Source organism: Heteronotia binoei, chromosome 8 (assembly GCF_032191835.1).
Source record: "Heteronotia binoei isolate CCM8104 ecotype False Entrance Well chromosome 8, APGP_CSIRO_Hbin_v1, whole genome shotgun sequence".
Lineage (NCBI taxonomy): Eukaryota > Metazoa > Chordata > Lepidosauria > Squamata > Gekkonidae > Heteronotia > Heteronotia binoei.
In genome coordinates this window covers 90,961,482-91,105,660 of record NC_083230.1, presented here as the reverse complement: position 1 = coordinate 91,105,660, position 144,179 = coordinate 90,961,482, and the positions used below count along the sequence as shown (strand labels likewise).

The 144,179-nt window shown below is 42.5% G+C and overlaps 1 protein-coding gene across 1 annotated transcript; it reads right to left on the bottom strand.

Moving 5' to 3' along the window:
• Positions 1-52,494: 52,494 nt before the first annotated feature.
• On the bottom strand, positions 52,495-126,377 carry NUAK1 (NUAK family kinase 1). The gene is made up of 7 exons (XM_060245577.1): positions 125,907-126,377; positions 80,919-81,039; positions 65,706-65,857; positions 63,829-63,894; positions 59,332-59,451; positions 58,891-59,023; positions 52,495-54,060 (listed from the first exon to the last, which is right to left on the bottom strand). The coding sequence occupies exons 1-7, from the start codon at positions 126,273-126,275 to the stop codon at positions 52,925-52,927; spliced, it is 2,097 nt and encodes a 698-aa protein (XP_060101560.1). The 5' UTR covers positions 126,276-126,377; the 3' UTR covers positions 52,495-52,924.
• Positions 126,378-144,179: the final 17,802 nt, after the last annotated feature.

The following is a 144,179-nucleotide window of genomic DNA, read 5'->3' as shown; positions in this document are numbered from 1 at the left end:
CCCTGTCCTCTCCTGAGGTTTTATGAGGCTGCTCTGCTTGCCTGCCTGCACAAGCCCCAAAGGCTGCAGCTGCTGCCAGCTTTCTCCTCTGGCCTATTCCCAGGTGCAGCCTGCTGTAGAGTTGCCAGGTCTAACCTGGCTGCTGGTGGGGGACTTTTTTCTGGCAATGGCATCACCTGGAAGTTATATTATTGTGCTGGGCACATCACACAGGGGACGCTCCAGCATTTGGGTAAAAACTCTATGGCGCCATAGAGTTTTCTACCCAAATGCTAGAACTGACTCACGTGACATGCCCAGCGTGATGACATTGCTTCTGGGTGATGTCATCACACTGGGTACATCAGGCAACAATGGATCTCTCCATGCCAGTGGATTGGAGGCCCCAAAACCAGGGGAACCCCCACTGCGGGCAGGGGAATGAAAACCTCAGTCTGCTGCCTGAGGCCCAGCTCCCTTAAGAGGCATGTGCCAGGCTTATAAGGCTCTGAGGCTGCTGGTGGTGCATTTCTGTTCATGGCTTGTCCCCAAGGGGCACATGGCTTGTCCCCAAGGGGCCCAGTTCAAATTCCCACTCTGCCATGAAGCTTGCTGGGTAGGGATGCCAGCCTCCTGGGATCCCTTGGAATTGCAGCTCATTTTCAGACTACAAAGATAATTTCCTCTGGGAAAGTGGATGCTTTGGAAGGTGGACTCTATGACATTGTACCTTGCTGAGTTCCCTGCCCTCCCCAAGCTTCATCCCCACATCCCCAGGAGTTTCCCAACCTAGATCTGGTATATTAAAAGAAAACAAAACAAAACAAGGGTTTATGGATAGTAATCTATTTAGTTTAATATAGCCCACTGGTGTTATTGGTTGAGGACTTTTAGCATATGTTTTAAGACATAAAGTGTTAGCTGTTTCGAGTCCTTAATTGGAGGAAAACGAATACAGATGTATGTAAAAACAAAGCATTCATAGGTTTCGTATGACTTCAGAAACCTGTAAACCAATATGACAAGAGATGCCATTAGGCAAAAGAATAGAATTTCAACACAATGAAACACAGTACTTGTGTCTTTTGTGTTTTTGTGTGTTTGTGCGTGGTTGCCTAGAAATCATGGTGACTTTTGGTGCCCCCTACTGGGGCATGGAGGACATTCAAGAAAAGTGACTTGATACAGCCTGTTTCTGCCTCTCGCTTCTGATATTCCAAGGAGGTCTCCCATCCAAGTACTTGCAGGATTGGCTCTGCTTAGCTTCGAAGATCTGACAAGATCAGCTTGCCTGGGCTATCCAGGTCAGGATGAAAAACAATAACTGTATCATACCTCCTTAAACTCTCATAAACTGTGGTCTGTCATCAGCCCCACTCACCTCCCAATCAGCCCATGAAAAAAATCAGTGAATAACTGCTCCTTTCTAGAATGGAGTAGGGTTGCTAGGTCTTACCTGGCTCTTGGTGCAGATTATCATAGAGTTTTTTTTCAAATGCTAGAGTGCCCCCCCAGCAATGTGCCCATCACAATAATGTCACTTCTGGGTGATGTTATCGTGCCAGGCACATCACAGCGCACCAGTGCTCTTCAGAGGCAGGTCTCTCTCCACCAGCCTGTTTCATGGCTGAAAGTTGGGGGCCCCAAAATTGGGAGAAAACCCACCCCCAACAGGAAGCTGGAAACCCTAGATTGGAGGGGGGAGGCTTCAGATCCAGTCTAGCCCCTAAGGATGCCAACAGCTTTACACTGCCCCCCCAATCCCCATACTGAGTGAATTAAAGTTTAACACTCCGCAAATCATCATTGCTTTTTCTGAAAAGCAAAACAATCTAGATGTTCTTCTAAATAGCCACATGAACTAATCTGGCATTAAAGAAAATTTAAAAAGAAATCATGCATAACCTTGATTTTCTCTCCCTCCCATGCAGGATTATATTACAGGCTTATTGTGCTCACTCCTTACTTAATCTCTTAATGCTGCCTTCAGTAGGAAAAATTTGTTGCCATTATCCTAAACCAGGGATCCCCAGTGTGGTGTCTGTGGGTGTGGCAATGCTGACTGGCATCCTTCTTGGTGCTTCCCACCAAACATTTTTTAAAAGCAGGTGGCTAGAAAAGGTTGGGGATCCCTGTCCTAAACTAAAGCTATGCCACCGAAAGAATCCTATCCTAAAGTTATGCCACTGAAAGAAATGAAGAAGAAAACAGGGGAAACAGTCTGGATGTAATATTTACTAGCAAAGTTTGTTTCACAGTGATGGACTGTATGACGAGTTCAAGTGATGTATCCCTGGAAATTCTCAGGCTTTCCCATAATTTTTCCTTTCTGCATGTTATAAGAACTCTGTAAATTAGGTTGGGTTAAGAGAGCCTAAGTTGAGCTTTTTAGAGCTCTTCTGCTCATCACTAGGTTGTTGCACGTTAACCAAAAAATGTAGATTGTTCATCAACCACAATATCTGAAGAATTTTGAGAAAAGTCACTGGAGTTCCAATAAACTTGTGAAATGTCTTAGGAAAGTTTTATTATCCATGGTTTATAAGCTCTTTCATTATCCAGCTCACAAACTAGCCAATTTAAACAATCAATTCTGACTACTTAAAATTAAACTATAAGAAGCAATCAACTGAAATAGACCAGTGGTCCATTTATTCCAGTATCTTATTTCACACAGAGGCTAACCAGATGCTCTAAAGGACCAACAAAGAAAGCATGAAGGGCATGGCCTTCCCCTAATGTTGCCTTAAAAAAATGGTATTTGGATGTTCACTGGCTCTGGATACGGAACTTCCCTTTACATAGTAGCCACTGATGAACTGTCCGGCTTCATGATCCTCTTCAAACTATCTATGCGGCCATCGCTATGTCCACTGAGACAGTTTAATTACTCATTGAGTGGAGAAGCATTTTCTTTAGCCTCTCCTGAATATTACCCATTAATTTCAATAGGTATCCCCAGGTTCAAGTATATTATGGGGAAGTAGGAAAAGTTCTGTTTACCTACTCTTTCCATCCCATGCATTATTTGATGAGTCATGTCTCCCCATTTGTCATAAGCCCCAGACTCTAACCTTTCCTCATCAGAAAGGTGTTAGCATAGAAGATGGCTTCCCACCTTGACTCAGCCAATCTGACCCAATGGTTGCATACCATGGTAACTTCGAGGCTAGACTATGCACTTGGAGGGTCTGTCCTTCAAGTCAGCTCAGTTGACTTAAAGTATGTCATGTCTTAGGCTGTTTTTTCTTTGCATTGTTTCTAAATTTGTAATCCTGGTTAAACTGATTTTTTTTTTTAGTATCTTAATTTATACTGACTGATTGCTTTGTTCTCTATTTGAGTGTCAGCAAGAAAGATCTGGCTATAAATCAAGCATATGAACATATGAATCTGCCTTATACTGAGCCAGACCCTCAGTCCATCAAAGTCAGTATTGTCCACTCAGACTGGCAGTGGCTCTCCAGGATCTCAAGGTGAGGTTTTTCACACCTACTTAAATAAATAAACAAATATTGGTTACCATCTTCTGTATTTTTCTTGTTCTACAAAATCTTTTTTGTTTTAGGTATGACAACCAGAACCGTACACAGTAATCCAAATATAATACATTTTGGCCGTTTTATTTTTGGCCCCTTTCCTAATCCCTAATTGGGTGCTTGCCTTTTTCACTGCTGCTACACTCCAAATACAGTCTTGATCAACTAATGCGAGCAAGGCCTTTAGGAAGTTTGATCTCAGTTCTTTAAGGACATCATGAACCTTTTAAAGCTTTTCTCTGGTACCAATGAATACTGGCTAGTTCGAATCAAGAAAAATAAATGAAATACTAATCACTTAAAAGTATGCACCAGTTACTTAATACATTATATTTAGGGACAAAGATGCCATTTGCCACAACCAAAAATGGAAGCTGGATTGCATTCAGTAACTATATAGCCCTGGTGCAACTGCATAGTAATTTTGTGTTCCTGCAGAGTCAAAGAGCTTGGTAATTATATTCAACAGTTCCCAAAATATCATTTAACACGTGTTCTGGTTTGTAAGATGAAAATAATGAGGAGTTTGCTCAGTGATTACATGGTAGTTACCACATATATGTTCTGCCAATGAATGATAGTTATATAACCTTTCATTAAACAATCTCCAGTTTTTTCAGGTTATATAAAGGATTTCTAAACATTTTCACCTGAAGGTTAATACTTCGTTGAAAATTCAACATATTTTCTCTGCACGTTAGAAATACAATTCCATCAGATAAAGCTTAAACAAGGTTGACTCTTTTAGCGCAACACTATGTGTTTATTAGCAAAGGCAGGTAATTTTTTTTTAAAGAAATGCATAGCCTTTATTCATAAGTAGCTCACGTGAAAACATGAAATTGCCTTATACCGAGTCAGACCATTGGTCTGTCAAGGTCAGTATTCTCTGTTCTGACTGGCTCTTCAGGGTGTCACATAGAGGTCTTTTAACTGGAGATGCCATGGACTGAACCTGGGACCGTGTGCATGTGAAGCGAATGCTCCTCTGTGAAAGCACTTATTACGGAGTAAATTGCATTAAACTCAATGCGGTTTGATGCCCACTAACCATGTATAAAACAGATACAGTGTGCTGTAGTAGGCAGAGTGTCCAGCTAGGATCTAGGAGATCCAGATTCAAATCTCCAGCCATGGAAGCTTGCTGGGTGACTTTGGGCCAGTCATATGCTCACAGCCCAAAATACGTCACAGGATTGTTGTGAGGGTAAACTGAAGGAGAAGAACATGATGCTAGCCTCTTTGGGTCTCCAATGGAGGGAAAGAAGAAGGGGGATAAATGAAACAAATAGTAAAACTTAGCTTAGCTTCTTCCTCTGTGTAATGACCATTTCCCTGCCCCTGTTTTTAACAGCATCCCAACAAACTGGAATCAAACAGGTAAAGGTGTTCCTCTCAGTTTACCTCTGTTGTAGGAAAAGCTTCCTCTTCTTGATTTCCACAGGCTGATGTCAAAGTAAAAAGAGCAAGGGCAGGGGGGGAAAGTGGGAGGTCTCCAGTCCCTCCCCACCCCCACTTCCTGGCAGGAAGAGGGTTGTGCTTTCCCTGATGGTGTGCCTTACTTGGGAGCCCCAGAACAGAAGCAAGAAAACCAGCTGGGGACAAAGTCCTTATTTTGTGAGCCTCTTTGTTTGCCTCAAGTTCTGCTAAGATCTCGATGTGTGCAACAGCTGGTAAGCTAGAGGTGGAAAGGCTCACTTAACACTTTTCACACAGAGAATTTGTTTAACCTTCATGGTACAAAGACTCTGTGGCAGGAATAAAAAATGAAACATGGCAGTGCTTCAGGCTGTCTGGGCAATACCATTTCCTTCCTCTTCTTTTAAACTACCGCTCATAAAAGCAGGACCTTTCAAAAAAGACAAATGTTTCATCCAGTCATTTATTATTTGCTTTATTACATTTTTACCTCACCTATCCTATGATTAGTTCCATGCAGTTTGTATTGTCTGCGCGCACACACGCACACCATTTTATCCTCGTAATGACCCAATAAGGTAGAACTAGCCAAGGCCATGCTATGGTTGCCAACCTCCAGGTGGTACCTTGAGATCTCCTATTACAATTGATCTCCAGATGTCCAAGATCAGTTCCCCTAGAGAAAATGGCTGATTTTGAGGATGGACTCTATGGCATTCTACCCTGCTAAGATCCAGCCGCTCTCCACAAGCCATCTTCTTCAGGCTCCACTCTCAAAATCTCCAGGTATTTCCCAATCCAGCACTGGTAACCCTATCCTGCATTTTATTTGAAAGCATGAAGGTGGTGTGGGGGGGGGGGGGGAATAGCTCTACATACTGTCCCCAGTCCTCACTTCCATGTGATTACATTAATGTCTGCTGGGAATCTACATTCTCGATAGCGCTTTATACATACAATGAGATATTATTTACCTCCATGTCTAGAACTGCTGCTTTCCACATTTAAGCTTCTATTAGGGTTCAGATATTTCTCTCCAGGACAGTAGGACAGAACAAGAGTCTACTGTTACAGACAGACTAACACAGCTACCCATCTTGATCTTTCTCCAGGACAGCTGGCAGCATTACTCTAACGATAAGCTCTCATTCTGAAAAAGAAAGCTGTAGAGTTTAAAATATATTTGGGGTGGAGTTAGTCAGTGCTCCAGGTGGGATAGTGTACCTACAGGTCGCATCTTGATCACAGGCATAAAAACGTAGCAGAAAATAAGCCATGTTCCTGGTAGACAGGGAGAAGCAATTACTGAAGTTTGCCTAGGTTGCAAATAAACACAGAATTAAGCATGCTTAATCACACTGAAATCTGCGCTCGGATCTATTTAATTCTGTATTGGATTATTTCTCTACAATTTGGAAGCGATCTATCTGATTAACTGCTGGCATTTATATTTTCAAAGTAAAAGTGGCCATTTTCTGCTTCGCCTCCCATGTTCTTCTGGTGCATTGTTTTGCATTCATTTCCAACCCCACATTTCTGTTATGCCCTGAAACATCTTTTTTCTGTCTCCCCTTCCCTTCTTTTTGGTACTTAACACCCAGCCTGGTTAACATTTCTGGGGAATTAAAAAACCTATTAGTTTATTTATTCAACATTTTTAAAATCTGGAATCATCTAGCATATCATAATGTGATGTAATTGTTTTTGCCATGGTATTGTGAGTATATGGCCATTATTCTGAACTGTATTTTTAAACAATTGAATACAATCAATTATTGAAAATTGTATGGCCATTAATCAGATTGTTAGTGTCTTTTGCCAATGGCACTGATTTCATGGCCAATAGCATGAACTGTAATTTTTGAATACTTTACATTCTACTTTTATTGATTATTGCAAATTGTATGGCCTTTAAAATGTACTTTATTCCTTGGGTGCCTCGTAGATTTAATGGTCAGCGTGATATAGGCTTCCCAATAGGCTTTCCAATCCCCAGGTCCCAGTGGGGGATCCCCCGGTTTTACAGGCTTCACCCTGCCCCCACAGTTACCATGTACCTTTAGAACTCCGGCAGGTTTAGAAACCTGCAAACCGGTCCATTTTTAAAATGTGTGCCTTTAAAGTTGAGCAGGAAACAGGAAGAGCTTCATGGGGAAGGGTCAGTAGCAGTTTCGTCAGAACACAGACCCTCCGTTTGTTTTGCTTTCATTTTCAGAGCAAGTAAAGTTGTGGAGCAACCAGACTCAGTAAGTGTGTGTGTGAGAGAGGGGGGAGGGAAGGGACAAGGGATTCCCTGTTTGGAGGCCCTCCCCCTGCTTTAGAAAGCAGGGGGAGGGAGGAAATGTCTACTGGGCACTCTATTATTCCCTATGGAGAACGATTTCCATAGAGAATAATTTGGAATTGATCCATGGGTATCTGGGGCTCTGGGGGGGGGATGTTCTTTGAGATAGAGACACCAAATTTGCAGCAAAGCATCTGATGCCTTTCCTCAAAGTACCCTCCAAGGTTCAAAAGAATTTGACTGGGGGGGCCAATTCTATGAGCCCTCAAAGAAGGTGCCCCATCCATTCATTATTTCTAATGGAGGGAAAGCATTGAAAAGGTGTGCAGTCCCTTTCAATGTGATGGCCAGAACTCCCTTTGAAGTTCAATTGTTCTTGTTCCAACCTTGCTCCTGACTCCGCCCCAATGTCTCCTGGCCCCACCCCCAAAGTCCCCAGATATTTCTTGAATTGGACTTGGCAACCCCAGCGTGATATATTGTATTTTCATATGTATATGTGTTCCAATACTTAAATTCATTATATGGGTTATGATGTTTATTACTTTGGCTTTCCATAATACACCCATCTGAAACTTCTAGCACTATTGTACTAGGTTTGTATAGAGGTCTATCTCCCTTTTTCTTCTAGTCTTAGAGCATTACTGGGCCTTGGTCAACCAATGAGCTTCAGGGCAGAGTGGAAATTTGAACCTGGTTCTCCCATATCCTAGAATGACATTACATCCACTATAAAACACTAGCTCCTTTGTGATATTTTGATAGGTCCTAATAAAAAGGAGTTGTATTAATGTTGTTTTTTTACAATTTTTCTATTAATCAGCACAGCTACCTACAATATTTATCTGGCTCTAGAAGAGTTCTGTTGACTTCAGCAAAACTATTTTAAAACAAGTGGCTGGAAAGTTTCACAGGATGGCCCCCATCTGAGATACACATACCTCTGCACTTCAAAGAAACTTGCATGTAGGAGAGGGTGTTTATGTAGGAGCCCACATTATCTGATTAGAGATAACTGGATGGTCTGCAATGTTACTGATACAGAGGACAGTTTCTGAACACGGGAAGGGATTTTTACAAAGTTTAAGGAAATGCATGGCTAAGAGAGGAGGAGAATGTGAAGCCATAACTGTTGGACTCTCCTTCCTCCATCTGCTTATTTCATTCCTGCTCAGCAGGTGTAGCATTTGACTGGTTAAGGGGGACTAGCCCCCCATAGATATGCCAAGCCACAACAAACAAACCACAAAGCGTGTTGTGGGTTGCATTCTTTCTTCAGTAACAATCAAGACTGCCTTCTTTGAAGGCTGCATATTTTCACTAGCCTCAGCTTTGCGGAAAACCACCCTTTCCCAGATATTTCTCAGCTTGACAGATTGCTCTGGGCCTTGTCTTTTCGGGGATATTAAGGAAGCTGATTAATCTTCCTTATTTATCCCATTAAACTTTGCATAGGACTGCCTTAGCCATTATGCTGAGTAAGCTACAGACTACAACAGAGCCCAACCCAAATTAAAATGTTTCTTGTGACATAGTTCTCCAGACATTTCCCGATGAGTAGTCTCTTTTAGGCCTGCCAAGCTCCTGCCAGGGGCAGGGGATCCCCTGGCCTGGAGGGCCCCAACCCGCTGACAAGGAGCAAGCTGCCAGGGGGATCCCTGCCCCTGAAGATCCCCATCGCTGCACGCCATCCCTGCATGATGACATCACCCAGAAGTGGCATTATTGCACCAGGGACGCTCTAGGACTTGTGGTAAAAACTCTATGGTACCATAGAGTTTTGTCGTGAACCCTAGAGCATTTCCACTGTGATGCTCTAGGAATCACGGTAAAACACTATGGTACCATAGAGTTTATCACAAGTCCTAGAACGTCCCCGGTGGGACATCCTGGTGCGATGATGTCATATCCGGGTGATGTCATCGCACCTCACATGCTTTGCGAGCGCAAGAAACAAGTCCCCCAACACAGCAGCGGAAACCCTAGTCTCTTTGCTGTAGAGCCTTTTACAGCAGGGGGGCTGCAGCCTATGTTTTTAGAGCCAGATAAGGCTCTTTCAGAAAGAAAATGACATTTTAAAGTTAATGGGTAATTCCCCACTAGGACTTTAATCCTGGTTCAACCCTGTCCCTGAAACTCTGTACTAAATTTTGCTTCACCCCTGATTTTATCTAAGGTTATTTTTCATTTCTTTACTAAATTGAGGTCACCCTGTGTTCTCCCCTCGTCCCAGGCTATCAAAATGCTATTTGTACCAGGGTTTTCTCACTCCTTCACAGGCTATCCCGGGTTATATTAGTGTAGAAGCATAACTCAGTTTTTAATTTTTTTAGCCTCTGTTATCCCACCACCTGCACTTTCATCAATTGGTCACTTGTCAGCATGTATAAAGTTTTATTTCTATAGGAGGGTTCTTTTATATATTTCCCCCTTCTTTTCTTTGTTGTCCATTTTGGGTTGTATGCTGTGCAGTTGCTACCAGCAACCCATCTTCTTTTGTGTTGGGGTTGCAGCTCCCGCAGAAGTAGGCTGCTGGCTTCTCCCTCCACCCACATTGGATGGATTTCAGGGAAATGTAGTGTGGTTATCCCCTCTTCTTGATTGTGGAGAGCTAAGTGGGCAGCATATGTCAAACTGCCAGGATATCTGTTTTCTCCCATTGGGAGAAGGATGCCTTCCCCCATAAAGGATGCCTTGCTTTCTCCTGTGTCAATCACCAGGGTTTTGGGGTGCTAGCAGGGCCAGATTAACAATTACACCAAGTAGGCACTGGCCTATAGGCCTCCACACCTTTAAGGGCTCCAGGCCGGCTTTCCCCCCAGTTTCCCCTGCATACTGAGCTGCTCTTTGCCCAACTTGCCTGGTGTGGCTGCTGGCACCATTGCCAAGTTTGCCTCTTTCTGCCTCTACCCCGCAGCTTTGTCAAATGGGCTTTTGAGAAAGTGCCTGCAGGCTGCAGAGGGGGCTGTAGGCGGTGGGGCAGGCGCTCCAACTCTGAGATAATTTGCAAGAGGGCCCCTGAGCTTTCAACTGCCTGGAGGCCTCCACAGGGTTTAATCTGGCACTGGGTGCTGGTCCCCTTGGTACTTTAGTCCCATAATAAACTTTGCCTAAACTCTGGCTGCCCCTTGGTACTCTGGAGGGCACTCTACCAAACAGAGAAAGTCCTCCCCTCATTCAACCTCAGGATCCCCTAAAGGAAGAGCTGTTTCTCCCCGCCCCCCTTTCCATCTTCTCCTCTGTTGATGACTAGGAGCAGGGCTTTTTTTAACAGGAATGCACAGAAACGCAATTCCGACTGGCTTGGTGTCAGGGGTGTGGTCTAATATGCAAATGAGTTTCTGCTGGGATTTTTCTACAATAAAGAATTAATAACCTGGGACAGGCAGGCAATTTGAACTGGGACAAATTGTGGTGTAAAAAAAATCAGGGATAAATATTCAGGGATACATGTTAGGTAAATGGCCCTGAGTCAAACTCTGGGTGGGGGAGGGGGGGGAACAGGTTTAGGTGCTAGTGGGGAATCACCGAAGGTGTATTGGAAGGGCAGGTGAGATCCTAGAATAAGCAGTAGGTGAATGGAATGGCAGGCAAAGTTTATTATGGGACTAAAGGGCTTCCTAAAAACACTTTTCAAAAAGGAAGATGATAGAGCTGAACAGCTGTGCAAACCATAGATAGACATTGTCAAAAGAGTAGGTCACCTAGTAGTCTCGTGTTGGTTTTGAAACACTTCTTCAGGCTGAGGCACAGCAAAAACCATGGAATTTTTTTTCTTTCTGAGAACTCAAGGCTAACCTGACTGTAGCTTCAAAGAGTAAGATAAGAAAAGATGGGAGGCAGACGCAGGTGCTGGTCAGGCTATTAGGCCTGGCTGTTTCAAGGCCAAAGAATCTGGGAGGGAGTTTGGCCTGCATATTCCATTGCATTAGTGCAAGGACTCATGGGTGGGGAAAGCTGCTTGCTTAATTGGAACCTATACAGCTGCAGAGTATATGGTCTCATTAGGACAACTCTCCAGATTGGTTGGGCCACCTGGGAAGCAACAACATACCAGATTGATCAAGTTATATTATTGAATATGTGTTTGATTGGTCAACTAGAATCATGTTGGGCATAAAGGGAAGATCTTTTATTCTACTTTTGCTGTTTGTCTGGATCACATTTAACTTTGGGACACTTAGTTCTTGGTAGGCCATACTGGCTAAAGCCCTGTTTTGGCCTTTGAAGCTCTGTTGGACTCAGTCTTTACAGGTAACATCTGGACCTAGAACCAGTACTTGTAAATGTAGGGAGGTAGCTTTATTATCCTTACTGTTCACTGCTCCTGTATTGTATATTCCTATGCATTCTTTTAATAAACCAATTACATCTTGTGGTGCTCTTGGGTTTTGAGGCATCAACCTGAATCCAGTACTTTATCTTATATTAGCTTCAGCTACCAGAATAACTTTTTTTGCAACTCATCTTGTAAGTGTTCTACCTCTTAGACCCAGGAAGCCTAGAGACTTAGTCCCTTGGTCTCTGGATAGTGGGTTAGTTAAAGGGGACTGGTAGTAGTGTTACTGTGAGGTTGTGAGGAGTCACACCTCAGCACTTTGTGGTTTTGCCATGTACCAACCTGTCACCCTTAAGGAGGCTTTTATAAGTCTTTACAAGTCACCAGCTCTGCTTCCACCAGGCTCCTCACCCGCTTGGCTCACTGTACAAAGCACATCCTTTCTAGGGATGGGCAAGAACTGTGAAAATGCAGTTTGTCTGGGTGTATGGCGTGCCTGCTTCATGGGACATAAACCTTCAACAAACTTTTAGGCACCAAACAAACTGGTTCAGTTTTTGAGGTCTGTGAGGTGGTAGAACCCCCTCCCCAGCAAACTAGAGATACAAAACTCACAAGAAATTTCCAGTTGACTCTCCTATACCTGCCCTCCAAGTTTGGTGTGGACTGGATTTATGAGGTCTGAGTTATGATCCCCAAAGAAGGTGCCCCCAGGAAAGTGCTTTCTGGGGAAATGACAATGCCAATTCAGGAGGTTCAGGAGTGTATAGAAGGGACCCTCATAAGGGACCTCCTTTTGATATTTCTCTACATGCCCTTTAAGTTATGTGCAGATTTGAGTTATGGCCCCTGCAAAGTAGTGGGTCAGACGCTATAGTGATTCCAGCATAGCTCCTTAATGAAAACCCAACTGAAAACACATGCAGCCAGCCACAACTATATACACAGAAACTCCACTCCAAACACTCCTCCAGCAATAAACAACCCAATAGAAACACAAGCACTCAGAACCCTCATTTGCATGGGCCTCATTCAAATGGCTATTACCTTATTGGCTGGCTCAGCAAGGGCAGCCAATCTGAATGCAGCTGCAAGGAGCCTCTCCAACACAAGGTTTTTGTTTGAAGTTCCCAGTACACTTCAGCCTCCCAAAGAAGATATCCCCACGAAAATGCTTTTGGCGGAAATGTCAAATGCAAGTTTAAGAGCAAGCTACACACACCAAACACACAGGGAACCTCACCCTGATGCCCACTCCTCTACAATCTCTCCCCTGTTGTTTTTAAGTTTGGTAAACATTTTGATTGAGTGGAGACTGGAAATGCATCCACTCACAAATGACCATGAGCTGCTTGAAAGTTCGTGCCGTTTAACCTGCCATGAACTTCAGTTAATGACTCACAAACAGGCCAGAATTAATCACAAACTTTCACTCATGAGCTGTTCATGCCCACCCCTAGTCCTTTCTCACCAAGTCTGTGTGTGCCTAGTTGAGTGGGGTGGCTTGGGGCACACTATGTAGTTTGGCTCTTTAATTGTAAAAGCTTGCAGACCTCTCTTTTACAGTGTGATCCCAGGCATTTTAATTCACAAATAAGTCTGACTAAATTCAGCAAGGTGTATTGTCTAATAACTGTGCTTAGGAAAGAGACCAGTATTCTCTGTATCTATGTACATGCCATCATGTCCCAATTGACTTATGGTGACCCCAGCAAGGGGCTAAAATTAGACAACAATTATAGCATTATAAATAATAATGATAATAATAATAACAATTAAAAATGGAAACTTTAAAAACTATGAGCAAAATCTATAACTTAGTATAGGTACCCCATCACTTTCAATGAAATTGCATAAAATCAAATATTTATTATTTCTAAAACAGTTTGTACCCTGTGCAGTTTGGTCTAATTTCTCTATTATGGGTGACCATTTTGTTATACATTTAAGGTATTCCAGTAAGAGGCTTTCAAGGTAAATGAGAAGCCAAGGTGGTTTACCATTTCTTTCCTCGGCATTCTTCCATTGTGTCCAAGTACCAACACTGTTTAGTTTCTGAGATCTGACAAGATCACCCCATACCATACCATTCCACATCCCCGGTATTCCCTTTAACCCAGGAATAAAAGTAATTAGGATTTCCACTTTATTATCCTGTCATAGGCCTCGAGCCTTTAATACTGATACCAACATGGTAATGGGATGGTCAGTGGATACAACTTCCTCAGCCCTGTTAAGGAATACAAATCTTTAAGAATAAATAAGTTACAAATAAGTGAGAGCTACAGGTAAAAACAGCCTTGAAACACAACCACATAGTGGCTTACAGCTAAAATAATATTTTTCTGGCTGTATCTGATGTATTGCTGTGGAAAGAACTCCCACTTAGACAGTTCCATAACCTCACTGGAAACTGTAGGTGTGACCAGACATCCCTTATAGTCCTCCGAGGAGGTGAAATGAAGACAGTTCAACATCTGCTCCTCTTCACAGGAACTATCTGGCTCATGTGTGGAATTCATCCCATCTCACTGCTACAGAAACAAAACAGCATGTCAGCATTTGCAATATTGTAAATCAAGGTTAACAACCTGAAATAGTGTAAGAGATATTAAACAAAGATTGGTACTCTGAAGTACCTATTGGGACACTGTTCAGACACCTACAGAGACCCTGCTGTTCAGATTTTAAAAAGAGATGGTTTTCATCATTGGGAATGAATATTAGTACATGGAGGGAACTTTATATAAGTTTCTTTATATGTGGATGACATCATAATGAAGTGAGATGACCCTTTAGAAATCTTTTTAGAGTCCACTAAGGAATGTGAAACAGTTGCTAGGTATAAGTTTTTTCTTTGGGCCTTAAGTTTAAAGAAGCTCAGTTAATGATTATACAAAGACAGTATCTTACACTGAGAAGGTTTAAAAAGATGTATAAATCAAGCATCTTTGCATGCTGGAAACATGATGCGAAGGATGCATTATTTGAACATATGTAGTAGCATTGGGCAAAGTCTTAACCTTTGATTTTAATGCCATATTGTGCAGTTACAAAGAACTAGTTTTAGTGGTCACCACTGTAGAAACAAATAGAATGGAAAGATCATTTATGAGGGATTCTACCACTGCTTGCTGAGAACACCTCATTTTCCAGTGTCCCTCTCTGTTTTTTACATCCTCTTCTGACTAGAGGAAAATCATTCCCAGAGTTATTGGACCAAATGGAGGAACAGCTGCACAAATTGGGAGGGTCAAAGTGAGGTTCACAAGGAGGTGAAACTGCTCCTCCTTTGTCTTCTGCAAAGTGCTGCGCTGTTAAAGGAAGGGGTTGATTTGATCCCCTTGTTCATCTTTACTGCAGCCCACTGATCCTTATGGCTGTTCCTCTGCAAACCCCACAAATAATCTCTTGGAGGTGGAAAAAGCTACAGGAAAGAGGGAAGATGTGCCTTCCACAATACAGATGGCAATCTAGTGCCCACTGGATTTGTTAGCAGCAGCAAAGCACAGAATACTAAGAATAGGCTCAAGATAAAGAAACACTATTAGAATTTTGATATATAATAGAAATTAAGGTGCTAACCCATGTAGGCAAGCTCCAAGAGGTTTACTAAGGATTTGTCATAATTTTCTCAATGCTGAAGTAGCAAATATGGTCAGGTACTATAGCATGAATTTAATATATTGCAAAATTTCATGAAAATGTATCAGCATAAAATGACCCAAGTAAAAAATTAATCTAAGGCAATTAACATAGTTATAGTGTTTTGGTCCTCTGGTTTCCCATGTTACAAAGTGCAGGAATTCAGCCCCTTAGCAGTTCTGCTTTCCAGTTCTAGTTCAGTTCTTCTGTTCATGTTAAATAACTGTAGTAAGGATGTCAACTGGAGAGAGAGGAAAATGTCCTATCCCTTTAATGGAGGTTTAATGTATAGAAACAGGCAGCTGAAGCTTTTAGCTGCACATCAAACCAATATTAAATGGAAAGCTAGAGGGACCCATTTAAAAGCTGGCAAACCCCAAAGTACTAATGTATTAATTTATTTTGTATTTTTAAAAGCACAGTAGGAAAAGAGGTTCTCTCCCTATTAAAATTCTGCCATTCAGATGAAAATAATTGGCTGTCATCAAGAACTAAAACTTTTGGAATTGCCAGCATTTTCAAAAGAATAGTCAGACTAAAGTTGCAATCTGATACACACTTACTGGGGAATAATCTCTCTACTGAACTCAGTGGAACTTTCTACTTGGACAACATGAATAGGATTGGACTGTACAAAGATTAACCCCAATGACTTCTTTTCTGACACTGTTGTTAGCCAGAGTAATCAAATGCAAAGGAGGTCAGTGGGCACTAATAGCTTTAAGAATTGTGCAGCATACCAAATTTCAACAAGCACACCTCATTCATCCATGGGTGAAGACAGGAGCACCTGACAGAATTCTCTCTGTGGCCCATTTGACACAAAAAGCAGATGATGTAGTGAAATGGTTCTTCAAACTACGGGTGGAAAAATTACATAATTAACTGCTTCTCTCTATACATATATATACATGCACACATCAAATAAATACCTCCTTGTAGAAAAATATTATATTTGTTATATTTTACATGCTTTGTATTTTTATCCATCATTTTGGATACAATTGGCTTCCAAAGCAGCTCACTGGAATCAAAATCCCATACAAATGACAATTAAAATTTAAGATGAATATGCCTTGGAGAGAGATTTCTCAGCTGAGTAGAATCCTTGAAAGAAAAAGTGACCTGGTCTGCTTCCTGGTCTCTCTTTGATTATTTAAAATATGCATAGCCTCCCAAACAACCTATTGGTTCTCAAGGCAGCTCACAACATTTTTAAAAAATAAATGCAATATAACTGATCATTACTAACAGTGCAATCCTGAGGAGAGCTGAAGTAGCAATTGAAGATGTTCATATATGAGCAGGCAGACCAGAAGATACCATGGTTTCAGGACTTTCAGAGCTTTACAGATGAGAACCACCCATCTGTTGCTCCCAAAAATGAACGGGTAACCCACAAAGCAGTTCTGGACAAGATCTGGACTTCCTGACAGAGCAGTTCCACAGCAGAACAGGCTTCCTTTAAAACCTTCTTTGGAGGTTTTAAACAGAGACTAGATGGCCATCTGACAGCAATGCTGATTCTGTGAACTTAGGCAGATCATGAGAAGGAGGGCAGGAAGGGTTGCATCAGTGCTTAGTTTCTCTTGGCCGCTTCTTACATGCCCAAGGAAATGCTGATCAACATTTTGGGGCCAGGCAACAATTTTTCTCAGGGCCAATTTTGCCAGGGATTTTGGAGGTTTGTTGCCATCTTCTGGGCATAAAGCAGGGGTCACTAGGGGTCTGAGGTGGGAGAATTTTGTGAATTTCCTGTATTGTGCAGGGGGTTGGACTAGATGACCCTGGTGGTCCTTTCCAACTCTGTGATTCTGAGATACAGTCTGTCCTGATTAATCACATCCAGTAGCATATGGGAGATCAATAAGATCTTTGGGATAGAAGCTTTCAGGAGTCAAAGCTTCCTTTGTCAAGTACTTTTGTGGAATCTGGTTGATTATACTGCAGACCGATATGGCTACCTTCCTGAAACTGAACTGTCAGCAGTCTTGCAGCTGCATTCTTTCTGTAGCTTCTAAAAAGCCTTCTGAAGCACCTCCACAGAATATCCTTTACACCTGTAGCGTTATGGCTGTTAGTACTCGTAAGTCCCTTCCAGTTTGATAGACACAATCCACGTCCTCCTGGCAGATGTGTGTGAGCTGAATCTCCAGGCACCCTGGCAACCAGATGGGTATCTATGATGTTCAGGAAATAGGGGTAATTTCCTCACAACATTGGTTTCATTACACCTTTTCACATGAATCACATCCTTCAAATATTCAAGAGGCAATGACTCCCATTCCACACTACATGTTAGTTGAAGCTAACCCAGTTTTGCCAACCAGTTAGAAGAGAAGCAGCTTTGCAGAACTGGGGTGGGAGACATTATCAGAGAATCATAAAATTATTGTTTCCTCTTGAAGAGTTGCAAGCAACCACTGGGGCATGTGAAAAGCACCCACTCAAAAAAAAACAACAAGCTGGGAGGCCTTGGACACACTTCTAAGTTTGCTTGCTCTGCACAGAGGTATTTGGGACATATGTAAGGAGATCCACAGTTCCTGTTTCTTGGAGACCCCCCTTTGAGCCACTATTCCTTCTTGTCTCTGCTATGGTTGCTATTCAACAAAACCACCCACTTGCCAAATCAGCTGCTTAGATGGAGCTTCAGGGAGGGTAAGTTTAATTATCCACCCCCTCCTCAAACTGTATCTGCAGAATGAGGGGGAAGCCTTCCTTTGGATTTGAAAACAAGTGCAAGAAAATAAGGGGTGGTCTTCTTGACCACCACTACCATCCTCGACCGCACAGTACGTATCTTGTATCTATAGATAATAAAATGCAAAGACTTTAAATCAGTAAGATGGGGGGAGGGCAATAGGTGGGGTCCTTGGATTTGGCAACCCTCCACTATTTTAGTCGTGAAGCTCCTTGGGTGGTCTGGGGTAAATCCTAACCCCTCATCTTAAACCTACCCTCAGAGGTTAGGGACTAACAATCCTTTGTACTGTGTATACAACTTCCATTAGCATTATATTGAAAGCATGATGAATGAAACAAATGCATGTTTTATATCACAGAAATATTGTGAGATGTTATCCCCTGTGGGATAGGCAAGCTGGTCTGTTTCAACAGGCACATCGAAACAGATGAGGACTGCAAAGTGGCACTTAATGTATACATTATTTGCATATCATAAATATCTTGCTTATTTCATAGCCTCGATAACCCACATCTTTTATAGACTGAAAAACTATGAAAAATGATGAGATTTTAAGAATGTTGTTGATGTGATTTATTTTCACTTTTTTTTCTGAGCAAAGAAAAGCTTGAGCACAATTGGGGTTGCCACATGTCCATTCCCCCCCCCCCAATAATTTCTATTGGTCATTTTATTATGTAGCAATACAAACTTATGTACTATTTAACAGTATTAATAAACAAATACATTTCTGCCACCTGTCCATTTTTCACCCACACACTGCAGGAATTGAAGAGTTATGTTTGGTGTCCAGAGTGACATATAACTGAAGTGCTCAAAATCTGGGAATGGCTAGAGAAGGGAACAGATGGCAGCAGGGCAAGGTTCCCTTTTCTCCATAGACTTCCTCTGCTATCCATTATTCATACACACACACACACACCACATCCTGACTTGACACAAAGAGTTACAGTGCTTATGCTTTTGTTACTTAACAATGGTGAAGAGAGAAAATAAGTGGGGAAGAGGGAGAAAGAAACAGTGTTCTCAGCTCTCTAGTGTCTTTCTGCTCTCAGTTGTTTCCTCTAGGGTTTAAGCTTCTGCTACTTCAATTGGGCCTGTGATCAGAAAGGAGGAAAAGGGCTTCAGCAAGAGCCTTGAGTGAATTCAGTAACAACAGAAGAAGATGATTGTGGATAGAGTTATCATCTCCAGGTTGGGAAATTACTGGGGAGGTGGAACCTAGGGAAGGTGGTGTTTGCAACTGTTTTACAAGGACAAGAGAGAAGGCCTGTTTTGGTCCCCTGCCACCATTCAAGGAAGGAAGGAAGAGGGGGGGAGGAAGGTTGGTTCATTCATTTCCATTGGCCTAAGCAAATCAGACAATGAAGGACTAAAAGAGGGGAGGGGAAAATGTTACTGCCAAACTTTGGAACCATTAATATAACAGGCACCAGTGGCCATCTAAAAACTGCAAGGGGATTCTTGTTTGGTTTTACTTGGAAATTGGGATTTGATCTATAAAATTCTTCAGCAACTCATATGGGTGGAAGGCAGGATGCATAGTTTCCATGTCACCTGTATGTACAGTATTCCAGGATATTTTCTGAATAAATATTTGTGGGGAAATTGTATGGAGTATCAAATGTTACAAGGAGGTAATTTACAAGGGCCTAATGTAATATGAAGCTTACAAGTACAATTGACGATCAGCTGGTATTTTAACAGTACAGATAGTCCAATGACAGTCATTCAGGCACTGATTTCTGAGAAATACAGTCAGGTTTCACTCTGGTTCTACCTACAGTTGCCAGCTCTAGCCTGAGAAATTCCTGGAGATTTGGGGCAGTGCCAGTGGAGGGGAAAATTTGGGAAGAGACCTAAAATTTATGGTATATGATAGCATTTATCCTCTGAACTGCCATTTTCTCCAGGGGAACTGATCTATATAGTCAGGAGATCAGTTATAATTCCAGGAGATCTCCAGGACCCACTTGGCAACTGACAACCCAAGCTCCACTGTGACAACACTGAGTCTCCAGATTTAGAAATCAGGGACTTATATATTAAACTCTAAAAACTTCTTTAGTTTTTAAATACTTTTTTATTGAGGCTTTTGGGACAACTTAGTTTTTCTCAAAAAGGACAATGTCTGGACTCGGGGTTCCACATGGCATTCACTTGGCCTATAATGAAGCTATTATTGGTTTGAAGGAACCACACAGTAGGCTTGATGAAAACAACTAAGAAACAGGTTTATTTCAGTGGTATAAGCAGCCTGGTGGCTGTTTGTTTTTCTTTTCTGCAACCCTCTCAGTATTACAGTAGAAAAGTTAGTGAAGAGCTGGGCCCAAGAAAGCTTAATATTTACAAAGCTGGATTTTCTTTGACCCATTCAGATTTATAACTTGGGACAGAAAGATTTTAAACTGTTTTTTGATGGGAACAGCACCCAAACTCTACCTATTTGCCAAATCCCTAATAGACGCCCTGCCTAACCATCAGACTTTCTAGCTGTTCTCCCACCAAAATCCAGCAACCGTCAACTGTTGTCAATTGGACAGCAGTTCAACTGCAAAGCCCCTCCTCCCCAACATGACAAATCACCATTTGAAAGTGATTGGATCAGGCTGAGGCTGCTAGAGGGCAGAACTGGATCTGTCACGCTTACCTTCCCCCCGACCCCACAATATGCTAAGAGCCACCACAGGCTGCAGCGGACAATTACCTTTGCCCACCACAAATCCACTCCAAACATAATAGGAAAGCAAATTACTTTTCTCAGGGCCCTCAGGATTTTAGGTTTCAGGTTTAGGTTTATTCGATTTATATCCTGCCCTCCCTGCTGAAGCAGGCTCAGGGCAGCTCACCATTCATAATAAACAACAATAAAAGCATTTAATTAAAACATTAAATTAAAACAATTTGGTGCTAATTTCAGTACAATTTAAAGATGGCATTCAGTAGTCTTAAAACATTCATTCAGATCTAATACCTCGGCGATGGTCATCATTTCAGTTAAATGCTAGCTAAAACTGCAGAACTGGGCAAGGCCCTGCAAGGCTCTGACATCCTCGGGGAGTTGGTTCCACAGAAAGGGGCAGCAAATGAGAAGGCTCTTTCTTGAGTTGTTTTGAGTCTTGCCTCTCTCGGCCCAAAGATCGATAGTAAGTTTTGGGTTCCAGACCTGAATACCCTCTGGGGAACATGTGGAAAGGGACGGTCCCTAAGGTAGGCAGGTCCTCAGTCATATAGGCTTTTAAAGGTAATAATCAGCACCTTGTAGTGAATCCGGTATACCACCTGCAGTGAGTGCAGCATCCGCAGCCCAGGCTGTATGTGCTGCTGCATGGAGAGCCTCAATAGTAGGCTGGCTGCCTCATTCTGCACTAACTACAGTTTCCAGATCCAGGACAAGGGCAGCCCCAAGTAGAGGGCATTACAGTAGTCCAATCTCAAAGTGAACATAGCATGGATCACAGTTGCCAAGTCGCTGCGCATGAGGAAGGGAGCCAACTGCCTTACCCGCCTAAGATGGAAAAAGGCAGATTTAGCAGTAGCTGCTATCTGGGCCTCCATTGTTAGCAAAGGCTCCAGTAGCACCCCTAGACTTCTGACCTTGGGCACCTTTGTAAGTGGTGCACCATCAAAAACCAGCAGGGGAATTTTCCTGCCAGGACTGCCACGACTCAGGCAAAGGACCTCTGTCTTCATCAGATTCAGCTTCAAAGCTGTCAGTGTTAAGTTGCTTTAAGACAACTAAAAACTGCTGAATCATTTTGTTATGTAACTAAGCTATACAGGAGTCACGAGAATGTCAGGTGCAGCTAATGAAACAATCAGTGTTATGATTGGAGGGCTGTACTATATTAGTGAAAAGCCTTGCCCTGTGTGGGTGTGGTTGATGGTTGATGATAGAAGGAGCAGAAGGACGTTGTGAGTGAAGGAGTAACATCTTGCTTGTATACTGAAGCTCTGGAGGATTGCACGGCTACTGAATTGTATGGACTGGTTTTTGACTTCTCTACCTGGACTTAGAATTGGTACTGTATATTGGACAGACTGACTTTAATGTGTATGACCCATTGGCTTGCCTGAGACTGCTTCTTACGTGTTAACCCAATACAACTGTTTACTCGGCTGTCTTGGAGTTTTGTTTTCTTTACCACAGTGTTCTGGAGTTGCACTCTACTACCTACTCCTACAGGGGCACCTTCCTACGCGTATAAAAACTCTGTCAAAAGCCAGGTCCAGATTTTCTGGGACACGGTCAGACCGGCTGTCCATCAGTAGATAGAGCTGGGTGTCATCCGCATACTGATGGCACCCCAGCCTGTAACTCTGGGCAATCTGGACAAGGGGACGCATGTAGATGTTAAACAACATCAGGGAAAGCATCGCCTCTTGAGGCACACCACAATTAAGCGGGTGTCTCTGGGATGACTGTCCCCCAATTGCCACTCCTTGTCCCCAACCTTGAAGGAAAGAGGAAAGCCATTGTAGGGCCAACTCGTGAATCCCTACATCAATGAGGCGGTGCGTCAATAGCTGATGGTTGACCATTTTGTCCTCTTTGTGCCGCACTTAGTGCCCCACCTGCCCTCTCCAAACACCTACCAGAGCAAAGAATTATTATTTTTGAAATCAAATATTATCTAGTTTTTATGCCCCATATGGACCTGAACTGGATGTCCCAGGTTGGCCCAACCTTGTCAGGTCTTGGAAACTAAGTGAAGTCATCCATGATAAGTACTTAGATGGGAGACCACCAATAAAGTCCAGGTTTGCTAGGCAGAGGAAGGCAATGGCAAGTCACCTACATCAAGTGCAACTTGATGGCACTTTCTACCCCCGTGCACCATATGACAAGCAGCATTCACATCATACCAACACCCTAGGTCTGCATCAATTGATTTGGTCCTGAACAACCAAGGCAATTCTAGGTCCCTGTTGTCAAACCTTACTACAGGGAATCATGATGGGTCAGGCTAACCTGGGACATCCAGGTCTGCTCTGGACAGTGCAAAGTTGCTAAGCAGCAACTATATACATATTGCACTTGCCTGAGAAGATGCTGGCCAGGAATTAGAAAGCTGCTCTAGACAAAGAATCCATTGGGCAGAGTGTCTGAAAAACATTCTTAAGTATTTCTGTCCAGCTTTTCTCCTCCCTGTGGACACAAAATGGTTTATAAACACAAAAATAGAATTTAAACAAAGCAAAAATGCACTACTGGATGACAGGCTGCAAGCTGTTGGGCTAAGAGCCAAGAGCCTCTGGTCATACCAAGGCTTTAATACTTTGAACAGGAAGGGAAACAGTAGCAGCTCATCCTCAGTCGCATTCAGATGGCAGACATGTTCCCAGGATTTCTTTCCCATGAAATGCTACTTAACCCCTTGAGGTCCCGTACAAATGTGTCTACTTGTTTCCCTGACATTTCTGTGCGAAATCAGTTTGGTTTTGGTTTTTTAACCTAGGAAAATATTCAAATATGCATGCCACCATAAATATTAGCACTCCAGAGAGGCTGCACAATATGCTGGGCATGGTCAGAAATAGATTAGGCAAGTGGGGTACCTGAGTCTTTAGGGGTTCAGGGACCCCACACCCCAGCCAGAACATGGCTGAAGAATTTTTTAAAAAACTTTAGAGACCAGAATGAAAAAACAGAAAGATCTCCAGCAATAAGGGGGCCTATGCAGGTCTGTATATATGAGGGTGCCAACGAGTTCCCATACCTCCAAACAACCTGGCACCCTCCCCAAACAGTGGTGCTCACCTTCTCCTTCTCTGCTTCCCACCCCCTCAACACAGTCCTGCAAGGGCTCCTGGTACTCACCAGTACTGTCAGCCAGGCTCCCTTGGCAACTGAGGTAACTAAAATGGGGGGTACAAGAGAGAGAAAGGCTCACTCAGCCAGCCAGGCAGACTGGCTGCTTGCTGCTTCTGAACTCCAGCTGGCTTCAGTCAGGCAACTGCTGATTCTTTTTCAATCAGGGGAGGTGACACGGTAAGGGAAAAGAGGCTATGAAAGGGATGGCTGCCAGTGCAGGACACTGGCAAGGCAACCAGGAGCATAACCAGGATTTTTTTTTAGGTTGGGAGGCTTTTAAAAAATATGGAGGGCATCTGAATTTTTTAAACAGTCCGCTGACCTAAAAAGGTGGGGCTGGTAGGCTGAATCCAACTCTTTCCCTCCTGCCTTGTGAGCAAGAGGAGAGAGAGAGACAGGGGTGGCAAGCCTGGTGTTCCTGCTTCTTGCAACCAGCCAAAGATGACTCCAGCCGGCTACAAGAAGCCATTAAACCCTTACCCTCTCTTTCTCCCCCCCTGCCTTGCAAGCAAGAGAAAAGGGAGAGATGGGGCACCAGACTGGATCTTCCTGCTTCTTGCAGCTGGCCAGAGAACTCTCAGGCCAGCTGTAAGAAACAGAAAGACAACCTGACCCCCAGGCTTCCCTCCCCACCCCCACTTGTGGGCAGCCCCCTTCCTCCCCAGCAATTCAAATCACACAGGAAGGACAGCAGTGGCCTCCCTATTCCAGCAGAACAAAATTCAAGTCCTGTGGCACCTTTAAGACCAACGAAGTTTTATTCAAGGTATAGCTTTTGTGTGCACACACACTTCTTCATACATAGGGAGAGACAAGCACAAAAAGGAAGGCTCTATTCCAAGAAACAGAGCTGATTTCTACACTCTCCAGCCACATCAGGAGCAAAACTATGGGTGCTAAGCTTCCTGCTTGCCATCTCTGAGAAGGCCACATGTGGCCTCATGTCTCAGATTCTGTAGTGTCCAATTGGCCACCTTGTAGCTTCTGTTGGAAGGGCCCCTTAATTCCCATGAGTGAGGTAATATGACTTGTTTTGTATGCTTTTACTTGAGTTATTTAATCTTGCCATTGTCATTTGCTATTGTGCTTTATAAAGCTGTCGGATTTGAAAATCTAATCTTGCTCTCAGTATTCTAAAAAACTACAGCACTGTGGCTTACTCAGCAGAGTTAAGCTAAATGGAATAATTATGCCTTAGACTAGTTGAAAGGTTGCTATAGGTTGGATCCATTTCAAGGACCTTGTGAAGTCCATGAAGTGATCTCCAGTCTTCGCCATGTCTCTCCCCAGAAGCCATTTCTGACCCTAGGAAAGTTCAGTTCTGGGTTATCAAATCTGCATGACTGAGTCACATCAGATGGGAGTTGGGTTGCCAACCTCCAGGTGACACCTGGAGATTTTCTGCTATCATAATTGATTGCCAGACAACCAAGGTCAGTTCCCCTGGAGAAAAAAAGCTGCTTTGGAGGATAGATTCTACCTACTGAGGTCCCTCCCCTCCCCATACCCCACCTGCCCCAGGCTCCACCCCAAAATCTCCAGGTATTTCCCCACCCAGAGATGGTAAAAAAAAAAAAGCTGGATCAACATATGGAGCAGAGGTCCATCTGCGGCTATTAGCCACAGGGTATTGATGGAACTCTCGGTCTGGGGCAGTGATGCTCTGTATTCTTGGTGCTTGGGGGGGGCAACAATGAGAGACCTCCTGATGCCACCTGGTTTTGGGGGGCACTGTGTGACACAGAGTATTGGACTGGATGGGCCATTGGCCTGATCCAACATGGCTTCTCTGATGTCCTTAGCTGAGAGGCTGCATAGGAAGAGCAGAAATTTTCTTTTTCCTGACTCTTTTACAAGTGGAAGAGTCAAGATGGAGGGATTTTGCCCACTCCAGCCTCCAAATCTATGTGGATTTGGAGGCTGGAGTGGGCAAAATCCCTCCATCTTAACTCTTCCGCTTGTAAAAGAGTCAGGAAAGAGAAAATTTCTGCTCTTCCTATGCAGCCTCTCAGCTAAGGACATCAGAGAAGCCATGTTGGATCAGGCCAATGGCCCATCCAGTTTGGGAAATTTCAAGAGATTTGCAGGTCTTGCAAGTGGAGAGCAGATTTTGGGAAGAGGAGGGAGCTGAATGGAGATGAGGCCATAGAGTCAATCCTTTCATTTCCTCCAGGGTAATTGACCTTTGCCTTCTGGTGATAAAGTGAAATTGACCCCACCTGGAGTTTGGCAACCCTAGTCCTATGACCCTGAGACTATGCATTCTTGGAGTTGCAAATGACCTGGAAGGGAAAAACTGGACACCAGCACTTTCCACAGTCAGGCTGTGGGATCCAGCTCTTTTAATTCCATGGAAGAAAGGTGGATCTAGATGAAATCAAGGAATGTGGAGCTTTTCCCTGCATGTGTAGCTCAGTGAGCCCTGGGTATAGCCCAACAATATGGTTCTTCTACAAAGGATCTGTCTATCCTTTGACCATCTACATCAGTGTCGCCTTCACATGCCAATGTGCAGGGCAATCCTGTGCAGAGATACTCCAGTCTAAGGACACACTGAAATCAATGGATGTAGACTGAAGCGACGCTTCCCTGGATTGCACTCTGAGTTGCACATTTCATATGCACAGCTCACTCAGATGGCCAAGTGACAGGCTAAAGATTTATACTGGCCCTGTGCCAGCTTTTGAAGACATATCTTCAGCAGACATCTGAGACATAAACACAAATAAACGTGCATAGAGGAGAATCGCCAAGCAGTCTTGTTTTTGGTCTACTCTGAATTTACTAAAGACGAGACCCTGAGCACCACCCTGCCTGAAGGCTCCTGCACAAGTCGTTCTGATATGGACAGCCATGTGCTTTTGCTGCTCCTATTCATTGCAACTGGGCTGGCCCAAGCATAGTCCTCAATCAATTCCACCCTTTCAGAACTGTGATTCCCGTTTCCCAATTACACAGGATAACTGAACAAAGTTGGAGTCCAGTAGCTATGGGACTCCAACTTTATTTTATTGCAGGGGTGGCCAACGGTAGCTCTCCAGATGTTTTTTGCCTACAACTCCCATCAGCTCCAGCCATTGGCCATGTTGGCTAGGGCTGATGGGAGTTGTAGGCAAAAAAACATCTGGAGAGCTACTGTTGGCCACCCCTGTTTTATTGCTTCAAACCAGGGATGGCAAAATTTGCTTAATATAAGAGCCACATAGAATAAATGTCAGATGTTTGAGAGCCGCAAGTCGAGGGAGGGAGAGAGGGAGGAAGGAGGGAGGGAGGGAGGGAGAAAAGTGGAAAGAAACTTTAACTTTAAATGCATTCTCCAAACTGCCAGCTGGCTTGGTTTGGAGAAGTGATTTAAAGAGACAAATACCTTCTTCAAGCCGGCCAATGGGGTGGTCAGGGCTTTGAGAGCCACACAATATGTGTGAAAGAGTCACATGTGGCTCCTGAGCCACAGTTTGGCCATCCCTGCTTCATACCAACACAGCTGCCCACCTGGAACTACCTACATGGTAAGTAGGGAGATTTGCTGTTCTTTACTGATGCACAGCCCTCAGTGGTCCTAATGGGGTAGAAAGGTGGCATCCAAATCCTGTAGATAAATAAACAGCACGGCCTCGCCTCCTGTTTTCAGCATAATTTTGCAAAGTGTACAGCAGGCGTCCCCCAAACTTCCTTCAGGGGAGACTGGAGCTGCCGGGTACCTTACATAACCTTGATGAGGGAAACAACTAGCCTGTCCCCCTCCCCACAGCAATTGTTTTCAAGTTGCTAATCCAGGAAACACACGTCTTCTCTATTTACTTAGAACAGAATTAATAGCCCTCATTTTGACTGCATCCTCCCACACCTCCCCCTTGCAATGGAAAGCAGATGCAAGCAGCCTGCTGGAGCACTTAAGCAGCCTTGCCTTGCGCTGTGACTTAAGTGCTGCACGCCATGCTGGTTGCTGCTAATGAGACCTAATAATTCTCCTATTGTTATTCTAACACGGTGCACCAAGACAAGTGAGCCTGTAAACAGAGATCCAACTAAAATAAAACCATTATAATCACAAGCTTGGGTTGTAAATCACCAGAGAGGGTGTTCTGCTGTGGTTTGACTGTAAGCCAGGGAATAGTCAAATAATCAAACTGCAGATGGCAGGGCAGCAAAATCGACTTACATTTAAACAGCGGCTAGGCTCCAAATGACAGGCGGAAAAATGCTTTGCATGATGCAGGAATTCTCCCACCTCCCAGCTTTCTTGTTAACTAGGTCTATAAAATAACCAGACATGTTAACCAATAATAGTGTTGTTCCTTACATGTTCATGTGCCAGTCCCAGTCCGGGGGCTCAAGTCTATCCTGTTACAAGCTCCACTAAAGAGCTGCCATACTAATAATAATTAACATTTCATTTCCAGGCAATTGAAGGGTGCCTCCCACCCTGTGGAAAGTTGAATTCCTGGCATGAAAAGAAATCCAGGTGGTTGAGCAATTTTGCAAAAAGGCAAATTCCAGCTTTGCAAAGTAAAGTTTAAAAAAAAGAAAGGAAAAAAAGAGACAACCATAACTTGGACTTCCATTATCAATGCTAGGGCTGTCAGAATGACATGGGAATGGACTGCGGAGACACTCAAAGCAGGTGGTAGTTAAACTGAACAAGGATTTGCCAGGGAGCTTCAGAAAGCCTCATTGAGCAGATCCTGGTAATATCTGGTAACTTTTTAAAAAGAAGTCTCAGACTTCTTCTAACTGATTTCCAAGACAGATCACACCCAAAGAGCGCTTGTGGATGGTTCATCATCCTCTTGGAGAGGAGCGACAAGTGGAGTGCCTCAAGGATATGTCCTGGGACCTATTTTGTTCAACATCTTTACAAATGATTTGGAATAGAGGGAATGCTTATTAAATTTGCCAATGATATTAAATTGGGAGGGGTTGCAAATACAATAGAAGACAGAAACAGGGTACAGGATGACCTTGACAGGCTGGAAAACTGGGCTAAAATCAATAAATTGAATTTTAACAGGGATAAATGTAAAGTTCTGCATTTAGGTAGGAAAAATCCAATGCATGATTATAGGATGGGGGAGACTTGCCGTAGCAGTAGTATGTGCAAAAGGGATCTAGGGGTCTTAGTGGATAATACGCTGAACATGAGTGAACAGTGGCTAAAAAGGCAAATGCAATTTTGGGCTGTATCAACAGAATTATAATGTCCAGATCATATGATGTGATGATATTGCTTTACTCTGCTCTGGTAAGACCTCACCTGGAGTACTGTGTTCAGTTTTGGGCACCACGTTTTTAGAAAGATATAGATAAGCTGGAACGGGTCCAGAGGAGGGCAATGAAGATGGTGAGGGGTCTGGCGTCTGAGTCCTATGAGGAAAGGTTGAGGAGCTGGGGATGTTTAGCCTGGAGAGGAGGCTACTGAGAGGTGATATGATCACCATCTTCAAGTACTTGAAGGACTGTCCTATAGAGGATGGGGTGGAATTGTTTTCTGTGGCCCCGGAAGGTAGGACCAGAACCAATGGATAGAAATTAAATCAAAAGAGTTTCCGGCTCAACATTAGGAGGAACTTCCTGATCATTAGAGCAATTTCTCAGTGTAACAGGGCAGGCTTCCTCGGGAGGTGGTGGGCTCTCCTTCCTTGGAGGTTTTTAAACAGAGGCTAGATGGCCATCTGACAGCAATGAAGATCCTGTGGATTTAGGGGGAGGTGTTTGTGAGTTTCCTGTATTGTTCAGGGGGTTGGACTAGACTACCCTGGAGGTCCCTTCCAACTAGGGTTGCCAAGTCCAATTCAAGAAATATCTGGGGACTTTGGGGGTAGAGATAGAAGACATTGGGGTGGAGCCAGGAGCAAGGATGTAACAAGCATAATGGAACTCCAAGGGAGTTCTGGCCATCACATTTAAAGGGACTGCACACCTTTTTAAATGTCTTCCTTCCATAGGAAATAATGAAGGATAGGGGCACCTTCTTTGGGGGCTCATAGAATTGGGCCCCTTGGTCCAATCGTTTTGAAAATTGGAGGGTACTTTGGGGAGAGGCACTGGATATGATACTGAAAATTTGGTGCCTCTACCTCAAAAAACAGCTCCGCCAGAGTTCCAGATACCCACAGACCAATTCTCCATCATTTCCTATGTGAATAAGTCTCCATATGGAATAATAGAGTTCCTAGCAGAAATTTCCCTCCCCTCCCACCACTTTCTGATGACCCTGAAGCGGGGGGAGGGCCTCAAACTGGATCCCCTGCCCCCACCTGGGGATTGACAACCCTACTTCCAACTCTTTGATTAATAATAATAATAATAATAATAATAATAATAATAATAATAATAATAATAATAATAATAATAATAATAATAATAATAATAAACTTTTTATTTATATCCCGCCCTCCCCGCCAAGGCAGGCTCAGGGCGGCTGATTCTATGATTCTAAGGCAGGATTATCACATTTTTCCCCCTATGCCTTTTCTAAATGTATGGTTAACATCTGTATTCATACCCCACTCTCCATTACTCTGTCCTGTAGACAGCAACATAAAGACATCAGCCCTTTTCAAACATTATGTCCATATGTACCAGGAGCCTGGCAACCACACAGATTAGCAGCATGCACTAACCACAACCTTCATGACATGCATGATCACCATGTTGTCTGAACAGAGACAATGTATATGCAGCTTTGGAATGGACAAAGCAGAACCCTGGGAAATGGTTTGCATGTGCTGAAAGTGCACATGCATGCAAAATATACACATTGACCTTGTTCCGAAGACTTTGCGAATATGCATATTGGGAGCATCTACATGCAGTTGCTGTTATGCCAGTACACATGGATGTCAGGTCTGAAATGAACTAATCACACTGGAAGAACATTCTGTGGAATGGGGGAATGTAGTTTAAACTGTAAAGCAGGAAAGAATGAAGGGTATGGTCTGCATAGATAGTCCTAGCTCTCTTATTTCCACTTCCTCACACTATTTCTCTGCTTGAAGGCTTTGAGAAGAAGGTTTTAGCTCTAGGCCAGGTTTGAAGCAGGGATGATTGGATATTCACTAAACCACTGTTTTAAATCCAAATTGACCTTATGGCAATCACTGTAGAGTTGAGGAATTCTCGTGAGTGCCAGAATAATTTGTTCACATTTCTAAACAAGCAGCATTGTAAGCAGTTTTGAGTTTGCCGAGGTGGCTTTCAGGACACTAGTCCAACAGCATTGCCAGCTGGGAGTGTTGGTGGGACAAGAGTTTTCAGGAGCAAGAGACTAGGAAAATAGTGACCCTACTCCCATCTTGCTCCATCCATTCCATTGGGTGAAGGCAAGGGCTGGAGCAGAGGAGGCAGGAGGTTGCTTACCATGATAGGCAGCTGTAAGTTTACCAGCCCTGGGTTGGGAAACTCCTGGATGTTTGGATGGGTGGAACCTGGGGAAGGCAGAGTTTGGGGAAGAGAAGGAGCTCAGCAGGGTATAAAGTCATATAGCCCAGTCTCCAAAGTAGCCATTTTTCCCCCAGGAGAACTGGACTCTGTAGTCTGGAGATCAGTAGTAATTCTGGGATATTTCCAAGCCCTAGCAACATGGTAGATCTGGGGTTAAGTGGGTATCCACAGTTGGTGTATATACATAATTCGTTTGGATTACTTGTGTGTAGGGTTGCCAAATCCAATTCAAGAAATATCTAGGGACTTTGGGGGTGGAGTCAGGAGCAAGAATGTGACAAGCATAACTGAACTTCAAAGGGAGTTCTGGCCATCACACTGATAGGGACTGCATTCCTTTTGAATGCCTTCCCTCCATTGGAAATAATGAAGGATAGGGGCATCTACTTTGGGGGCTCATAGAACTGGACTCCCTGGCCTGATGTTTTTGAAACTTGGAAGGTATTCTGGAGAGAGGCACCAGATGCTATGCTAAAAATCTGGCGCCTCTACTTCAAAATATAACCGCCCCAGATACCCGCAGAGCAATTCTTCATTATACCCTCTGGGGAATCGGTCTCCATAAGGAATTATGAAGTGCCCAGAAGGCCTCCCTGCAATCTGCTTTCTGATGACCAAATCGGGGGATATCCTGCCCCCACCTGGGGATTGGCAGCCCTACTTGTGTGGTTCCCTTAGTGATCCTGAACAAGTCTTTAAAAGCAACTATATTTGGATGCATGCTCTCTTTTTTAGGGTTACTAGGTCCCCTCACCCATCCAGCTGGGGGATATGGGGGGCATTCTGGGGGTGGGTGGGGATGTTGCATGATGTTCCCAATGTGATGACATCATCTAGAAGTGACACTGGAAGAACATTCTGTGGAATGGGGGAATGTGAGATGTGAGATGGAGGACGCTCTGGTTTTCAGGCAAACACTATGGTTAAATTGGGCTTAAACTATAGAGTTTGCCCAAAATCCAGAGCGTCCCCTGCACGATGTCCCTGACGTAGTGATGTCACTTCTATGTGATATCATTGTGTCAGGGAAGCTGCATGGTGACATCCCTGTTTAGGGGAAAGCTTTTCCCTGCCAGCCAGCTGGTCCACAGCTGAGAGGAGCCCTTAAAACTGGGGAATCCCCCACTGGGACTTGGGAGCTAGCAACCCTTCTCCTTTTGTTATCTGTGCAGTTGACAGCATTCATCAGTCAATGGTAGTCATCATTTTGGTGCTTGTTCAGAAGTTACCAGGGCTTTTTTTGTAGGAAAAGCCCATAAAGAACTCATTTGCATATTAGGCCAACCCCTCTGACATCACTATTGTTTTGCGCAGGGCTTTTTTGTAGAGAACCCCCAGCAGAAACTAATTTGCATATTAGGTCACACCTCCTGACACCAAGACAGCTGGAACTGTGTTCCTGTACAATCCTGCTCAAAAAGCCCCCTGGAAGTTACAAAAACAGTATTTCCAGAGAGCCAACATGGTGTAGTGGTTAAGAGTGGCAGATTCTAATCTGGAGAACCAGGTTTGATTCCCTACTCCTCCACATAAAGCCTGCTGGGTGAGTCACAGTTCTCTCAGCGTTCTCTCAGCCCCACCTACCTCACAAGGTGTCTGCTGTGGGGAGAGAAAGGGAAGGAGATTGTAAACTGCGCGAGACTCCTTGCAGTAGAGGAAAGCAGGGTATAAAATCCAACCCTTCTTTTTCTTCTTTTCATACTGGATCCAAATGTCCACATGGGAACATGGAGTTAAGCGCGGGGAAAATGGGACCTGCAGCTTCTCACCACCACCACCACCCTAGCAGGATCAAAACATCTTATTTATTTTACATTTTAATAAGTAACAAAATTCATCAAAAAATATGGAGGAAATGGGAAAGCAATGTAAGAATACACAGAACATTTACAATCCAATCCCAACAAGTTTCAAATGTTCAAAATAAAAGAAGCACCCCACACACACACACACATTTTCGAGGGTGATTGGTTGAACATCCCTAGTCTCAAGCTTTGGCAACGCTATTGTCAGGGCTTTTTTTGTAGCAAGAACTCCTTTGCATATTAGGCCACACACCCCTGAGCTTACAGTAGGCACTATATGAAAAGCCCTGTAAGCTCTTAGAGGATTGGCTACATCAGAGGTGTGTGGCCTGATATGCAAAGGAGTTCCTGCTACAAAAAAAGCCCTGCCTATTGACATCTTCCTGCACCTTCCACTGTTGTTTTCTAATACTTTTGCAGCAGTTTGCAGCATTGAGCAGATGGTTTTCAGTTTCTGGCAGGTTGTTACAATAACCTGAAGGAATGCTGGAGTCATCTGGGCTCCACGTCAAGCTGGACACTGAAAGGTATTTGTTTTCTGTACACATTCTAAAATGCTTTTGTAGACCTTGTAGACTGCAGTGGGTTTCTTTGTCAACAAATAGTTTATAGTTTAAACACAGAAGCATCTATTATTGTGCTAGCCTCACAACAGAATGCCAAACTGAAGCTGCCATCACAGGCAAGATTGCCAACTAGCGAGTCTTCTGCTGGTTTTCTTCCTTTATGGCTGATTGCCAGATGGTTTGTTTAAAAAAATAACAGAGAGAGTGGGAAAGTTGTTGATTTAATTTTTTAAAATTATTTGTTTAATGAAATGGCTTGGATTTTTTACTCAATTCATACCCCCCTTTTCTCCCCATTGAGGGCTCAAAATAGCTTACATCAGTCTTCTCCTCCATTTTATTCTCACAACAATGCTGTGAGGTGGGTTAGGCTGAGGATATGTTGCTGACCCAAGGTCACACAGGAAGCTTCCATGCCTAAATGAGGGTTTGAAGCTGAGTCCTATAAGCAGAGTTGCCAAGTCCCTTCACCACTGCAGCGCTCTAGGATTCACAATAAAAACTCTATGGTACCATAGAATGTTACCATGAATCCTAGAGCGTCCCTGGCACAACATGCCTGGTGTGATTATGTCACTTCTGGGTGATGTCATCACACAGGGTATGTTGCGTGATGATGGGGCTCTTTGGGGGTGGGGATCCACCCAGTGGCCTGCTCCATGCTGGCAGGTTGGGGGCCACCAAACTGGGGGATCACCCGCCCCCAATAGGAGCTTGGCAGCCCTACCTCTAAGCACTATACCACACTGGCTCTCACACTGGATACCTTTGAGTGAGATGGGAATAGTCTCTGCTACTCTCACCTAAAGTGATCCAAGTCATTCTGGTTGTGAGGGAACTACACAGGGAAAGCAGATGGGGTTTTAAAAACTTTTGTTTCTGCTGATGGCTTCACCAGACCTGCACCTGTCCTTACTTTCCTACCTTGCCTTTGCACCAAGTACATGATGGGTGAGACCCTCATCATTAGGCCATGGGCAAGGCCCCCACCTCAGAGTGGCCTCTACTCCTTGCAAGATTTGTGTCTTCCAAGAATAGTCAGCCCCAAGCCCTGTACGGCAAAATGCCGGGGAGGGGGGAAGTAAAAATAGAGGCCAAAAAGGATGTTATTTACTACGTGATGTTATTCACTTCCATTCCGTAGAAAACTTCAAGTGCCCATTTATACACATTAACCCTCTACTAAAGGAACAAGAAATTTTCTTCCAAGCCTGCTCGCAACCTTGAAAAATCAACCTTACATGAGTTGGGAATATTAATAGGACTGCCAAATTCCTAGTCCAGGTGGGGACTCCCCTACCTAAAGTTCCCATTACTCAACACTCCTTGTTGTGGAAGGAGGGAGGAGAAATAATTTTTTTTTTTAAATCGAAAGCATCCTAAGCATGATTATTTCAGTTCTGGGTACAATCAGGAAATGACAATGGGTAGCTCTAGAATCACCTGACTCAATGAGTTTTTAGAGATTTCTAAACCTATACATTGTCACTGCCAGGTTGTACCTTGGAAGTGAGGCCATCACCTTTGTGATGCCACACCATGTTTCTGCCCCCTGCCCTTTAAGAAAATACCCCTAATATTCAGAACATCGTAGTCACCCGCCTGGTTACCAGAGTGCCTGGAGACTGAACTCACACACATCTGCAAGGAGAACTTGGGTTTGGCTACCAGACTGGGAAGGACTAACGAGTACTAACAGCCACAACACTAAAGCAGCGCTCCGTGTTTCCTGAGGAGTGCTAGCAAGGAGAACGAATGGTTTCCAGTCGCTTCGGGCGAACGCCATCTCTATCATTGGAGCGGAAGAAAGTGCCACTAGGAGCTATCCAGGCCATGCGGTTTTCAGCCTTGAACATAGAATCCACTTTGGGAGGCTAACACCAGCTATCTTCCAGCAGTGCCAAGACTCCATTTCAGCAAAGCGGGAGGCTCACGTACTCAACAGATGTCACCCATCCATGAGGCCATCAAGTTTAGGCGTGGACCCTGACAGAACGCTTAAGCCATTGTCCAACAGAACTGAGGACAAAGACTGGTGTCAAGAAGAACACTGAAGAAGAGAAAGACCATCTTCAGGCAGAGCCAAGTTCTTTGTGTAAACCAGATGTTACCTTAGGTAGTAATTTGGCCATCTATTGTCACCTTTTTATATAAGTTTAATAGTCCTAACTACCCCTCCACCCAGTGATTCCCCCCCCCCCCCCATTCTTCTCCCCAGTGGTCATTTTGGAGCTTCCCCACCCTGGTCCATTGTTACCTGAAGGTCCAACCAGGCAACCAGGGCCCAAGCTTGTTCATTGGTCAGTTATGGACACCCAATTAGGTGTCACCAATAAACTTGCTATTGGCTACTGCAGAAGTCGGTCACTGCAGGGCCTCCCCTTTTTCCACCCCTGTACCTCCCATCCCCTGAGGGTCCAAGGTAGTCTATATAACCTGTGACCAAACTCCACTCATGTGTGCATCTAGCAGTACCCCAGTTCCGCTGTCTAGATCCATCCCCGATTCCTGATCAGTTTTGGGTCCATTTCCTCCGTCCTCTATCGTTGCCATTGGAGCCTTCTTGAAGACTACAATCGGTAATTATCACCCTGTTTGTCTACCCATGTGTTGTCTCTATCTCTCTCTCTATTTTTCCTAGGACTGTATGTATGTTTCATGAGCACATTGCCTTGTATGTATGCCTATATTTTTATGGAATAAATTTTAATTGTTTTACTTAATCAGAGTCCTTGATAAATTTAAGCATTAATTTCTGGACGTGGATCCTGTATACACAGATAAAAGATCCTATTAAGCCAGGTGTCCACCTGACAATTCCCCATCCTCATTTTGAGGGCATTTTGGCTTACAGATATTGGTGGAGAATGCATTGGGCAATCCTGACTGTGTGAACACATGCGAGTCGACACGCGTGTCTTCAGACAGCCAGACGTGGGATTATGCCATCCAGAAAGTCTTGCTAGACAAACTGTTGTGTGAATGAATGAGTGATTCTGGACTTGTGTGAATGGCTCTAGAAAGCATTTCTATATTGTGGGTTGGGCTTCTCCCCCTCTATCATTCGGCACAGATTCTCTAGCCACACCCAGAGGGCCAGATACCGCTGAAAGGGGCTGAGCCTGCCTGGAAAGCGAGGGGAGAATCTCTTGAAGTCCAGCCGCTGTCCCGAGGCCTTCCTAAACACATCTGTCTGGGGAGGGAACGTCAGGATAGGTCAGGACTGTTTCTGAACGGATAGGGCTACCTTCCTGCATTTTCTCTTTACTTGGAGCACCGTGCACACACATGTTACATGCATCCACACACGTAAAAGTCCTTAGAGCTGGGCAAGGTAAACGAATCAGCTCTAGGCACACACACATAGAAAAGTCCCGGGGTTTGCCTCTGCCGGTGGCTGCACCGAACAGGCATCACCAAACTGTCGTGTAAGGTGACAGGAGAGATGCAAGACACAAAACTTAAATATGTGTCTACCTAGAATTGTCAAGAAAGGAATCTTTTGAAGCATTTTGTAGCTTCTCTCCTCCTTTTACCCTCCTTTCCAGCTCCTGGTAATACCTAGACACTGCCTGTCAATCATTTTGTGATTTTTAAAAAAGGGGAGGAAGCTATTCACTCAACAAGCAAACATAATCTAAATACTTTCCTTAAAACACTTGCAGGTGTAAAGGCCCAAGGAACAGAAAGAGAGAAAGAAAGAGAGAGAGAAAGAAAGAGAGAGAGAGAAAGAAAGAGAGAGAGAGAGAGAGAGAGAGAGAAAGAAAGAAAGAAAGAAAGAAAGAAAGAAAGAAAGAAAGAAAGAAAGAAAGAAAGAAAGAAAGAGAAAGAAAGAAAGAAATTTTCAGATTTGAGAAAGTCCTCATAGAAGTACACATGCACATAAAGATGTAAATTAAAACTCTTGAAATAAAGTATAGCAAATCTGTTGTCAAGCTGCTATTCAACCAATCAGTATGATGGTGATTACAGGATTGCACTAGGATCTGGAAGACTTAAGTTCAAATCCACACTCTGATAGGGAAGCTTGCTGGTGACTTGGGGTCAGTGTCGCTCACACAGGTTTGTAGTGACAATAAAATGCAGAAGAGGAGAATGACATAAGGCTCTTTAGGTCCCCACTGGGGAGAACAGAAGGGTATAAATGAAATAAATAAGTACCCATTAAGAAATCACTTTTGAGATGCCACCAGCCTATAGAAGGAATACATTTTAATGGAGAGTTGTCTTAATATTTATATCCTTGCCCATTCTGGAGTGTTTTGAAAAACCGTCTTTTTCTCCCCTTGTGTGGTACTTCACTTTCAGGCTAGCTTGAGTTCCAGCTCCAAAAGTAGAATGAGGGACAGAATCTTCAGACAGTTCCTGGCAGCCACCAGGTTCCCTGGTCTTAAGTTAGGGTCTTAGGATCTTACTGCACCTCTCAGCTGCCCTCCCCTCATTAATTTAAGCAAGGGTTGTGCAGCAGGTTGTGCCCTCTGTTCCCATTTCCTGTCATCCAGATGCTAACTGGATTGAGTCATAGAGACCATGTTGCTCCAGTCTTGCTCCATCTAATCTGGATCCCTAATTGCTTCCAGGCCCAATTCCAGGTGTTGATATTGACCTATGTGGCTAGTATAACTTAAGGACCACCACCCACTCCCATATGAACCTACCTATCCACTCCAGTCTTCTTCAGAGACACTGCTCTGGGTTCTCCAGAGCTAGGACTGAAGACAAGTTGGACATGTTTTGTAATGTGATAGTATAGTTTTTGCCCTGGATCTTTTGAGATTCTCATCCGTAAATAATTCCTACTTCAGCTCAGAGCTGACTTAGATTGTTTGTCTGCTGCACCCACAACAAGATAGGCGAGGGAACTCTGGACACAGAAGTGTATCTCAGTGCATTTCCCTCACCAATGATTACATCTAAAGAGGGTCAATAAAGATAAAGGTAGTCCCCTGTGCAAGCACCAGTCTTTTCCAACTCTGGGGTGACATTGCATTACAATGTTTTCACAGCAGACTTTTTAACGCCACAGATAGCTATCCATAGAGGAATAACTTGCCATGATGTGTGTAGTAAGCCAAACTCCCTTGGCCAGGTGGCAGGGAGACTCTTGCCATTCTCTTCCTCTTCTGGATTTCTGATTAGATGCAAAAGCTGGGTAAGGTTTACCTTACCACTTGGAAAGACAACCTGCTTAGTACCAGGGGGTTCCATGCACTGATTGAGGATCGGGAGAGAGCTTCCAGGTCAGAGGGTGGGTTTTTTCCAGTCAGGCATGGACTGCCATATATCTTTTTCTCCCCTAGTAATTAAGCAGTGTGCTCCCAAGTGCGGAAGCTGCCGTCTGGACAAGCCCTTAGTCTTGTTTCCTTTAAAAGGGACGTTGTGTTCTTAGTAAGGCAGAAAGCTTCCTGAGTCTAAAAAAAAAATCCCCTCTCAAATACAACATTAGTCGGAAGCAAACTTTACACTGGAAAGCAGTGTGCCTAAATTATTACATTGGCTTGTATACTTCCAGTATTTCCTTTCTGCTGGATTGGAGCTGACACATATTCTCCAGACTTCCACCCCCCCAATGCCATTCTTTCAGCCTTAGATTTACAGTAAATCATTGTTGCTCAGAGGAAACTAGCAGAGAAACCCCCTGTTTCCTTTGATGCATTCCAAAGTCTCTTGCTTGGAGAACAAAATTGTTCTGGTATGTGATTCAAGCCAGCTCACTCTGGTTGTCATCCAAAAGATAAAAACAGCACAGCCTTGCAATGCTGAGATGTTGCGCTTTATATTACATGATTATGGCTGTTATCCTTGTACCACTAACACGTAAGCTGCTGGATTGGGCCCAGTCTGTGCATCAAAAGAATTCTGAACATCCGAATAGGAATAAAACCTTAAACAACCCCTCATTTGGTTTTGTTTCATTTCTTTTTTGTGCTGCTGAAGCACAGACCAAAGACAGAAAGCCATGTCTAATGTATCAAGTGTTGCACTTTGGCTAGGAAGAAATGGCTTCAAATCTCTGCTCAGCAGTGAAACTCAGAGGATGACCATAGGCCAGTCAGTCCAACAAAGTTTGAGTCCAGGGGCACCTTTAAGACTAACAAAGATTTATTCAAGGTATAAGCTTTTGTGTGTAGATGCATGTCTTCAGAAGCAATGAAATGGAAATTACCAGTCCATGCATACAGGTAGCAATAAATAAAGATGCCGCTGCACTTTGTTCTGCTGCTTCAGACCAATATGGCTACCCACCTGAATTAGTCAATCTAACCAACTTCACAGGATTTTGTGAGATTAAACATGTAGGCTGCCCAAGTGCCTTAGGTAAACAACAGTAGTTCAGATAAATTTACCTTTCTTATCATCATAATAGGCTTTCTTATACATGTCAAGCTACAAGCAGGGGACATGCAAGGATTCCCCTGGCAGCCACCATTGCCACTTCCTGCTTTCTTCTCTGTTTCCCACACCCACCAGACAATCTACAGCCAAATGAGCACTTCAATCTGATGTGGTTGCTGTTCCCTTCCGGATTTAAAGTACACGATCAGACAGCAACATCTGCCTCCTGTTCCCCAGTTGTTGGCACCGCATTCTGACCTGTCTTTGAATCTTAGTTCTTAGGCACCAGGGAAAGTCCAGTCTTTGCAGATGCCAGTGCTTCTACCCTGCATTTCCAGATGTCTGAACTCCCCAGCTGCAAACTTAAGGAGACCGGGAAGTGTGAACCTTCCATGCAGCTGCTTTCATTTTTGATCAGTTAGTGATGTGCACATAAGCAGATCTTTGCCCCAGGGTTGTGAATCACCATTTGTGTGTCTCTGCACCCAACACTGCTGGGATATTCGTTTTAAATTTAGAGGTGAGGAGGTTGCATAAAGGAGACAAGACTATTGCTTATCAAAATAAGTAAAGTTTGCTAGTATAAAATGTCAGGGAAAGGTACTTGAGAGTAAAATAAAACAAAACAATGCATTTTACATTACTAACTACATCCTTACAGCTACATGGCTAAAATCAATCTATTGTCCTTGCTCCTCCTTCTTCCCAGAGAGCATAGGGACAGGAAGAAGGGCAATTCACCTTATATTAAGGTCAAAGCATTTTCACATACAAAGTGCTAACTGACCAATACTGAGGTTACATGTCAGGGTATTTCCTTCTGGATTTTCCTAGGTTTACATGAGATAATTCCTATTTGGATATACACTACAATACATCATATCCTGTTTTCTAGTAAACAACATCTGTTAACCCTTTAATGTCTGAAATGCATTCCAACAAACACTCTGTCAGGATCAGGAACCCCAGTGGAGTTGTTTTTGAGCGACAATTCCCCCCCTCCCCCAACCTTTCCCTCCTTTTTCTTGGGGTTGAAAAGCTGTGGAAACAGTCCCTAGTTAGGCTCTCATGCCGGCAGGGAGCCTGGGGAGGCTGGCAACTATACTTCCCATCCCACTTTCCCCCATGAAAACTGTTTTCAGAAAAAGGGTTGCTGTTGGAGAGCATCCCATTATTGACACAAGAGTAAATACTGAAATCAGTGGGGCTACTCTCACATAAATCTGCATGATGCTTATACTCCCCCCAGCAAAGAGGAAAGGCAATGTGAAGGAGGCTGAGTAAGCCTGCAGTACTTGGTGGAGGGATTGCAGAGTTGTCAAAAAGGAGCTAGAGCTTTGGATACATATGAATGCTCATGCGTGAAAGTCAGAAAAAAGGATGACACAACAATCTGAATTGTCAACCATGGAGTGAGCACACAGAGAGGCCAGTTAAGGGTGGCATGTTTGGACAAACCTCAAAACAACTACCACCATATAAAATAGAGGCACAGCAAGATTGCACCAAGCCTGTCATCTGAATAGAGCAAATTGCTCTCCTATCTTAAGTTTTTCCTCCTTCCTTCCTCCTAGCAACCTTTTCTCAGGAAAAGTCTGGCCAAGATACATAGTGGTGGTCACTATGGCTGGCCCACACCCAGCTGTGTGTGGGCCACCGCCGGGATGAGACCAGTTGCACAGTAGTTACCACCACCAGACCAAGCAGTGTGGGTGCTGAGTGTCCGGTGGTTACAGCTGGTCCTGTCCGCCACCTGATGACATAATAAGGGAGAAGGATGGGATTCTTTTAAGTTTGGCCTCCAAGTTTTTGGGGGGGCAGAAGGTGGGAGTTCTTCTAAGACAGCATCAGACAAGGAACAATATGAATTTTGGCAACTCTTTCAATCTTTGAAAGACTATTGGCTTGGATGAATAGATAGTTTGGCCCATTTGTTACTTCTGTCCTGCTCTGTTGCACTTGAATGTTTGTCACTTGTAAACATCACCCTTTGAAGAATATGAAAAGTACTGCAGAAGGCCAACTTCAAGTGTTAAACAAATATATAATGGGCCCAGCTCTGAGTGTGCCAAACACTAGCCTGCAAGCATTTTCAGAGAGAATAACATGCTTGCAAGAAGAGTGAATGGCTCATGAAAATTCATATTGTTTTAATTCTTTTCTGTAGTTGTTTACAAGCCATTGTTTCTCTAGATTGCTGCAACTTTAGTACCATTCTCCTCCCTGGAGTGATTCTAGCCACTGAGAACCGATAGTCACTGAGAACCAACAGTGCCTGCCTTGAGTAAACTGATGAGCAGCATTGCCATTATAGAGTATAGAGCACGGGTTCCAGATTAATTGCTCTCAGCTTGCGGCGTTGGCCACTCATAGAGAACTGTTGCCTAATGAAATTGACCTAAGCATATTATGAATTGAGCTGTGGTTCCAGAAAACTACCTTCTTTTGTCAGATGAAGAATCGCATTCGAAACATGAACTTTACCGGAATCATGTCACATTCACATGTTCTACTGGATGAGAAAATTCTGGCACTTTCCTATAATTTTCATGTAAAGTGCTTTTCCTATGCAGGAGGACTATACATGAAATTATTGTAGATTGATATATGTGTTCATATTTTCAGTGTATACTTTCTCCAATGTATGAGTGTTAAATTATTTTTCTAGACATTATTAATAATAAGCAATGTGTAATCAGTACTTCTTGTGAGTAACGTGTAATCAGTACTTCTCATGAGTAACAGTGTTGGTAATTTTTCACTTGTAACGTGATTTTCTCCAAGTCCCCAACTGGGGATTGGCAGCCCTTTTTCACCACCTTGGGGATCCTGAATTGGTTGGAAAGGTAACATAGAAATGTTTTAAATTAAATAAATAAATTCTTCTGAAACATATACACCTACTCATCCAACTGAATTACTTTGCCAAGAAGGGATAATTGTAATTACAGATTGTATACTCTGTTCTTTTCCATCAAGGCAGCCTTATATTGGATTTCCCTACATGCCTCAGATAATATGAGAGAAGCAAAAACAGAGTTTTGTCAAGTCATTAAACTGAGAAAAGGAGAGGATTTCAGCAAAACTGCTGATTATGTGGGGCATAATGAATGATACATACAGTGACAACAAACTCAATGGAATGTGTAAGTGGTAATCAAATTCTTCTAGATGAATCACTTTAGCCTTGGCTGAATCATTTTAGCCTTGGATAGATCCAAGCGGGCAGCTGTGTTGGTCTGAAGCAGTTGAACAAAGCAGGAGTCAAGTGGCACCTTTAAGACCAACCAATTTTTATTTAGAACATAAGCTTTCGTGTGCTCTTAAGCACATGTCATCAGACGAGGAATCCAGCACAGGATGTTTCTATTTCGCTTTTTATGGACTTTCAATCAAATTCAAAGCAGGTTAACATCCAGCTTAAGTTATCCTTAAAGTTTAAACTATGGTCTGAATGAATTATTGCTAGGACATTTTACAAGATCTTTTTTTAAAAAAAAACCCTGCATAATTCCTAAGATTATTGAGAACATGTCACCAGAACCATCTTTTACTACAAGCTCTACTGAAATTGGTGGGACTTGTGCAAGATTATGTTTTATGATTTTGCACAAAGTTCATTCATTTTAGCATTTTAAATGAGGCAGAATCTCAAAAGATTCTGCATGTTGACTTTGTAAACGTACCTTACATGTCTTTAAACACACTTTAAAGAGGCAGTAGGTTTTTTTAAAAAGTGTTGAAATGTTGCAGGTTCTCCCTCACTTGTATTGAGATAAGCATAGCTACAAATACATGGTTTCTGGCATTTCAAAAAGTATCTGAAAAAGTTAACATTTGGATTAAATTCTTGGGTCCATTTGTCAGGGGAAGGAGTTGTCTTTCTTGCAGAGCTGTGCAATGGGTTTTTGGTGCCCTAGGCAAACTATACATTTGGTACCCCCTCTCTAAATTCAATACAGAGAAACATGAGAATGAACTTTTACCTTTACTTGGCTTTTGAAATACATAAAATAGACATTCACTGTTGTCTAATCTAGTGCCCCTGGAAGCTTGCTGATCTAGGCGACCACCTAGTTTACCTATGTGGTTAAGGCTAGCCCTGCTTTCTTGGTGCTTTTTTGCTTCTTGTGTTCTAGGGGTTGCATGGGAGCAAAAAATGATTGGCAGACCTGATGAGGAAAGTAAAGAAGGGCAACGAATAGCCATAGCAGTAACAGAGGCACAGGTTAGAAGTCAAAAGGCTCCATTGCTGGGCATGAATGACTGAGTAGGAACAGCTCCTCAGGGGCTGCATTCACCAGAGGACTGGAAAGAAAAAGAGGTCAGAAACCGAAGCAAGGGGTCACTAATGTGGCTGTGGGAATAGAGAGGTTGATTTTTTTTAAAAGGCAGAATGGGTGAGGAGGGGCTGCTGTGCCTATCACCACCAGGTTTTGGAACATGGGTTCTAAGGGGAAGGGCACACATGTATATCGACTTGCAGGGGTACCAAGATGCTTTATAGAGGCTGCTGCTCTAGTAAACCACTTTTGAAAACTTTTTTTTACACATAGTGGGGGCCTTCCTCACAATGCAGAAACTTTTCTGCAGAAGTAAATTATGCCTCTCTTTGAAGGGAAGGTTTGCAATAACATCTGTAAACATTGGTTATTTTTTGCAATTCGCCTCACTCAAGTACCAAAGCAAACCAAGATGACCTTTAAACAATGGTTTATTCCTGCTTCACTGGCTCTGAACAAAAGCTTTCTATTTCATACGAAAGTCTATGCAGCTGTAGGTACTTCTGTGGTGAAAGGTCAAGACATTTAGCAACCTTTGCAATGGATGACCTAATTGCTTTTTTTGAGGGGTGAGATTCTAATTACAGAAAAGAACCAATGAGCATCCCGATCCCCAAAACATTGCAGTTCCACATGCTTCATTGAAATTACTCAAGCGTTCAAAGCAGCTCTGAGAATTTAGCTATTCATCTCAGTTGTCCAGACTGCAGCCTCAGACTTCTTGAAACAGAAATCAACCTTTTACAATAAAATCATAATGCTGGAAGAAGCCAAAAGGTAATTTAATTTGTCCCAGGGTTCTCCCCTCTTCCATTTTATCTTTATAAGATCAGTGTGACACAAGCAAAGGACAGTTCTATGCTACAAACTTAAGAGTGCCCCCCTAACCAGAGTTCCATCCTTCTAAATCCATTGAAGCAAATGGGTTTGGGTGCAACTGTGTTTAAGATTGCACCGTAAATTATTTTAACTGTCACAGTTTTCCTCAAGGACTTATGAGTGGCTTGGGATGAGAAACTCAGTGGTCTCCAATATAGAAATTCCCAAGGTCCTGGAGGCAAGAGGGCAGCCATTATAAACAAAGTAGATCAAAAACACATTAATACAAAAATAGGCAATCCTTTCTCCCTGGAACCCATTCGAAATATTCAATTCCATGTATTTGGCAACAAGATAATAATCAAGTTCTGAGTTTGTGATAATTATCTGGAGGACTTCTAGTGGCCCCTGGAAGCCAGATTTCAGCCTAGCCTTCTCTCTTACGTAATAGTTTCCTGTGTGCAGCATTTATGCATCTAAAGAGAATCCCACCTTTTATGCTGTTTATGAGAACTAGCAACTGTTTCTGAGAAAGACTGTCAAAATTTGTGGTAGGGTATGAGCTTCTGTGAGTCACTGACGAAGTATCTGAAGAACTGAAGTAGTGACTCATGAAAGCTCACCACTCTATCACAAATTTTGTTAGTATTTAAGATGCTACTGGACTGTTATATTTTGATTAGCCTTCTTTTGTTTAGTTCACAACTCTGTCATTTATTGTATAATACAATATTAGGTGAACTCCCCTCATTTTGCATATATGGTCATTTGATGTTCCTCAAATGAAGACATGTAAAAGGCTAGGGTTAGAAAGAGTTGTTTCTGGGATGGGGGCAGGGTTCAAGGTCTTTAAAAAAATTCCTGAAGTTTTTTCTTCTGAAAAAAAAAATTATGACTTCAGACATTCTACAAAACGTATATATGTGTTTGAATGGACATCATGGTTGCAGAATTATCAGGAGAGGCTCAGATTTTACACAAATCCAATGACCAATATATTTTATTACATTAATACCCACCTTTCTTGCATCATGGAATTCCACATAGCATACAAAAGGATCCCAGCAGGCATGGATTAGACCCAGACTTGCAGATCATCAGAGGTTGTATGGTGTATCTTCATAACATACTTTACAACCTTATCTTCCCTACAGACCTTCTGTCTCCTTCAAATAACAAATAAAAGTAAGCTTGGACCAAATGGACATTTGATCTAAAAATGGCTCCCCTCTATTGTCTGTGCAGCGTTAACCAGTAACTTTTTGTTGTTGTCGCACAGTCGAGTCCGATTCTTTGCGACCCCATGGACAAAGTTACGCCAGGCCCTCCTGTCTTCTGCCACCCTTCGAAGTCTGCTCAAATTCATGTTAGTTACATCAGTAACACTGTCCAGCCATCTCATCTTTTGAACCAGTAACATACAACAAATAAAAAGACACTGAATGGATCAGTTTTGAAAATGTCATGGTTTTCTCCATCTCAGACATGCAGTGCTTTCATCTATGACACTATCTTCATTCCCCATCTAGTTTATTCCAAGCATGGATATATTTTTGTGTTCAGGTTTCTTGACTATGGTGTGAGAAGATTAACTCATCAGTTCTTTGTACTAGGTTCAATGTAATTGCTATATTCTGAGAATTTAGCTGAATTTTGTCGCCTTAACAATCACCCAAAGGATTTGTATGTAGCAGGGCAAGGCCTTCTGTTTTTGCATGAAAAAGAGCAAGGTCCCCAGATCCTTGATTATTTCCCCATCAACATTTAGACATGCAGTCAAGAGAACCCTCATTCTCCCTGCTGAGTTAATAAGCACTGTCCCCTTCCAGGCATAGCTAATGGCTTATGGAAGCCCAGGATCCCTGCTGTGTTAAATAGCAGTGTCCCATTCCACAAAATATAAGATACTCTGAGTGCATTCTTGAATTTATATGTCTACAATTTTCTGTAGTCACCACACATTCACACAAATTTCATATGTCTGAAAGGAGTGGATGCAGTTATACCAGGAATTGGCTGCCTTTTTAAAAAGCCAAAGTGTTACAGAAACCATTTGGCCTGATATTACAAATTTCTGTGCCCAGTTGTTTTTTTAAACTCAAGAGTCAAAAATGGATATTGGAGCTCCATGTCAAACCATGTTCTGGGGTGCCATGATTTAAAAAAAAAAAAATTAGTGTAGGACACTGTATCGTTGAAACCTGCTTCACACAAGCACCTGGCAACTTCAAGACATTTTTTTGTAAATAATGTTTTATGCTGTGAAGGTTGCAATCCTAAACATAATTTGGAAAATAATTCTAACGTAAATGAATGGCCATTGCTTCTGGATCAAACTTGATGAGGACTGAGCTGGCAGAGTCAGTGTAGTAAAGAAAGTTGTTTTAAAATTTCAGTGTGGGGAAAGCCATGTTCAAATCACTACTTGTTAATCTCATGGGCAAGTGACTTTCTTTCTCTCTCTCTCTCTCTGATTGACCTACTTAATGGGATTGCTGTAAAGATTTTTAAAAAGTATCTCTGTGAATGGATTTTGAACTTTCTGGAGAAAGTATTCTGTATGAACAAGTGAATTATTTGTGCCTGATATCCCATCCTTATTAGAGCAGCTAATCTGCCCCTCTCAGTATTAATGCTGACTTTCAAGAAAAGTGTTCAAAATTAAAAAAAAAAAAGGTAATTTTGGAACGGCTTTCTTCATCGTGTCCTACCATTAGTATGTCAGCTTTACATGCATATATCTCTGAATAGCTCTCACTGAACTAGATTTACTTCTGAGCAAACATGAGCATGGGATTAAGCCACAAGGCTAATTGATAGGAACACTTCCATAATATTCCAGTGTCCAAGTATGCAGAGGCATTCCCAGGAATTGGGCCACCTTGCTATAGCACAAACTTTTCCAGAGGCAGAATAACCACCTTCTATTTGGACTGAAATTTTGTGGCAAGACTTAAGCAAGTAGAAGAAGAAGAAGAAGAAGATATTGGATTTATATCCCGCCCTCCACTCCGAAGAGTCTCAGAGCGGCTCACAATCTCCTTTACCTTCCTCCCCCACAACAAACACCCTGTGAGGTGGGTGAGGTGGGTGGGGCTGGAGAGGGCTCTCACAGCAGCTGCCCTTTCAAGGACAACTTCTGCCAGAGCTATGGCTGACCCAAGGCCATTCCAGCAGGTGCAAGTGGAGGAGTGGGGAATCAAACCCGGTTCTCCCAGATAAGAGTCCGCACACTTAACCACTACACCAAACTGGTAGGAACTTAGGGTTTTTTTTAATTTACTGTGCTTTGTATTTAGAATTTCAATAATTGTTAAAAATATGTTGTTTGTTGCCAGCAATAATTCTTTTCTATATTGCAAGACAAATAAACAGAAAATAAATTACTGATGAAATTCCTCATATCAACAAACACCAAAAAATGGCTTCCAGAATTTAGGAACTGAATTGCCAAAGAGAGCTGTAATGTATAAAGATGAAATGCTGGTCCATGTATATGTTTGTCTTCTTCTCCCAGGCAACCAATTTCCAAACTAAAAGCCCCACTTGAATCATTCCGCATCTGATCACAACAGATGGTTTGCTAGTATGTGTCCAGTTACGATCTGGATTACACAAGCATTAACATTTAGCTGTTGTTTTAAAGGAAAGTATCATTTCCCCTCTCCCATTTTAGAATAGGATATCAGGATATTCTTTGATTAAAAATAAGCTAGATGTATCTGTATCTGAAAGGCTGTATTGCTCTCCCTTGCAGCACACCTGTTCCTCAGAGGAGGAAAAGAACATCCTAGTAAGCTATTATGTGCAGTGTTCTGGTAATAAAGATGAAAATCTTGGCTCTTTCACTGTGCCAAACTGCTCATAAAACTCAAGTTTCAATGCCCACACACATCATCTCCCCATACACACATGAGATAAAAGTGGTGACTCTTCTTTGTGGCACATTTGCCTGAGGAAGTGTTGCAATCCTGCTAAAAATGGTCAATAAACACTTTCCCAAAGCTATTATTTGCTGAAATAATGGGGGAAGGGGGAAATCAAGATACTTCACATTTACATTGACTTTTTATTTAATAAAAAAGACAGATTAAAAATACAAACACTTTGGGTGATTATCCAGCTTTCCCCGCCCCCCCCCCCCCGCATGCCTCATAGAGATCAAACCAGCCAATGAGCAAAACAAAAAGAAAAAAAAGTATTTTTTAAATGATAACATTTTGGCCAGAGCTGTAAAATAATGCTGCACCAATTAAATTACACCAAAATATATTATTATACCTTTGAAATGGCTTTCAGACCAATAAATTAAAAAAAGACAAATTCAAATAAAAAAGTCAACTTTGAATTACAAAAAAAATTCCCAAATTAAATTAAAAAATATACAACGCTAACAATAACAATGTGCAGTCAAGTGTTTTTTCTTCTCCTAGGAATGATAACATGCCAGTAAGTCCCTACAGAACATTTTCCAGTTTGGCAGCAATCAATCAATCAGTCATTCACATTTGTACGCAAGATGGCAGGCCTGGGCAACGGCCTAGGCAGAGCTCAGAATTCAGGGCAATTCTAAGTCCCTGACAGCAGCAGTTGCAAGTTCCCTTTCCTTCGCTACATACATCAATTAAATATTTAGTTGAGCTAGATGAACAGCCGGTGTAAGTCAGTACGGTTCCACTGAAATAAAGCTCTATTAGGACATCTGAGACAGGTCCTGTCATAGCAGCCAAGGAGCAGGGCTTTACACACCAGGGCTTTAATGAAAATGACACTGCAGATCTTGAGACGTCTATTCCACTCTAGATTTAGTACATGGGATTAAAAGCAGAGTCCCGAGTCCTGAGAAGGCGGATGGCTGAAATACAACCACCACCAGACTTATTAAAAAGAAAGGCAAGGAGGAACCTTAGCCATCGTGTCTGTATGGATTTGTCTAAATACATCTGTAGGGATATGGAGGAAATCAATTTTGACAAGAGAAGATCGTTTGGTCCAACTCCTTGTAGACAAATACAGCTATCCTGAAAAATCAGAAGAGCTATTTTGGTAAACAGTACTAACCCATCCTGAGTAGTTTTCCTGTCAGACTGAGAAGTGATAGTGTTACAACACAAGAGGCAGTTTAGAAACGGACAAATTTGTTTTGTTTTTAGCTTAGATATCTTTATGTCTAATATGGAATCTCAAATTTGGCACTAGTTCTCCAAGGCTTCTGGAGCCCAGATTTAGACTGGACAAAATTCTGCTCCCAGCTAAAGTCATGAAGTTGGCACTGGTTAAACACAAGAACAGAACTTTGGCTAATTACCTGTAGTTGTGTGTGAATGCCGACTTTAAAAAAACAAGTAAGCTGCAGACAACAGGCACTGTTTCTTTAATACCACAACTCTGCTGAAATGAAGGGCTGCTTGCTGTGATAACTGTGACCAGAAGTGGGCTAAATGATTATTGCCCAGGCCTGTCAACCAAATAGTGCCTATTTTAAAAGAGGCTTACATTCACATAATCCAGTAGACCCAAGTGGTACCTTTATGGGAGTTGAAACCTTTAACTTTAAACTATGCCCATGAGGTATACACCTCTTTCTCTCCTCCACTTTGGCCATATAATATCAACCACAATACATATACATTCTCACACCAAATTCCTCATCAAGTCTACTCTCCCATTACTATCTCTTTAAACAAACCCTGTACGCCTTCTGAATGCTTGTTTCATTACTTTCTGATGAGGGGTCTGGAATTCTGTGCTAAGAACCCTTCGAATCTATAGCCACAACATTCAAATTCTGTGACAAAACTAAAAATTTACAGTGTCATTTTTCATAAGGGTTAGCAAATGTATATTTTAATATAAATTTGCCTGCTCTTCATGATTTTGCACAATTTGTATAATGAAGATTTTTTTAAATTATTATTTTTCCTCCTCAAGATTTCTTTCCTCATTTGTGGGGAGGGGTTGGCAGATCTCACCCTCAGACATGAGGTTGAAAGTGTTTAATGTCTCACTTGTATTCTCATCTGTTGCTTTTTAGCCTCCCCAGGGGCTGGACTGCTTGGGGAAGCACAACAAAGAGGATGCCAAAGCTTCACATGGGTACTGTTCACTCCTGGCCATTGACAGCATTCAAGCCTAAATCTAAGCTTTTCCTCCTGGATCCATACTGATGACAGCTGGGTCCAAGTCAAGTCCCTGAAGTGCTGCCACAGGGACTAGGGCTCAGGTTGCTTCCATGACATCAAACAGTGTAGAAGTGGGCAGGAATGACATCCATCCCTGCGCCTGCCCCTTTCTCATGTCTTCTGCTGTTGCCACTGCTCCCCACCACCATTCATTCCTTTTTCCTGTTACACCTGTGGAAAAGTGCAAACATGAGAGCAATATCAATGGGCTAAAGAGGGGGATGTAGCATGTGACAAGCTGCCCTCTGACATCCTGAAAATTGATCTTACCTCCACTTCCCATAGTGGCTACAGGTAGAGAATCCAGATGGACACTCCACCTCAGTCATCTTACAGTTCTCCCTTTAAACTGGAGAAATGACCATGACATCATGTGGATGTTCCCTTTTAATATGCAAACTTCCGGCTTTCCATGCAGGGAAAAAACTATGTGTAGAAGCAGCCTTGGCCAATTGTTGAACCTTGCTTGAGGTGACTGACAAGTGGTTAGTCCTGCCAGTAGTCAGACATAAGGGTACAGGAAGAGGCAGCTGCTTCAGTTCTGTGGCTTGCTTAGACCTTCTTTGCTCTGAATCTAGTTCTGTACTATCAGTGGTTCCTTCTAATGAGATGTTTTGAGTTGAAATCTTTGAAATGTAACTGTTGATTCAACTAGACTTTCCCATTCAACTGTTTCTATGTATCTAGAGTTTGTAGGGATTAAGCCTTTTCACCTGGGTCTCATCCTGAACCTTAGCTCTGACTCAGTGCCTAGCTGGGACTGGAAAAGACAGGGAAAATGGCATGAGATGCTGTCAGAAAACTTTAGGCATTCTTGAGTTCTGATGAAATCAGTGCAATGCAAGTGCTTAACTGCATGGTGAAGTTCAACGGATTTCAAGGTAACCTATTTTGAATAACACCTGCCAACACATTTTCAGTTTTCTCTTTGCAATCATGAAGGCCAAAATGTTGTTTTTAAAAATGAAATGTGGAGTTCCCACTATTCTGATGAAGCTACCACTTTGTCAAACTAGACACCATATACTGTGGCTTCATTTTGGCTATACAGATTTCAAGAGCCCTGCTTAAATCTTTTCTTTTCTTCAGGAAACAAGATTAACTTCTATCTCTTTCTCAGCTCTCCATTCCTTTACTACATACTACAACCTCTTCTTTCCCTAAATTCTATAAAAACAAAGCACTTTCCACTCAAGTACTAAATACTTTTCACAAGGTGGCACTGTCAACTGACAAAAAACAGTGCCAATTATCAGCTGACAAAGGTACCTGCACCAGTGTGCACAGCACACAAGTACTCTGGATCAGGGCCTTGTCTGGGTAGAAATCAGAAAATGTCACTAGTTTAAAAGTTTGGACATTAACATAGTCACCTGCAAATTATTTCAGTTACTAAACAGCCGACTAGCAAGGTTACGTCTTTTGCTGTTAGCGTTATAGTTTTTCCAGTGGTTAGTTACCTTCTCTGGTATAAATCCATGTACCCTTTTTCCAGTTTACTTTTTTGTCTAGCTTCAATTTATAGCCACTGGATTGTAATCTTTTTCTGTCTGCTAGATTCCAGAGTTTTTGTTCCGTATATTATTGTAATTTCTTTGGACATTAGGTAGTATTTTGATTGCATGAGTTATAAAAAGTTGCATAAAGAACATGAGATGAAATTTTTTCATAATGTAACTGAAGCATACCTGCTCAGTCTCTCTTTTCAATGATGCTTTAACAATGCTAGAAAACTGACTATCAACAAATTGTTAACTAGGCCAACTCCAATCATAAAGGTACCCAAGACCCTTTTTCCTTCCCGCCCTATTATCTCCACTCCGCTAGTTAAGTTTGTTACAGATCTCCAGAGCTTTCTTGTAGACCTGAGTGACATCATCCATGTCCGTGAGGAGGGAAAAACTGCTGTCACTTGCCCGATTCCGATAACGCTTCAAATACTGTGGCCGTGAGCGGTTCTGGAGACCTTGGAAATCCTGGATCTGTAGGAAGTTTTCAGCAGACACACAACTCCTTATTCTCAGCCTGTTCTCTTGCAAATCCACCAGATCAAAAGAGTCATTGGACAGGATGCTGTCATCGCTAATCACACTAGAAGGGCGGCTGTAACTTCGAGATAATCCATCTCCAGGCAGGACTGTTTCTTCCATAGCTTCTAGCATTGGTGTGTCAGGGCTCACCAAAGCTGAATCCGTACTTCTGGTGGAATACTTGCTGCTGTGTTTCAAAATACCCTTGCGCCTGTAGGAATGGCTGTGAGACTCTATTCTTAATGTCTCAATGACACCTGGAGAGGTGTCACTGTTTCCTGACTCTTCGTTATGGTCCAAAAGTTCTGAAGATTCGCTCCGTTCTGGAGACGAGTAATAACCAGATTCTCTCTGCTGAGTCTTCTTGAGGATTCCTTTTTTTGGCATTAAGGAAGACTGCTTAGTGCTGTATTTACCCGTTACCTCTCCCTCCACAACACTTTTAATAGACATGTTTGTCCTACATAATTCCTGCTCCATTTTAAATGTGGAGGGTAACACTGAACTAACTACTCCTTCTATGAATCCTGCACTGTGAGACCGATGTTCGCTATTGCTCCTTTTCTTCAAGATGCCTTTTGGCCTCTTGGAGTTAGGTTTGCATGCACTGTCCACTCCTCCTTCCTGGATAGACTGTGCAATGTCATTTTCCTTCTTTGATTTTTTCAGGGACCTCTGTCTCTCTAGCATGACTTCTGGTTTTGAAAGGCACTTTGTTTTGGTATCAGTCTCTGGCTGGAGGCCACTAGAACGATGATGCCAATCTATAAACCTAGAGAGCAGAGGAGACTCAGAGTCTTGCAAGGCATCGCAATCACAAACGCTGCTCTTGTAGCCCCAGTTAACCCACCAATGGTTGGCTATGTCTTCGATGGTTGCTCTGCGCTCAGGATTCACCATCAACATCCACCTTATCAGGCCACGAGCATCTACAGGCAAAAGAAGACCAATTCCAGCTTTAAAGTGTTTAGTTTTACAACTAAATAAAAAAATTGACATAGTAATTTAATGTGCATTGATCATAGCTTACAGAAGTTGTGACAAGAAGTGCAGCAAAGTGATACAAGAGCCAGTTATTCTACAGCCATCTATCTTTAGAAGTGCATAGGCACAAAATATTTCTTAGCTGAAGATGCATGATTCAAAATGCCTCTGTGTTCCAACAGCCTGAATAGCCCTCCGGATGAGAATCAATCTCATGTAATACACTGGACAGTCAATTGCTATGATTTTATTCTCATTGAGGTAGTAAACCTGTGCCCAAGCTGTACAAAATGTACAAATGGGGATCACATGACTCCTCGATAATGTCTATCTGCACTCTTAAGCCTATGCACATATTTACCACCACAATGAGAGCCATACTATATGCATGGTGGATTTGCAGCAAGCCCAAGTTCACTATCCTACATATGAGGAAGGGGATTTTTCTTTAAATAAAAATGCTTCCTGTTATATAGATGCTCCAAAAAGGCAGGGAACTTCCCCCATTTCCCTGTTGTTATCTTCAGCTAAGTGGAAAATTTGGATGACTGATCAATGGTCTGGCTGACTGACCACACTGAATTCTCCAAACAAAGTAGGAATGGAGATATGTTTTCTATACCCATGTTAAAGATTTAGATTGTGAAAGTGTATCTAATGAAATTACCCATAGTGGAAGTTACAGTTGCAGCCCAAATAATAGGCACCCTGAAGACTAGCGTATACGTATTTACTGTGGCATAAGATAAGTTTCATGAGACACAGCCCACCTTGCCAGAGGTATGAAATGCAGGAAATTTCTACCAATCTGTACATATTTTATAACATTTACAGATTTCTTCCACACTGGGGAGGCTTCCCATGCTGCAGTATTCTGTTAAACCCAAAATCACATAAAGCAGGGGTGGCCAACGGTAGTTCTCCAGATGTTTTTTGCCTAAAACTCCCATCAGCCCCAGCCAGCATGGCCAATGGCTGGGGCTGATGGAAGTTGTAGGCAAAAAACATCTGGAGAGCCACCATTGGCCACCCCTGACATAAAGCATAACACCTTCTGAACTGCCCTAGTTGCACAATATGTACATTGTCATAAGCTCTTGGATGAAGGGCACAATAAAAATGTGATGATAAATATATGTAGACCAATCATATAATAGTTATTTTGAAAGCTTAATGAGAGCCAGAACATAGAAATTTTCAGATATTTCAGACAATTTGTATATTTAGATTGGTATCATTTCCAAAAAGAGAGCAGCTATAACAGAATGTGAGATTACCTAGGAAAGAGAAAGTTAGCGGCAAATGTATTTATTTACTTATTTATTTTGTACCCCACCCTCCTTGCCAAAGGCAGGCTCAGGGCGGCTCACAGATTAGGTTGACTGGACAAGATAAGAACAGCAATACAAACATAAAACATAAGAACAATTACTAAAAACATTGACAGATGCAAGCACAATAGTTTCAAACTATTATATAATAAACATTAAATGAAATGCACTTATTTATATATGTAAAACAATTTAAATTACTGTTATGAATAGCAGACACAGATCCAGATTCTTGGTTTTGGGTCTGATCATTTTCTTGTGTTTCAGCTCTATATATCTGTATTTAGAGGCAGGGAAGTCAATCACAAGCCTCTATTCATTGAACTCAGTCAATACAATTCCCCTTGCAAAGGCTAACAGATTTTCCATTGTCAGATCTAGCTAAAGGAACTTAGCAAAACTTCCCCGAGACAATAAAATCCAACTGCAAAACATTAATTTTGATAATTGTTTCTAGTACACACTTTACCCAGATAAGGACTTAGATGATGCTTTAAGAGAAAATGGTAATCTTGGCCTGGCATGTTAATATTTGGTTGGTTGGGGGTTTTTTTAAACTTATTTGCTTTCTAACTTCCATATTCTTAACAGTTTGGTGCATGTAACGTTTTAAAAACATTGAAACCTTTGCAAATATTAATATAGCCTTTTACCACCACCACTTCCTTCCACATAAGAATTTTTTTCAAAATGTTTGTACACATTTACAATATTTAGATACTGTCAGCACAGTGTAGTGATTAGTGTAGTGATATTTACTTAGTTGCTTGGGAGCCACATGTGAACTTCTGAGCACTGTTCCCCATGGTATCCTCCCCATCTTCTGGAAAAGTGGGTAATCTCTCTCAAAATTGGAATAATTTCATCAATATTATGGGCCCAAGATAAAACTTTTTTAAAAAATGTAACATCCATGATGATTATATCAGGGTTGTGCAAATGTATGGATTCTGTGTTTGAAGCTGGGTCAACATATGGAGCTAAATAAGGTGGTGGAATAGGACATACCACTGCTGATAGCTGAGCTGCAGAATAAAACTCCCTGTACTGGGAAAAGACAACCATAGATGCTCAGAGGTACTCTGGTAATTAAAAGGGTTATATTATATGTTTATGCATGTTTGGGGTGGTGTGCAGGGCATACAGTAGCCATGCAACTCTTTTGGTTGAAGCAACTTGTGAATGAGGTTCTCTGCAATCTGCAGAGTGAGTACCATTGGGTTGGCATGGTTGATTAGGATCTGGAAACCCCCAAGGTCAAATCCCCATTCTCCCATAGAAGCTTGCTGGGTGACCTTGCACCTGTCACACACTCTCAGCGAAGTCTTTTATTTATTTATATTCCACTTTCCCCCCATGGGGACCCTAAGCAGCTTACAATATAACATGGTGCAATAAAAATACAATAAGAGACAGAAAAACAAACAGAAGAAGGGAGGAAAAGTTTTTAAGTGCAAAGGAGGTCTTCCCCTCTTTCCTTCTGCTGGTAGATCCTCTTCCTCAACCTAGGCTATCACCCTCAGCCTAAGCGGTAAAGGACAAGAGCCCTTTGGCTAATGTCCTTCAGCTTGGATGTAAGGGCTCATGCCCTTGATCCCATGCTTTAAATAGCTGTGAAAAGCAGAGAAGAAACAGACTCAGAAGTATGTTCTTAAACTGGTGCTATCCAACTAGCCAGCATGATCTTCCCCAATTCCTCCCCTACTTACTTCACAGGTTTGTTGTGAGGCTAACAGAAGAAGAAGAAGAATTGCAGATTTATACCCCGCCCTTCTCTCTGAATCAGAGACTCAGTGGCTTACAATCTCTTTTATCTTCTTCCCCCACAACAGACACCCTGTGAGGTGGGTGAGAGAGCTTTCACAAAAGCTGCCCTTTCAAGGACAACTCCTACCAGAGCTATGGCTGACCCAAGGCCATTCCAGCAAGTGCAAGTGGAGGAGTGGGGAATCAAATCCGGTTCTCCCAGATAAGAGTCCACGCACTTAACCACTACACCAAACTGGCTCTCTAGTGAGTAATGTGAGCTGCTGTGGGTGAATATTCTGTACAAAATATCTTTGTCATTTGGCTCAAATGATGAAGATAGCACCTTCAGAAAATGCCAGTTTTTAGGCTTTGGTGAATCTGCATAGGCAGAGTGCTCCACAGCTGAACAGACCATTCACTACCATCTTTCTGTGCATCTCTACAGATCCAATGTAGTACAGTGATTAGTGTTTAATTAGGACTGCAGAGACTTGAGTTCAAATTTCTACTGGGTGACTTCAGGCCTGCCATTCTCTTGCAGGCTAGCCAACCTTTCAGAGCTGTTGAGAGGATAAAATGGAAGGACGAATTTTGTATACTGCTCTGACCTCCTTGGAGGGAGGGTAGGATAAAAAGGTAATACAGAGTGCATTAACAGTGCATTTTACTAAATGTAGCGGTCACATCAGCGTATACAGAGGGATGAGATTTCTCAGCTATGCATGGCCCAAGCTGTTTGGGCTTTTAAAAATCACAACTAGCATCTAAGATGAAGCAGTATAGATGCCAGATGGCTGTGTGTATGTCTGACTGTAACTACAGTTTTCTAACAATCATCAAGTATACTCGGAGCTGGAGCACATTTCAGTTGAACTTACAAAGGCTTGAATAATGAGTCTACAAAAAACATAAAGATTGCAGGCTTCTTATCAGGCACAGCTGGCAAAAAGCAGACCTGGTCACTGCAACAAGTTGGATACACCACCAGCTTCAAAAGCCCAAATGATCAAAACTGATTTTAAAGGAACCAAGGTCTACAATTACCCTTGCAGTAGCTGAATGGTCAGGAGATACAGAATGCCTTAGAACGCCATGAGTGATGATATATACATTTGTATTGTGATTAGTCAGACATGTTATCTATAACTATATTGGTTTTTAAATACTATTTTGCATTAAGAACTGGAATTCAACATCTCTTCCCCACTTGTGACTCTGCCTGGCCACAGAAGTGCTAAAGGTATTCTGCTTTAACGGATTCAAGTATGATGTGTCTTGATCAGGGCTTTTTTTTTGTAGCAGGAACTCTTTTGCATATTAGGCCACATACCCCTGATGTAGTCAATCCTCCAAGAACTTACAGGGCTCTTAGTACAGGGCCTACTGTAAGTTCCAGGAGGATTGGCTACATCAGGGGTATGTGGTCTAATATGCAAAGGAGCTCCTGCTACAAAAACCCCCCTGGTCTTGAGGCTGTGAAGGCCCTGGGCCTCTAGGATGCAAAGCCTGGTACTGAAAGAACTGAGTGGTCTGTGCTTCAATCAAGTACTTTCAGAATACGTCAAGAACCATCTGCTCTCAATCATCTATTGTCCTGTTTCATCCTGCTCAGTCTTCCAGAAACCAAAGATAAGATAGAACTAACCATTACCAACCCCTATCATTTTAATTCAGTGTGCAAGATCCTTTTCATACCTGAGGGCTGTGTTGGCTCACGATATTCTCCACTACTGATCTGCCTGATTAGATTTTTGTGATCAAAGCCATCAAAGGGCATTGTTCCATACACCAGAGTGTAAAGCAATACACCAAGGGCCCAGCTGTCGACCTAAAACACAGAGACAAGAAACATAAGGGCTAGAAAAGTGGGCTCCTAAAATCTATAAAACCACAAGAGGACCAAACATCCAGCTGTGTTTAACAAAGAGCATGCACACACAGGTATCTTATGCAAAATCAGGACACTGGTATGCAAAACATATGAAAGCGACAGAAGGCAGCTTAAAGATTTCCCACTGAAGATGAAACACTTATTTTAGTTAACAAGACAAGCCTATGGTCATTTTTACTGAAGCCAAACCCTTCATACAGCAAAAATCCTAATTCCACTTCTTACTTTTTTCCCATTTTGCTTACTTCTGGTCCACGGTAAGGTCTTCCATTGACAATTTCAGGAGAAGCATACAGCGGACTTCCACAGAAAGTCTGCAGAAATTTATCTTTTTGATAAAGATTTGACAGCCCAAAATCTGCAATCTGTAATGGAAAAAGTAAGAAAGTTTTCCGGGCAACTCATTAGGATATCAGGAGGGGAAATTTAATTATTGGTTAACATAAGTATTAAGAATTAACCAGGAGCCTTGGCATTTTAATCAATATGGCTTAAGCCAGGTATAGGCAAGAGCATATGCTGCTGTGAAGTAAAAAGATCTTATCTATATTAGGTTGCAAGGTATCTTACGGGATTAGAAAGAGCTTCTCTTGTTTGAGAAGGACTATTGGAGACTGCCACAGCTCAAGATATGCTGTAGAGCAGGGGTGGCCAACGGTAGCTCTCCAGATGTTTTTTGCCTTCAACTCCCATCAGCCCCAGCCAGCATGGCTGGGGCTGATGGGAGTTGAAGGCAAAAAACATCTGGAGAGCTACCGTTGGCCACCCCTGCTGTATATACCTTTGGTTGCACAATCAGGGACTAATTCCTTATTTGTGCTCAGAAAGGCATCCTCCTTTCACCAAGTCAGAGTACCTAGTGGTCTCAGAAAATTCTTTGTTTGATAAATTCATTTACTGAAGCTACCTGAATGTTTTTAATAAAAGATTCCCTACATCTCTGGGAGCCACCTCTATTTTTCTGCCATCTACCACTAGCATCCTGTGATGAAGATAGTGCAATTAATTGTGGGAACATGACATGGGTATGGTTAAATGAACGGAAGATCCTACTTTAAGGAATAGAGCTGATGAAGATGATTCATGGGGCCCTTTTCAATCCTGCTTATTCCTTTATTTGTCAGTATCCTAGAGGCTGTCATACACAAGTGAGAAAGGAGTACAACACTGCCATTCTAACTTCAGTCACTCGTAAACATTCGTCATAAGCCATTCAGCTACTCATCTTCACTGTATTGGTTGATGCATGTACATTATATATTCTTTAAAGTCATATTATAGACTGTGATATTTCATGTCCTTGGCCAGTATATTTAACAATATACATTGTGAAATGAAGTCTAACCCATGTCCTTGTAATTATTTAGGAACAGATGTCAGAAAGAAACTCTAGGGGGAGAAAACTGTCTCCTGTACGATCCTCACCATATGTCAAGAGCCTCACTGTAAGCAGCTGGTATACAACTGGAGCCTGCAAATATATTCTCAGGGCTCAGGTTGCAGTTAATTACCTTAAATAAATTCCACTTTCTTATCAAGCCACTCTGACTAGCCTACAGGAAGCCTGTCTTAAACTAAAGAACAGTGGTCTGTCAATCCAAATTGAATTGCTTCAGTATTAGGGCACGCAGACAGGTCCATGGAATTCATTTTAGTTGAAAGAATTGTTAATGTTGGTTCAAATATAGCATGGTATGCCTGTTTAGGACAACCCTTATCATCATAAAGTATGCAAAATGCTATGTGCATGCATATATATGAGCATATACCATTGCAGACCAAAATTAGTTCTGGATAGGCATTCATGTTCTCATTTCTACCACTCAGGGGAAAGTATTTCTATCTTAGCCAACTCCCATAATCACAGACTGATGTTTATCAGCTTTTCCCATTAAAACTGTCATTTCCCCCTCCCCCTATTATGGAAAGAAATTAGTAGTAGCCAAGATTCCTTCATAATCTTAGTGCCTAAATGGAGCCAAGGCATTAATTCACAAAGAGTTTCCAAAATAGGGAGGGGTTGCTACAAATCCAGACTTTTTTGTATTACCTTACCTTCAAGGGAACTACTGTTTCCACTACCTACCAAAATGTGATGAAAATCACCTATTATGTATATAGTTTGTACTTAATCTATTTGGATGCATGGTGTACAGATTTGCATGCATGGTGTACAGTTCTAAAACAGAATTACACTTACAACGCAGATGAGACCTACTGATTTTCTTGTGTTGTTCTATTTATCCTTTGTCCTTGTCACAACTGCAAACCTTCTGCTGTTTGCTACCAAATATGCATTTTCTGTCCTGTTCTCAGCATTTTGTTTTGCTTTTTATAACACAGTCAATTAACTGATTTAGGAAACATGTTGATCTTTTGTCTTTTCCTTAGGCTTGCTGTCTTTCTAGCTGCTCACTGCAATTTTGTAGGTAGGTAATTTTTCTGGCTGTTATTTTTCAGCTGAGACATGTAATTCCTCAGCAGTTCCCAAGTAGGCACTGTGTTTCACCACTTGGTTAAATTAACCCCTGTCATTTCATCAGTATCTTCATGCCTAAATTTCAAGGACTCTGTCCTTGAATCCCCACAGCTAAGCCTGCTCTTCTGCATCTTAGTTTCCAACAGTGCAAAATCACAGTGTCTCCACAGTTTAGTATCATGCCTGCCAATACTAGTATTCTAGTGGCTGGAATGTGAACTGACACTTCCAAGTATGACAGAACACCAAGGTCAAAATTGGATGTCAATGCCCAGTTCAGTGATATGGGCCTCCTCCAGAGGTTCCATTAGAACTGTAGCATGGATGCAACAATCATCAGTTCTGGACAGTGTAAGAATCACACTCAAGCCACTACTTTCCTGAAGGATGAGGAACATCAGAGATAACAGTGAAAAATAAATCTAGGTAGGTCCTTTGCTTAGTGCCTTGCAAATCTGGCACTAATCAGGGTTTTTTGGTAGAAAAAGCCCAGCAGGAACTCATTTGTATATTAGGCCACATCCCCTTATGTCACCATTGTTTTGAACATAGCTTTTTGTAGAAAAAACTCATATTAGGCTGCACACCTCTGACACCAAGCCAGCTGGAACTGTGTTCCTGCTGCGTTCCTGTTCTGTCATTTCCACTTGCATATCTGGTTTGGCCATTGGGAATACTCCATCCTAAACATTTTCAAGAAGGGCTTTTTTTGTGGCAGGAACTCCTTTGCACATTAGGCCACACACCCCTGATGTAGCCAATCCTCCAAGAGCTTACAGTAGGCCCTGTAAGAAGAGCCCTGCAAGCTCTTGGAGGATTGACTACATCAGGGGTGTGTGCCTTAATGTGCAAAGGGGTTCCTGCTACAAAAAAAGCCCTGTTTTCAAGTAATATGTTGTCTGCATTTCATCCCTTGGATAAAATGTATTATATACAACAAATTAATGAGGATAGGTAACAGCTCTTATTAACTTGTAAAACAGTACATAGTTTGTCTCCTAGAAATACACACGCACAAATGTTTTTGGAAATGAGGTCTTCCAGATTTACTTAACTTCACATCAATAATTTACAATCCCAGATGTGTTTCCTTGCCAACAAATATTGTTTAGTGAAACAGTGGGGAGGGGGTAGTCTCTGTAATTAATAAAGAAACCACAAAAATAAACTCTAAGCCTTACAGTATCAAGTCAGATAGTGGAAATTAGTTTTATATTCAGTTCTGTAGTTATGCCTCAGAAACAAGATGTAAAAATAAAGCTTAATTTGAGAAAAGCTACCAAGAATAACAATATGAAAAGAAAACAATGGAAACTATAATCATTTTCCAACTCTCACTTCTTGTAAACTGCATCATTATGGGTATCCTATATGGGTGTTAGCACAAAGATGCATATCCCCTTATCAGGTATATTATTAAACACATTACTTTGTGTTTGTGTATTATCAAACACATTATTTTGGATTGTATTCTGTAAGTGGCCCAGTTTATGATTTATTTAGGACTGCATACATAATGCCATTAATAACAGAGACTACTCTAGGGGCTTCATAAACACAGTAGCCATATGGTGCATATGAGTATAAACAGCAATTTTTAAACCTGGTACCATGGTAAGAAAGCCTCCATCAGATAAATTATGTACCATTTTTTAAAAGCAGAAGACTGAACCTGGAAACAGTGCTAACTTCCCAGAACAACATCACATACTTGTATCACAGCCTTTTTCTTTTTTGCAAAATGGAAGAATGAAAAGGTCATTCCCATGCTTTCACTTAAGATTTTTTACATAGTTATGACATCACCAAAAGCCAATCTAAATGCTATCACAGTGCTTGAAGTTCTAAGGCCATTTCCTAATGAATGACATGTGCTCTGTTTGAGTTTATTTTGAAATTGTGTTTGCTTATTTTTCAGATGTGATCAAAAAGATGTTCAGAGTATGCTGGAGGAGGCACTTGAACCTTGTAGGCCAAGAACATTTCATGTCCTCAGCAGCCAGCAGAAAACGCCATCTGTAAAGTAAATTGTCTTGTGTGGAGATTCTACTGTTTCTACTGTTAAAACTGCTGTTGCTTCCCTTGAGAGGGAAAAGCGACTCCACATAAGATAAAACTCAATTTAGTGCTTAAGGCTAATCAGGAGTAATCTCTACCTCCTACTTCTACACATGCTGAATAGGTTCAGTAGCAGCTCTTATAAAACTAGTTCTTGCATAAAAGTATTCAGATAAGAAACACACAAAGGAATAAAGATCTTTACCTTAATATTACAATTGTCATCAAGAAGAATATTTTCCAGTTTTAGGTCCCTATGGACAACACCATTCTGAAACAGGAAAGAAAGAAAAGAAGTGAGGGTGGACAAAAAGGAGAATTTGTGGGGCTGCTTAATATTGGATGGATTAAAGAAGTGAACCAGCAGGGTGGTCTTCACATTTACACCAGTCATAATACTTGCAGCCTAGTAACTAGTGACAGGAGATGTATTAGTCACTTGCTGTGTGGTTAAGAGAAGAATGACTGGAATCTGTCCTCCCACAAAGCCTGTAAAACAGCAGGGGGACTCTTTTCGGAACTTAATTCCAATCCTGAGCCTTCCCTCCCTTTTGTGAAAGTAATATATTCCTCCCAGCCACCAGAAAACAATATCTGTCAGTGACATTAGTCTTTACAAAAGATCTAATTCTTCCACCGCCTGGTCTTTTAGGTATGATGTCCTATGTCCCCCCAAAATAATTCCCTGCCTTTCAAATGTAAGTATGGAGGATCTAACAAACTGTGTTCATGTCACAATGTTTTCTGGTTAAAAGTCGTTATCTTAATGCTAGAGATGTAACCTTTTTATTTCCATTAGATCTTCTTTGCATATCTCGAAACATCTTGTTTAATTTTTTAAAGAGAGAAAATATTCTTGAATATTGTAATTATGGTGTATTATTATTTCCTCCTACTTTTATGAATATAGCTGACTCCCCTTCTTTATATAACCATGGTATCTGGAAACTTTTTGATGAACTTTTATTTCCCCTAACCCCTTTTTCCTTCTGTATCCGAACCTTCTTTTGAGGAAACCCCCCCCCACCCTTAATCTTAAAGGAAAAGTCAAGTTATGCAGAAATCTGTGGTAGATTTTCCATGCTGTGAAGCTCTCTCTCTTAACTGATCATAATAATCTTAATGGGGGAAATGTAATTAGAAATAATTAAATCTAGAGGGCCCACAGCCATACTATCCATATTTTAATACTTCTGTAAATGACACAGCAATTTCAAATACACTTCCATATTTTAACAGTGCAATGCTAAGAATACTTTCCTCAGAGTAAGCACCACTGAACAGACCTGGGTGGGCTTCTGAATACACCTGCTTAGGATGGCACTTTAAGAAGAAGAAATGCTTATTTCTTTCATCACTTTGTGTAGCACTTTTTGGAACAAAGGTGGGATGCCAGCCTCCAGGTGAGACCCAAGGATCCCTTGAAATTACAGCTCATATCCAGTCTACAAAGATCAGTTCCTCTGGAGAAAATGGATGCTTTGGAGGGTGGACTCTATGGCACTGTATCCCACTGACATCCCTGTCCTCCCAGGTTCCATCCCCAAATCTCCAGGAGTTTCCCAACTGGGATCTGGCAACCCTACGCCACCCACCCACCCACCACCAGTGGCTGGGTGGGGGGGGGGGGACAGGCAATCTTGGCATGAAGAATTATTTCTAATCCAATCCTACACAGAGTTACACCTTTCTAAACACACTGACAACAGATTTAGAAGAGGATAACTCTGCTTAAGATGGAACTGCTAAAATTCCAGTTTTTCATATTAAGTTTATGAGAGGAGTCTTCATATGTACTCTTCATACAGTGCACATCTGCAAGTATGCATGCAGTGTGCTCCCCAACATTAATGCATATTTGAAGCAACATGACAATAGCATAAGCTCAGAAATGTGATTCACTTTCAGTGATATATCGCAGCACTATGCAAGAACAAACAAATATATACTTTAGTGTGATGTGTACACATGTGAAGCTGCCCTCTGCAAGCTCTGATCACTTTTGTAAAAATTGAAGTCTTGCTTTAGCTGACATGGAACAGCTTTGCTTTTCTGTTCACAATCCAAAAGTTCTTGGCTCACCTTGTGGCAGTAATGCACAGCAGAAACAATTTGCCGGAAGAAGTGTCTTGTCTCCCGCTCATTCAGCCTTCGTCTCTCGCTGATATAATCGTACAATTCCCCTTTGCTTGCATATTCCATGATGATCACAATTTTATCTTTATTTTCAAACACTGCAAAACAAAAAAACCCTATATTTTAAGTGCTGAGGTTTAAAATTGAACACACACATACAACCCTTCAGGGGGGAAAACACATGGTTTGAGCTCCCTCCGCTTTTTTTTTTTTTTTTGCAGGGGAAGACATGGAATACTGTTCTGCTGTTCTTGTCTATGACTCTCTTGATTTTCACCTGCAGCAGCATATTTCTTCCCGTGTTATGACACGTATCTTCCACTGCCCTGCTGGAGCTAGGCAGGAAAGCCTTGAAATTTTTTTATTAGAGTCCTCATTTGTCTGGGTCAGACCTTACCATATCGATCTATGCAATGGTAACCTTCAGATTGGACTACTGCAATTTGCTCTACATAGAGGTACCCTTGAAAACACTTCAGAGACTGCAGGTAGTCCACAATACAGCTGTCAGGTTGCCAACTGGAACATCATGGTCAGCTCATATTACTCCAATGCTATGGCAGCTACACTAGTTACCAAATAGTCTCGATCCAACCCAAGATATTGGTGTTACCTTTAGAGCCCTTGATGGTCTGGGACCCTCATAGCTATGAGACCACCTCTCCCATTACAACCCCCCATGCTCTCTTCTGTCATCTGCTAGGCACGTTTTGCATGTGCCCGGCCCCAGGATGGCTCCGTTAGTTGTTACCAAGAGAAGGGTCTTCTCAGTCGTGGAATGCACTCTCAGTTACCACCTGTGCCCAGCCGGATGTGTTTAGTTTCTGCACTGATTTGTTCCAGTGATTACATCCTCATTAACAATGAAGTCTGGAAACAGCATGAGCTGTCTCTGGATAGATTACAGAGTAGCATCTTCAAGCCTAAACTTCTCTAGGAAGAAATTTAAAAAGGTAAAGGTAGTCCCCCATGCAAGTACCGAGTCATTACTGACCCACGGGTGATGTCACATCACATTTTCTTGGCAGATTTTTTTGTTATGGGGTGGTTTGTCGTTGCCTTCCCCAGTCATCTACACTTTACCCCCACCATAATGCTATTAAAATGGTCTCACTTCTTACTGTCGGAATTAGTAAAGAAAGACAAACACACAAACACACACACTGCTATCATGTCACAGCTCTTATGATGGCCCTGTAGGGTTTTCAAGGCAAGAGATGTTCAGAGGTTGTTTGCCATTGTCTGTCTCTGGTCTTCCTTGGTGGCCTCCATCCAAATATTGACCAGGGCTGACCCTGCTTAGCTTCTAAGATTTGATGGGATCAGGCTAGTCGGATTAGCCAGGTCAGGGTCTATAGCTCTAAGAGCGCATTAGTCAATATGGATACAGTATACACAAAAAGTATCCTCCTTTTTAGCCTGATACAGGTTCAAACCTATGCACCGATAAAGCACACAATCAAATCTTTATTTTACTGAAGTGAATTAAATACTTCATTTTTTTTTAAAGGTGTATTCCTTGGCCCTGCTGCCTTAGATCCTTCAGCAGGTGATGCCTAAGACTGAACTAAGGGCTTCATACATGCAAAGCAAGTGCTCCATTACTTGAGTTATGATCTCTCCCCAGGAGCTCCATGTATGACTCCTGCAGAATTTCTTCCATATCCAAGGTCTGTTAACATTTCATCCTCCACATCTCTGAGATGCTGAAACATCACATAAATTCTTTTATTTCTTTATTTACTTATTTATAGGCTGCCTTTCTCACTGATACTCAAGACGGATTACAAAATATAAAAAGCATTTCAATAAAACAGCATAAGACATCCAGCAATGATGCAATAGGATTTGGATTACAGGAAACAAAGCAGACAGTGGATTATTAAGGTAGAAGATGGTGCAGTAAGTGAAGTGATATGTACAGTAAACATACAATAAACATTGCAATAAACTACAATCCTATTCCCTTATAAAAGCAACCTCCTGAATTAACCCATTATAGTACAATTGGGTCCCTAGCCATTGGCCCCTGAGTCTATTCAGCTCATTTTAACATCAATTTAACATAAAGAACTCTTATGCCACATAGATTAATCAATAGAACAACCAGCTGCTACCCATTTGATCATGCCGGTGAATTTAATTTTCCCTTTCTGCGGCAAAAGAACCATCAAAGCTATTTATTTATAATTTATCCCTCCAAACTGTTTAAAATTTAGGACAGTGTTACTGTTGAGTTACACTAGGAGTAAGTCACAAGTAGGTTAGCCGGAGTGAGTTGATAGATATAGAACGTTAGGAGGTTATGTGGCTGTTCTAGCTAGTTAATTGTTAATTGTTGAGTTAGAAATTAAGTTGTATTAGGTGGGTAAGGGGAGGGATGGGGAAATGGAAAAAAAAATAGTTAACAACTGGAGGGCCAATGCTGGGTCAGTGATCCCAGTGATCATGGGTAGAGGGAAATATGGTGGTGGGAGAAGGTGATGGAGATATGGTTATGCTCGGTCTCCTTCCAGCCTTTGTCCCATCCTGAGACATGTTGGTGGTGAGGTAAGGAAAGAAAATCTTTCTCCAACACTGATGTTGTGCAGTGCCAGGTCCATCAATAATAAGGTCACAACTCCATAGAACAGCAAGTGGACCTGGCACGTGTAACTGAGACCTGGACCAGGGAGGGCAAAACAGTCGCCCTGAAAGAGCTAGGCCCTCCAAGTTTCTCAGTTCTCCACCAGACCCAAACTGAAGGGCAGGGGGGAGGGGTAGTGATGCTCATCTGAGAGTCACTTTCCTTCAGGGCGCTCCCTGCTCCAAAGACCTCTGGTGTTGGTTGTGTTAGCTTACTTTGGGATGCTGAGGAGAATTTGGCTGTTTGAGCAGTATACCAACCACCTAACATACCAGCAGACAGCCTACCAGGCCTGCTAGAGAAAGCTGCAGGTTGGACCTTGGAATTTCCCAGACTTGTTGTTCTTGGGGACTTCAAAATCCATGATGACATTGCTGCCTCTGGACAGGTTACAGACCTGGTGTCATCCATGGAGGTGCTAGGACTCTCCCAGATTGTATTGGGTCCCACACAGCAAAGTGGCCACGTTGGATCTGACATGGGGTTAGATATGGATCTGATCACAGTTGACAGGGTGCCATGGTCAGCTCACAATGCCCTGAAGGTCCAGCTGAGTGCACCACCTCCTCCTCCTCCTCTAAGCAGTGAGTTGATTTATGCTCACCTGCAGAGACTAATGGAACCAATTGGCTTCCAGAATGCTCTGTGGGATCCGGTACCTCCCAGCAACTTATTAGATGTGCTGATAGAGGACTGGAATGCCCATCTCTATGAAGCCATCAATGAGATCTCTCCCCAATGCGCTCTTTGTTCCCATCCCAAACTAGCTCCATGGTTTACCTTGCCCAGAAATGGTATACCTCACTCCATGGTATACCATGGAGCTTAGGGGGATGAAGTGGGATCTTAAACAGCTAGAGAAAGTTTGGCATTGGTCTTGTGATGAAGCTGCAAGAACATCCTGTAGGTCATTTATGAAAACCTGAAATGACAGTGAAGAATTCAGAGGATTTACAGCCTCCATTGCATTCACTCTCACCCAGTACAACTGTTTAGGACAATTACAGCCCAAGATATTCAATCTGTAAATACTAAAAAAAAAAATTATTTGTATAAAAATACATGTATACAGTCTTGTAAAGGATCAGAAATTACATATAGCCAGGGAGGTATCCAACAGCTGAGGCAGTTCAATGCCTTATCCATTGCTGTATTACCTGCACCCCTGAGAGTTCCAGAGAGTAAAGGATCTACAATGATCTTATGCAGATCTATTCACTGGAGCTTGGTTCCAAGTTAGAGTGTAGAGTGTAGAATTGCAAAGCTACGTTACCCAGTTTCAGTCCTTTTATAAACCAAATTCCTGGCAAAAACTGAATATTCTTAAAAAACTTTATCAATGAGGGTGTTTTTTTAAATGTGCAAGTTGAATACATGCCTCTGTATAAAGCTATCCATATATTTAAATCAGAGACCCTACTACATTTTTCTCTATCATTAAATCACTTGTTCAGTGGTGGCTTGGAGCTCCATGCCTATAGATGCTAGTTATGCTCTACTTTTCTCAGCCTCCAGCATTTTGGTTAAAAGTATCCTTTTTCTGAAGGCATCTGGATAACACATTTAACTGTTGTTTGCTTATTCCTGAAAGGTTTCTGCATGTAGAGGGACCCCCCCCCCCCCACAGCTGATTATACTGCTGGTCAATCAGTTTCAATTTTTGTTGTTCATTTCTGATTGTTTTTAGTTTAGTGTTAAAACTATTATTTGCCCTTGTTAACTGCTTCATGGGTCCTTTGATACCAAAAACAAGTATGGCAAATAAACAAATACACATTTTCATTTTACTCTGAGAGAAACTGGTTTTCCAAAGCACAGAAACCATGCAGTTCAGTTTGCTACAAAGAAAAAAAAATTCTTGTAAATAGCAGTGTTATATTCAAACAGTCAAGTGTGGCCTATTCTCCAGATATCTAAATCTTCAGAATGGGGCCACACGGACTGCAAACAGATAGTTCTGCAACCTTGGGAGACTTTAAGAGGTTAAAACTCCCTCCAAAAAACAAAAGTGTTGTCTATGCATGCACAGACAATGCATTAACTACCTTCTCCTCTGCAGTGACCAGGATCTATGGTCAGAAGCTGCACAGGGCCTGGCTGTAGCAGCAGTGCAGGGAGATGAAACAGCAGTGGGCCTGGCAGCAGATGGTGGGAGCCACACTGGGTCTGACGGCAACAGTGACAATTGGAAGGGAGGAAGCCACAGTAAGACCGGCAGCAGTGGCAGGGGGCTGTGCCAGGCCCAGCATCAGCAGTGGCAATGGGGGGGGGGGGGAGGAAGTCACAGTAGGCTGGCAGCAGAGGCAGGAAGCTGTGTTGGGCTTGGGTGTGTGTGTGATGGGGGGGAGGAGGAAGCTGCTTTGGCTCAGCAACAGAGGCCAGGATGCAGTGGTGTAAGAAGCCTTTCCAAAAGTCAAGTAAACCTTCATCCAAACAGAAGGAAGGGTTTATATTCAAACACACAATTTAAGGGAAAATAAGTTTGTTTATTGTCTGTGTGATGTGTTTTCATTCCTTGTTTTCGGACAGGTAATTGAAACAGAAACTTTTGGCTTGGGATTCTATTAAATGATAAAGAAATGTAAAACTGGGAAAGAACTTCCATTCTGCTTACCAAAGTTGTGTCTGAACTGAAGCACATGTTGTAACATCATCTCTCTCAGCCCATTATTCTCCATCACAATCTGTTCTACTATCATAACTCCTAAATGTAATCTGCCTACTTAACTATATTTAGAAGGTCTGAAATGATGAGCTCAGCTTCTATTCAGAGCTGTAAACCTTGCTAGAACAGGGACTTCTCTCCATATCTGACTGCTCAGAGCTCTGGAATGCCACTGCATTGCCTCCATTGAGGCATAATTTCCCCTTTTAAAACCATATCAAAAAGGAGAAAACCCTATGGGGTTGCTGAAAAGACTATCAAATTAACTCTCCCCTCCCCAATGTACTGCAATAATAGAAGTGCAACCCAAATGAAAACAGGTAGACAAAAGGACTGCACTACTTTGGCTATCCTTTTTAATAAACTGTTTATGTGTATATGTCTCCGATGGCAATACAAGTAAATCCTCATCCTTTTACTCCTGGAATTGTAATGTGACCTGAAATTGTAGCTGCACTGGATAGACATCCACCTTGGGGGCTGATTTCCTTTTCGTTTACATGCAACCCCAGGATAAGAATTTTAGTTTGTTGTTTTAAGAGAGGCAACCAATCTCTTCACATTGGAACCATCTGAATTCTCCTCATGCCTTTGCTCTATATCAGAGCAATCTCCTAAATTAGTTCCAGTGTGTTGACATTCCTTCCATCTGGTGTCTTTCCATAAAATGGTATTTTTATTACTCTTCTTACAGCAGCAAACAGAAGTACCTTTGCAATGATACAAAGTGCTCTTTTATTAAAGGTCAGCAAAATCAGAACAGTATATGAGTTTCGTATTTAATTTTAAGAACACTGGTCAAAATGACATTTTCATACACCTCAGAACTGTATGTAAAACTTGACTAGGCTCTTGCTTTAAGATGCTGAACTAATGCTTTAATGACGTTATTATGTTTAATTTAACAATTCAGTGTTTGTGCATTAACAGGTACAGCAAATCTACAAACTCCCTTGTCTGACCACATTATCATCCAATAAAGCATTTGAGTACAGAAAGCTTTTTTCCTTACTGGAGTTAAAGCAACCTAGAGGGGCCACTTTACATTGGGAAAACTATATGAGGGAGTTACCTTCCTCCCCCCTTTGTCCCTTTCCCTGGAGGTCCCATTGTGGGGGTTACAAGAAGACTGTATAAACAAAAGTTCATATGAATGGCAGGAATTATGATGATTGCCTATGGTGAAATTTTCTGCCTCTGCAGTATAGATGTGAATATAAAAACTATGAGGATAGGTCCATTCACATGAGTTCTTCTCATTTCCTTGTCTCTCTTACTTTATACCACAATGGTATAAACTACTTCCATGAGAAAATAGCTTCCATCCTTCCATGCTACTAGAGGTAAATGTACTGGGCCCACTGAAAAGAATGTGAGAGATAGGCCCTTTTCACAAATTTGAATATAGTCCAGAGAATCTGACTGGCTACTAGTATAGCTAATCCCGAATAAATCAATTTTTTCCAGCTTTTGGGGGGTATATAATAGCTGGTGGTGGAGAGGTTTAAAAGGCTACAAAGTTAAATTTTAGTTCTCTCCATTAGGGTTCTTTCCTGCCTTTTGCTCTGGTTTCCAGGGCAACAGGAAAGAGCGAGCAGAGGCATCTCTGCAGCCCAATGGCAAAACCACCCTAGGGGGAGCGGTAATGCCTTAGAGCCAATCATTGCAATGCTGTCGCAAATGGCAATCCATTGCAGGTTAGCAACTTGCAAGGTTGTTGACTTCAAATGTGAGGTTCAAATTACCTTCCTTTCCCCGCCCATTTCACAGGGAACAGGAGGGAGAAGAAAAGGAACAGTGGCAATTTGGCAAATAGAATTTCAGGTTGGGGGAATACTGCTCTTTAGCCAATCACAGAAGTTTGTTCTTTTTAAAAATTTGTCTGTGCATGTGCAAAGAGCATAAAAGCAGGGGTCTGGCTGGGCTAGACTCCATTGCTGAGAAAGGTCTGGAGAGTGTGTACTGGCTTTGGTTTCAGCTGCTGCTCTGAGCCTGACTCCTGCTGTCTGAGAGACTCTGCTGTGGACTTCAGATCAGATCCTACCTGCCAAGAGAAGACTGAAGACAGTGACTGATTTGACTGAACGTTTTTAAAAGGTTTTCTTATGTTACTGTTAGTTGTTCTTTGGGTTTGGTGAGTGGTAGGTTGTGGTGGGAGGAGTGACGCCAAGGACCTCAGGCCTGTTTTTGGTTCCCTTTGGTTTTATTCTTAGGATTTAGTACCTTCTGATTTTGTGGCTTTCAGTTAGGAGTTTTTTGTTATTTGTTGTTTAGGCCTGATGGTCTGGGGAGGGGAGCTGAGAGCCACTATGTAGTAGTAGTTAAGAGTGGAGGACTCTAATCTGAAGAACCCCTCCACATGAAGTCAGCTGGGTGACCTTGGGTCAGTCACAGTTCTCTCAGCCTCACCTTCCTCACAAGGTGCCTGTTGTGGGGAGAGGAAAAGAAGGTGATTATAAGTCACTTTGAGACTCCTTCGAGTAGTGAAAAGTGGTGTATTAAAACCAACTCTTCTTCTTTTGATTCCCTTTAGTTTTATTCTTAGGTTTTAGTTCCTTCTGGTTTTGTGGCTTGCAGTTATTTTTGTGGAATTTTGTTGTTTTGGGGGGCTGGAGATAGGTTGGGGGATGCCAAGAGTTCCTTCCTTCCTGCTTTAGTTCTTTGAAGTTGATTTAAAACTTGGCTAATTTATTCACTTTTGGTTTTTTGGGGGGAGCTTGTGGGGGGGGTTCTGCTTGGTTTTTTTAAAAATCTGTTATTTTACTTCAATTTTCTCTCACTCTCTCTTTCACCATCGTTTGCAGTGTTAATTTAGGCATTAAATTACATTGAATACAAGGAAGTCGTAGCAGTAGTATGTGCGAAAAGGATCTAGGGATCTTAGTGAATCATATGCTGAACATGAGTCAACAGTGTGATACAGTGGCTAAAAAGGCAAATGCAATTTAGAGCTGTATCAACAGAAGTATACTGTCCAGATCATGTGAAGTGATGGTATCACTTTACTCTGCTCTGGTAAGTTCTCACCTGGAGTATTGTGTTCAGTTTTGGGCACCACATTTTAAGAAGGATATAGGCTTCCTTTGGAGGTGGTGGGCTCTCCTTCCTTGGAGGTTTTTAAACAGAGGCTAGATGGCCATCTGACAGTGATGAAGATCCTGTGAATTTAGGGGGAGGTATTTGTGAGTTCTCTGCTTTTGCAGGGGGTTGGACTAGATGACCCTGGAGGTCCCTTCCAACTCTATGATTCTAAGTCAAGACCACAGAGTATGAGACTCTAGATGTTGTACTCTAGACTCTAATGTTGTACTTCTTTCATTTCTAATTACTAGTCTCTTGGAAAATCTATATTATAATCTTGGATGTTCAAGTAAAAACAAAAGAAATAACGTATTTAAAGGTTAATAGCTGAAATAAAAAGAGAATTCGATAACTGTATTTTTATGCTGCTGTTAATGTAATACAACCAAGCAGTGACTCTGCACTGAGTACACTAGACCAATCTGAATGACTCTCCATATCCAGGATATTTGCTGCTTTAATAGAGACACAGATATATCATTGAAAACACACCTGCTAAAGTTAAGGATATTGGGTGTAATAATGTAAAAACAATGAAAATGCTAGGCAGTATTTTTTTGATTCTAGGCAGTAAATTTAAATGTGTCATTACTATACATATTATCATACTCAGTATACTATTTGTGTGGGTGTTCATGCAGCATTTACATTCCATTTATCTGGACTAGATTTCAGTTTCTTTCAGCTGAGTTAAATTATTTATATTATAGACCTAAACAGGATTATCTCAAAGTAAGTCCTGGTAACTTTAGCAACATTCTCTTCCAAATACGGCCTCTTTCTAAAATGGTTTACAATCCTGTATTCTCATTTCTGCTCAAAGCTCAAGACTTTAGAAGCAAAAACATGGCAGATGGGGGGAGTGGACTTGGAGGGCAATACTTTTTTGCCTCTTCCAGATGGCTACTGTACCTCAAAAAGTTGTTTATTGCCATCTCTAATCTAGCAAAATGGGGCACATGTTCTTTGCTTCAATGAATCCTGGAGCAGATTCCTAGGAACAGGAATATTTATTCATCCAATACAGGAAATCCTTCTGAAATTATTTCTATTCTATAGATTTTAGAGCACACTGGTTCTTAAAAGTCTCCTTTCTTTTGTTATATAGAATCTATACTCATACCATGAGAAAAGAACACTATGGGAGTGAATTATACTTCATATAGTGAATGTCTTACAAATACTTAATATGTATAACTCTGCTAATAGATCTGTACATGAGTTTGAAAGACTCTTTTCTCCATGCTTTATGCTCTTGTAAAGTACGACCAAATGGGACACTTTTTTCTGAAGTTAGCATATCCGTAGAATATTCCCACTCAAAAGATACAGGCTTGGGGGGGGGGGGGCAGAGAATAAAAATCATAATTTTGCCTTTTAAGTTAAAATTTGTGTCCTGAAATTAGAACACTACTGGAAAAGTCAGCTTAATCTACTCAATCCTTAAAAATTACTTGAAAGCACTTCCCTTCCAGCTGCACTCTTAAACAGAATGCCAATTACAGCCCTGTGGAGAAGATGAAATTTCTTCAGACTCCAAACTGCCTCTTACAGATAACGTGGAAACAAATTCATTTTGATCAAGTTACAAAAGGAATCCTGCAACTAGAAAGTCTGTTTATATACATGCAGATTTGGCTACCACTGAAAACGTGTGGTTTGTGTTGACACTGATTTGACAAATGCAGAGGTTAATGACCTTCAGCCAAAAAAGGTCAAAAGAATATCATAACATGGATCCTGTGTTTATGTGTTTGGAATTCTGATATAAAGACCTTCCATAAAAGGAATAATTGTCATATTAGAAGAACACCTATTAATCAACAGTCTTCCAAATGTGGGATATACCTTCAATATGGCACACGGTTTTAGTGTTTTTTTTCTTTTCAGTTCTTCCTTTTTTATCCTGTTTTTGTTGTTTTGTTTCTGTCCTACCCCCTTGTCTTTTTTGTACCTTCTCCACTAAAAAAGAAAAAAACAAATTAGCAGCAATACCACCGGTGCAACTCATGTTAGGCCAGACCATGATCCACCTGTGGATCATGGCCAACCATCATTATCATTTTAGATTTCTAAATTTCCCTGCAATTATCATAGCCAAAATAAGTATTTTTCTATTTTTAAAATGCCAGTGCATATTAAAACAGACACACAGTGAACAGAATTCAAAGATGCATTTCTTCCTCCACCAATACAGTACTTAACTTTGAAGTGAGGGCACCCAATATATTTTAGAAAGATTCCCTCTGCTAACCCAGAACTTGGCTTTAGGAAGAGAAGGGTGGGAGGGCAACTTCCCAAAGGCAATACCAGAATCCCAAAGTTCTTTAAACCCAGCTCATTGGCTCATTTAGGAGGGAGGGAAGTGTTTCCTGCAAGTTCAGAATAGTGCTGTGTCTGCAAATACAAGTTTAGGTCCACACCTTCCGCCACAATGATGGGCAGGAAGAGATGTCTTCCTTTGGATTACTACCTTCTCTCTGACTGGTTTTTTTTTTCCACTTTAAAGTCAACAATGTAATTTTCCTGGCATGACTGCAGAGCTTATCTTGATGGCAGCTGTTAAAGGCACAGTAGCTCTGCCAGAAAAAGGCAGCAGTTCTGCCTCTCATGTCTCTGTTCTCCCCGCTTTTCCCAAATACTGTCATGCAATACTGCTAGCGTGAATTTTTGGCAAGATGAATTCTTTTCAGGGTGGGTGAACAAGGTAACTAATATTTTTTTAAAGTAGCTCCTTTATTTAAGAATTAAAAAATTGAAAAAATATTTAACTCAAAAAATATTTGAATGGAAACAGACAGCATAATGGCTGATCAGCTGCCTCCGAGTTCAATGGATGAATGCAGCACTGGACTGGTGAATCAACAGCATGGTGTAGTGGTTAGATTGTCAGAATAGGATCTGGGAGACCCACGTTCAAATCCCTACTGTGCTATGGAAGTTCATGGGTGACTTTAGGCCGGCCACACTCACTCTGCCTAACCCTACCTCACAGGGTTATTGTGAGGATGAAAAGAAGAGGGGGCAACGATGTTGTAAGCTGCTTTGAATTCTCACTGGAGAGGAAAGTGGGTCATAAACATCTAAATAATAATAAAATGATGATAATGATGATAAGGATCTCCATGCAGGAAAGCAGCCATCCTATAAGCGAATAATGTATTCCTTCACTGAATACACACTGACTACACCTGGGCACAGGTCCCTGTTTTATTTTTGATAACCTGACCACAGGACTTTCTAGAGATAATGCTGCTCCAGATTGTGATTAAAGGGTATGTTGAGGAATAGCAATTATATTTTGAAAATAGTGAAACTTGAGGTGCTATTAGGAAGAGCACTGCTGTGTCACAAAACAGAATCACACTTTCTGCTTCAAACATGGTAGGAAAAGCTTCTTCCTTTATATTTCTGTACAGTTTTCAGCTTACAGGCTAGGCACACCAAAGGTGGTTGAAATTAATGAAGATGGCTAATTCTGCCTAGGATTAGCTGCCTTGAAGAAATGCAAGTTCTTTTTTCTTTTTTTCCCCTGGAACAGCCAAAATGCAGGTTTCCAGCAGAAAGATTTTTTTAAAATGTCAGCCTGTATTGAGAACATTTGCTCCATTTGCAGCCCACATGCTGACACAGCACCCCTCCTCCTTCTCTGTTTCCAGATCCTGTTAAGAGTTTATTTAATAAAAAAAGTCAGATATTCATCTCCTTTCAACTGAAGGAACATGCTTTTGAATAACTCAATATGTGATACTGTAATATGATTCCAAGCAATTCTTGTTTTAATCAGTCACATCGGCTCTCAGAATCAGGTTTCCATTAAGGTTACATGTTTTAACTGATTTAATTGGTAGGTTAATCAACTAAAGCTTTAATTGCAGATTAAAGTATGCCCCTGATTAATCAGTGGAAATCAGACAGAAAGGTATATCTCCAGGGAGGCCTTGCAGACATGCCAACTTCTTCCAACACATGTCACATTTGATTAAGAGGTACTTTCACTTCTAGTATGTATCCAAAGCTAACAGATCTTTTATACATTGGAACAAAAAGGAATTATCAAGAATGGCATTTCCTGATAACAAGAGAAAGCATGATCTTCTTTTCTTGTCTTCAAAATAGCAGCCATCTTGCGGTTTTGCAAATATGCAAATGTATTTAAATGTTATCAGTTAAACTGGAATCATGACAAATGGAACTGCCAAATATGTGCTCAAGAATATGTCACTGGAATGCTATGCACTGCAACAGTTTGTACTTGGCTATGGAGGCAGACATAAACTAAGCTAGAGACTCTTCATGAACAGCAATATTTTTTTCAAATAATTTGCCCTCTCTATCTGAAGTGATCAGCACTATAGCCCCTCTAGTGTGCTATAGTGATTAGAGTGTTGGACATGGATCTGGTAGAGATTCAGAGTATAGTCTGAACCCTAACATGGATAATCCCAGGATGAGGATCTTTACATGGAAACAGGCTTCTTCTAGGGGACTTCTACAGTTTAGCCAACAACAGATAACTCCACGGGTCTCTCTGCACAACTGGGGAAAAGACAGCACCAACGGCACAATTATAGTGGGCCACCTCACTTGGAATGGATCTGCCTGCCAAAGAAGGCATTGCTAGGAATAAAATCAGGCCATATGGGAGGTTTTATAAGGATCTGTGATGGCGTTCTGACGGCCATAAGGTTTGCCTCCTTAATTTCTTTAATTGAATGCCTACTTCCCCTTCAAGCATGGATGCAGAATTCTCCAAAATTTATTCTCTGGGATCAAGTGCTCCAAAACAGGCCTGTAATCCAGTGAAATCCAGAAAGACACCCCTGTACTGATTCCCAAGCCATGCACCCCTTGAATGTGATATTGCAATATAACCCTAGAATATTAATATGACACAGCAACACCCATTTGAATTGGAATGGTCTTTCTTGCACATAAGGGAGACAAATCCAGTCCCTTCTAGGCCCCAAGCAGGCTGGCATGATGCCCAGTCTGGTTTACAGACTGGGCAAACGTGGTGACTGTGCTGAAAGGCTAAAGAGCATCCATCTTCTTGCTCCTGGAAATGAAGAATTCCAGGCCCAGAGAGGGACACGTAGTGGGCAGAGCTGTAAAAGTTGCTTCACTTCTTTTGGCAACCTTTTAAGTCCTGTTATCAAAACATGAAAACAATATAAGGGTTACCAGAACCCCTGCAACACAAACAAATGGTTTGTGTATATATATGTTCTGTTATTCTTCAGGGCAAGACAGCAGAAACAAAAAGACTAAAGGTTAAGTGGCCATCTTGTTGTGAATGTATGGTATACCTGTAAACTGGTCTCACATTTCTGCCCAGGAATCTGACTTTTAACAAAATTTATATTTTTCTTTAATTACTGCTAAGGCTATCAAAGTCAGCCAATCTCTGAACACTTGATGGATGCCTATCCATGTTTGACATTAAGGGAGAAATCTATCACTTTTGGGGAGCTTCAAAAGAATCAGTTTGGAAAAACAGGGCCATAAAAAGTCATTTGGCCAGTGTAATTAAAATTCCTCTATTGGGGTATGGGTCTATGACACAATGATCTCTGAATGGATATTCAACATATGACACTCCGATTTTCCATTGGTGTGACACTCTGCTTCCTCATTGGGTAACTGAATCGCTTGATGTGACGTAATTTACCCTAGAAAACAGGCAATCCTACCTGTCAGGATTAGATTTCTCCATCCTCTCTTCCCTCCATTCCTTCCTGCCTTCACTTCCCCTTTCTTCTCAAGAGAAATCTCCCTCCAGAAGCCTTGTGTTTCCTCTGACTGAGCCTACTTTGCAAGATCTAGGTATTGTATCACTTCTCCCCCATCCACTTTTATTCAGCTAACCACTGTATTCCTCTTGTATGCTTGAAACTGTTTGATTGGGATGTAACTATTTGAAAACCAATACCTATAATAAAATCCATTATTAACCAAAGGATTTTCAGTGGTCAATCTCCGTAAATAATGACAGATCCTTGCTCACCTCACCTCTCATAGAATCATCATTTTGAGCTAAGAAATATTAATATTCCCCAGTAAAAGGTTAGTTGAGGTGTAACAGACCTTGGCTTCCCACAATTGGCTACAGGACAAAATGATGGATCACCTGGATGGAGGCCAGTCTACTATCCCATGGCCAGTGAACACTTCTGTTTTGACACATGTTCTGCTATAGAAACAGTCTGTATAGTGCTTAGTGAGATTTGGCAGGACTATTTCTTGGCTGAGGCTTGATGGGAAAGTTGGCAACAGCAGCACCAATGTTCTGATAAAATGCCTCCATGGTGACCACCTGTCACACTTGCATGCCAACTAATAATCTTGGTAAATCAACTGACAAAGTAGAAATGCAACAATGGAAAAATGAAACTCCAGTGGGGAACTGCTAGAGGTAAAAATGGCAAGAAAGCTACCCCTAGGCTGAGCTCCCCTCACCCTGTTCTTCTTTTGTTCTTTACCATTTTATATAATGCCTTCAGGAAGCAAAGTGGTTTGAGTGCTTGATTTTGTTCCTGCAGGCTTCCATAGTTCATTCATAACAATTGGAATAGTTTACCACACCAATTCAGTGGGTTGGAAACAGCTCAGGAAAGACTTTCACTTATTGGTGTACAAACAGCTTTAATAGTATTTCCAATAAGAATCATTCCTTACAAGGAGTTGGAAATTAAGTTCTACAAAGCCCCTGATGTAAAAGGATAGAATAAATTTATAACTGAATGAGTAAATGGTAGAGATGATGAAAAGAATACCAGTCACTAACCTTCATATATAGTGATGATATGAGGATGGCTGAGAGATGACATGATCTCAATCTCCCGTCTGATGTGAACCATATCTTGTTCATCCTTAATTTTGTCCTTACGGATGGATTTTATTGCAACCTATAAATTCAGGAAATTGATCATTACTCTTGGAACAAAACAGATGAAACTAATCCATTAGAAGAATTCAGAAAATAAATACAGATGTTAGATGTTGGAAAACACAGAATGAACAAAACAAAGCTTTGAAATACATACCCACAGGCCTTTCCTTTTTATTGCACTGACAAATGTAGTAAATGTTGCGGCAGCTGGTAGTGCTGTTTTGAAATCTTTATTTATGTTGCCTTCCATTTTACACATAATAGCATGTTGAAAGCATAGGTCTACTCGTGATCCAAATGAAATTAAAGTGCTGCTACCTAATGGGAACAAGCTAATTCTTGACCTAAATCTACCATCATCCTAGCATAATTTTCATGGGGCGCTAGGAATACCTTTGCTGTCTGAACTGCATTACTGGTCACAAAATATATGGAAATCGTTTTGGGAATTCTTATAAGGAGGAAGGAGAATTCCCAAAATGATTTCCTTTCACAAATTGAAAAAAGCATGCCCTGACTCACAAAACACGTATTAAAATTAATGTTATTAGACTTTAAAGTGCCATTGGAGTTTTGTTTTATTTTGCTACATCAGAATAACACAGTTATACCTCTACATTTTTAATCCACAAAAACAGGACTGGGAAGTAGCAGTTCAGATGTAAAACTTTGCTTCCTAAACTGATAGTAAAAGAGCACTAATGACACACTCCAAAACTTTATAGTTTCTCCTGATTGCTTCATATAAATGTAGAATAGGCCAAGTTAGTATGGTATTATCCCTGTACTTCCTCAATGAAGGTTGTCCACAAAGACTCCTTGTAGTTTCAATATGACTCAGGAGACAATAAAATGTATTTTATTTATTTATATGGACAGGGTATGATGATACCTCTGGAATGGTCTGCTTGTAATGAGTCAAGATTGAGACTAATGAGTTATCTTTAAATAACTTGAAGAATCATCCACAGATGACAACATGTCTAATAACTGCTTATTTAAAATTCACAAGTTACAGTGAACATATAAACTGTGCGCAGAGTACACTTGGCAACTCTAACATGCCACTCAAAACAAGGTCCTACCCCTCCCCGCCACTTGCACCCTTCCTCTCCCCCCTCTCCACCCCTGGCGATGCCAAGCGCCACGGTGGCAGCAGGGGTGTGGCTCCTGTGCCTCAGAGCACTTGTGCTGCCTGCCTGCCTGCCATCACTCAGCCTTCCGGGTCTATGTTTCCGGAAGCAGCAGCTGCCGGGCAGTGTGCATGCTCTGAAATACAGAAGCCCTGCCACTGTGCTCGCCTATTTTGGAGAGGGGAGGGCCCAAACTGGCACCCCAGGGCCGCACCCTAGGCAGCCACCTGGGGCTGCCTAATGGATGGGCCGGCCTTGCTAACGTGCATTCTGCATTAAACCAGAATCTAATTTAAAAATGTAATAGAAAAAATAAAATTGCAAACAATAAGAAATAAGGAAAGTAAAAACAGTGTTCAATATTCTTTAATATTCATAGATCAAATATTTTGTGGGCTGAATCTTAAATCTACATATCTGTGTTGTTCAGTTTAACAGCACAAACATAGTAAAGTACAATATGTCTATCTACTATAATTTAGTATCAGGCTACCTGCTGCTAAAGCATGCAAACCCTTACAACAGCTACCTGTAACTACATTTGTTCACATATATTCTTTGCTGCCTGGCCTTTCCTATTCTTCCCCTCCTGCTGTTGTCACCTCCACTGGCAAAATTCAGACTCCTTTGGCAGTATCCACCTTGTCTGTTCGTTTGTATGACACACTTTATAATTGCTTTATAAACTAATAGTGCTGTATAAACCATTATTTTGTTATATCTAGTGGTAAAACAGATGGTTCACGCTAATCACAAAAGCAACAAAACAAGGTCACCAAGCAAGAGTTTGTACAAACTCGTAGAAGTTTCTAGGAACTTAGGGAATCCCCAAGTATACAGAAAAATATGAATCTATAAATTAACTCCCTCCCCTCCAACAAACAGCCTGATGAGAACTGGACATACTTTCTGTTGAAAAAAGTGGGGAGATATGTGGGGGAACTGGCCAGTACAAGATACAGAGGCTGGAGGGGTGAGGGGGTAGAATTCTAAATTTTTTATCCCACTCCTACAATGATTCTGCATATGCCCCCAACTTGTTCCTTGTAACAGGCACTCGATCATGAACTTTGCTATCATAAAGGTACCACAACAGCACATCAACAAAGCTAGGATATGCCAAAGGGAATACATAGGTTTGCAGAATTTATGAAGAACCCTTCTTTCCTTGTCCAAAAAGAAGATAGACTGATTAAGAAGTATGAGAATGTTCATTGTTCTCAGAATGTTAAGAGCAGTTGTGAGTCAGCAAAGGTGAAAAACAGAAATGAAGAAACTGGTATGCTTAGTCCTTTAAGGTTTCATATCCTTGAAGATGAGCCCCATACCTCAGAGAGGTCTGCTGCAGTGCTGCAGTCTAAGCTCTGCTCACGACCTGAGTTCGATCCCAGCAGAAGCTGGGTTCAGATAGCCAGCTCAAGGCTGACTCAGCCTTCCATCCTTCTGAGCTCGGTGAAATGAGTACCAGCTTGCTAGGGGTAAAGTGTAGATGGCTGGGGAAGGCAATGGCAAACTACCCCATAACAAAAAGTCTGCTAAGAAAACATTGTGATGAAATGTGTTCAATCCCTTTTTAATATTTTGTAATTTTAAAAAAGTAATGACAGTTCTTGAAGAAGAAATTTGTGTTACAAGGGAGGGGATTTCATTTCTATCAAACTTTGGGGCTGAACAAATGCTCATTCTAAGCAAACATGGCATAATGAGACCATTCTCTAGTTCTCATTTAAAAAAAAACTGAACAACTCATATTAGCCAGCATGGCGCTTTGAACCCTGCACTTTCATGTCCTTTGCAAATTTATGAATCACTGAGTAACCATATCCTTCCTGCATCCTTCCTCTATCATACAAATGTTCATCTTCTCAAAAGGGATCGTGGGAAGAGAGGAAACAATAGCCAATATTGCCTGTCAAAAGCATACAGATGGCCATCGAGGTGAAATCAGCAATATGATGCAACACAAACCATCCACAAAGAGACAGGGCCTAACCATACATCCTCAAGTCCTCCCTGGATCCATGCAATCAAGCAGATGCCTGAAGTTTGATTTTGGGACTGGGAGTTCATTTTCCAGACACACGTGGGCCTGATTTCATGTGAGAGGAGATGGGCTTCAGCCATCTCTCCTCCACCCCAAAATCAGTGCTGTTTTTCTCACATGGAATGGTCCCATCAAGGAAACCTAGGTATGCCCCAACAGTCATGTGGAGCCTCCACTGAGGAAACATAGTGTCTCTCATGCCCACACAGTGGAAGGCTGAAGCCACTTCTCCTTTGGACCAGCGCTTGCTTGGGAACTGATTTTTCAGCACATGCTTGCAACACACATCTAATCAAGAGGACCCATGGAAAAACATACCATGTAATTAGGCCCTGAATGCCCCCCAAAACCCAAAATTACAGACAATCCCTTCTTCTTCTTCTTTTTAAATTAGATTTTTCAAAAAATACAAACTTGAAAAATAATACAATATCAACAATGTAAAAGAGCTCATACTCCCAACTACAGAAAGCAAGAGTGACATTATAATAACTCATAAGATACATAAGAAAATTCCTCTTTTTCTGAGATTATTGTCCCAAAATTTTATAAACTTTATCCAATGCTCAATCAATTTCTCTGAACATTAGAAATTGTTTATCTAGACTCTCTGAGAACATGTCAATTTAAGTAACACCAAGACAGCATTCCACGCACAGTGGAACTATTTACTCCCTGAGAGAGGTTTTAACGTTTTCCATTTTGCTGCTCTTGCCAATTTAGCAAGAGTAAGTAGGCTCAAGACCAACTCAACATTTGAAAGGGTGACTGCCTTTTACATAACCCAGCAAAATAACTTTTGGATCAAGGGGTATATCACAGCCCTACATTTCATTAACAAACTGAAATACCAAAAAATGTTAAAAAAAAAATCCTCCAAAGATGACCCTACACTGCCAACTCTGATCCCACATGTCGCTATATATAGTGGCTCACCTATGTGAAGTAAGACACCACTAAAACAAACTTCTAAAAATTTATTTTAAGTTTGTAGAAGCAAATTTAGCTACTATACAATTCCAGATACATTCCTCTAAATCATTCTTGATTTAGACAGAGAGCTCACTTTGTTTAAATATGGGAATTATGTATGGGAACAAAATTTAAAAGAATCTGAAAGATTCCCCATGATGAAGCTACAAATGTGTAGCTGGACAATTATTAAAGACTAGGAATAAGACCTGTTTTGAAGGAAAATACAATGGGTTCTAGAAAGAGGCTGTGGACAAGTGCTCAAAAGTGAAGGCATTCACTCTCCCCACCCCACCCTTGGTGTCTTCCCACCCACACCCAACTTCCCACCCACCTCTTCCTCTTAACTACTCCCACACCCTTGGCACTCCACTACTCCCCTCACCCGTGACATTCACTCACCCCCACCCTTTGCTGTAAGGTTGCCAATCCCCAGGTTGGGGCAGGGGATCCCCCGGTTTGGAGGCCCTCCCCCCACTTCAGGGTTGTCAGAGAGCAGGAGGAGGGGAGGGAAATGTCTGCTGGTAACTCTATTATTCCCTAAGGAAATTTATTCCCATAGAAAATCATGGAGAATTGATCTGCAGGTATCTGGGGCTCTGGGGGCGGGTTGTTTTTTGGGGTAGAGGCACCCAATTTTCAGTATAGCATCTAGTGCCTCTCCCCAAAATACCGCCCAAGTTTCAAAAAGATTGGACCAGGGGGTCCAATTCCATGAGCCTCAAAAGAAGGTGCCCCTATCATTCATTATTTCCTATGGAAGGAAGGAATTGAAAAGGTGTGCCATCCCTTTAAATGTGAGGGCCAGAACTCCCTTTGGAATTCAATTATACTTGTCACAGCCTTGATCTTTGCTCCACCCCTAATGTCTCCTGGCTCCACCCCCAAAGTCCCCAGATATTTCTTGAATTGGACTTGGCAACCCTACTTTGCTGTCTTTCCACCCACCCCCAACCCTTGGCCTTCACTTACCCCCCCCCCTTGCTGTCTTCCCACCCACCCCCAACCCTTGGTTCTCTCACCTCCCCCACTCTTACTGTCTCCCCACCCTCCCCACAGCTGAAACAGATGCTGGCTTCCACCTCCCGTGTGTGTCCCCGTGTCCATGGTGGCTCAAAGCCCTGAAACAGGCCCAGAAAGGAGATAAGGAAGAATAATTATGGGGACAGGAGCATGAAAACAGTTACACAGATGCTGTGGGGACCAAAGCAGCTTACATTAGTCTCCTCTCTCCGTTTAGATCTGCACAACAACCCTGTGAGGTAGGTTAGGCTGAAAATCTGTGAGTGATTCAAAATCATCCAGTCAGCTTCCACAGCAAGAGCCTGGGTCTTGCAGACCCTGCTCTGCAGCACTAACTGCTACATCACACTGGCTGTGATAGAGGGGCCGACTTCACACTGTTGTGAAATGTTACTTACAAGAATCTGTGGCCCAGAATGTTTTTTTATCAACTTCAGTTCACATAACAGGTATTACTGCCACTGGAATACATGTCGTTGCCATGTATGTATTTGGTGCTTTAATGTGCTCTTCAGTTTGTCTGAAAGTTTTACTTTGTTCTAAATGCTGCAGGTTACATTTTGATAAAAGAAGAGAAGATATTATATCTAAATTGCAACAGTTCCATTGCCTATTAGTTTATTTCAGAGCCCAATTTAAGGAGCAGGTTTTGACCTTTTAATCTCTACGCAGTCTCAGTCCAGAGCACTTTCTCCCACACTCGATAATCTACCAGTAATGCCCAGTTCAGGACACCATTGCTGGGTGCTTAGCTATTATCTTACAAGAGCAGGGGCTTTTCAGTGGTTACTCCAGTGCTGTGGAATACCCTAAATACTGTATCCTACTTGGTCTTACTACTTGACTCAAAAACACTCCCCTATTTTGAAAGTGAAGGCTTTAACTACTGAACAGAAAATTTATTTGCCCTCTGATTCCTTGTTCAATATGCTTTGTCATTTTACTGATTGGGGTTTATGTGCTGATTTTAACCATTTACTTACAAAGCAATGTATAAATATTGAAAATAGATATTTATTTTTCCCAGCACTGGAGATGGTTTAGGAGTGGTGAAGCTATCCATTTCAGAAGAAATTCATTTTTATTTCCAGCACAGGAAGGCTATACTTCTGTGCAGCAAGGCACAATCCCTTCTGTTATATGAGGAATTGACAACACACTGCCCAGTAATGCATTACTGTAACACCAAGATGATGCTAAGAGGAAAAGCAAAACAATTAAGCTATCCTTTCTTGCTCCTTACAGTGAAGCTTTGGCTTAAAGGATCAACGACTTGCTTCACAATATCCAGGTTATTAATGAGGAGGGATGAAATTTTAATCATGGCAAGAAAGACGCCTAATCAAGAGAAGCAAATGCGTAAGCAGTTCCAAAGGGGTGGAAAGCAGCTTCAGCTGGCAGACAAAGCTTGATTTTTCTTTCTCTCTCCTTTCGTTCACTGGGAGAAGCTGCAAGTGCATATATGCTCTGCATGAAAGGAGGATGTGGGTGGCTTTTGGACCAGCACATGCATTCCTGAGAAAAATAAATAAATATAGACATTGATAAAATATGCCTTTTAGTATAAAACAGCCCTGCATTTGGCTCTCAGAAAGCATTTTAGAAAGACTTTATTGTCAAACACATAAGGGAGCAAATTCTTCAACATTTAGAGTCAGTGCGGGGTATCAGACCATCTTGAGAAGGCAAGCCAGTCTGCCTGGATCTTTACCTAACTCAGTAAACAGGATAATTAGCTCTGAAATTTCCATCAGCTATAGACTGTGAAAGAACCTCAACCCTGAATATTGAAATTATGAATTCACATAAATGTTAACAACAGATGTTCTTTCCAACATCTTTTAAAAATCATCTGTATCGCCTATTGTCTGAATCCTCATGTGAACTAAGATCTCCTTTCAACAAGTCTAAAACGAGACAGTGCACAACTGAATTATTTTGTCCCATTAATTTCAACAGAAGCTAAATATGCTTCATTGTACACTGAATTGTAGTGACATAACTGTCCTTAGCCACTCTAGAAACAGTTATCCACAATTCATTTTCACACCATACTATGATCTGCTACTGGAATGTGACTGGGTGAGACCCTATAGATGTTCAACAAAGGGAAGAGGGGTAATCTCACTGCATTCTCCTGACGCATATGTCTGTGAGGGTCTCCAACACCCCATAACAGCAGCTTTTTATGGGCAACAATGGGCTGTTGGGAGAAAGGGAAGGCAGGGAAATATCAGCTTTTGACAGATGAATGTCATTTAAATAATGTACAGTGTTTCAAAGTCTTTATTCTAGTTGTTCTATAAGCTTTCAACAAGTTCCCCAGAAGATAAAAACATGTTAAAAGTACAACCATCTTTGCCCTGCTCTGTGTGTTCCCTGCAGAGGTGTGGCAGTGGTGACCAGACACAGGGATTTTTCAGTGGTAGCCTCTTGTCTGTGGCATGCCTTTCTTCTCAAGGCATTCCTGGCACCTCCCCCTCCTCTCTTTCAGGCCAAAACATTTATTTTTACCCAAGCTTTGAATTAAAGAGTTCACCATTTAGAACTGCTTTTACAGTCAGCTTCTAGCCTAAGAATTTTTTTGTGAGATGCAATTTAGACTGTAAAATGTTTTACACAGTTTTTATGCTTTCACTGGACTCTTATTATTTATATTAATGTACAAAGCTTGTAGCCCGCCTTTCTGCCCTCACATGGGAGTGATACAGTGCTTACAACCCACTCCAGTCAACAGCATGGCTACAGCATTCTGTACCTACTGAAATTTCTGAACACTTTCTAAGGGCAGACCTATGTAGCTCATGTAATGAGGACATGCACCACAGTGCCCAGACCTTTTCCGTCCCGGAAAGGCTACAACTGGCTAATCCTTTGAAGCTGATAAAGGCACTCTTGGCCACAGCTGCCACCTGCTTATCCAGCAGTAGGTCTGGGTCCAGCAGCACCCTCACACTATGGACTTGTTCCTTCAAGAGAAGTGCAACCCATTCAGAATGGGTGACACCTTAAATCCTGGGTCAGAACTTCCACCTACCAGTAACACTTGTGTATTTTCAGGATGAAGCTTGTTTATTAGCCCTCTGCAACTCCAGAACTGCCTCTAGGCTAGGGTTGCCAAGTCCAACCCCAGAAATATCTGGGGACTTTGGGGATGGAGCCAGGAGACTTTGGGGGTGGAGCCAGGAGACACTGGGGTGGAGCTAGGGGGAGGGGGGAAACGGCACCAGGGAGTGTGGCGAGCCGCCCCGCAGCTGCCGCCTCTTCTCCGCTCGCCGTGGCTGCTCCTCCAAGATGGGCTCAGGCTGAGCCCATCTCAGAGGAGCAGCCACGGTGAGCAGAGAAGAGGCGGCAGTGGCGCGGCAGCCTCACCCGCTCCGCCTCTGGGGTGGAAGCGGAGGGGGGGAGGCGGGCCGGGGGCGTGGTGAGCCACAAGTCCGGGTCCTAGAAGGGCCCGGATTCGCGGCTCGCCATGCTCCTGGCCTGCCTCGCCCTCCCTGTGCTGCTGCCGCCTCTTGGCTGCTCCTCCGAGATGGGCTCAGCCTGGGCCCATCTCGGAGGAGCAGCTGCGGTGGGCGGGGAGGGGGCGGCAGCGGCAGCCTCGCCCGCTCCAGGATCGGGCGGCTCACCATGCTCCCTGGCGCCATTTCCCCCCTCCCCCCGCTTCCATTTTTTGGGGGAGCGGGGGAAGAGAGTGGAAATCCTGGGGTCCCCCGCCAGGGCGGGAGGGTTGGGAAGCCTACTCTAGGCACTGGCTCAGGGTTTCTCCAGCCTCCTTGGGATCAGCTGGAAGCCCGAGATAGAATTGAGTGTCATCCACCTATTGGTGACAGCCCAGCCCAAATCTCCAAATGACCTCACAGCATTTTCATGTAGATGTTAAAAAGCATAGGTGACAGATGGAACCTTGTAGGACTGCACAGCCAAAGGGGCTGAGTGGCAATCTCCCAGCATCACCTCTTGAAACCTATCCTCCAAGTAGGACTGGAACCACCACAGAACAATGCATCCCAATCCCAGTCCACGCAGGAGGTCCAGAAGTAAAATACAAATATGTTAGCATTTACTGAGTTTTATGCTGTTTTATTATTTACTTAAAATATCAGTATTGCATCTTTCCATCCAATTAGGCCCTCAGGGCACAGAACACTTAAAAGATATTAAAATTACAGTTATAAATAATACATATTTAAAATAACAGCAATTAAAACAAACAGAAAGGAGGGTCAATAAGGAAACACCAAATGAAACAAAAATATTTTAATTGTAAACCATCTCAAGCCATCTTATCCAAAGAAGAAATATAGAAGTCTCCTAAACAAACAAACAGACAGACAGGTTTTCACCTGCTAGCTGAGGATAGATGGGGATAGATGAATTTCCCTGGTAAAGTAATTCAGCAGTTTTGGTGACACAACCAAGAATGCATTTTTTGGAGTTGCCACATATTTAGCTTTAGATGACAGCCTTCCCCCGAAGTAAGCCACCCAGAGACAATAATAATGGCTGGGTAGGTTCACAATGGAGTAGACAGTCCTCCTTAAGGTATGCTGGTCCCAAGTTGTATGGGATTTTTAAGGTCAATAACACCACCCAGAATTTGGCCAGAAGCAAACTGGAAGCCAGTACAGATGTAACAAGACTCAAATTATATGCTCCCTATGACCCATTAAATCCAAACTATCTCATTGGGTGTTGCAATAAAACATGGTGCTATGAGTCTCCTATGTCTGAAGAACCAAATTAATGCAAAATGACTAGCATAACTTGATAACTGTGATCTTAAGCATAGTTCCATTCCTCTGAGTCCACTGAAATCAACGGGCTTAGAAGGGTATAACTGTTTAGTACAGCACTGTAAGAGAATGAACTGTGAATCAAGAAGTCCTTTGTTCATATTTCAACCCTAGAATAATCATGCTGACCTATCTGATAGGAACTGTTGATACAATAAAGCACTCCGAACCCATAAATGTGCTATATACATGCTAAGTATCGCTATTATACAAAATCCAAATGCATTTCATTCCAACATCAAAACATTAAGGGACTTTCTTATAAACACCATAAATACCACTAACAGAGTTCTGTTTATGAATTTAAACACAAACATGTTCAAATGAAATATAAAGAATACTTTCCAAGTTATAATTAGACTTTTGACTCCAGGAGTTTTGCTGACATTCCAGTTATAGATCTGATGCAAAAGCCAGGCAAAATGGGCCTGAACAGTGTAAACCTCAAGCACCTATTATATGCATACATACATACGTACACATACATACATATAACACACACACACATTTGAAAGCATTTGCTCTTCAAGCAGATTCCTTTCTTATAAAACAATTGATTTATTCTGTTACTATCACTTGCTAGAAGGGGCAAAGTGCACAGAAGTTTGGCTAGATAACTGTGTTTGTTAAACCATGCATATCAACTGCTCAAGACAGCATCTATCAAAATATGCTGAGAAAACCCAGTCAGCTCCTGTGGGAAGCTGAAAATATTGTTCATGGTCTTCTTTCTTTCAATGCATAGTTCCACTCTTTCTTTCAATGCTACTACTACAGGTCACAAGAAATTGTGCCTTCTGGAAATGAAAACATTAATCAGAAGTGAATCACCAAACTGAAAGTTTTATTGCTCAGTGATGGATAAGAACACAGCAAGTTCAATATTCCACAGCTGCCCAGATGGTCAAGCATCAAGTGAGACTTAGTAGGGAATTAGAAAGGGAATTGGAAATGCTTTTTCAAACTTCAGTCCAACTTGATTTAATTCCATATCCGTTACTTATTAAATAATGCAGAATGGCACCATCAAAAGAAATCATTTAAGAAGTTTAGTCTGGGTGACTGGCAGACATTCAAAGCAGATGTCCAAACCACCTCAGAAATAAATTTAATTATTACTTGAAAACGTGTCTAATCTAGGAACAACAATTTGATATAATTTCAAATACTGTTTTTCATCTAAAAAGAATTCCAATCTATTTTTGCCACATAATTTTGGTATGGAAAGAAAAAAGAAGAGGAAGGATGTATCCTTTTGACAGAGGAAAACATACCATTGTTATTGGAGAATATATTGCAGTGTGACAGAAAAGGTGATTTTGAAACAATAGCTTGACAGCAGCTTCTTCATTGTACATAGATCAAAGAAGTAAAATTTCCAGAAATTTTGAAGCCATGCGGGGGGAGAATGGAATTTTTTTGAATTTTTTTTAAAAATGCGATATTAGTGCTGTTTACAGGTTGGAAGTCCCTTTGTTACTTTGGGACATAAATGCAGTGTGCATAAAATGGTTTAGCATAAAAGTATCAGGTCTGATATATTAAAAATATAGCTTATTCAGAAAATAATAACAAACTGAATTCATTTTTTTAAATTTTATTTTTTGTTACAATTGGAATTACAAGGTCCTGAAATATAAAGAACACCTGAACTATAAAAACCAACTTTTTAGCAGTCTTGAGGACTAGCTGCAGGCCCATAGCCAGGAATTTTTCAGTGGGGCATGAATTTTTCAGCCCTGATGGGGCGTGAAAAGTCACAAAATTAAAAATTGGTCTACAACAACAAAGCTGCACTTACATGTAATGGATATTTTAAAAGTTATGTATTGTTTCCTAAAACTGGAGCTGATTTACTGCTACTGTATTACTGCCTCTAGAAAATACCCTCTGACATTGAAAGGCCAGACTGTAGAATATCAAAGTCAAGATTTATTTTAAGAAACTGATACACTCTATGCTTGCAGGGAACTAGAATGATTTTATGTTTATCTACTGCTCTCTATGCCAATAAAGGTTTTTATTGACTGACTGATCTACTACCCATTGTCAGTTTCTGTGACACTAAGTAATATTGTCCTATCAACAGTGGTGACTCAACAGAAGAGGAATTAATGAATAAGAGGAAGATTTCATCCTTACTATTGTCTACAGACTGAAAAGCCAGGGGTGCAAAACTAGAGGATTTGTGCTGTTCTTACATAAACCAAAGGATGGGAGGTACATTAGTAACACCCTTTCTTCCGTCACTGTTATGCGGTAACAGGATTTATCTATTTCCTGAGCACTGACCTATTGCCAGAATTGCATCCCCTCATTGTTTGGTGCCTCCCATACTCTACTGTGCAAATGCAGCTTGCTATGTATTTCTAACATATCCTTTTGCAACAAGTTCCTAGATAAATCAATTATATGTTAGTATCTAGAAAGAACTCCATCCCATTCTTCAATTAAGTGATCCTGGGAGGTCTAACTATGCCTAAAGGACTCTGCCAAAACCCAAAATATGATTAGTATCTTCTAAAATATCCAACAACACTTAACAGATGGGATTGATATTTTTCAGGTTGTTGGTCTACAACAACAAAGCTACACTTACATGTAATGGATGTTCAATGGGTGGTCTTCTGTGCAGTCATACAGGGCAACTACTCATGTGCAAGCTAGCCACATGGATGTTTGACTACACAGATTTTCACTTAGTCAACAGCAGTTAAAGGTATGTCCAATGCTTTTCATCTGTATGCTCTCTGTGTAGCCCCACATGGGAGATAAACTAGATCTCTTACCAGAAGTCGATAATGAATTACCATTGCGATGGGCCAAATTACGAATTACAGATTACACAGATTAGGTCTAGGATTACCCTGAATAAGAATTAGATGTGAGTTATGCACAATGCTCAATTTGATGAGACTTTCTTAATCTTGAATTTGTCCTGCAGAGCTTTCTTTCCATGCTTGGATTTAAGGTTTGTCTTTTTTGCAGGATATTCAGACTGGATGGGCAGGAGTATTTCCCAAAGAAGAGATTTCATATTAATTAGATCCAAAGAAGCATGTGGCTTTGAAGCCACAAAGTGCAAACATTTGGGAGTTTTGATTCTAGCTTCAGAGTCAGAAGAACCAAGGTCAACTGAGAATGGTGGTCTGAAGGATGAAGATTAGTAGTGCCCACCCCTGCTAAAGTTTCCTCCAATAGCGGCTGCCTAAAAACAGGGTAATCCTTCACACCTTACTTCAGGCATAAAGTGTTTGCAGATAGAGCCTGTAGAATTGTATTTTTCTCCCAGGCAAAAGAGGCACAGTTATGTAATCACACAAGATTCTGCCATTTTTGCTTCGCAAAATGAATATTTTTAACAGTTTTTCTTTTATCCATGAAGTCAAAGAAGGAAGAAATGCAAAGCTTTACATTTTTCTTCTGAGAAATGTCTTTAGAGCTCATACAATCAAAATCTCAGAACGGTCTTCTCTTCATGGTGGCAAAAAGGAATAAGATGTGTTTCAGTAACTGCAGCTTTCTTGTTCCGAATAAGGTAACAATCCCAAAACTATACATTGGCAGAATTTCCACTAACTAATCAATATTTTAGCAGAGAAAGTCAGAATGGGGGGGGGGGGAGACTCAGAATTCCTTGCCACTCTTATGATCTGGAAGAGAAGAAGATGATTCATATCCCTGGATTAACATGATTAGCAGGAGGGGGGGCTCCAAGTGATGTCAGGCAGAAGCCATTTGTATTGTACTATGTAGGAAACTTTGCATTTCTTTTTCCAGCATTAAATCTGCCCCTCAGATAAATCTCAGACACAATTCAACACATCTGTCAAATTTAACATATTTCACTTTTTTACCAAAAAAACCCACCTTAGTATTACATGACAGTATTGCTCCTCTATTTAATAGCAGTCTGTTTTGTTACACCAAATGGGTTGCAGAAGCCAAACTTTTTATTTATTTTAAATTATTTTACAAATGTAAACGGGAGGGGGGAGAAGACAAAGAGAGGAACAATTCATTATTTCTGCAACATGATCTTAACCTAGTATTTGCAGAGATTATGGGAATGTGGAGGAAGAAAGTTGTGCCCGTAGAGCAGAAGTAGTAAGGGGGAGAGATAAGTACTTTTACCCCACTAACTTTGCCAGCAAATGTTCTCCTTCCAGCCCATATGCCCCTGAGCTGGTGAAAACATTTGCTAGGGGGAACTGGGAGGGGAAAACTAAAACAGCAGCAAAGGATTTCTATAAAGATTGACAAATGTACTTGCATAGCCCTCTCCGATTATGGAGTAACCTCCCTAGGAAGGAGCGCCTGGGCTCCTCACTGGCAATATTCAGGAGGCAACTGAAGACAGTTTTATTTAGGACTGCTTTTTGACTCATTAAGTTTTTCTTTATTGGTACTCCTAACTTGAGGTTTACATTGTGACTAATTAAGTATTTTTATCATTGTTGTTTTATTCATATTGCTTTTATTGTGCTTTTTAAATAATTGCTTCATTTACATTATAAGTTGCTTTGCAGGTGAGAAAGGCAGCTAATAAATGTTTTAAATAATAACAAAGATAACAATAATACATTAAACAGTAGTTGCCTCTGATGAATGGAGTGATCCCATAAGAAGACACGCACAAGACTCATCTGTGACAACAGTAACTTCTCTCTCTCTCTCTCTCTCTCAGCTTGACTTCGCGAACGAAGATTTAAGAAGGGTGCAGTAGCCCACGTCCGCTGCAGGCTCGCTGGTGGCTGACAAGACCAATGTGGGACAGGCAGGTCCGGCCACAGTGGCTGCAGGGAAAAGTCTGATTTAGGGTTGGTGCTGTAGCAGTGCGATTCTTCCTCAATCTCCTTTTGTCCTCAAGACCAGCTATGCGTGCGTTCTCAAAGGAAGAGACAGCCTGGTGGATGGTGTGCCTCCATGCTTTGCGATCTGAGGCTAGGTCAGACCACTGGTGATGATTGATGCGACAGGTGCCAAGGGATTTCTTCAAGGAGTCCTTGTACCTCTTCTTTGGTGCCCCTCTATTTCGATGGCCGGTGGAAAGTTCGCCATACAGCGCAATCTTGGGAAGGCGGTGGTTTTCCATCCTGTAAACATTTGCTTTGTAAACATTGATCTTTCACAATACAAGAACTCGTGGGCATTCAATGAAATTGCTGAGCAGACAGGTTAAAACGGATAAAAGGAAGTACTTCTTCACCCAAAGGGTGATTAACATGTGGAATTCACTGCCACAGGAGGTGGTGGCGGCCACAACCATGGCCACCTTCAAGAGGGGGTTAGATAAAAATATGGAGCAGAGCTCCATCAGTGGCTATTAGCCACAGTGTGTGTGTGTGTGTGTATATATATATATATATATATATATATATATATATATATATATATATATATATATATATATATATATATTTGGCCGCTGTGTGACACAGAATGTTGGACTGGATGGGCCACTGGCCTGATCTAACATGGCTTCTCTTATGTTCTTGTGTTCTCTTATGTTCTTAGAAATATGCCCTGCCCAGCGCAGTTGCGTCTTCAACAGCAGTGCCTCGATGCTTGTAACCTCCGCCCTCTTGAGGACTTCAGTGTTGGTCACAAAGTCACTCCAGTGGATGTTGAGGATGGTGCGAAGGCAGCGCTGATGAAAGCGCTCAAGGAGTCGCAGGTGATGACGGTATAAAACCCACGATTCGGAGCCATAGATGAGGGTTGTCATCACAACCGCTTTGTAAACATTGATCTTTGTGCCTTTTTTCAGATGCTTGTTGCTCCACACTCTTTTGTGCAGTTGGCCAAATGCACGGTTTGCCTTTGCCAGCCTGTTGTCAATCTCCTTGTCGATCTTGGCATCTGAGGAGATGATGCACCCCAGGTAGCTGAACTGCTGGACTGTCTTCAGAATTGATTCACCCACAGTGATGCAGGAAGGGTGATAATCTTCCTGGGGTGCAGGCTGGTGGAGAACTTCTGTCTTCTTCAGACTAACTTCTAGGCCGAACAGCTTGGCAGCCTCTGCAAAGCAGGATGTCATATGCTGCAGAGCTGATACCAAGTGGGAGACGAGTGCAGCATCATCAGCAAACAGTAGCTCTCGGATAAGTTTTTCCATTGTCTTGGAGTGAGCCTTTAGTCGCCTCAGGTTGAACAGGCTGCCATCGGTGCGATAGCGGATGTAGACACCATCGTCATCATCTAGATCTACTGCGGCTCTTTGAAGCATCATGCTAAAGAAGATCGTAAAGAGAGTTGGCGCGAGAACGCAGCCTTGCTTTACACCTGTGCCTATTGGGAAGGGCTCCGAGAGGTCGTTGCAGTGTCTGACTTGGCCTCGCTGGTCTTCATGTAGCTGGATGATCATGCTGAGGAACCTTGGGGGACATCCTAAACATTCCAAGATTTGCCACAGGCCTTTCCTGCTAACGGTATTGAAAGCTTTGGTAAGGTCGACAAAAGTCACATATAGACCCTTGTTTTGTTCCCTGCATTTCTCTTGGAGCTGCCTGAGAACAAATACCATGTTGGTGGTGCTCCTGTTAGCTCTGAAGCCGCACTGGCTCTCTGGGAGGAGTTCTTCTGCAATGGTGGGCACCAGTCTGTTCAGGAGTATTCTGGCAAGGATTTTGCCTGCGATGGAGAGCAGGGTTATCCCCCGGTAGTTGGAGCAGTCTGACTTTTCCCCTTTGTTCTTGTGTAGAGTGATGATGATTGCATCGCGAAAGTCCTGTGGTAGTTTGCCTTGTTCTCAGCAGGTGACAAGTACTTTGTGAAGTGTGCTATGTAGTACTGTGCCCCCATGCTTCCAGATCTCTGGTGGGATTCCATCAACTCCCGCTGCCTTGCCACTTTTCAGTTGCTTGATGGCTTTAACAGTCTCTTCTAGGGTGGGGATCTCATCCAACTCTGTTTTCACTGGTTGAAGTGGGGTGAGGTGGATTGCTGAATCTTGAACTACGCGGTTGGCACTGAAGAGAACCTGAAAATACTCCGACCACCGGTTCAGTATGGATGCCTTGTCTGTGAGGAGCACTTGGCCGTCTGCACTACGCAAGGGACTCTGAGCCTGATATGATGGGCCATATACTGCCTTCAGGGCTTCGTAGAACCCTCTTAAATCACCAGTGTCTGCACGCAGCTGGGTTGTCTCTGCAAGCTTGGTCCACCACTCGTTCTGAATGTCTTGAAGCTTGTGCTGGAGGTTGCTACATGCAGCACGAAAGATTGCTTTTTTCCCGGGACAGGAGGGCTGAGCAAGATCCTGCAGAAAAGAACAAGTTCTATGCTGATCTACGCAACCTCGTACGGAAGACCCCTACAGAGGACAAGGTGATCATCCTTGGCGACTTCAATGCCAGAGTAGGTAAAGACTCGGAAGCCTGGAAAGGAGTGTTGGAGCAAGAATCTACATAAACCCAGTCTGACAGCTACAGTATGACAGCTGGTGATCTAGCTGCCAGGCTAGGTCACAGTGACCTGATCAGCAGACCGGCTTGAGCCGGCAGAAGCCAAGTGATGCAATCTGCTGAGTCAGCATGGCCAGGATTGGCTGCTTGGACTATATATGATCTGTGTGTGCATCACACAGGTCTCTCCCTGTGAGATGGTGGTTAGGCGAAGCACTTTGTCCGTGGAGGTGATATTGTATAGACTGCACAAGAGAGCACTTGTCGTGTATATATGTTAATACACCTTTTGGCACTAGTTGCACGCGTCTGCCTGATTTTCTTTCCTGAAGCCCTGTGTCGGGCAAGTCATCTCCCTCACTCTGCTACTCCCGCTCCGACAGGGTTATGGGCCCAGGGCGCTTCCGCTGCGCGGAGGAGAGAGTTGAGAGTTGAGCTGACTGTGAGTTTGGAAAGAGCCGGAGGCGAGGAACGCCGGCGAAGGACACAGAAGCACCACCGTTCTCTGTTTGAGAGCCAGAGGGACGTCGGCAGCCAGCTGTGAGGAGGAGTCGGCACGATGGCTCAGCAACAGCTTGGAGTAGCCGTTGAGAAGCTCACCTCAGCCAACTACGCGGTGTGGAGCCTGAGAATGCAACACTACCTCAAGCGTGAAGGGCAATGGCTGTTCGTGAGTAACCCCCCTGCTGACTTATCTCCTGCCGAGACTGTGTTATCGGATAAGGCACTGGCCAACATAGTGCTGTCTATAGGAGATGACCAGCTGGTTTATGTGCGAGGGAAGGACACTCCCAAGGCTGCCTGGGACGCGTTGAGTGCGGTGCATGTTAGCACCACTGCTGGTTCCCTCATGGCCTTGACAAGGAGGATGTTCCGCACCGTTATGCCGGCTGGAGGGTGTGTGAAAGATCACATCAAACGGCTAACGGACTGTTTCGTTGAGCTGGAGGCAAGAGGCAAGACTGTAGCTCCAGACGACAGAGTGTACATTTTGCTGTCGTCGTTGCCACCTGAGTACACTCCCCTGATAACTTCTCTGGAGACGGTGGACGTAGCGACCCTGACCATGGAATACGTCTGTGCCCACCTGCTTGACTTCCAAGAGAGAATTGCGGCCGTGAGCTGTCCGGGGGTGTCGGCCAGGCAGCGTGCTGTTATCGGTGTGTCCGGGAAGACAGCCAAGAATGAGCCAGCTTTTGCTGCTGGCAGGCGTCCGAAGGTGGAGGAAGTGGAGCCGACTGCGTTTGCAGTCCGTCGCTGCTATGGATGCGGGTCGTCGCAGCACCTGCTCCGAGCTTGCCCTGAGAGGGAGAAGAGGCGGGGGCGTGTGCGGCGAGAGCGGAGGACCGCCAGCCCGTGTGAGGAAGCAACCCGGCTGGTCACGTCTGCAGTAGAGAGCACAGGGTCTGCTTGGATTTTAGACTCCGGGGCAACGAGCCATCTCTGCTGCGAGAAGGAGTTGTTGAAAAACATTGACAGTCCTGAGCATAAGTATGTGAGATTGGCTGATGGGACCACTGCCAATTCTGTTTGCTCAGGCAATGTGGAATTTCCTGCACTGAAATGTATGTTGCAAAATGTGTTGTATGTACCCTCACTGCAGTCTAACCTGTTGAGTGTTAGCACACTGTTTGACCAGGGATACCAGGTGAGATTTGAGAAAACCTGCTGCAAAATCCTGGGAGGTGGGGGAAAGTTGCTTGTGACAGGAAAGAGGGAAGGTAAACTGTATGTGGTCCAGAGTGATTGTGCCCAGGTGGCTCAGGTGTCGAATGAGCCTGTGCACAATAATTGTATACATTTGCTCCATAGGAGACTTGGACACTGCGGATTTAGGGCGTTAAAGAAAACCCTGGAGCTTGTGCCTAGTTTGAAAGTAAATCCTTGCAAATGTTACTTGGATTGCCAGGTCTGCAAGAAGACCAAAAGCAAGGCGTGTGCTGTTGCTAAAGAAAGCTCAAGGGAAAGCACACGAGCCCTGGAACTAGTCCATTTAGACGTTATTGGCCCATTGCCAAAGAGTCTGTCGGGGAGGAGATACTGCTTGGTGGCCACCGACGACCACACGAGGTACGCGTGGGTTTTCACCATGGTGCATAAGTCTGAGGTGTATAAGACATTCACCAAGTGGGTCAAAGCAGTGGAGAGACAATTAGGGGTTAATCTCCTAGCTGTACAAACCGACAGAGGGGGGGAATTCTTATCTAACCAGATGAAACGTTGGCTGGAGAACAAGGGCATCGCCCACCGTCTGACGAACCCGGCAACGCCCCGAGAAAATGGGCATGGGGCTGTATTGCAGAATGTGATGCATTGCATGTTAGAGGATGCACAACTGCCAATGACCTATTGGGCAGAAACCATACATGCAGCTGTTTTTTTGCAAAATAGGGTTTGGTGTAATACTGTGAAAAATGTGCCTTACAGGTTACTGTTGAACAAGACCCCAGATTTGAGTTCTTTAAAAGTCTTTGGGTCACGGGCTCGGGTTGGCATCCACTCCACGAGTAGCGGGGAGGGGGATGTCCGGGCAGAGAGCCTAATTTTTCTGGGCTACAAGCCAAGGGCCAGGTGTTATCGCTTCTGCAATAGCAAAAGCAAGATAACACTTAATAAGAGTGCCCAGTTCAATGAAGAAAGCAGCTGGCCAAGGTTGCACTCCTTGCAGAAACAATTTGTCCTGCTGCCAAGTAGCGATAACGATGTTGGAGCGCAGCCCAGAACTCCAGCCCAGGAGGTGGCACCCAGTGGGGCTGGAGAAGGTGAGCCGAATGCTGGCACAGAGCCCGACGAGCAGAGTCAGGAGGCAGAGCCTCAAATGCAGGAACTGGAGGTAAAGTGTGAGAGTCAGGAGGTTCAACACCCAATTACAGGGGCAGAGCAACCAGCCCAGGAGGTGGGAACAGAGCAACCCGAAGAAGACAAAGCTGGTCCAAGCACAGGGCCACGGGTGTCTGCCAGGTCCACCAAAGGCCAACGTCCCGCTAGGTACAAGTGTCCCTATGTCACTCTGACTGTCAATCCAGACCCACCCGGATTAGAGGAAATGTTAAAAGAAAAGGCTAAGAAATGGAAAGCCTGGGTGGCAGAGTGCGAGGCAAGGGAGAAGGAGGCTGAAGCCAAGCGTCTGAAAGAGCTGGCTGAACAGGAACACGATGATGTGTTTTACAATCATGATGAGTTCCTGAACGAATTCCGGAAAGGGTTCCGAGCTACGTAAATATGAACTGTAATGTTGCTGGTGGACATGTATGTAAACTGTGTAAAGTGTTTTGGTGCACTGGGTTTAAATAGATTAGGAGGTGTGTTGGAGCAAGAATCTACATAAACCCAGTCTGACAGCTACAGTATGACAGCTGGTGATCTAGCTGCCAGGCTAGGTCACAGTGACCTGATCAGCAGACCGGCTTGAGCCGGCAGAAGCCAAGTGATGCAATCTGCTGAGTCAGCATGGCCAGGATTGGCTGCTTGGACTATATATGATCTGTGTGTGCATCACACAGGTCTCTCCCTGTGAGATGGTGGTTAGGCGAAGCACTTTGTCCGTGGAGGTGATATTGTATAGACTGCACAAGAGAGCACTTGTCGTGTATATATGTTAATACACCTTTTGGCACTAGTTGCACGCGTCTGCCTGATTTTCTTTCCTGAAGCCCTGTGTCGGGCAAGTCATCTCCCTCACTCTGCTACTCCCGCTCCGACAAGGAGTACTTGGCAAACACGGCATTGGCAACTGCAATGATAACGGGCGCCTCCTGCTAGAATTCTGCACAGAGCACCAGCTCACCATCACCAACACTATCTTTCAGCAAATGAACAGCCTAAAGACAACCTGGATGCACCCACAGTCCAAGCACTGGCACCTTATCGACTACATTCTGGTGCGCCAGAGAGACCTTCGAGATGTCTTACACACCCGAGTAATGCCCAGTGCGGAATATCATACGGATCATCGTCTTGTACGCTGCAATCTCAGTCTTCACTTTAAACCCACACCCAGGAGAGGAGGTATCCCTCGGAAGAAGCTTCAGGTTGGCAGCCTTCAGTCAGCCGAAGTTAAAGCTGCCTTCCAGGCAAAACTCCAGTCAAGAATTGAGGACCCCAGTTGCCCCACAGACCCTTCTCCAGAAGCACTCTGGGAACACCTAAAAACTACCATCCTGTTGATCTCTGAAGAAGTCCTCGAGTTCTCCACTAGGAAGAACAAGGATTGGTTTGACGAGAACAATCAAGAGATCCAAGAATTACTAGCGAAAAAGAGATCTGCCTACCAAGCACATCTTACTCAGCCCTCCTGTCCCGGGACAACAGTAATTTAGTGCAATCCTAAATAGATCTATTCAGAATCCTATGGAAGTCTACTCAATGGGTTTTACTCCCAGGAAAAGGATCATAGGACTGCATTGTTACAGTGCCATCCTAAGTAATGTTACACCCTTCTAAATCCATTGAAGTCAATGGGCTTAAAAAGGTGTGACTATGCTTCAGGGTTGCACTAGTGCTGTTATAGATATTAGGACTTGCTTTGTCAATTCTTTTTTGTCTGGAATTCTGGCCACAGTGACTAAGCATTAAAGATTTTCCTTATTTGCAAATAAGTTTCCTCCTTCTTCTTTGTCTAAAAAAAAAAAAAGCATTTCATCCATGTTACTTCCAGTAGAAAACAAGGGCAGTTGAAAGGATCTTAAACCAATGTAAGTATGCAGTGCAAATAAGCTCAAAGGCTTCTGCATACACTTTGGTCTTGGGGGGTATGCTCACGCTTTTGATTAGACTGATTATAATGTCAGCAATTAACCACAAAGTGACTCTGGTTACCAGGGCCATTTCTATAATAAGGCAGAGTAGTCACCTCAGGCAGAAAATGGGGGGAGGAGGGAGCCATCACTATCACTCCTGCCTTACCACATCCCTCAATGCTGCTTCACCTTATCCTTGGCATCCCTTTCCTCATCACAAAGTCTGAGCAGCTGGAACTCCTTCTTCCTAATTCCCCATTTTCTTTCAAAACAGCACCAGTCACACAATCCCCAGCAGGGCTTCCCAAACTATTACAAAACTTCTAAAATTTTGGGATGCCCTACTAAGCATGTGTAACTTACTGCACTATATTTACAGCCTCCTGCAGAACAGGGAGATGAAGAACATTAGCTACTCTGGGAGGAGACAGCAGGGCTGAACAGGTGAGATGCTAACTGCTTTTGCAGACACTTTATTGCAATGCAACTGCTCTCTCTTACAAAGCAGAGATTCAGCAGACTGATTTTAAAGGAAGGGCAGTGGGCCATTCATTTTACAAAAGGGATGGGCTATATTTTGGGGGGCTTGCCAACTCTGTATTTATATTAATAATAGGAAGCCATATTTTAGTGATGAAATGTAGAGCTGCTTCTCCCATCCACTAGAGAGGGATGGGGGGAAAGGAGAGAGATTGCTGAAATTTCTAGAATCTCTGAGCAGTGTTTTGTTTATTGCCAAGCTAGTAGGAGCAGGAATTCAATGGAAGTATGCGGGAAGTTGTGGGTTGCTAGAATATTTCTTAAGACTGTAATCATACAAGAAAGAAGACACTGTAATAATTTGAATACGCATGACAGTTTAAACAGAATTTGTTGCTGTTGCCAGACGCCTCTCTCAGAACATCCAAAAATTCAACTATGACATGCCATCTTTGGGAAAAGGCAGCTTCATGCAGAAAGAAGCAGAACTTTTGAAAGTCTTTAAAAGAACAGAGAGCGCAATTTTCTGAAAATCCAGATTTTTTTCCCCCTCAAATCGTATGAGTAAAATGATATCATGTCTAACAAACTACATATTTCAAAGCATATTCACATCTGGATAAATGCATTCCATTCAAAAGGGAGGTGGAATACTTCTCCAAAAGTTCACAATTGGAATGAATATGAAAACTCTTTCACAACTTAAACTATGAAGCAGTAAATCTGACTTTTTAGAAATTGTCCAATATTGAATGCCAGATTCCCCAAAAAGAAAAAAAGCTCCAGTTAAATATAACTTCTAGTGAAATTGCCAAGAAGATTTTATTTTTGGCACATCCACAAGAGCCAAAGACAACATCAAATGCTACAAAGTGTAGTTTCTTTCCATCCAAGTAAGTTTTTTCAAAAACATAAAAGAATGGCTGACATCTCTTACAAATGTAGTAGGGGGTCCTCTAACGTCTAACTTTATCATGTGTGTACCTTGTTTTTATGACTGATAAATATGAAACTGTACAGTAGGCTTAAACCCCCTGAAGTTTTTCTGTTGGCAGATAGATATCGACTCACAAAACACAACTTTCTCACCTTCATCCTTTTGCAGCAGCCTAAAATCTTGTTCTAGGGCATCAGGGGAACAGGATTTGAGGGGGCACTTCAGGCTGCCATGAGAAGGGGGATGGCAAGAATTTTGTGATCCATAAGAAATTTGTGATCCATCCTTCTGCCTGCAGGAAAACTCCCAGGGAATCTAAGACTGATTGTTCTATGCTATCAAACACACACCTCTGATGAAAACAAATATATATTAAGTTTGTATTGCCAGTCCCTCACTATATATAAAATTTCTAAGCACACAGATTAAAATATTGGCAAATGGAAAAAATGAGATGAAAGAACTCAAAAGACATGAGATCACTGCAGAACATATTTGCAACATATACAGAGTAATCCTAAACAGTTATATATTTCGAAATCCACCAAAGTCAATACTTCGGTTGGCACTGATAGAAAAATAATTTTCTGAACAACTGTATGCTCTAATTTCTGTCCTACCATATAACCATGAATTTAATTAATGAAAAAATGAAGCATTAGACAGTAATGTAAGATGACCAGCACAATGAGTTAATTACAAAGTACTATAATAAACGGTTTCACCTAGACCAATGTTCCTAACTGTGCTAGTTGTTTGCTTTGGTAAGGAAGTACCCAAAAACAGCAATTCCACCTGCAGCCTGAAGTTGTACAGTCCACTCCACCACTTGTTTTACTTCATGAGTACACTAGGTCTCTGAAGTAAACCCAGGCTAGGAATTTTGATGTTAATTTTGACTAATTTTACCAGATTTTATGGATACTTTTAGAAATTGAGAAAAGAAAGGACTATTAGGAGTGTTACAAACATGGTCCACTGGATGGATAGGCTCAAATCAGGCCTACAAGCAACTTCCTTCTGCTTCCTTTTACGGGGCTGCTACTGCAGCTTGCTTTTCCCCCAGCTCCCTCAGTGGTTCTTTGCTTCCTGTTTCCTGCCTCTTGCCCCCCTCTAGGGTTGCCAAGTCCAATTCAAGAAATATCTGGGGACTTTGGGGGTGGAGCCAGGAGACATTGGGGTGGAGCCAGGAGCAAGGGTGTGACAAGCAGAATTGAATTCCAAAGGGAGTTTTGGCCATCACATTTCAAGGGACTGCACACCTTTTAAATGCCTTCCTTCCATAGGATATAATGGATAGGGGCACCTTCTTTGGGGGCTCATAGAATTGGACCCCATGGTCCAATTTTTTTGAAACGTATGGAGTATTTTGGGGAGAGCCATTGGATGCTATACTGAAAATGGCCCTCAGAGCCCCAGATACCCACGGATCAATTCTTCATTATTTTCTATGGGAATAAGTCTCCACAGGAAATCATGAGTACCCAGCAGACATTTCCCTCCCCTCCCCCTGCTTTCTGATTACCCTGAAGCGAGGGGAGGGCCTCCAAACCGGGGGATTCCCTGTCCCCACCTGAAGATTGGCAACCCTACCTGCCTCCCATAGAGCTCCGAGGCTGCTTCCTGTGGGAGAGATACAAAGACAACCCTCTCCCCCCACCCCGCACAGAGCTTCTACTTCTTTCTCCAGGTCTGCTGCTCCTCTTTTGAGGAGGAAAGAGACAAAGAAAACAAAGTTGGAGTGTATGGAAGCTTTGAGACAACAACATTTTATTCCAGGTATAAGCTTTTGTGTGCAAACACACTTCTTGGGAGGCAGGATGGGTGGATGGGTGGATGTATGGATTCTTCTGACAAGCACAATGTACACTGAGGAAATTATTTTAGATTATTCTGAAAAGTTGGGGTTTTTTAAAAAAAAAAAAAAAGACTGGCTTTCTCTGTTCCTACCTGGATTTATTTCCTTTCAAAAAGACCCTGATTAGGAATTAAAACACTTGGACTGGTCCTTATATCTTGGAAAGTGGAGTGATTTCAGATGCCAAATGATAATAGTGCACATTAATAATGAGAAAGGAAAATTAGCACTCAGGTCAGTTCAGGAGGATGCATTGTCTTGAGCTGCATTATCAATTGCAATTCAACAGTCTCTCTTTCTAATCTCCCTTTGAAATTCCTTTGTAAGAGCACTGCTACTCTTAGGTCATCAACTGAATGCTGTGGTTTCTAATGTCATACTAATGCTCATTGATTCTTTACATCCTCCTGGACTGAATCCTCCTGGGTGGAATTGAGACCTAGGTTTCCTATCTCATTACCAATGCTGGTATCTCCATGCCTACTATCCCTTTGCATATCACACCTAATCCAATCGGGCCTGCTATGTTCATTCACCTGTTATTGCCATTCAATATCTGAAATCATCTTTATAAAGTTTATATCTCCAGTATCTTGTGTTACATTTGATGACATGTATGGCCCAGCCCAACAAAGTGACACTCAGGGCTTTTTTTGTAGCAGGAACCCTTTGCATATTAGGCCACACACCCCTGATGTAGCCAATCCTCCAAGAGCTTACAGGACTCTTATTACAGGGTCTGCTGTAAGCTCTTGGAGGATTGGCTACATCAGGGGTATATGGCCTAATATGCAAAGGAGTTCCTGCTACAAAAAAAGGCCCTGGTGACATTTATGTCAGATCTGGCCCTTGTAACAAATGAGTTCAACACCTCTGGTCTACATGGCTAAGTGATTCTTATCCCTATACCCACTGTCCATAAAACATCTGTATAACTGCTAATGCTTTTATTAAAACGAAAAGTACAGTGGAAGAAACACCTTATGAGTGTAAGACAGGGAGATGCAGAGATGACATACACCTAACTATTGCAGAATATACCATGGCCAAGATCAACTGAACTTATGGACTTAATATTCAGATGCTTAAGGTCTCTTTGCCAATTTTTTTTTTCTCATTCAAAGTTAGGCAGAACAACAGCGGCAACTCAGGCTTCCCACTTCACCCTGCCAATGACCTTAACGCAGACTTGGATGTACCACCTTCCCCAGAGCGAAGAACAATTCCCTGCTCTGGCTACTCCAGCCAGAATTTCATTTTCAGCAAATACCACAAATCATGTCATACTGCGTAGAACTATTTAAAATTGGAGTTGTGCAATGTGAACTCTTCAATGCATGGGAATGAGTCAGAGGCTGCCTGAACTAGCCTCTTTGAAGTCTTTGTTTTTATTTAAATTACCCTGAAAGAGGTGGCTATGCTATTTCTTTGGACCCTAACCCCTGCCCACACACCCTACTTTAATTCAGAGATTTGGGTTAAATGGCAAAAAATAATTTAATGCTGAAATCAGCATTCAAGCAAGAGAACAGTTCAGACTTTATCTACATAAATTACCAGTTCAGTTTCGCAGCAATGGTAAATCCCTATAACAGTGTCATCCTAAACAGAGTTACATTCATCAAAGCCCACTGGCTTAAAGGGACTTAAAAGGACCTAATTCTGCTTAGGGTAGCTCTGTGAGTCAGCTAACATGAAAACAGTTCCATTACATTCAATGAAGCATGCTGCTCCTCCTGTAGACCCCACCAAAGCATCGACTTTCATGCATCACCATCCACATTCCTCTAACAAGAATGCACAGGAGTCAGGAAATAGTACTGATAGTTTCCAATACAATACATTCACTTGTAAAAACAGTTTATAAATTTTTTGACTGTCTGATACATTAATCTTAGCACTCCTCCTTTATTTTTGAACTACAGACTTCTTTCTAAAGTGTGTTCCTTAATGTGCATGCTAGTTTAAGAGCATGCCAGTGTTTGAATTAGCTTATATAACAGGATATAAAATGTCATAGCAAGTTTTATTGGAATGATAATGAGAAGAATTTTTGTGCACAATGAAACAAAGATGCCGACTCCTGTGCCAAACATTCATTTGATGGCAATACTTCAAATGAATTATCCCTTATAACAACTGAACTGTCATATCCTACAACCACATCCCAAGCAGCCACCCAGCTGGGCTCAATAAAGCTATTTTCTGATGTACTGTATACACAGACAAACACCCATACTTCCCAGATGTTCTGTGTGTAAAACATTTGGTTTCAAATGCATAGCAAGTCTTTCCAAAAAGCCATTACATTTGTTTAATGGACTCATACAGTTCAGCTAAAATATCCTGGAGCAGACATCTGACTGCATTTCTACTCTATGAGCCCCATCTGCAAAAAGCAGAAAGAGCAAATGAGAATGCTTTGCATGATTTATGCTGCCTTTATGATCAGCCAGTTCATAAAGCACAAGCTTTGCTCAGCAGACAATAGCACAGACTGCTTTCAAGTGTGTCATTAAGCTTTTTTCTGTTAAAAAAAATACTTTCCATTGAAACAAAGGACCCAATTCTAAGGCAATGGGATCAGGACAAACTAGAAGCACAATTCAATCCAAAAGGCACGAGCAAGAATGTAATTTCCTGTTTTCCTCTCTTGAGGATGCCCAAGACAGATAAAACCATCATATCTATGGTGGCAAAAAAAAAAAAAAAAAAAAAACCTGGAGTGAGTTACTATGTCAATCTCATTTCTCCTCTCAAAAACTCTGTAAAGTAAATTATTGGTCTTATTTTACAGCAGGGGAAATGAAACATAAGACAGTTGCATGTCCTAATGAATTTATACTTTAATTATATTTTAACTCAAATCGCCTAGATTCATATCATTCACAACCTGGCCTCAGCTGTGGATCCTTAAATGTGCAGAACAGGTCCCTGTAAATAGAAAGGAGATTTTCCTACAAACTTGGGGGACCCCCCCCCCACCAGGCTTATAGAAAAATACAAAAAACTTTTTTAAAGAAGGGAAAAGGTTAAATTCCGTCCCCCCCCCCAAAAAAATAGAGGACAATTTAAGCCTACTGTGAGTGGGGAGGATGGGGCTACTGAAGAACCCACTCCCACCTCCTCTGTGCAGCTGGGTGGGTGGGGGTAAAGAAATGAGAGTTGCTGCCCCTTTTTTAAACCAGCCCTGCCACAGCCCATCTCTCCTCTGCAGGGCACAGGAGATCTGGAGCTGCTGTTTGCTATTGACACTGCTGATGCCAGCCCCATCATCAGCCCCTCTCCTCTTTAAGGGAGCAGGCAAGAGAGGAGGAGCAAGAGCCACTGTATCTACCCTGGCCACATGACTCATGTGGGTGGGCAGAAGGGGAGAGCAGCAGCCCCGTTGCATGCAGGCAGGTTGGCCAGAAAGCTCTAGTCCAGCAGACAAGTGGGGGGAAAAGACGGGATTTTTGTCTCACAAGTCTCATGGGTCCCCTACTTATTCATTCTAATTCTATGACTCGCTATATTTCACCATGGCTAGAAGACTGGTTTCCCCAAACAACCTTTATCATTACATTTTTCTTAAGATGATTTGAGAGTATAACCTGTTTATTGAAATGGAGAAAAATAAACATTTCTGTGATTATATTCAAGAAAAAGCTAAAATAAGGTCAACATGTTATGACTTGTGCGGTAATGTACTAAACACCGTGCAGAACTGGATGAAGCTGAAAATGACAAGTAACAATTAAAGGATAAAACAACCACCTCTGAAAAGGTAAGCTGCTCGTTTTTCTAGACACAGAGAAAATGTCACACTCTCCAGAAATGTGTAGGCTTGTCCATCTAAAATGCTGAAATCACAAGACCACGACCTTTCTTTTAAACAAAACATAGTTTGCCTATGCAGATTTCATTTCTATGTCTCATGAAAGAACTCAAGCAGAATAAATTTTTTAGTAATTTGGCATCTGGATTTTAAGCATTTCCCCCCCAATCCTAAACCTATGTTGGCTCAGCTACACATAAATGTAGCTGCCACATGTGTATGATCTTTAGAGAATGGGGACAGTTCTCAAGGCAGAGAAATACCATCATATACAGCTCTCAGCCCAATCACACAGGGCTACCTGAAAGTCTTTGCAGGATAAATATACCGCTGAGCACTTCAGAAACCTGAGAGGTCAGGTGAAGAAGTGGTGAACCACAGAAAGAAAGCTAGAAGCAATGAGCAAAAAGATACTCAACAAAAATAAGAACCAGGAAAGCAAAACAGCTTCAAAGAGAACCAAGGACAACAGTTGTCAGATACCTCATCCAGAAGAACCAGACAGCAGCAGCTACAAAGCAAGGAACAATGCAGATCTAATTAAAAGCTGAGAAGGAAAATTTGGAAGCACTATATTCCGTAAAGGGCACAAACACATCAATGTCTGATCAGGACAGCTTTGGGTTGGACAGACACAGCAATCCTGGCAAGGTGAACGATACCCTCTGGTAACCAAGATCTATAGGACCCAATGTTTCAATCAGATAAGGGCTTGGCAGTCTCTTGTGCCAAGCATGTTCACTGGACATGCAGGTATAAATATCCATGACTGACTCTGCTATATAATATTCCTATATTAGGATGATTGTGTTTAGGATCAAGAGATAAAAGATTTTTGACTGTACATGATATAAAGAGCTGGTGACCAACTCATTACATTGGCCATTTTGGCAAAAGTTAACTTTGAATGCACTAAAACAAGTGCTGAATAAAAGCAAAAGGACTGTGTGGCCTTATGGAAGAAGCAAGGTCATGGAAGATCTTGTTTCTGCTTTCAAGTTACTAGAGCTACTTCATGTAATTCCTTGCTATTTGATTTCCTTGTTTACAGTACTTCAAGTAGTAAAGCTGCATTAATTTATGCCCCTTGGGGTCTATGGTTATTATTATTATTAGGATCAATGTGCATAGATGCTTTACAGTTTCATCAGCAATAAAAGAAAATTCCTGTCCCCAAAGAATGTATAATTTAAATTTTGACATAGGAGAAGATGATGAAAGAAGGTGGGGAAAGGACCAAATCACATAACATCCTTTGCATTAGCTTTTACATTTTTCTTTGTGGGATGAGGGTTTGCTGTTTATGTCTTTGGCTGTGAAAACAATAAGCAATAAATAAAAGACCAAGAAAGATGAGAGTAGTAAGGAATGAATATGAGGCAATATAATTATACATACATAAACCAGAACTGTTCTTGTTGAACATGTATCCCAGTGACTATATAAAAGAGACAAGACATTTAATGACACATTAATACTGCAGCAAGGATTTTGTTTGCTCAGAAGTAGAAGCTTCAAGAGCTACCTATGAAGTAGGAACTGATCGGTAAAATACTGGAAGCAGCAGAGATGGACTACTTATTGTTATTGCTTGCTGGGAAATCCAAGGAAGAAGCAAGAGAATATTGGGAGAAGTTATATGTATGGTTAGACTCTTAAACTGCTTTGGTGTGATGTTAATATTCTTCAATTTATATGTTTGAAATTTAAGCTTAACTGATAACTTGAATTGGAACTTACAATATATTTCTAGATGTCTATTGTGATGAGAGGTTAAGAGTGATAATATGTTGAAACTTTCTTTTATATGAATGATATAGCAACATGCAGAATTATCCTATCTTTCATAATAGTTGTATTAGTACTTTTCTATTTCCTTTTCCCTTTTTCTTATCTTTAAAAATAAAAATTTCTTGAATCTTTTTTTATATATGCACTGAAATGCTGAATTAAAATATTTGTGAAGAATTAAAGGGCTGTTATATGATAAAAGATTATTTAAGAAAAAAGTACTGGAATTACATCTTGGTAAATACTCCTCTGAAATTCTGTGCTTATGAAATGTCTTGTCCATTCCATACCCTTTGTGTGAACAAATGTAAAATATGTCTGGAAAAATCATGGTAAAGAGCACTTGTTCAGTTCTAACTGCCATACAGATAATATATGAATTGAACCAGAATTGATTACCATAATTTTCACATGATTTGTATGTACCCTGTAAATATCTCACTATGACAAGAACTCTGATTACACCTTTGTATTGAAATTCCTATTATTTTAAGTTTAAAAGTATTGCTATATATGGAGTATCTGCTGTAGGTACTAAATTCCCTGTAAAAGGTAAAGGTAGTCCCCTGTGCAAGCACCAGTCGTTTCTGACTCTGGGGTGACGTCGCATCACGACGTTTTCACGGCAGACTTTTTATGGGGTGGTTTGCCATTGTCTTCCCCAGTCCTCTACACTTTCTCCCCAGCAAGCTGGGTACTCATTTTACCAACCTCAGAAGGATGGAAGGCTGAGTCCACCTTGAGCTGGCCATCTGAACCCAGCTTCCGCTGGGATCAAACTCAGGTTGTGAGCAAAGAGCTCAGACTGCAGGACTGCAGCTTTACCACTCTGCGCCATGGGGCTCCTATTCCCTGTGCTGGCTCCTAACTCTCACACTGGCTCAGTTGCAAGAACTGCTCAGGGCTTGAGAAGGTATGTGATTCTGCAAGATTTTTAGGAAAGCAGCCACTCAAGGAGGACTCTATGCCTATTCTAAAAATTGGTCTCTATGCTTTGCTACTTAGGGGTATAAAATCATTACAGAGGAGATTTAAAACATGTTTTAAACTATCTTTCTGCAACAACACAGATTAAAACCACTCTTTTAAAATAAATTCTAGCATCTTGACAACAGCCTGTGAAATGCAAAAAATATTTCAGAGCAACAGGCATGTATATTTTGTAAGCATGTTGCCTATCCCTGCTTAAAATCCCTCCTTTTTCCAGGGCTTCAGGGAAAAGCCAAACCAAAAAGCTTTGCTACATAGCCTTTTACTACTAGAACCATCAAATATTTTACCATATAGCAGTAGACTGTTCCCCTTATGAGTACCTTAAATACTTTTGTGGTTTGGTAGTAATACTGTGTTTTAGATGGCATTTTTATAGGCTATGATATTTCACTCTGATATTCAACAATCGAAGGCTCCAGGAGGCAGAAGACTGCTATCATACAAGGTTTATTCTTCAGAATTTTCACACTGGTCTTTTTTTCTTCTTCTGCCAAACACTATCCCACTCATGAACAACAAACCGCAAGCCATAATTACTAAGCAAATACAGATATACTTTCAGTTCAAAAGAAAATGAAATAAAACTGGAGTAGTCAATTACAAGGCTAAATTATTTGCTAATTTAGGCGTTGTATTCTTTTGACAAGATATGATTATAATCCATTGTGAAATTAAAAGGAATCATGCAAGGAGGCAGGGTATCCCACCAAAAGGTTTAATAACGATTTTAAAAAGAATATCCTCCCAGTGAATGTGCTTCCTCTCCCCAGTATTTTTACCTCCAATAATAATTTATTTGCAATGTGCTGCCCAACTAGGAACAAGGTCCCTGACACCAGTACCATTTCCAATGGAGCAGCCTTCTCAGGAATCAAAGCACCACAACTGCATACTGTCATCAATGCAGGCATGTCCAATGTGGACATTACATTACAGTGTGTAGCACTACTATCAAATAAACAGTATTCCTTTTTGTCTGTCTGGATTCTGAATTTACTTGAGTGTTCACAAATTCCAGTATTTTGGGAGCTTGAGAGAAAGATCTCGCCATCCACTTTTTCTATCCCATGCATAATTTATAAAACTCTTTCATGCCCCCCCCCATTCATTTTTTCTAAAAGTCCCAAGAAGATAGTTTCAAGGGATTGCTGTGTTGGTCTGCAATGGAACAACTAGATTTTTAGTCCAGCAACACCTTAGAGACCAACAAGACTTTTGGAGAATAAGCTTTGGAGAGTCAAAGCTTCCTTTTTTCAGATATCCTGAAAATCCTGTTGGTTTCTATGGTGCTCCTGGACACAAGTCTAGCTAAAAAGTCCCGGGTTCTTTTGCCTTTCTTCAGAGGAAAGATGCTCCAACCTCTTAATCATTTTTGTTACTTTCGTCTGCACTTTGTCCAGCTCTGCAATATCCTTTTTGAGTGAAAGCGAGAATAACTGAAAATAGTACTCCAAATACGGTCATGCCAGAGATCTACACAGGGAAATTCCAATACTGGACTTTTTATCTTCATTTTTCTTTCCTGATAATCTCAAGGATGGAGTTCCCCTTTCTCATTGCAGCCATTAATTATTTTTTTAATTCTGTACCTTTTGTGCAAAAGGCAGTGAACTTGTATTCAAAAGGCAATGGATTTGAAATGAAAAATAGTCTGTCTTCCCCTGTATGTCCAGGCACTCATATCAATATTTTCCACCTCACGTCAAGATACCACACCTTTTGAGCACAAGAGTCTCCAACCTTTTTGAGCCTGCAGGCACCATTGGAATTCTGACATAAGGTGATGGAATCAACCACTAAATGGCTGCCACAGAAGGTGGAGCAAACCACAAAATGTCAGGGAGTGAGGTTATGCATAGTTTTAATATAAAATCTTCAAAATTTCAGGCAGACTTCACTGATTTGCCAAGTTTAGTAGGGTGGTGGAGGGGAACAAGGAACAACAAGGAAATAATGGCCACTAAAAATTTAAAAGTTATAATTTGATATTATTACTAATATATGTAACTGTTTGGGGTTTTTTATAGTTCTCTCTGTGGTCTTTGAAAGAGGATTGTGATATTTTATTAAGAATTTTACTATGTATCTGGTTTTTGGAATGTAATTGTATTACAATAAAAACATTTTTATTGTATTACAATAAAAAATAAACATTTCAGGCAGAAGCTCTGCTCAGCAGGATACCTTTGTAAATGAACTTACTGTTTATTTTCTTGCTTATACTCACGTTACCTTTAGTCACTTACACAGTGCAGATCTTTATGCTGAGGTGACAGCTGCTGCCAAAGTAATGTTCTTTTGAATCTGCCTAGACAATCAGATATCTTCTCTAACGGCCAATCAGAGCCCTTGCTGGGCAAAAGCACCCACTTTCTAAAAAACACTCAGCAAGCACCAGGAAAGGTGTCAGCAGGCACCTTTAGGGGATTCTTTTTTACACCAGGATTATGTCTCAGCCCAATATTCCTCATTTTGAAAAAATTACAATTTTTGTTTAGCTAACGTTTGTACATCAGGTCTAGACAAATGAATTCCTTCTGTGTAGCATCACACTTGAACTACCAACTTCACATTAAATTGTCAGCGACAGAAGAACAATGCTGGCCTGCCACTTCAGCTCCTGTAGTGCAAGCCATTAAGAAGTTCTCTGCATGTGTCATAATCTGATTTAATGGAGGATTAAGTAAATTTAAGCATCTAACACTACACACACACACATAACTCAGGTTCAGGCTGTCAGCTAAACAAGAAGGGATGGATATCAGTGGTTGTTATGTGAGTACAATGAAGTCCTCTGAAGCCATCCTTGGATCTCAAGTGTTACTTTCACAGCACAGAATTGCACCAACCTGCTCAGTACCGCATTTGAGGAAAACAATACTCATAAAAAATGGTACAGTGACTCCCCAAATCAGAAAAATTTAAGTATACAGATCTTTTTTGAGATGGGCAAATTGCCATACATTATTGGCATAAATATGGTTCCTAAAAGATCCCAAATTGAAATTATTATCTTTGGGAGAGTGAAGAAGTTGTGCCATCATATATCAACATAAATGTGACCCCAAATGAAATACCCTGATCACTGCATCTCAGTCTGCTCTAATTGACAAAAGGAATGGCTATGTTTCTCAATGATTGTACATATTACCTCCTATGGACCTTAACAACTTTAGTTAGTTAGCTTTTCAGGGTCTGAGGGAGGTGACACACATCCCACTCCGGAAGAGAGTGGGCAGGTGCGTATCTATATGAAAGGAAGTGCAGTTCTGATCCTGGAAGAGACAGAGAGAGGCAGGGTATGTTTAGAGTGAACAAAGCATCTTAGAACTTCTCATGGCTCTGGGAAGTGGGCACACATAAATACTTTAACTTTTCTTGTCAGCTGCCAATGTTAAAACCAAAATCCAGAGACAGATATTCTTTCCTCCTTCTCAGGTCACTCCTTCTTCATGTGCAGGGTGATCACAAGCAGGGACCAAAATGAACAGCAAAACTAGAAGGAAGGAGCAACAGCTCTGTCACCCCCTGTCCTCCTAGCCTTCAGTCTCATTTCCCAAGCTTGTTCTCAGTAGATGCTGACCATGAATCCTATCATCTATCACTAAATAGAAATATATGTTGGTGTTCATATCCTTAGTTTTCAAGTGTGAGTCAGAGTCACCCCTCCCAACTTGATTGGTATTCAGATCATAGAAGGCATTGTGCCAAAGCAACTCTGCACAATTTGAATCTGAATACCATATTGTTTTGGGACACTTAAAACATTACTTGCCAAATTATAGCTATTGAAGCTCCAAATGCAAAAAACCAAAACTTGCCAGCCATGCCCATTTTCCAAATTCTGACACTATACCATCCGATTCTAGCCAATGCTAGATTTCCAACAATTAAAAATTTCTCTCTGCGTCCAAGTCCATATTTCAAAAGTAGGAATTACATTTGAAGAATGTATATTACTGGCCTAAAGTGGACAAGTGATACCTGGTGAAATAATAAGCTGAATGAATGTTTAATCTTTCTAACAATATATTATTTTAAAATATCTGATATACTAGTTACATGGTCATACTTGCATTTAAAGGTAAAGGTAGTCCCCTGTGCAAGCATCGAGTCGTTACCGACCCATGGGGTGATGTAACATCATGATTTTTTTGGGCAGACTTTTTATGGGGTGGTTTGCCATTGCCTTCCCCAGTCATCTACACCTTACCCCCAAGCAAGCTGGGTACTCATTTTACTGACCTCAGAAGGATGGAAGGCTGAGTCAACCTTGAGCCTGAACCCAGCTTCCGCCAGGATCGAACTCAGGTCATGAGCAGAGCTTGGACTGCAGTACTGCAGTTTACCACTCTGCGCCATGGGGATCTTTTTTTTTTTACAGCCACAAAATTCTGGAATAAACTGCTTATATTTTGAAAACTGATCCTATCTTCAGTTGGCAAACTAGTCTGATCCCACAACATTCCAATTCTATCAAACACTTTTCCCATAGCTGCCATTTATTAAAGAAAAAGTAACAATCACAAACATATTTTACTCTTATCCTCCACTCATATAGAAACAAGATCCAAATAATCAAACTTGTTCCAGATTTAGGGTTCATATTCAATCTTCAATCAGTAAAAAATTTAAAAGTATTTTTCCAGACTTCACAACAAGTAGTAAGCATTCATCCTTTGGGCAGCTGAGACATACATTAATTTATTCAATTAAGTTGTTTAAGGATTAGTTCCCTTGTACACATGCTGGATGCTTTAAAAATATATTCTTGATTGCAATTTGAACATCAAAAACTTCAAAGTTAACTTGCTGCATAGAAACATTTCTCCTCGTTTCAGACTGTAGCTAAAGGTTATTGGAGGGTCTCGATATGTATTAAACATCTGGAATTTTTGGCTTGGGTCCAAGATATTTGATCAGCATGGGCAACCACTATACTCCTAGAATATCTCACCCAACCCCCTAGTGTTCAGTGTCTGGGATCTTCTAATTTATACAACGTACAGTGTTGTCTGCACAGACATGGTGATAAATATGTGCTGTTTAAAAGGAGGTACTTCACAAACCATAACTTACAGATGCTCAAAGTCTTTCATGTGGGCAAGACAAATGAGAATGCTATGCCTGACTGCAAAGGCTGACTTCAGGAAACAACAGCAGGAGAACACAAATGAAAACCTGGATACACTTGTGGCTTAAATAAACTGACCAACAAATATTACAGACACACTTATCTCACTTTTCTTTGCACAAATATCCAGCAATAGGCCAAGAATTCATTTTAACTGTTATACCAAATGGACACATAAAGTATCAACATCTGTTTAAAAACAATGTGTAAGAGTGGCATTTGGTAATATATAACATACCATTACAAAGAATCTGTGACTAGAATCCTGTGAAAAATAAACAATCTTTACCAAGAATTACATGTTCCAAACAGCTTTATCCAGCACGTATGATACCCAAACATATCTTACCCAGCCCCATTCATTCAGATACATTCAGATATAATTTCCTCCATATGTCATACAAAATATCCTAATCATGAATTTAATGACATTTAAAACCCACATGCATGGCTCAACACAAAGTACTTTAATGTTATATATTCCTTCTGTTATGATTTTTCTCAAATGATGTTTTGAAGTTATTAGTAAAAACACATTACAATGCAATAATACTTTGGGTTGAGAGCATCTTGGCAAACAATGAACTCTATTCCATTGTGAATTTCACTTCAGGCAGCTACATTTTGGCCAAAATTCCTAACACTATAAGTCACAAATCAAAGTCCAAAAGCCAAATGCCAGATTCAATCCTGTACCTTCTACACATATATTCATGACACTCTATTTCCCTACACACACACAAACACACACACCAGACTCACCAAATGTTCAGTGCAAAGATATAGTAAGTGGCAGCCTTTTTTTTTTACTTGCATGCAAAAGAAACTAGAACATCTATCCAAGGCCAGCCCTAGACTGTCTGGCACCTTAGGTAAGGCTAACATTTGGTGCCCCCCCCCCGCACTGATAACATCACCAAGTCACATGGGGGGTGACCAATTTGGTGCCTCCCAGAAGGCCAGAGCCCTAGACAATCGCTTAGTTTGCCTAGTGGCAAAGCCAGCCCTGTGTCTATCTGTGAAGATATTGGTGTCCTGGCAAACAAAGAGGCAGGGAAGATGAGGCTTGTACTCAGCCAGACACATTCAGGAGAAGTCAAACCTCAGTGCCACTGCCAGCACCCCAGACCAGAGTGGTAGCTGTGTACATACAGGACGTGGATGACAATCGTAAGCAGAGCTAGATTAACAATTAGGCCAAGTAGGCACTGGTCTATGGGCCCCCACACCTTTAGGGGCCCCAAGCCATCTCCCCCCCTCAGTTTTTCCCCTGCTTGCAGCCGTCCCAGCATGCATGCACAGCCAGCAACTGAGCTGCTCTTTGCCCAACTTGCCTGGTGCGGCTGCTGCTGGTGTCATTGCCAAGTTTGCCTCTCCCCCACAGTTTTGTCAAAGGGGCTGAGATAATTTGTAAGGCCCCCCCCCCACAAGATTTTGACTGCCTAGGGGCCTCCACAGGGTTTAATCTGGCACTGATCATAAGCCATGCTCATTGTCTTCTCTCATGCCTCAGACCCCAACGGCACTGCCAGCATCTCAGGAGCTCACCTTGACTGCTTGGACAAATGTGTCAAGCAAAATTATCCAGTATGTCACAGACCATCACAACTACCAGTCTTAGAAGCTTCAGACCCATTTCCCTCCATACAAATACAAACATCTGACCAGCAGTTAAGCCTCTTAAACCTTTTGGCCTCAGCTCCCTAAAACCTGTTATTGCTACCCTTGCAGCTTATGATCAATCTCCTTACCGCTAAAGCTGCCATTTTTTTAATGCTGGTGAACCTTCTTCTCTGCCTCCACAAAACAACCATTCACAGCACACATAGTGCAATTCTAAACAAAGTTATACCCTTCCAAGCCCACTGGAGTCAACAGGCAAGAACAGTATAACTTCTAGAAAATGTCCCTTCAACGGCTTCTTCCTTAAGATCCTGCCACCCTAGCACATTCTCTCTATTATCGCAAATCACCCAGAGGGACCATTTGCATCAGGACTAGGACATTATTGCAAAATCTTCCCACCTCATCATCATGCAATATTGCTTATGGGTTTTGTAGGATCAAAAATAAAGTGCTGTGCATAAAGATAACTTTCATTATGTCATTTTTTTCACTTTAACACTTTAAAGGTTCAGTCAGAATAAAAAATTAAAGCATAACTAACAAAATCAATCTCAATTTAAAACCAGATTATACGAAAATGTTTTAGCTGACATATTTTCTAAGGACAAATTAGCTTATTCCATTTCCAACCATCATGTTCTTCTTCACATACCTAAAGCGGTAGAGGTTGGCAATTTTGTTTTAGAAGTTATTCCATTTGCCCTTTTCATATCTAAATGGTAATTTCAATCATATTTATTTATTAAACCATTTTTATGCTGCTTTTCCCTGTAGCTCAAGGAAGCTAACAAATGACAGTTTATTAGAATAAATGCCCAATAACTCTGCTCCTCCCAGAAGATGCTTGCAGGTTATATCCTATTAAAAACACTGATAAATATAATGGCCTTGTAGGGCAGGGGCCCCCAACTCCCAAGCCATGGACCGGTATCGGTCCGTGGCCTGTTAGCAACCGGGCCGTGAGTTGTATAATTATTTCATTATATATTGCAAAGTAAGAAGATGACGACAACATTTGATTTATATCCTGCCCTCCACTCCAAATCTCAGAGTGGCTTACAGTCTCCTTTATCTTCCTCTCCTACAACAGACACTCTGTGAGGTGGGTCGGGCTGAGAGGGCTCTCACAGAAGCTACCCTTTCAAGGACAGCTCTGCAAGAGCCATGGCTGACCCAAGGCCATTCCAGCAGCTGCAAGTGGAGGGGTGGGGAATCAAACCCAGTTCTCCCAGATAAGAGTCTGCACACTTAACCACCACACCAAAATAAAGTGCACAATTTTATCATCCCAAAACCATTGCCCCCCTGCCGGTCCATGGAAAAATTGTCTTCCACAAAACTGGTCCCTGGTGCCAAAAAGGTTGGGGACCATGTTGTAGGGCATACCCACCCATACACAAAGCCTCCTCAAACTCTACCAAGTGGGAGCTACAGTGGGAAAGACATGGGCACTGCTTGATGCCAGGCTGGCTCCCTTAAGTGGGGGAACAGACAGCAGCCTGAGAACAGCAACATATAGGAGGAGACGATTTAGATATACAGATCCTATGCTGTAAATGGTCAGCCAGTGTAACTGTTTTAAGATAGGTAAGCTGTGAACCTCCTGATGGCAGTTGGGTTTGGTTTTTTTGACCACTGTGTGACAGAGTGTTGGTCTGGATGGGCCATTGGCCTGATCCAACATGGCTTCTCTTATGTTCTTAACCCCTGACAATAGCAGGGCTTCTGTATTATGAACAATCTGTAATTCATGTGCTGTCTTCAAGGGCAGCCCAACACAGAGTAATCCAATCATGAGGTTAGAAAAGCCTGGATCACCATAATCAGGCAGGCTAAGAAAGGAGCAAGTTGGTGAATCAAATACAGCTGACAGAAGTCACTCTTAGCCACTACCACAACATCTGTATTAGGAACAAATGTATTTCCTTTGTGACCGTGGAGCTATCCAGCTGGGTCTACAAATAGCTCCAGAATAAAGAAGATACAAATATTGTGCAGAGACACTGGCTCTCAGAATAAAAGGCAAAAGGCTTTTCTGTTAGGGGAAATAAGAACAACTCTTACTGCCCCCCTCCCAAGGATTAATTCACTCGACACACATGTGAGATAGATGAATGACAGAGAACTTTTCAACATACGCTATTATAATTAATATTATTTTACCAAAGAACTAGAAAGAAAAACAAAGGCCATGAAAGACTAAGACGTTTGTAACAGAGGTGCCACACACTTTCCCCAAGACTGATATTGAATCCACCTTTTTCATTTGCTTCATAACACACACAGCTCATCCTAGTCCCACAGAATGGTACTGTAACATATTGCATCTTCTCACAATGCATATACCCAATGTCTCCTTTTTTCATATATCTCACAAAAACTCAGAGCTGGAAGGTACACTCAATGGTCATCTAGTCTGACCCCCCTGTACAATGCAGGAATTTGACTGCTACTTCCCTCTGCACATACACTCCCCCAGTGACCTCCGCTCCATGCCCAGAGAAAGGCAAAAAATCTCCGGGATCCCTGGGACAATTTCATATGCTTCTCATGAAAATATCTCCCTACTGCTGATCACATCTTGCCCAAGTATAATGGGTTACACAAGTTTATGGATTTTTTTTAAAGAATTTCAAGGCAGATTACAGCATATGAACATTTTTCTTTTCATATATACTTAAGAACAGGGATAAAACTTCCACAGAAGAAAAGAGTAAGAGTCAGTAGCACCCTAACGACTAACAAAATTTGTGATATGGTAGAAGCTTTCAATGAGTCACTGCTTTCGTGGGTATCTGAAGAAATGAGCAGTGACTTGTGAAAGTTCATACCCTACCACAAATTTCCACAGAAGAGTCACTGTATAGGCTACTTGGTGGACTTCCTGAGTTTGCTCTTTATCTTTAAGCTTGTATTTAAGATGTCATAAAATATTCAGTTCCTATCCTAATTGTCCTAACGAATAAATGAATGGAAAGCTGGCTGTCTCAGTACATGGTGGGTGTGCTGCTATATTTAATGCAGTATACAACCCAGTCTACAGTTACTACATTGTTGAGTAAACAAGTCTAAATGAGTAGTTGCCAACAACAAATTAAATATAACATATCCATAATTAAGATGGGTAGCCCTTTTAGTATGTCTGTAGCAGTAGAATAGAGTAAGAGTCCATTAGCATCTTAAAGACTAACCAAGTTTGTGGCAGGGTATGAGCTTTCATGCGTCACTGCTCACTTGTAGGTATCTGAAGAAATTAGCAGTGACTCATGAAAATTCACACCCTACCACAAAATTTGCTAGTCTTTAAGGTGCTATTGGACTAATACCCATAATATCCATAATCTACCTCACAGGTTCCCAGCTGCCACATATGCTATGGTTTAAAAAGTCAGATTTCTAGAAGCCACTATTAAGCTTTTACAGAGTTGGAAAAAATGTATCAGACTCCTAGATACCAATTTTTAAGAGCTTGTGTGTTGAAGTGCATGGGATTTTTCCCAGCCCAGATGTAAACATACACAGAAAAGGAAAAAAAGAAGCACAGTGCACATAATTTATGACTCTATGTTCAAAATCCTCTTTCCTTGTAAGAATGCAAATTCTCCAGCTGGATTCAATAAAAAATACTGGAATCGTTAATACTCATATTTATATTGCTTCTATATTACTCCATCGACTCTAGTGGAGATCCTGATTTACACCAATTTAATATTATAATTAAATTATCAGTCTTGTATATCTCAGCTTGCTTGATTATAGCCAAAGAAACGGGGGGGAGGGGGGGGAGATCACAGGTTCCCATTTAACATAACTGTTTCTGATTAATCCGACAACAAGGTTCACCAGTCTGCAATTTATCAATGTAAGTCTTAAAGGCAATATATTTTAATGCAGACAACTGTGAGAGTGCTGGTTACCAGAGATGTTTCCAAGGTCTGCAGTTTGCATGCTGTTGCCATACGGCTGCAAATATTTACATGCTGCTGTGTAGGAAAAGGTTACCTAGCCCAGCAATATGACAGCAACCAAATGACATAGGTGAGAGTGTGAGTTTGGGATTTTCTAATACTTAGCATCTCTTTCTTTGACAATTTGCTGTGAAGTCATGATAGGAATGATGCCTGCCACATAGCTCTGAAAACCCCCTCTGCTGGCCACAATACAGTCTATTCAACCATTTTAATGATGCTATAAATGCTGATGACTAAGGAAAACAGAAACTGTGCAGAGAAAGAAAAGGAAAAAGCTAAATGAACTCCCTGTGCCTCTGCGAGTCCGGACCCTTTTCACAACTTTCTCCTCTTGTGTATGAGGTAGACTATGTGAAAATTTAGAGTTCGGCATTTCAAGAGCTAGGTGAGAAAAAGAAAACTAGTACTATGGAATGAGTCACAGCAACCAGTTCTAATCCCACGCAGCAGACCATATATAGATATTTATGTGTTTTAGAAGTGAAACAAAAGCATGTTCCATACTTTATGTCAATAAATACCACCCTGAGCCATGAAATATATGAAAGCTGAGCATTTTAACCCCAGAAAAACAATAGACAGATTACACACACCAATGCTACTGTACTAGGAATCTTGCACACTACTGTCCTCTGTTTTGCCCCTTTAGCTGTAAAAATAAAACTACAAAAGTTATATCTAAACTCTTTATTTTAAATCAAGTCTAAGAGGAAATCAAGAGTCCTTTTGAAAAAAAATAAATATGTAGTGCAATTGAAAGGGAAAACAACAATACAATCTGGAAATGATACACGTGGAATTGTAAAATATTAACCTATAATGCAATGTAGAACTTTTGCTAGTTTGAAATTCATGTAATATGACACAGTCTAGCAGTGCTCTTTAAAAGAAATCATGCACTCACTGAGCATGTGCATTGATCTCTGTTTTCTGCTTAGCTATCCTCCTGATGAAATAATATAACCTTAAGACTTGTTGGCAGACAAAGGGCCTTTAAACATACTTTCTGCACTGCTTTGTGGCTATTTTTTAAAATGTTGACAGATCACATTGTTAGAAAGCTACAGCTCATAAACGTTCCTAAGTGGAATGAGGCTGCAAAATACATAATCAGAGCATACAAAGGCAGGGCACTTTTGTTTTGTTTGTTTGACTTCAATATCTGGCTCCAGATATTGGTTGAAGACAACACAACAAATGAAATCCAAAAACACAGTTATGCCAGATCTACTGTAAATCAATCTGCTTCAAACAAAAATTATGCTTACAGCATGACAGAAGAGCTGGCATATACTGGCACAGAATCCTGTTAATGGATATTCATTGCAGTGGAGAAGGTAATAATACCTCTCGTTTATTACATAAGCATATCCTACACATACCTGGGCTCTCCTGTGCTGCTTGGGAGTTCTGAGACAAAAGAACTACGAAGTCAGACAGGAGTTACAGCACAGTGGAACATCAGGTCTGGTCTGTTTAGGTTGTGAGCAAGAAAACACAGATGAGCCAAACGGACTCTAAAAGCTCACCTGAGCGAAGAGTAGATGCATTGGTACATTTATTCATATTGATCAGCAGAGTTGCTATCATCAAAACCAGTAACAAACAGTCAAGCTTTAAATGAGCCTTTAACCTGAAGGGCATTTCTGTGTAACTGACTAGAGAATATTGTATCTTCCAGTGAACTTTGTATGCCCACACATTAAACAAACAGCAAAAGGTCGGAGAGTTGGGGGAAGGGAGGGGCAGGGAGAACATGAAAATTTAGAAGCCACGCCAAAATTTTCCTAATAGCACAGCACTTGTTCAGGACTTACAGATGGGTTTCAGATAAAACTCTGGGTTGACATACTTGAAGAGAATTTAGATACAGTTCAGAGCTTCACAAACAGGCCCCCTCCCAAATGAATCCCGAAGCCCAGAGAGGTGAGATATAAATGCAATGGCAAACTGACAGCTAGCCAGGCAAAGCTGAGACACTTTTTAGCCTTGAGGGAGGGTTCAGATACAAGCTAGGAGGCTTGGACATGCCGTTAGGGAACACGCGGCAGTAGAATACAGTTAGGACTTAGAAGTCAGGGTTAGAAGGTTCACTAGCGACTGCTCTGGTGTGGAGCATCCCCCAGAGCACCAGGGTCAGCGCCTCCCGGTCCTTACCACTCTGCCTGAAAACCTCTCGATGGCCCTCTTGACTTTGCCATAGGTACCCTTGCCCAGAGTTTCTTGCAGCTCGTAGCGATGCTTCAGGTTGTGCTTGTGGTGGTGCCTCTTGACGCCTTGCTGCTTCTTCTTCAGTTCCTCGGCTGTGGCGGCAGCTGCGGGGGTGCCAGAGGCAGCTGCCCCTTCCGAGGCTCGCTTCCCGATGGTGGGCTCTTCCATGGCTGCTGCTGAGGCACCTTCCTTGCCTGTTGCTTCACCAAGCTCGGGGCTGCCGCCGCCACCACCACCGGCAGCAGCAGCAGTCGCCGCCCGGCAGCATTGCTGAGGGGCTTGTGCGCCGCTGCCATCCAGCTCAGTCCCATCCATCTCCTGCTCGCACACTGCGTGCGCCGGAGAGGCACTTCTGGCCGCGGCGGGAGGAGCCTCCGGGACCCTCCCTTCAGGCGTGCACCACCAGCCCCATTTTGAGCGCGGGAGGGAGGGGAGAGAGGCGCCCCTCTCTGCTTTCCCCTCCCTCTACCCCCTGCTGCGGCTGCCTGGCGCACATTTGGCAATTACAGGAGGCGGGAATTTGGAGCTGGAGGTGGGCGACGCGCCAGGGAACAACAGCCAAAAAATAATAATGGGAAGGGAGGGCAGAAAACCGCTTCTTCTTCCTTCCTTCCTTTCTTTCTCCGCTGAAGGAGGAGGAACCCGGGCACTCTTCTACCTTGCGGAGACGCCTCGAGACAGAACTGGAAAATAAGCGCCCCCCGGGGAGCGGGATGGCAAGCCTGCCCCTTTGAAGGGGGACTGCGCCAGCGCTGTTCTTCGCCTCCGCCGCCTATGAAGTGCCCTTCTTCTCAGGGCTATATTCGGGGGAGGCGGGTGGGGGTGCCAGAGGCCGGCGGCGACATAAAGCGGCGGGGCAGAGGCGGCCCTTCATGTTCCTGTCAGCCAGGCCGCGTTCCTCTTGGCGACTAGGAAAGCTCCCGCTAGCTGGCCCCGCCTCGAGTCAGCCAGCCCTTCCCGGCGGGGGTGCAGTGCAGGCTCTGTGTGTGTGTGTGGGCCGGGAAGAGGCCGGGCTTGGCTCGGCTGGCTTCGGAAGGGGGGGATCGCGGTGTGAATGCAGTGGGTCTGCTGCCAGGAGCCGCCCCTTTCGCCCTTCCACCCGCCTCTCTCCTCTTGCCTAGCCTCGGGTTCTCTCTGGGCAACCCTTGCTTCTAGAAGGCGGTGACAAAAGGGTTGGAGTTGCCGGATGGCCTTTATTCCGAAAGGATTCCTCTTTATTCCACGGCACTGCGGCTCCACAGACAATTAATGGCCGTCAGAGCAGCCGGGCCTTTCTTCACAATGAAGGGAACAATCAAAGGGATTATGTGCCTAAGGCCGTGGCCTCCCCATTCGAAAGTACCGAAGTTTTCTTTTTCTTTGTGCATTAGTAATGGGTCCCAGAAAAATAAGTTTGGAATCGGAATCAGGGTCAAAATCCGGAGGAGCTGTTGGGTTAGATTGTTCCAGCAAAAAATAAATTGGAGTCCTGAGGCAAGTCCCACCCCCCCCACCCCGCCCCGCCACCCTTTTCAGTTATTATTCTAGCATAAACTTTCTTGGACTAAAGCCATCTTCATACACATAGGTCTTTTGAAGTGGACTGCAGTTTGCAAGAGGTGGCCCCGGTATTTTTTTTTAAGCTGTTAGTCTTTGCCACAGTAGCCTTGTTTATTTTGGGTATGACTTGGGTACAAATGGATCCTCTTTAATTTTTATGATTTTTACAGGCAGGCCACACAAAGTCACCATCAAATACCACAACTGGCATCATTGTCAATGGGCTGTGCTGTAACAATCATGGGTCAAGCCCTTCAAAAGAGTATTCAGCTGCCTTCACACATCATCAGGTAATGAAAATTTGATGAAAAAATTGCTATAGTGCAACAACACAGCAATACTTTATACTCAGACCTGTGTGAATGTAGACTTATTCTACCTACAGTGCACACACCGAGATTACAACACATTTGTGGAAGAGAATGGGACTGGAATGTCTGAAAGGAGAAAAGCGTTGACCAATATTTTTCAGCCGATGAGCCCCTGAGTTAACTCCAGTGTGTAAGACTACACCACTAGTACAACAGTAGTGCCTTAGAGACCAACAAGAGTTTCAGAGTGTAAGCCTTTGTGAGTCAAAGCTCCCTTCGTCAGATGCAGTAGAAGTGGAGATCTTGAGTCCTTGTAGTCAGAACGTGTGGAGGTGTTGTAAGGAATACATGTAAAAGATGCAAAAGTACAATGTATATTGTGATCAGCTTGATTAGATTAGACTTGATTACATTATACATTCTGCCTCTGCATCCTGAACAAGTATTCTTGATTAGATTAGCCCTGACTACACTATGCATTGCACCTTTGCATCCTTTACAAGAATTTACACCCTCTCCCCACCCCACCCCACCCCACTTCAGACTAGGCTAAAAAGACTCATCTCCATTTCTAACTTTCTGAAGAAGGGAGCTTTGACTCTCAAAGGCTTACACCCTGAACCGCTTGTTGATCTCTTAGGTGCTACTGGACTCAAATCTAACAGTTCTACTGCAGACCAATATGGCTACCCTCTGAAACCACTAGTACAGCAAGCTACAATGCACAGACAGCCTCATTTGACTAATGCCTTGGGTTGGTTATGCCTCTAGCTAAGGGCTAGCCCATAGCACAAAAGAGCAAACAGTAACATAAAGTGGAAGAGGCAGGCAGGCATGTACAGAAGAATGAGGTGGCAGAATGAGGTAGAATCACTTCAGCTATCCTTGCCTCCAGTGCTAGTTCCCCCCCCCCACCCCCATAAGGAGTTTTTAAGTAATATATCTACAGAGTAACCTTGTGTTTTGGACTGTGCAATTGAAGTGATTTTAGGGAGGAGGCTTAAAGTTTTCTTTCTGACTTGGTGGGGGTGGGGGAGGCTTAGCTTATAAAGACAAAAGCCAATAGATCTGATTCAATGAAGAGTTAAGCCCACTGAAATCCTTAAATGGAATAATGCTATGCAGCCTTGCCTCGCTTGCTAAATCAGATAAAAAGACCCAGACAGAATTATTATATACCAACATAGGGTTAAGTCATGCCAATGAAAGGAGCTTTTGAATGACATGGACCTTATACGCACTGGAATCAAATTTGGAAATTTTCAGATATATGTTTAAAATGGCTCTTCACCTCTTCACTTTTTTCCCCATATTAACAATGTACATGTGTAATCACAAATTGTATGAAGACATGTAGTGTCATGTGTGAAGAGAATTACTGTCACAAGGATTCCCTCACTTGATCCCATGAACAGCTTTTTCAGCATTTTGACTCAGACAGTCAAGCCGTTGGGCAATGCACTCAGGTTTTGGAATATTTCCAAAGATACCCCATCAGCATGGGTTGGGTGGCTAATTCAAAATGTGTATTACCCTTTTACAATATGTTCTGGCAGAAACACAGATCATTTGTTAGGATGACATTAAAAGTGATAACGTACTGCGTTAAATGCCAGTTAGTGAAGGAAAGAGAGCTGCCATCTGTCTCTTCCTTGTGCAGATTTCTGTGTATTATTGGTTTTGGCATGATACAATATGTACTAGTATTATAGTGTTTTCTATAAGAACTTTGTAAAAGACAAGCTGTAAGTGGATTTAGGATGAAGCACTGTAGTGTGCTGTTTTTAGGAAGACTATGGCTGCAGTCCCAAGGACACTTTCCTGGGTAAGTGGGGGTGAATAAGAGACTGAATACATGACCTACACTGTGTAAGCCACCTTGAGTCTCAGTGAGAAAGGCAGACTATAAATAATGTCAAACAAAAAAATTATAGCCAAGAGTCCAGTAGCACCTTTAAGACTAACAAATTTTATTTTAGCATAAGGTCTCAAGAAACACAGCTTTCTTCATCATCTGATAAAAACATCTTTAATAAAACATCTTTCTGTAAAAGCAAAGAGCCAAAAGTTGGTTTCTCCACACCTCATTGGAGTAGAAAATGCTTCAGAAAATCCAAGAGGCATAATCACCTTTGGGATCACCTATTCAGATACAGCAGTCTCCATTATATGAGAGACTCAATATTACCCTCATGACAGTCATTTTGTCATGGTGCTTATAAGGGCTTTTTTCTTAGCAGAAACTTCTTTGGGTATTAGGCCACACTCCCCTGAAGTAGCCAATCCTCCTGGAGCTTACAGTAAGCCCTGTACTAAGAGCCCTGTAAACTCTTGGAGGGTTGGCTACATTATGGGTGTGTGGCCTAATATGCAAAGGAGTTCCTGCTACAAAAAAAGCCCTGGTGCTTATTCTCAAAATTCTAAATGGCCCACAGATTTGACAAGATTGAGGAACCCTGTCTTAATCCATTGTTCAATGTTTTTAAAACTTTATTTCCAGCCAGTCCTGCTGGGAATTAATATATTATATTACCTTGTTCTTTACTGTCACAACTCAGATGATCAAACAGGTAACCAGGCTGTGTCTCCCTTTGTGGGGGGCTTCTGTTGGCAGCTCCTGGTAACAAACAGCGGATCACAGAAAGGTCTTGTGACCAGAAGGGAGTGGGGGTATATAAAAGCTATATCAGTTTCTTGTACTTCTTTGTGGTTGCCTTTTCCCAGTGGCATTCAGCGGCAAATGAGCTATAGTTCCACTCATGTTCCTAAACATATTGCTCCAGATTTATGTGCCTGTTTAATTAAAAGGAAAGGAAGAGCCCTGTGGCACAGAGTGGTAAAGCTGCAGTACTGCAGTCGGAGCCCTCTGCTCACGACCTGAGTTCAATCCCAGCGAAAGCTGGTTCAGTAGCCGGCTCGAGGTCGACTCAGCCTTCCATCTTTCCAAGGTCGGTAAAATGAGTACCCAGCTTGCTGGGGGGGAAGTGTAGATGGCTGGGGAAGGCAATGGCAAACCACCCCATAAAAAGTCTGCTGTGAAAACGTGAAAGCAACGTCACTCCAGAGTAAGAAATGACTGGTGCTTGCATAGGGGACCTTTCCTTAATTAAAAATTTAAAACATCTTTTATTCCAGCTCAGTGTCAGTGTTAGAAATTTCCTCTCCCTCTTTCACATACAAAGCTTCTTTATCACTGGTCTGTCAAGGTCAGTTATCCAGGGCTTTTTTTGTAGCAGGAACTCTTTTTATATTAGACCACACACCCCTGATGTAGCCAGTCCTCCTGGAGTTTACAGTAGGCCCTATATTAAGATTGCTGTAAGCTATTGGAGGATTTATTACATCAGGGTTGTGTGGTCTAATATGCAAAGGAGTTCTTGCTACAAAAAAGACCCTGTAATTACCGGCTACAAAAAAGACCCTGTTCTCTGGGGTCTAGGGTGGCCAGATCGTCCCGGTCTCCCGGGACTTTCCCGGTTCTGGCCACCAATTCCCGGCTCCCGGGCTGGCTATACCGGGACCATTAGAAGTCCCGGTATAGCCAGCGGGGAGCCGGAGGGCCGCGTGCGGGGGCGGGGAGTGAGGGAGCCAGCGTCCCTGCGCGTGCGCGCGGCGGTGTGCGCATGCGCAGGGACGCTGGCTCCCTCACTCGCCGCCTTCCCCGCCCGCGCGCGGGGCCCGGTGGCGGAGGCCGGGGAGGCCGCCGCGGGTCCCTGGAGGGCCTCCAGAGGCCCGCGGAGGCCGCGGAGAGGCCGGCGCTGGTCCCTGGAGGGCCTCCAGAGGCCAGCGGAGGCCGTGGAGAGGCCGGCGCTGGTCCCTGGAGGGCCTCCGGAGGCCGCGGAGAGGCTGGCGCTGGTCCCTGGAGGCCCTCCAGAGACCAGCGCCGGCCTCTCCGCCGCCTCCCCGGCCGCCGCAGCCGCCGCCAGCAGCACCAGCCGCCCGGAACAAGGTAAGCCAGGGGGGGCCGAAAGCGGGGGGGCGGCTGGCGGGGGGGCGGCCGGCCTTCCTTCCTTCCTTCCCTCCCTCCCTCCTTCCCTCCTTTCTTCCTTCCTTCCCTCCCTCCCTCCTCCCTTCCTTTCTTCCTTCCCTTCCTTCCCTCCTTCCTTCCCTCCCTCCCTCCTCCCTTCCTTCCTTCCTTTCTTCCTTCCCTCCCTCCCTCCCTCCCTCCTTCCTTCCTTCCTTCCCTCCTTCCTCCCTCCCTCCTTCCTTCCTTCCTTCCTTTCTTTCTTTCTTTCTTCCTTCCTTCCCTCCCTCCCTCCCTCCTCCCTTCCTTTCTTCCTTCCCTCCTTCCTTCCTTCCCTCCCTCCTCCCTTCCCTCCCTCCTTCCCTCCCTCCTTCCTTCCCTCCTTCCTTCCTCCCTCCTTCCTTCCCTCCCTCCTCCCTTCCTTTCTTCCTTCCCTCCCTCCCTCCTTCCTCCCTCCTTCCTTCCTTCCTTTCTTCCTTCCTTCCCTCCCTCCTCCCTCCCTTCCTTCCTTTCTTCCTTCCCTCCTTCCTTCCCTCCTTCCCTCCCTTCCCTCCCTCCCTCCTTCCTTCCTTTCCTTTCTTCCTTCCCTCCCTCCTTCCTTCCCTCCCTCCCTCCTCCCTTCCTTCCCTCCTTCCTTCCCTCCCTCCTCCCTTCCCTCCCTCCTTCCTCCCTCCCTCCTTCCTTCCTTCCCTCCCTCCTTCCTTCCTTCCTTCCCTCCCTCCCTCCTCCCTTCCTTCCTTTCTTCCTTCCCTCCTTCCCTCCCTCCTCCCTTCCTTTCTTCCTTCCTTCCTTCCTTCCCTCCCTCCCTCCTCCCTTCCTTCCCTCCCTCCTTCCTCCCTCCCTCCTTCCCTCCTTCCTTCCCTTCCTTCCCTCCCTCCTTCCTCCCTCCTTCCTTTCTTCCTTCCTTCCCTCTCTCCCTCCTCCCTTCCTTCCTTTCTTCCTTTCTTCCTTCCCTCCTTCCTCCCTCCCTCCTTCCTTCCTTTCTTCCTTCCTTCCCTCCCTCCCCCCTTCCTTTCTTCCTTCCCTCCCTCCTCCCTTCCTTCCTTCCTTCCTTCCCTCCCTCCCTCCCTCCTCCCTTCCTTCCCTCCCTCCTTCCTCCCTCCCTCCTTCCCTCCTTCCTTCCCTTCCTTCCCTCCCTCCTTCCTCCCTCCCTCCTTCCTTTCTTCCTTCCTTCCCTCTCTCCCTCCTCCCTTCCTTTCTTCCTTTCTTCCTTCCCTCCTTCCCTCCCACCTCCCTCCTTCCTCCCTCCCTCCCTCCCTCCCTCTGGCCACCCCTGGAGTAGACAATACTGACTTTGGTGGACCCAAGCACTGATTCAGTGTAAGGGAGCTTTGTGTTTGTGACTGGACTAGACAATACTGACTTTGGTGGACCCAAGCACTGATTCAGTGTAAGGGAGCTTTGTGTTTGTGACTGGACTAGACAATACTGACTTTCGTGGACCCAAGCACTGATTCAGTGTAAGGGAGCTTTGTGTTTGTGACTGGACTAGACAATACTGACTTTCGTGGACCCAAGCACTGATTCAGTGTAAGGGAGCTTTGTGTTTGTGTCTTCTGGTGCAATTTTGTTCTCAGATCCTGTATTTACTTCATCAGTACATGGGATAAGGCACTTTCTCAACTGTGCTGCATAATGCAGCCTATTTATTTTGTCCTGTTTGCTCTGTTGGCTCTATCTGCGCCACCTTCATCACTTTCGGGGTGTGGATCCCCCAGTGGGGTGGTCTCCCGACTCCCTCCGCCAGCTGTTTCTGATAGCCCTGCGCCCCCTCTTTCATTTGATATGTGTCCCGTGCGGGTGCCACCCTCCCGCCGGGAGATGCCGCAAAATGAGCCCCCTTGAGGCTTATGGCGGCAGGGCTCGGGGGAAGCGAGCTAGACTGCTGTTCTTTTGAGGGGTTATAGAGTGTTTCGAGCCCGTCCCTGTGGCATCGGTCCCATCGTTGTGGGGCCCAGGGGGCCGGCGCAGCGGCACGCTGAAGCAGCCTGTCGGTCACTTCCGGGTTCCTGTCCTGCATCTCGACCTGTGTTATTAGTGACAGGCTGCTTCGGCGTGCCGCTGCGCCGGCCCCCTGGGTCCCACAATGATGGGACCGATGCCACAGGGACGGGCTCGAAACACTCTATAACCCCGCAAAAGAACAGCAGTCTAGCTCGCTTCCCCCGAGCCCTGCCGCCATAAGCCTCAAGGGGGCTCATTTTGCGGCCTCTCCCGGCAGGAGGGTGGCACCCGCACGGGACACATATCAAATGAAAGAGGGGGCGCAGGGCTATCAGAAACAGCTGGCGGAGGGAGTCGGGAGACCACCCCACTGGGGGATCCACACCCCGAAAGTGATGAAGGTGGCGCAGATAGAGCCAACAGAGCAAACAGGACAAAATAAATAGGCTGCATTATGCAGCACAGTCTCACTGGAATCTGACTGGCTTCTCAGCGTGGAACCCGTTCTCTCTAGTCTTCTCACTTTGAAAAATGTAAAAAAAGAGTTTTATTTAACTTTATTTCCCCCTTTCCCTCTCTATAAATAATCTTGGTGTTTCCGGCGGTGATATTTGGGGGATTTTTGGGGACGTCACAGGAAGTGCTGTGAAGTCACTTCCTGTTTCCGGCAGTGGCATTTGGGGGAAATGACGTCATTTGGGGGAAATGATGTCACAGGAAGTGATGTCACTTCCTGCTTCCGGCAGGTGGCGTGGGGGAAATGATGTCACAGGAAGTGATGTCACTTCCTGCTTCCGGCAGGTGGCGCGGGGGAAATGATGTCACAGGAAGTGATGTCACTTCCTGTTTTCGGCAGCGCACGCGCTCCGCGCGCACACACCCCTACCTTCCCCCTCCCAAAGGTGTCCCTGGCTGGCCTTCAGACATTATGGCCACCCTACTGGGGTCTCAGAACTTTTACATCAGCTACTGCCTGAGCTTTTTAACTGGGGATTCAAGGTGTGGCACCAAGCATACAAAGCAGCATGCAGATGCTCTGTTGATGAGCAATGGCCCCTTCACCTCTTTGCACCCTCTTTTCTCAGCATGAAGTAAAGGGAAAGAGAAGGTGTTATAAATGGGAAATCATGACTTGTGGAATAGTTATTACTGACCAGCACATTGAACAGGGATTCCCATATTCAGCCATGAGACCATACTGGCTGTCTTACAAAAACAGTACAAGAGAAGTTGCCCCTTGAACTCCCATAGAGCAACTCAAATGTGTCTTCCTTTGTTATTGGTTGTATCTTACAATAGATGTTCAGCTATATAAAAACATGTGAAATAAAATTCTTAATTAATTTAAACTGAATGAGAAAACTGATGACAAGAAAATATGCTCAGCCAGTAAGAGTCAGGTACATGCAGCCTTAAATAGAATGCTCATAAAACACCAGAAACATTTTTATGGTGATTCAGAAATTGCATATCATGACTTTGGAGTACTTACAGATAGAACAGGGAGTAGCAAATGTGGCAGAGAAAAAGCATGCTTTTCTTGGAAGCGGAAATATGAACAAGGCTGAAAATAGTTACATGGTAAATTAATCTTGTAAGTCTTATTTATGCACAAGGATTAAATATAAACTTCTGTTCACATCTTTCTAAACTGTTGTTATATATGTTGTTTATATGGCAGAGCTTCTATTTTAGCCAGTGATTTAAGGACTTAGATTTGGCACCAGTGATTGTGCCAGTCCCAAACGAAATCTGAAAGGATCCAAAAAGTTCAGGGCAGAACTACAGGTTCTCTCAGCAAATGCATATTCCGAAGCCAATTGCAGGATCATAAAAATACAGGTGTGGGATGTTTTTATAACGAAGAATCAGTGAGTAAGAGAGGCAGGTGCTTCACCAAACTTTTTTGATTCTGTCCTGTAAGCGCTAAAAGACTTTCTGGAAGACAAGAAAATCCTGTAACACATAACTCTTTTCTCAGATGCTGGTGAGGTTGTGGAGTTTAGAATAGCACAGACACTTTCCCTCCCTCCCTGATGGAGATTTCAGGGGAAACGAACATTGGCTAAGTGCTCAATCATAGCTGGAAAGGTACCCTTTGCAATAGTGTAGTCTTCTTCCCCAAAACAGAAATTAACATTTGCTCAATTTTCATTCACTTGCCATGTCTTATGAAGTCTGCTCTCAGGTTTCCAGTGAAGGTTGCCACAGGTGATCTTTCAGACAGCAAGGATAAGTAAAGGTAAGATCCTGAGGTGAAAAACATGGTTTACACGGAAGCTTGAGTTCTGTATCTCTTTTTTAGAAGTATCATTGTAGTTCTTGTTGCTTAGGCCATTGTCACAATGTCACATTCTATGTTCTTGACTGCATTGTTTATTGGAGGTCTGTGCTGTTTGATTGAATTGCTTTTCATATTTTGTAATCTGCCTTGAGTCTCAATGAGAAAGGTGGGCTACACAAATGAAGGTCATCACCATTGTCTACATCAGAACTTCATAATAACCTGTCCAATCAATCCTGCTCCTGCCCCATTGTTTCAGCAATAACTACATCTGACTCACTTTCTGTTCCCCCAGTTTGGAGGCCCTCCCCCCGCTTCAGAGTCATCAGAAAGTGGGGAGGGGGGGAGGAAATGTCTGCTGGGCACTACATTATTCTCTTTGGAGACCGATTCTTATAAAGTGTAATAGAAAATTGATCCGTGGGTATCTTGGGCTCTGGGGGAGCTGTTTTTTGAGGTAAAGGCACCAAATTTTCAGCATAGCATTTGGGGACTCTCTTCAAAACACCCCTAATTTCAAAAAGATTGGACTGAGGGGTCCAATTCTATGAGCCTTAAAAGAAGGTGCACTATCCTTCATTATTCCAAATGAAGGAAAGGCATTTAAAACTAGCATGGTTCCTTTAAATGTGATGGCCAGAACTCCCCTCAGAGTTCAATCATGCTTGTTCAATCATCCTTGCTCCCGGCTTCACCCCCAAAGTCTCCTGGCTCTACCCCCAAATCCCCAGATATTTCTTGAGTCGGACTTGGCAGCGCTAGCTTTCTGGGATCTTAAAAAAATGTGTGACTGCCTCTGAATTTGCCAAGAGTTTGTTTATCTTGAGCCATCTCACATGCTGCCTAGCACTCTCCTTTTGACACTGAAAATAATTTCAGAAGCAGATTGTGATGTGACTTTGGAGGGTATCTGCACTTCAAAGGAAAAGAAGTCCGATATCTCGGGTACATTCAAAGTAGCATGCATGCCTAAAATACACCCTACCCATTGGCTGTTGATTTATTTTTTATTCGTTTTAAAATAGATATCCCTCTTCCCACATTTGTTTAGAGCAGCTTACATTAGAACATAAGAGAAGCCATGTTGGATCAGACCAATGGCCCATCCAGTCCAACACTGTCACACAGTGGTCAAAAAACCAGGTGCCATCAGGAGGTCCACTAGTGGGTCCAGGACACTAGACACCCTCTTCAGTACCCCATGAAAACAATCTGCTAAATTCTGCAGCAAATTGCTAATGAGGGTGTTCTCTAGACCAGGGGTGTCAAACATGTAGTCGGGGGCTGAATCAGGCCCCTGTAGAACTCCTATCATGCCCACAAGCAAGTCTGCTTCCTTTTCCTTCTCTCTTGTGTCCTCCTGCATCACAGCTTGGTTTTCCAGGCTTGCTCACTCACATAGGAGCTACAGAGCAAAACCTTAATCTTCTCCATTAGTGGAGGCTCCTCCCTTGGGGAGGAAGATGGGGAGAAAGAGCTTACTTTGCCAGGCTCTCTGAATCATAAAGCAGAACTACTGAGCCAAGCCTCTCTTCCTTCTATTGGCTGAGGCTCCTCCCCCTCGTTTCGTGGGAAGGGAGGGGGAAGAAGGAAAGAGCCAGAGCTTCCTTTGTCCAGTTCCCTTGATCACACAGGAGAGATACAAAGCAGCTTTAAGGCCAACAAAGTTTTATTCAAGTTACGAGCTTTTTGTCCAGCTACAAGAGAGAGAAAGACTGATTTCACACTCAGCTTACCCTGCTGTCACATTCCTCTTCTCCGCGCAGCATTCTTCAGATTTCCCACTATCTGCTCCGGAGCTGCAGAAAACATCATGGTTTTTGTGCAGCAAAAGAAAACTGATAAAAACCAGTTTCCGTTTGCTCCGCAAAACCCGCGATGTTTCCTGCAGCTCTGGAGCAGATAGTGGGAAATCCGAAGGACGCTGCGTGGAGAAGAGGAATGAGGCAGCGGGGTAAGCTGAGTGCAAAGTCGGTCAGTGTGTTTTTTGTTGGCTTGTTATGCCGGGGCTCTCCTGGGCTCAACTGGGTTTGCTTCCCCCTTTTCACTGTATTCATGCCCTGTGATCCAGTCTTTTTCAATAGGAAAACAATGTGAACTATTTAGATGAGGAATAACAACAAGCCAGTGAGGTAGATTAGGCTGAGAGTGAGTGTCCAGACCAAGTTTACCCAGCACATTTCCTTTGTAGACTGGAATTTTTAACCTAGGCTTCTCATATAACCTACTCACCTCTATACATTGCTGTCTCTGTGTTCTTGCACTGCCTCATAGGAGCTGTAGTTATTTATCTAGGAAACACTATAGTTTTGTAGACAAAAACATAGCCCTCAGTCTGTGTCATGGTGCTTTCACATGTTCTTGACCAGCACATGAAGCAACTTATGTACAATACCTCACAATGGCAAAGTTAACATCTTACTTGCACAACAGACCAGAATCTGAGGTTCAAGAAAAATGGAACGTATTTTTTGCATATATTGATCAAAATTAGGCTGGAAAGCTCTAAAGAATAAAATAAGAATAACATTATAAAGTCCAAAAGGATCAGGAGACAGAACTGAGTAATATATGATTATAATGTTTACGCTTACAATGACCCAAGTTCAGAAATGTTAAGAATGAAAACGTAATTATATGTAGACCAGACCAAAACAAAAGTATGTGAGTAATTTATATTTAACAACATAAGATTTGTTTAACAATTTTTTAGATAGAAAAATGTTATTCATCACAATTTATCACACAATACTAATGATTATAAATGATGGTTTCTTTCGCTTACTTTTATGCTCTTGTTGACCAAAATGTGACTTGTTATGTATAAATGAAACACTGGTTTTTCTATCTCATTTTACCTTTTTCAATGTTTGTTGATTGTTTACATAAAATTAAAAAAATTAAAAAATCAAAAGTAGGCTTGCAACTTAGATACCCACCTGAACAGCATACTGAAGATTGCTTTAGCACAGGCATTACCTCCAAATTTTAATGCAATTATTCAGAGCAAAAGGTGTTAAATAAAATATTGTAAAAGTGCTAATCTTTTAAGCATGTTTTATTAATTTTTTTAAAAAAATCTTTAATTGTGTCCTTTATAAATTTTATATCTCTGCTACCTGGCATTACATTTACGAAGCACAAGGCCAGCCCAGCCCGACAGATCTGGCTCTCACAACAGATGAGTTTGACACCCCTGCTCCAGACCTCTTGTGGCATTCTATTGCACAAATTAGAGGTCATCGCAGAACAGGAACTGGATCATGCAGATTCATAGTGTGACATCATGAACCATATTTATTAAGGCTGGTAGACCAGTGGCAGTGTTTCCTATCATGCTACTGAAAGGCACTTAGATTAATAGAGAAAGCCAGATCTTGTAGCCTTTTGGTTTATTACTCATCAGTCACTGGTGGGGAATGATCAAGAAAAGTTTATTTCTAGCTCCATCAAGTGGTGGAACACATTATCTTGAGCCAACTAAAACCATACTGTCCAAAATACCTGGGTCTCAGTCTGGCTTTGTTTAAGTTGGAAATGATTTGTGTTGAACTCACAAGTATTAAAATAATGTAATAGGGGAAAATCATGTCCACTCTGGCAAAGAAAAGAGCTTACAGGCAGTGTGGATGAAGGGGATCAAAGCAGACGTCTACAGAAAGTATTTGTTGGTAAGACTGCATGTTTTTGTTAGGTTATCTGTATTTTTTTCTGAGAAGCAATGTAAACTGTATCAATCTGTACAGTCTTTATTCTCTCAAAGTTCATGAGTTTCAGAACAAGACAATATGTTGTTCATGACTGCTACAAAGTGCCCACTGCAGCTCAGTTTATTCCTACATTGCATTAAAATTGCTTGCCTGTGTTCTTCAGTAGTATATTTGAAGACATGAAAAAAGGCTCTTCTCATAACTACTAGGAAGCAAAACCCTATTTTTAAAGTTACAGAATCATCTTAGTTACAGGTTCACTACACAATGCATTATTTCTTACAGATGTCCAATAATGGACAAAGAATCTCATTATATACATCTTTACATTATTGTTATCATAAGCAACATTTTCCCTGAAATCCTGGAAATATTACTTTTGGCTTATTCTTGTAAGAAAACAGATCTGATGTTTATAATCAGTTGGAAAAATAGACTGATAGTGTCTTGATAACAGTCTCAATAACAGACGGAGGTAAATCAATGTATGAAAGGAAATGGCAAAAGATTCCTAGAAGCACACAGCTATGCCCTCATTATAGCTCTCCCAATATGCATGGAATCTGTATTTTCAGTGGCAAGAGTCCTAAGGGTAATTAAAATAAAGCAGGCATCCAAGGGCACTTTAGGGTAATTATACTACACTAAAGCAAAAGGATATTGCTCCATTGATGCCTTTGGATGAGGGCAGTTTAAAGGGGAAGGAGCAATAGCATTTATGAGTTTTGCAGGGTATTATCTGAACAGCAGATATTTTGCAATTAAATATACAGCTGCTGTTATAGTCTTACCTGAAAGGCTATTTCATGTTTTGTAGATATACCTAAATATTTCATAATATCCTGTTACCTGCTGATCAAGGGGGGTGGGAAATCTGCCTGGCCTGCTCCTGTGACTTTAGCAGTAGAAAACCACAGGTTAAACTTTACACAGCATGGAGATAAACATTATAACCTGCTCTTCTCTGCATATCAAGCAGCTGCTAAAGCAAGTTGGCACTTTACCTTGCTATAAGTCAGCAGGACTTTAAAACAAGGTGGAAAATCCATTTATCAGAACTTTGTGGGGTGGTCAGAGTGCCTGCATCTTTAACAGATGTCTACAAGAAGGAATTTTGGCAGTCAGCAATGGTTCTTAAACAGGACTGAGGACAACTGCATCTATCCACATTTCTTCCCTCTAGTAGAACCGAATTGGTGCAGCAGAGGGAAATAGAATCTTTCCCTCTGCTGCACCAATTTGGTTCTTCATCTTAATTTTGCCTTGGTGCAGTCCCCTTTTTCATCACTTCTACCCTCTAGGCAAGGTGCCTTCCAATGGTTCCCTTCTAAGGTTGCCAGTTTTTAACCCAAATCCCTCTAGTTGTCTCTTTAATATCTGATTTGCAGCAATTATCAGGTAATGTTATTTAGCTTGGGAAGGGGAAAAACCTTGGCGGGGTATAATACCAAAGAATCCGCTCTCCAAAACAGACACTTTATCCACAGGAAGTGACCTCTGTCACTTGTAAATCCAGGATACCACAGACTGCCAAAGGTTTAGTTATTTGCTCCCCATTATTTGGATAGAAAAGTCCACTCACAGCCCTAGACAACATCACTACACTGGATGATACCATGAAGACATACAATTACCAGAGAGGCAGGCTTGCTTTCACTGCCCCACAGAAGGTTCTAACTTTTGATTGACATGAGCATCCCTCCTTTGAAATTCTAACAATCCTCTAATTCTACTGAAAACCACAGTACTGATCAAGATCCAATGCATGGACAAGGATGCTTAGGAGCAGTCAATGTCTACTCCACAAATGGCTTACTGAGTTCAGAGGCCCATGAACCTCTTCAACATAATTGCTATCCATATCCATGGGAAGTTCTTCCAGAGATTTAAGGAAACCATTTGGATTCAACTTTCTTCAAAGTCATACCAGCGTACAGAGCACCAAATGGGCAGTCACCATTTGTTCACCTGCCCTCTACCTGAGCCAATTTGGTGTGGCGGTTAAGAGCAGCAGACTCTAATCTGGAGAACCAGGTTTGATCCTCACTCTTCCACTTGCAGCTGTTGTGTGACCTTGGGCCAGCCACAGTGCTCTCAGATCTGTTCTCTCAAAAGCAGTTTCTGTCAGAACTTTCTCAGCTCCACCTACCTCACAGGGTTTCTGTTGTGGGGAGAGGAAGAGAAGGCGATTGTAAGCCACTCTGAGACTCCGAGAGAAAGGCAGGGTATAAATGTAATCTTTACTTCATCGTCCTCTTCCTCCTCAGATTTGGTGCCATCATACATCACTGCAAGTGAACAGACACCCTCAGAAACCACCACTGCTTGCCCTTTATTTAGCAGAAGTAGAGAGAAAAGGAGGAATCTTCACCTGTGGTGATAGTGACCATGCTAAGGGAGACTGTTTGACCCTTTGAATGCAAGGGGATTCAAAGTACCTCCCCCTGTTCCTACATCATCATCATCCATTACCCAACCTTTGCTAGGGCTAGTTGTACTCTAAAAGGAGAAAGGGGAGGAGAGAAAAGCAAGCACATGGGAGCTTTGAAGAAGACCATTGTTCTGATTCAAGTCCTTTTTGTGTCAGTGGGGCTTGCACAGAGCTTCCAATTGGATTTTTCCTAGAGAAAACCAAGTGCTTGTGTAGCACCTAGGGTTGCCAGTCTCCAGGTGGTGGCTATAGGTCTCCTTGAATTAAAACTGGTATCTATGTTACATACGTAGATCAGTTCCCCTGAAGAAAATGGCAGCTCTGTGGCAAGATACCCCACTAAGGTTCCTCCTGTCCCCAAACCCCGCCCCCCCAGGCTCCACCCCAAATTCCAGGAATTTCCCAACCCAAAGCTGGCAGCCTTCCTAGCTGTGCATTAATAGTTCTGAATATGTTATGCTGCAGTTCGCCTAAGTTTAATTCCTCAAAGTATTGCAGGCTTATTTTCCTTGAGGGTCAAAAATGTCTCCAAAGAGTTTTGAAAGGGTTTTGCAATCACACCACATATTCTCAAGGAGCCTTCCAGCAAATGCTTCTGAAAGTTATGATTTTTGTCTTTATATTGTGTTTTATGTCATGACTAGGGTGGAATTAGTATTCAAATGCTCAGGACAAAGGCATTTGTTGCCTTTGGAATCCAACACTTTTTGAATGACAGCAAGAAAGGGATGGGCAGCCCGTAGGTTAACAAAGCATTTTAAACTGGTTACCAAGCTGATGTGACAGTAATTTGTTCACCCTTTCACTTGTATGGAAGGTTACTGAAGGAGATAATTGTTCTGGTGGAATAGAAGAGACCTGGATTCACATATGCACACAGCTATGAAACTAGCTGGGCAAGCTAACTTTAAAAGCTGACAAAATAACTGCACAAATGAAAATGGCACAAAATCCCACTTGTATAAATAACTAGAAAAATGGGTACCTTCTTCTATCAATTGCTGACTGTAATAAGAAATTTGGCACATGCCCCATGTAGTAAGTGGTCTTTTGGTTTTCATAAGTTATATAAATGCACTTTAACGTTCTGATAGCAATACTACGTTGCATATTTATTTAAATATTTATATTCTGCCTTTTTTCATGCCTCAAAGGGGGCATACAAGTCACAAGTAAAACATTACATTCTTGCTTCTTTTGACTGATCTGTTGAAATTCTGCTTCCCAACTTGTATTGAAGAATATTGGGAGAAGTTAAAATAAGATGATCTAAAGGGGGCAGAGAAACTCTGTTCTATGCATGTTCAGGGTAAGTCTATACCCAGATCTCTTTAACCTGTTAGGTTTCCTATCTTTGTATTACCAGTTTGTGTTTTACCATTACTACGATAGCTGATAACATTCTCTGCCTTCTTTCCAAATTGAAGCTCTGCTCATTTCTATCCTGCTATTCCCCCTCCAAGGCACTCCGAACAGTGCATGTGGTTCTTCCCTGATTATATTGCTTATACAAAAACTCTGTATGGTGGGCTAGGTAAGGTTGAGAAAGTGACTGACCACTAGCTATATGTAGCACTGCTAACTGGAGAGCCAGTTTGGTGTAGTGGTTAAGTGTGCGGACTCTTATCTGGGAGAACCAGGTTTGATTCCCCACTCCTCCACTTGTACCTGCTAGCATGGCCTTGGGTCAGCCATAGCTCTGGCAGAGGTTGTCCTTGAAAGGGCAGCTGCTGTGAGAGCCCTCTCCAGCCCCACCCACCTCACAGGGTGTCTGTTGTGGGGGAGGAAGGTAAAGGAGATTGTGAGCCGCTCTGAGACTCTTCGGAGTGGAGAGCGGGATATAAATCCAATATCATCTTCTTCTTCTTCTAACTGTACCCCATTCCATTGTCTGATGAGGTGTGCTTTTAGCACATGAAAGCTTACATTCTCAATAAAACTTGGTTGATCGTAAAGATGTTACTAGACTCCAACTTTGTTCTATTGCTTCAGTCCTACACAGCTACCCACCTGGATCTGACCCAGAGTCACCTAGT

Coding starts and splice junctions, on each gene's coding strand:
- NUAK1 (XM_060245577.1), bottom strand. CDS start 126,275: ATGGATGGGACTGAGCTGGATGGCAGCGGCGCACAAGCCCCTCAGCAA. Junction 65,858..80,918: donor TATCATCACTATATATGAAG/GTTAGTGACTGG, acceptor TTTGTTTTGCAG/TGTTTGAAAATAAAGATAAA. Junction 54,061..58,890: donor TGAGCCAACACAGCCCTCAG/GTATGAAAAGGA, acceptor TTTTGCCTGTAG/ATGCTCGTGGCCTGATAAGG.